This window comes from Macaca nemestrina, chromosome X, assembly GCF_043159975.1.
Source record: "Macaca nemestrina isolate mMacNem1 chromosome X, mMacNem.hap1, whole genome shotgun sequence".
Lineage (NCBI taxonomy): Eukaryota > Metazoa > Chordata > Mammalia > Primates > Cercopithecidae > Macaca > Macaca nemestrina.
Window position 1 is genome coordinate 19,404,698 of NC_092145.1, and position 144,179 is coordinate 19,548,876.

The window sequence follows — 144,179 nt, forward strand, 5'->3', positions numbered from 1 at the left end:
GTGTCTTTATAGCAGCATAATTTATAATCCTTTGGGTATATACCCAGTAATGGGATGGCTGGGTCATATGGTACATCTAGTTCTAGATCCTTGAGGAATCGCCATATTGTTTTCCATAATGGTTGAACTAGTTTACAATCCCACCAACAGTGTAAAAGTGTTCCTATTTCTCCACATCCTCTCCAGCACCTGTTGTTTCCTGACTTTTGAATGATCGCCATTCTAACTGGTGTGAGATGGTATCTCATTGTGGTTTTGATTTGCATTTCTCTGATGGCCAGTGATGATGAGCATTTTTTCATGTGTCTGTTGGCTGTATGAATGTCTTCTTTTGAGAAATGTCTGTTCATATCCTTTGCCCACTTTTTGATGGGGTTGTTTGTTTTTTTCTTGTAAATTTGTTTGAGTTCTTTGTAGGTTCTGGATATTAGCCCTTTGTCAGATGAGTAGATTGCAAAAATTTTCTCCCATTCTGTAGGTTGCCTGTTCACTCTGATGGTAGTTTCTTTTGCTGTGCAGAAGCTCTTTAGTTTAATGAGATCCCATTTGTCAATTTTGGCTTTTGCTGCCGTTGCTTTTGGTGTTTTAGACATGAAGTCTTTGCCCATGCCTATGTCCTGAATGGTACTACCTAGGTTTTCCTCTAGGATTTTTATGGTATTAAGTCTAACATTTAAGTCTCTAATCCATCTTGAATTAATTTTCATATAAGGAGTAAGGAAAGGATCCAGTTTCAGCTTTCTACTTATGGCTAGCCAATTTTCCCAGCACCATTTATTAAATAGGGAATCCTTTCCCCATTTCTTGTTTCTCTCAGGTTTGTCAAAGATCAGATGGCTGTAGATGTGTGGTATTATTTCGGAGGACTCTGTTCTGTTCCATTGGTCTATATCTCTGTTTTGGTACCAGTACCATGCTGTTTTGGTTACTGTAGCCTTGTAGTATAGTTTGAAGTCAGGTAGCGTGATGCCTCCAGCTTTGTTCTTTTGACTTAGGATTGTCTTGGAGATGCGGGTTCTTTTTTGGTTCCATATGAACTTTAAAGCAGTTTTTTCCAATTCTGTGAAGAAAGTCATTGGTAGCTTGATGGGGATGGCATTGAATCTATAAATTACCTTGGGCAGTATGGCCATTTTCACTATATTGATTCTTCCTATCCATGAGCATGGTATGTTCTTCCATTTGTTTGTGTCCTCTTTTATTTCACTGAGCAGTGGTTTGTAGTTCTCCTTGAAGAGGTCCTTTACATCCCTTGTAAGTTGGATTCCTAGGTATTTTATTCTCTTTGAAGCAATTGTGAATGTAAGTTCATTCCTGATTTGGCTCTCTGTTTGTCTGTTACTGGTGTATAAGAATGCTTGTGATTTTTGCACATTAATTTTGTATCCTGAGACTTTGCTGAAGTTGCTTATCAGCTTAAGGAGATTTTGGGCTGAGACAATGGGGTTTTCTAAATATACAATCATGTCATCTGCAAAGAGGGACACTTTGACTTCTTCTTTTCCTAACTGAATACCCTTGATTTCTTTCTCTTGCCTAATTGCCCTAGCCAGAACTTCCAACACTATGTTGAATAGGAGTGGTGAGAGAGGGCATCCCTGTCTTGTGCCAGTTTTCAAAGGGAATTTTTCCAGTTTTTGCCCATTCAGTATGATATTGGCTGTGGGTTTGTCATAAATAGCTCTTATTATTTTGAGGTACGTTCCATCAATACCGAATTTATTGAGCGTTTTTAGCATGAAGGGCTGTTGAATTTTGTCAAAAGCCTTTTCTGCATCAATTGAGATAATCATGTGGTTCTTGTCTTTGGTTCTGTTTATATGCTGGATTATGTTTATTGATTTGCGAATGTTGAACCAGCCTTGCATCCCAGGGATGAAGCCCACTTGATCATGGTGGATAAGCTTTTTGATGTGTTGCTGAATCCGGTTTGCCAGTATTTTATTGAGGATTTTTGCATCGATGTTCATCAGGGATATTGGTCTAAAATTCTCTTTTTTTGTTGTGTCTCTGCCAGGCTTTGGTATCAGGATGATGTTGGCCTCATAAAATGAGTTAGGGAGGATTCCCTCTTTTTCTGTTGATTGGAATAGTTTCAGAAGGAATGGTACCAACTCCTCCTTGTACCTCTGGTAGAATTCAGCTGTGAATCCATCTGGTCCTGGACTTTTTTTGGTTGGTAGGCTATTAATTATTGCCTCAATTTCAGAGCCTGCTATTGGTCTATTCAGGGATTCAACTTCTTCCTGGTTTAGTCTTAGAAGAGTGTAAGTGTCCAGGAAATTATCCATTTCTTCTAGATTTTCCAGTTTATTTGCGTAGAGGTGTTTATAGTATTCTCTGATGGTAGTTTGTATTTCTGTGGGGTCGGTGGTGATATCCCCTTTATCATTTTTAATTGCGTCGATTTGATTCTTCTCTCTTTTCTTCTTTATTAGTCTTGCTAGTGGTCTGTCAATTTTGTTGATCTTTTCAAAAAACCAACTCCTGGATTCATTGATTTTTTGGAGAGTTTTTTGTGTCTCTATCTCCTTCAGTTCTGCTCTGATCTTAGTTATTTCTTGCCTTCTGCTAGCTTTCGAATGTGTTTGCTCTTGCTTCTCTAGTTCTTTTAATTGCGATGTTAGTGTGTCAATTTTAGATCTTTCCTGCTTTCTCTTGTGGGCATTTAGTGCTATAAATTTCCCTCTACACACTGCTTTAAATGTGTCCCAGAGATTCTGGTATGTTGTATCTTTGTTCTCATTGGTTTCAAAGAACATCTTTATTTCTGCCTTCATTTCGTTATGTACCCAGTAGTCATTCAGGAGCAGGTTGTTCAGTTTCCATGTAGTTGAGCGGTTTTGATTGAGTTTCTTAGTCCTGAGTTCTAGTTTGATTGCACTGTGGTCTGAGAGACAGTTTGTTATAATTTCTGTTCTTGTACATTTGCTGAGGAGTGCTTTACTTCCAATTACGTGGTCAATTTTGGAGTAAGTACGATGTGGTGCTGAGAAGAATGTATATTCTGTTGATTTGGGGTGGAGAGTTCTATAGATGTCTATTAGGTCTGCTTGCTGCAGAGATGAGTTCAATTCCTGGATATCCTTGTTAACTTTCTGTCTCGTTGATCTGTCTAATGTTGACAGTGGAGTGTTGAAGTCTCCCATTATTATTGTATGGGAGTCTAAGTCTCTTTGTAAGTCTCTAAGGACTTGCTTGATGAATCTGGGTGCTCCTGTATTGGGTGCATATATATTTAGGATAGTTAGCTCTTCCTGTTGAATTGATCCCTTTACCATTATGTAATGGCCTTCTTTGTCTCTTTTGATCTTTGATGGTTTAAAGTCTGTTTTATCAGAGACTAGGATTGCAACCCCCGCTTTTTTTTTGTTCTCCATTTGCTTGGTAAATCTTCCTCCATCCCTTTATTTTGAGCCTATGTATGTCTCTGCGTGTGAGATGGGTCTCCTGAATACAGCAGACTGATGGGTCTTGACTCTTTATCCAGTTTGCCAGTCTGTGTCTTTTAATTGGAGCATTTAGTCCATTTACATTTAAGGTTAAGATTGTTATGTGTGAACTTGATCCTGCCATTATGATATTAACTGGTTATTTTGCTCGTTAGTTGATGCAGTTTCTTCCTAGCCTCGATGGTCTTTACATTTTGGCATGTTTTTGCAATGGCTGGTACCGGTTGTTCCTTTCCATGTTTAGTGCTTCCTTCAGGGTCTCTTGTAAGGCAGGCCTAGTGGTGACAAAAATCTCTAAGCATTTGCTTATCTGTAAAGGATTTTATTTCTCCTTCACTTATGAAACTTAGTTTGGCTGGATATGAAATTCTGGGTTGAAAATTCTTTTCTTTAAGAATGTTGAATATTGGCCCCCACTCTCTTCTGGCTTGGAGAGTTTCTGCCGAGAGATCTGCTGTTAGTCTGATGGGCTTCCCTTTGTGGGTAACCCGACCTTTCTCTCTGGCTGCCCTTAAGATTTTTTCCTTCATTTCAACTTTGGTGAATCTGGCAATTATGTGTCTTGGAGTTGCTCTTCTCGAGGAGTATCTTTGTGGCGTTCTCTGTATTTCCTGGATTTGAATGTTGGCCTGCCCTACTAGGTTGGGGAAGTTCTCCTGGATGATATCCTGAAGAGTGTTTTCCAACTTGGTTCCATTTTCCCCCTCACTTTCAGGCACCCCAATCAGACGTAGATTTGGTCTTTTTACATAATCCCATACTTCTTGCAGGCTTTGTTCATTTCTTTTTCTTCTTTTTCTTTTGGTTTCTCTTCTCGCTTCATTTCATTCATTTGATCCTCAATCGCTGATACTCTTTCTTCCAGTTGATCGAGTCGGTTACTGAAGCTTGTGCATTTGTCACGTATTTCTCGTGTCATGGTTTTCATCTCTTTCATTTCGTTTATGACCTTCTCTGCATTAATTACTCTAGCCATCAATTCTTCCACTTTTTTTTCAAGATTTTTAGTTTCTTTGCGCTGGGTACGTAATTCCTCCTTTAGCTCTGAGAAATTTGATGGACTGAAGCCTTCTTCTCTCATCTCGTCAAAGTCATTCTCCGTCCAGCTTTGATCCGTTGCTGGCGATGAGCTGCGCTCCTTTGCCAGGGGAGATGTGCTCTTATTTTTTGAATTTCCAGCTTTTCTGCCCTGCTTTTTCCCCATCTTTGTGGTTTTATCTGCCTCTGGTCTTTGATGATGGTGATGTACTGATGGGGTTTTGGTGTAGGTGTCCTTCCTGTTTGATAGTTTTCCTTCTAACAGTCAGGACCCTCAGCTGTAGGTCCGTTGGAGATTGCTTGAGGTCCACTCCAGACCCTGTTTGCCTGGGTATCAGCAGCAGAGGCTGCAGAAGATAGAATATTTCTGAACAGCGAGTGTACCTGTCTGATTCTTGCTTTGGAAGCTTCCTCTCAGGGGTGTACTCCACCCTGTGAGGTGTGGGGTGTCAGACTGCCCCTAGTGGGGGATGTCTCCCAGTTAGGCTACTCAGGGGTCAGGGACCCACTTGAGCAGGGAGTCTGTCCCTTCTCAGATCTCAACCTCCGTGTTGGGAGATCCACTGCTCTCTTCAAAGCTGTCAGACAGAGTCCTTTGCGTCTGCAGAGGTTTCGGCTGCGTTTGTTATTGCCCTGTCCCCAGAGGTGGAGTCTACAGAGACAGGCAGGTTTCCTTGAGCTGCTGTGAGCTCCACCCAGTTCGAGCTTCCCAGCAGCTTTGTTTACCTACTTAAGCCTCAGCAATGGCGGGCGCCCCTCCCCCAGCCTCGCTGCTGCCTTGCTGGTAGATCACAGACTGCTGTGCTAGCAATGAGGGAGGCTCCGTGGGCCTGGGAGCCTCCCGGCCAGGTTGGGATATGATCTCCTGGTGTGCCTGTTTGCTTAAAGCGCAGTATTGGGGTGGGAGTTACCCGATTTTCCAGGTGTTGTGTGTCTCAGTTCCCCTGGCTAGGAAAAGGGATTCCCTTCCCCCTTGCGCTTCCCAGGTGAGGCAATGCCTTGCCCTGCTTCAGCTCTCGCTGGTCGGGCTGCAGCAGCTGACCAGCACCGATCGTCCGGCACTCCCCAGTGAGATGAACCCAGTACCTCAGTTGAAAATGCAGAAATCACCGGTCTTCTGTGTCGCTCGCGCTGGGAGTTGGAGACTGGAGCTGTTCCTATTCGGCCATCTTGCTCCGCCCATCTCATTTTCTCTACTGGGATTTATTGAAAAATTCTGTTTGTGAATGGAATTCATTTTGGGATTTTTGTTTTTATTTTTATTTTTAATTTTTAAAATTTCCATAGGTTTTGGTGGAACAGGTAGTATTTGGTTACATGAGTACATTCGTTAGTGGTGATTTGTGAGATTTTGGTGCGCCCATCAGCTGAGCAAGTATACACTTGGAATTCATTTTTATTTCCACAGGTATTATATTCTTTTTACATAATTAGGCACAACTTCACAACTCAAGGAGAGGAACAGTAAGGATCTTTGTCAAAATCATCTGCAGTAAAGAAAAAAAGAACATTTTCAGCTGTGGCATCAGGGACTTTACACATAGTAGAAGCATAAGAAAATTTTATCAAATGAAGGAAAAAATAAAGAAATTAGAAGAGAAGGGAAGAATGTGGTGCTTTCTTTGGACCATTTTATATAAAATCTGGGGTGAATTAATTCATCCAGACAGCACTGTTTGGGCAACCAGTGCATATGTTCTCCCTACATTGTGAATAAGAGGCAGCATTATTGACCTTAGCCTTAACCTAGGAGAGGATGTTTATGTACAAACCTTGGAGGCCTTCAAGAGAAGATGACATAAAATGTGAACATACACATTTATATCCCTTATGGATTTGATATTCTTGCACTGAAAGTTTGGCTATTTCTCAAGCTTGAGAATGCCTGGTGGTACAGAAGGCATGATTTTTCACTCTCTGCTAATAGAATCAAGCTTCTGACTGCCACCAGTACAATGGTAGCACCCAGATTTCAGTTTCAGAACCTGTGGCAGATCTACCTGCCCCACCGGCTCAGTTTGTCTCAACCAATGAGCACTTTAATGTTGGTTTTCCAGGTCGATTGCTTGGTAAGGCAACATCAATATCCTGGATATGGTATTTGCTAGTGATCCTCTGAAGCAAAATATGTACACATCAGGCTGTATATTTGCTAATTAAACAGTCCCCAGGGACATCAAGAAATCCAATGCTAAATAACCCTCTTGGAAAATGTTATTTCCTAACCAGCCCCAACTATTATGTACTAAGGTGCTTCCACAACCCATGACTTGTCTATGTCATGGCACCCCAGTGCCTTTATATGAGCACCAAGACATATCCACAGGTTAGTTGGCCAGAGTTTGACAAATGCTTGTGGCCAGGGAGAGGTTTTTTTCATGTGCGTCACTAACTTTCCCACACAAAAATGGGAGACTGAGACTCTATACAGCAGTCAACCAGCCTAAACTGGAAAACAGTGTTGTGTCATATACAGCCCTGAAACTGGCAGGCACTTAAGAGATTATCCATTCTAGCCCCCTCATATTAAAGATAGAAAGAATGTATCTTCAAGCAGAGAAGTGATGTGATCAAGGTCACAGAGTGACTGACAGAGCTGGAACCTGAACCAAAGCCTTCCAACTCCAAGTTTGACGCTTTTTTAACCCACCTTGCTGCGTCCAGATTGCCTTCAGCCCTTGGACATAGAACTGGTTTTTGGAGCCAATATAAAGAAAAACACTAGAGAATAAGGCAGTCCTGCCTCCAGCACTGAGAAGGCAGGAGAATGACAACAGCCAGGCCACCAAAGTGTGTGTGAACTGGAGTATACTTTGGTCTTAAAGAAAGGCAATCAAAGACCACTGCGCTATCATCTAACTAGAAGCACACAATGCAGAATCATCACAATATCAACCTGAAGTTCTTAAGTTCTTGCTCACTTTGCCTTTCTCTTTACTTTAAGCCTATAGGCCAATCCTTTTCCTACAGTTTCCCTTTTTACATAATTAGGTACAACACCCCATTCCCAACTGAACATCTGTCTCTTCTTATAAATATGGCTTCCTATGGAAGAAGCTCAGCGTCTAAGATGGATGTGTATCTCTGAGAGTTTTCTTGATAGGTGTACTAGCCCTGAGAGCCAGAAGACCTGAGTTCTGGCTCCAGTTCTGCTGGATGGCTAAGGGCTGAGTGACTGGCCCCAGTTTTACTGGATGGTAAGGATGGACTCAGTGACTGTCAATAAGGCATTTTCCTTTTCCCTGATTGAGGTTCCTCAACTGTAAAATGAAGGGATTGGACTAGACAATGTCTAAGGTTCCTTCTGGTTTTAACGGTCTGTGACAATTGTTTTTAATTACTCATGAATTTTCTAACCTCCCATCTCTTCTTTCCTCTATTAGTCTAATAACACATTCATACTAAATTTACTAGGTACAGACACACCTATACACACTTCTGTACACATTTCTATGCTTCTATACACACTTTCTCAGCCAAGAATGAGTCAAGGTATACACATGCACATGTGCACTTAGTTTTGAAGAGGAAGTATCATCCAAGACCCAGTATGTGGTCTCACGTTAATTCAATATGCAATATAAATGTAGACAACACAACCCTTTTTTCTTACCATTTGGAAAGCTTATTTCTGAAGGTGTGCCTTGTGCAGAGCCTAAAGATTTGAAAGTGGAGCTAGTTGCAGTTGACTTGAGGAATGGTGTCAACAGTTTGTGCTCAAAGGTTTTCTTTAGTCCCTCCTGTTTATATCCAACTTTTATCTGACACCGGCTGCTCGCATCTGAAATGATACCAAGAAAAGTTAAAAACATAAAACTCATCAAATTCTATACTTAAAGTAGTGATATAAATTACACTATAAAGTAGGTATATAAATTACACTTCAATAATCTGGTTTAAAAACACAAAGCTTGATGCACAGTGTTCATTCTGCATACCTGAAGGAGTCAGCTTTTCTATGAAGTTGTAAGAAGTAGGTTTGTACTATAATGTGTGGTGTAAGAAGAGACAATTCACATACCTAGGATGCCTGCTTTTCCGAGAGCACAAGGACCAGCAGATTGCTGATATGGTCAGCATAAAGTGGGGAATGGGGGGAATCTCAGTGCTACTTGTGGAATCTTAGAGTTCAAATGCTGCCTTCACTAAAGAAAATTGATTAGGCTTTGTATTGAGACTGAGAGAAGCTGCCTGAATTGGATGGAAGATCCTTTTGATACATAGAACATCAGTTTGCCTGCACTGGAAACATTCTTAAGGGAAGCATCAGCGTTAAGAGGCAACATCTGAGTTCACTACATCCCCCAGTTTGTGGGCCATCAGTACACCTGTGCAGCCCACTGGCCAGGCATCTTAGGAATGCTTATAAGTTATCTCTATCTCCACCACCACTCCTTGCTTCCTATATCCACTCAACCCACTGTTGGCTACTAGCCAGAAGCCCCTGAGACCCAGTGCCTGGAACACAGTAGACACGCATTCAATGTTCTTTTAATTGAATTGAGACTGATGTGACAGTGAGGGTAAGCAATCCAAGGAATCTGGGCCAAAACAAAAGCATCCCTAGTTTAAAATATGGCCCAAGTCACATTCTTCATTTGACTTCATTCATCTCAGCTCAAAAGCACAAATCATTTTCACGACATGGAAACAGCCTGTGTTTTGATGCTGATATGCTGTATGTACTCAAGTTAGGAGACAAATTAATCTGATCAGTTTTGTAAAACATGTAAAATTCAAAACTTCATCCAAACTGACATCTTACCAGAAGAGTTATCCAACCGCAACCACCCACAACAGAGGTGTATCTGCCACTGCTCCCGCACACTCTCCTTCATCACACAGTGAAACACAAAAATGAAGAATCCTAAGCCAGGAGAAGAAGGTCAGTCTTTTTCGGTTTCTTTCACCAGCTGTCACCAATGCCCTGACTCAGGTCTGCTCCTGTCATGAGAGATACTACTTTCAAGGAACCCCAGGACCACTACTGGCTTTCTGATCTTGTCTTTGTAGCCTCCCTCCCAAAGGCAAAAATGTCTATATCAAGACTTCATGTCAACCACTATTTTGTCCCGGGGCTGCTGTTCATCCTAGAGCATGAGAGGTAAGGTAGCCCCTCTCTGAGATTGCTTTCAATCATCCCCACAACCTGGCATTGGCATCCTTGTGTAGTTTCCTTCCACATTGGACCAATAGAATATAGCAGAAGGGATGGCATGTCACTTTCAAGATTAGGTTATAAAAGATCTCTCTCTCTCTCTCTCTCTCTCTCTCATCACTCTGAAGGAAGCCAAGTATTTTGTCCTGAGGACATCCTGGCATCTCTGTGGAGAGGCCCACATGGTGAGGAACTGAGGCTTCCAGTCCACGACCATGTGGATGAGCCTTCCTGGAAGCACATTCCCCAGTCCCAGTCAAGTTTTTAGATCATCGCAGGCCCGGATGACAGCTTGACTACAACTTTACGACAGTCCCTGCGTCAGAAACACCCAGCTAAGCTGCTCCTGAATTACTGATCCTCAGACACTGTGTGAGATAATAAATTTTTGTTGTTTTAGGCTGGTAAAATTTGGGGGCAATGTATTACATAGCAATAAATAGCTATTACACATGCTTTTTGGCATAATGACACCATGTGGAAACCATGGATTTGACCCTCAACTTCCAATGCCAGCCCTGATTTTGTCCTGCAAGGGGGAGGGAGGAGCTGAAAGTCTTTGTCAGCAGTGCTGGCCATTTCTCTTTCTCACCCTCTAAAATATCTCCTTGGAAGATAAAAGTATGACTTAAGATTATCTTGGCCAGGCATGGTGGCTCACACCTGTAATCCCAGCACTTTGGGAGGCAGAGGCAGGTGGATCACTTGAAGCCAGTAGTTCAAGACCAACTTGGTCAACATAGAGAAACCCCGTCTCTATTAAAAATACATAAAATTAGCTGGGTGTGGTGGCACATGCCTGTAGTCCCATCTACATGGAAGGCTGAGACACGAGAATCACTTAAACCCAGGAGGCAGAGGTTGCAGTGAGCCGGAATCGAGCCACTACACTCCAGCCCGGGCGATAGAGCAAGATTCTGTCTTAAAAAAAAAAATTATCTTGATTGCAAATTCCCTGGAGGACCAATTAGATTTCCTGCAGTTGGGGGTAGAATTGGCAGAAATAACTCCTGCCAATAGCCTGACTTATATTTATGGTCCATTACAAAAAGTCTTTATCCACAAAACCTTTCCAGATGCCTCAAACTGAAACTCATTTTTCCCACATCTGAACTCTCATAACATTTTGTTTCTTGTATTGTTATATGTAGCCATACAATTATTCATCTATTTCCCATTTCTCCACCTAGCTGTTGAGTCTTTGAGGGCTGAGATATGTTTCCTTTTCATATTTATGCCATTTTGCCCTTCATCTTTAATGCACTAACTGCTGCAGCTCAATAAATATATGTTGATTTGAACTCCAAGGCACTTGATACACAAACTCTCACATCCACCTACAACATAGTGATAACTGCTTGAGCCTCAAAATATTTATTCTGATCCAAGTGCAGTTTGGAAACCTTTATTCTCTATACAGGTTCAGCTTGCCTCTAAATTGGCCAGTTGTCCTGAAGGTAAGTTAGTATCAAAGAGGTCTTAACCCATTGTAAACTGAGCACCAGTCTATTGTAAATGCCCCAAAGCAAATTTCAGCTAGAGCACTGCTGGAAGTAAAGATAACAAACCTGCACATTGTGCACATGTACCCTAGAACTTAAAGTATAATAAAAAATAAATAAATAAAAAGAATCTTGATGGAGGCGAGTGACAGTCTCCTGCCATATTCTGTCCTTGTTTGACCATACCTCCCACCAGCACCATGTTCAGTTTGGGAGGCTTTGTTTTAAGAGCAAGATGACAAACAGAAGTATTCAAGAATACAGTGAAGAAGGATAGTGAAGAAAAGCTGAAAGAGCTGGGATGTTGTATCCAGACCAAAAAAAAAAAAAAAAAAAACTTGGAGTGGAAAACATAGAGTGAGAAGAGATGGTAACTTAGCCACAGATCTGAAAGGGCTGCCATGAAAAGGACAAATTAGGCTTGTATCTGTACAGTTGCCCGGTTAGAACCAGGAGAAATGGAAGAATGTTCCAGAGCAACCACGTACTAACAAATCACAGCTAGTGTTTATTTGGCAATAAGTATATGATAGGCATTGTACTATTAGTCTCATTTTTATAGTTGAGGAAACTCGGAGTCCAAGAAGTCTAGTAAACTTGACCCAGGTCACAGAGCTAACATTGAGCTGGCAGCACCAGTTCCGAATACAGGCAGTCTGACTATAGAGCCCAAGGCCTTAACTACTGTACTATACTAACCTCAGGTAAGGAAAACCGGTACCACATCAGAGCTGATAAATGCTTTGCTTTACAGAATGGTGAGCTCTCAGACTATGGAAAGTTTCAGGCAGAGGCAAGTGACTTCTTGTCACTCGATGGGAAGTTTGATTGGGAAGATCTTGGCTCCCTAGCCCCAGCCCTGAGACTCTGATTCCAGATAGGAGGCTAAACGGAATGGCATGTAAACGGAATGGCATCCCAAAAGCTTTATCCCCATGTGTAACCAAACAACTGCGGGGATGAATTCAGCAGTGTTTGCTGTTTTTCTGAGCAGCAGCCACCTGGAAGGCGGCACAGCACCCCGAGGAGAGCAAACCACAGTCTCAGAGCAGGCAAAACTCCTCCAACTTCAGCATGTACAAGGGGTGACAGTGACATCAAGCACCTATTACTACTCTGATTTCTTGCATGGAGTTTAGTTTTCAGACTTAAAGGTTATTCTGTGAATTCCAGTGAGCTGCCTGCCAACTCTCCCCCTCTGCCTGACAGCTTTCCTTTTCCTTTCCCATAACAGATTGATCTGCTTACTCACTAGGAAAACACAGGCATGAGGGAAGATGTCAGGTTTTTGTCACCTGCAGTTTTATTTGTGCATTCCTCCTTCACAAATAGCTCATCATGAGCATAATTTTTCCCACTTGACCACAGGTCACCCCCATCCCCTTCAGCCAGCGTTGCAAGCTTGTCATTTGTCTTTTAAATGACTACTTTGTTCACTTGTTCCACCATTTGTTTTGGAGGTTATTCGGGTCATGTGTGTGTGTGTGTCTTGAATTTGAAACTCTGAGCTCTGAAAACTCCCTTGCTACAAGACGGTACATGCTATCTTGTAGTCATTTCAGGCAGGACTGGCAAGACTTTGTGCTTGATGGACATAAGGCATATCTGGCAGACAGAGACAGCTTGGCTCTTTTGGTGCTGGATCTATGGGACTTTGATTTTAGTTTTCAAGAAATACCCAGTTAGAACACTTATATACTGTTGGTGGGAATGTAAATTAGTTCTGTCACTGTGGAAAGCAGTTTGAAGATTTCTCAAATAAATTAAAACAGAGCTACTATTTGACTCAGCAATCCCATTATTGGGTATATATCCAAAAGAAAACAGATCACTCTACCAAAAAGACACATGCACCCTTATGTTCATTGCAACAATATTCACAATGGTAAAGACACGGAATCAAACTAGGTGTCCATTAATGGTGGATTGGATAAAGAAAGTGTCTACATAGCCACCATGGAATACTACTCAGCTATAAAAAAAGAATGAGATCATGTCATTTGCAGCAGCATGGATGCAGCTAGGGGCTATTACGCTAAGTGAATTAATGAAGGAACGAAAACCAAGTACTGCATGTTCTCACTTAAAAGTGAAAACTAAACATGGGGTACACATGGACATAAAGATGGCAACGGTAGACAACTGGGGACTATTAGAGGGGAGAGGAGGGAGAAAGTAAGGATTGAAAAGGTAACTATTGGGTTCTATGCTTACTACCTAGATGATGGGATCATTCACACCCAAAACCTCAGCATGACATAATATACCCAGCTAACAAACCTGCACATCTACCCCCTGAATCTGAAATAAAAGTTGAAAAGAAAAGAAATATCCTATTAAATTCTGCTTCTATCCATGCAGTTTCCTTCCTTAGATGCTACTTTCCACCATAAGAGTGGTTTTGAAAACACCCCTGCCCCTCCTTTTTAAAATCAGAACTGCCTGGCTTTCTTGATCTTTTGCCAGCTTTCCTTTAACCCCTCTTTCCACAGAGTGAGTGCATTTTTCCTCAGAATCACTGAGCCAAAGAGAAGCCTGGAGTTACCACTGTGGAGGAAGTCTTCACAGGCACTTGGGTTCTAATCCGTTTCCATGGACATTCTCCACCATGACTGGTTAGTTCTTGAGGTTAGAGCATCAGGTTAGAGTACTGTAGTGTGGGCCAGGCAGTTCTATCCACAGAAAAAGTGTAGAACCATCACCAGGGCCTACACTAGAATACAACCTTCAGTTCTACACTAGAATTCAACCAAGTGCCAGTAGCCTCAAAGGGAACCAAGAGAGGGTGGTATTGAGAGTTTCTAAAAATTCCATTCCTACTACCAGAGGCAATAAAAATGGCATGTGAAGGAAGAACAACACATTTTGTGACTTCTTATATTCCAATTAGAACATGGCTGTATATGGTTGGCAGGATCTGGTGGGACAGAAAGTTTCCACTGATCCACCTCATTGCTTAAAATAAGATGGTTTCTTGAGTCATAAAACATAAATGCAAAAACCATGCCTTCTGCTACATTGCTTCCCCCCACTCCCCACAGCACTTTGCAAGTGCCTGGAATATAATAACTGCATGCCAATTTATTTTTCTCAAGGTTCCTCAGGGATTAACAATGACCACAATAAAAGGTTCAGAGGTTTTTAAGACACTACATTAAAACAAGTTTTTAAAGACGATTTTTTTTTTTTGTAATAGAACTTTTACCATGCTAATGTACATAGTGCTATTCCAAGAAAGGGGGAATGTAATTTGCCACATTTCCCAAAGTTATTTGACCATAGAACTTTTTCCTTGCAGGAGCATCCCATGGGATCATCAGTGGGCTTCAGTACGGAAAAGAAGGGTTTATTGAATGAAAAAAAAAAATAGCGGAGAGCACGAAGGTAGAGTCTAACTCAATGAAATGCCAAGTTGACCCTCAGCCTGTCCCTACTGGAGTAGCCCAGATGGACTGGACCAAACTTGAGGATAAAAGTATGGGGTAGAATTAGAGACTCACACAAAATAATTTTGCAGGCCTCTTCCCCTCAGTATTTTTAATAGGCAAAATCAGGTTAAAATGAACATCAGCAATTACTCAGAGTTACATGAACCAGATCCCTAGCTTTCTTTTCTTTTCTGTTTTTCTTTTCTTTTCTTTCTTTCTCTCTTTTTCTTTCTTTCTTTCTTTCTTTCTTTCTTTCTTTCTTTCTTTCTTTCTTTCTTTCTTTCTTTCTTTCTTCTCTCTCTCTCTCTCTCTCTCTCTCTCTCTCTCTCTTTCTTTCTTTCTTTCTTTCTTTCTTTCTTTCTTTCTTTCTTTCTTTCTTTCTTTCTTTTTTTTGACAGAGTCTCTCTCTGTTGCCCAGGCTGGAGTGCAGTGGCACGATCATAGCTCACTGCAACCTCTGTCTCCCGGAGTTCAAGCGATTCTCCTGCCTCAGCCTCCCAAGTAGCTAGGATTACAGGCACATACCACCATGCCCGGCTAATTTTTATATTTTTTAGTAGAGACGGGGTTTCACCATGTGGGTCAGGCTGGTCTCAAACTCCTGACCTCAGGTGATCCGCCCGCCTCAACTTCCCAAAGTGCTGGAATTGCAGGCATGAGCCACTGCACCCAGCCCCTAGCTTTTACTTCTCATGCCATCTTTTGTCGACCATTTCATCACTTCATTGACTATTTGTTCATTTCATCAGAATAAAGGAAAATAATTAAAAGAACTCTAGGGCCTTTAGCTTAGGATCATCTAATTCAACCAATTGTGGTAACTTTTTAAAGGTTGCCTTATAGCAAAATCAAGGCTACAACCTTGACCTTTCCCATAGCCCTTTGCTTTTAACCTTCATTCCTGTATGATTCTATGATAGTCTAGCCTGGCTCTTTCCCAAAATATTAGGATATCTGATGCAGATAGAGTCTATGGGGCCAAAACTTTAATGTTTCTGCTTTCCAGTTAATTGCTATGTTTAGCTGGATTGTGCACTTCAAAATATCAACATGAGTGTGAATCTGTACATTTTTTAGCACAATGTGTTGATACAATGAACACTGTATGAAGTATTGCCAATCAGTGTTTGATATAGGCATTTCCAACTACCTAAAGTTGAGTTACCTATCTGGGCTTCTCCCTATACCACTGAGTAAGAGAGAGTGGGCTGTGTGTGCATTTAATGAAGACTAACATCTAGTTAATGTTTCCAACAGGTGAGATTATTTTCCACAGCAACAAAAGCTTTGCTGGAGCTGTAGCTGGCCACGGAAAAGGCAAAAAAGCAGCAGTTACCTTGCAAAGTGTTAAAAATGGCAAAAAGATACAAGAAAAAGATTCTCACAGGTCCCCAGGCAAAAAAGGCAAACCCCCAGGTGAGGCCAAGTAAGAATGTCAGGCTCGTTGTGCCTTTGAGGTCATGCAGGATCATCTTCCGACGAGTCTTCTGGCTTTGGGATTTCACAGAATTCAGTTGAACAAGAACAGTGCAGAACATGGAGAGATTCATGAGAAATATGAGGCAAAAATAAGCCACCACTGAGATGTAAAAGATAGAATCATCTTTAATCCAACAACTGTAAGAAACAAAGAAGACTATCATGAGATAGGGAAACATAAAGTCCTATTTCTCAGAGACTGAAGATCATCTAGTCAATTTTATTTCACCCTAAGGGCATCTAGCCCTAGAGAAATGAACTGGACAGAGTTCACTCACACCAACTGGAGGCAGAGCTGGGACAAGAACCTCAATCTCCTGAACCCCACTTCAGGGTTCTCTCCAACACTAAGTCAGAAATCCTAGAGGATGGTTTCTGCCATCCTCTAGGATTATGCGGAACCCGTCAGTCCAATTCCCTAGGAAATGGTTCTATTCGTTAATAGCAGAAAAACGAATGATACATTTTCCCCCAAAGTGGCTCTCTGTCGCCGCGCTCCCCACACCGCCCCCGCATGCCCTCCCTCCCAACACCTTACACCTAAGCTCTTATTTGCAGGATGAATTCTACTTTACATGATAAATATCACAGTGAAAGGATGTGAGCAATGAGTGGCTTTTCTGAAAGCTATATCAAACAATGGTGAAATTATGAAAGTTAATGAAAATGCTACAAAAAAAGAACAGCTCTAGGTGTACTGCTTTAAAATATGATGTATTTGGATGACAAAGGCAACACTGGCCACTGGATTGATTAATGACTCTATAGTTTTTATTAAAGAAAAAATGTGCAGTGATTCATATGAACAAATATTCCATTTAATAACATTTGCAATTACTGGAGGCATTTTCCCTGATTTTTGAACACGGAGAAGATTGACTAATTTAACTGTGTGTCAACTGAGCTCTCTTTTCTAAAACCAGGAAAATCTCTTTTGGTCATGTTGTTTATGTTGGCATGGATACTTTCACTTATGTGTGAGTTTGTCTCTGTGTGTGTGTTGCAAACGTGTTAAAAAACATTTAATTTTCCTAATAGATTCTGATACCTAGAGTTCCCTGAATATTATCAGCATCCTTAAAGGATGCTATAGAAAACTGTTAAAATGAGATAGTGTTATATGTTTGGGTAGAGAATCACCTTCAAGATATATTGTTAAGTGGAAAGACCAAGGTGCCAAATGGTGTATATCTACCACTTGGGTAACAAAGTGTGCAAGAGAATATCCATACAAATTTGATCTTTGGTAATAAATTGGTAATAAGAGTTACCTCAGGAGGGAAACTGGGTAGCTGGAGTTTGGAAGTGGGGCTTATTTTTCATCCTCTACCCTGTTGTACATTTGGATTTTGTTCCATGTGCATGAATTACTTCTTCAAAATATAATTTAAAAAAAAAACTATTAGAGCAGTCTACTTCTTATTAACCAAGTCACATCTGAAAAGTCTCTTTTGGGAAAAAGTGGAGTTGATTTTGTTCTGGTTTTGCTTTAGCTCTTGCTTTTGATGGTTCAAGAAGAGTCACCATTAGGTAGACACTGGGGACCTTTTAAGTCACAAAACAGGCAAGGGGGGAGGTTGGAGCGGGAGATAAGAAGGAAGGGAAGAGAAAATGGAAGAGAAAGAAAAGATAACAAGGAATTTTAATTAGAAAGCATCTGCTATAAAGGGCAAAATAATTTTGACCCGCTGGAAACTGTCATCTCAATATGAAAGACGGGGGAGTCTTGGAGCAGGACCTCCTACATTTGATTCCAGTCCAGTGGGAGAGGAAATCTATAGTGGAAGAACTTGAGAGGCAATGATAAAAAGAATGGAATAATCAGAAGTGTAAAATGAGATTGTGCAGCCTAAAGGACCGCAGGGCAACTGTCTACACGCCTACACGCCTGTAAAAGAAGGTTTTGGAGAGGTGGGGTGAAGTGAATTGCTACTCTCGTGTGATTGTGGTTGACAGAACTAAAGAGATGAGCTTATACATCAAATGGGATAAAAAGAAAAAAATGAAAAGAAACAAGAAAACAACAAAGCTGAGGCCATTTACAAAGGAAAGCTGTTTAGCATTCTTCAGGGAAGACCTTTGTTGCTGAAAGGTAAAAAATGTTTTCCAAATCATCTCAGAATTTCCTTGTAGTGGCCACTAACTCTTTGCAATGACCTTTGCAATGTGTGAGCTTTGTAATCACAATACCTGCCAGTTACACAGCATTTGCCGTAGAACAGGCAATATGCTGAGCACATTACATACATGATATCATTTTAATTTGCACAGGACGTTAACAGGAAACATTATTATTCCCATTTTCCAGAGGAGGAAATTGAACTAAAAAGTAAAGTAACTTGCCTAAGGTCATAGAGGACCCAGGCAACTAACCATTACATAAATGTAGCCTTGACTATGCTTAGGGCAAAAGGGCTTAGGCTGATTTCTTCCTGAAGCCAGAGTCAAGACCAATCCCAGGCAAGAACGCTTTACCATACCTTGCTGGGCCAGAGCCCCACCACTAGAGAAAGAGATGCTGGTACTTACAATGGAGTTGTTGGGCTCAGAGTTCCATACAGATCTTTTTTCACACTGACTGTGATTGCCACCATGATTGCTGGGATTCCTGCAGTGGGAAAGCAAGTCAGAGGCATTTCTTCAGGTAGCAGGGAGGCATCCTAATCAATGACTGTGGGTGATGATACATTAAGACACTGTTTAAATGAGCCACAGATGTGTGGGCATCAAAATACTATTGTTTGCAAAATGTTTGTGAATTCTTCCGAGTTAAACATTTCTAGGAGTTCTCCAATCTGCTAAACTAGACAGCATGCCAATGGCTCCAATACAACACCCACCAGTTATTAAAAATAGCTCAAGTGCCAAAAAATCAACTTGGCAAAAGAAGTATCTAGTTGATTGGAATGCAAGTTCGCATCAAGCATTTCTTCTTAGATGATAAGCCTCTAATTTTTACTCCCTTTCCACATCGCCCCTTCTTTCCCAATAGCTTTTTGTCTAGGTCACCTTAGGGGAAGGGCACAGGCAATCAGCTGCAGCCTTCAGTGCTTTTTTGACAGGGAAACTGTTTCCACACTCGTTACTAGTTTGACATTTTGACTAGATCGACCAGTTAACAACCACTCAATTCAGTCAGACTATAATAAAGCAATCAGTTCAGTCGAAATGGTCAAACGTGAGGAGAGTATAGACACAGGGTTTAAAAATCCAATTTCATGTACATTTGCAAAACTTAAATGATTTCTTTATCTCTCAATTGCATTTCTCCTAGACTAAGAGCATACACCTACATGCATTTTAGGGGTTTTGTTACATGCTTTCCAAAGCTGTTCCAAAGCCCAGGATGCCAAGTATCTTGAAAAATCCTCCACTGTCCCATTCTGTGATAAACACGATAGTCCCTTCAAATCTGTAGAGCCCACCCCAAGCACAGCACCTAGAATGCTGCAGATGTTTTTAAAAATACCCCCGAAGGCTGGAAGGGAGAGACAGAGGAAGGCCTCATCTTTAGGATGGAAGTTGTGTGGCAGTCTTCAAGCTGTGTTTACATATTGAAAATTTTTTTTTTTTAAAAAGATCCCTTCGGTTGTTATTTTAAAAATATAAACAAATCTACTGTCTTGGACAGGGATTCATTAGGTTGGTGCAAAAGTAATTGTGGTTTTTGTCATTAAAATAAACCTTTCCAACAGGTTGCTTTGGCATTCATAAGGCAGAACTCCAAACATAAACAGATGTTAATATCTATTTTCCTTACAGTTGATTGCTTTTGTCTAATATTGAAATGCTCCAAAACTCCCTGTAGTGGGACAGCTCAGCTGTGGCTTCCTGGTGACCTTGCATGTATGCACATAGATCACGCAGGTAAAGGCTTATCTGAATTTGGGCGGTGTGCCCTGCGGACCTCCACAAATTCAAGAAGATGGGAGGCCTGTGGGGAGGTGCTCCAGGGTCATCTCCTATTCACCTCCCTGTCTCCTCCAGGAGGCTGTCAGGAGACAGCTTCTCATCATCTCCCAGGGCTCTGCAGAGGTGTGGGCCTTTGTACCCTGCCCCCTCAGAATAGGGCAGCAGAATAGGAAACAGCATCACTTCCATTTAAAACCAGCTCCTCAGCCACCGGGAATCCTACAAGTCATGTGACAGTCATCCATTCCCTTTGTTTTGGTGTCGTTCTTTTTAGTGTGGGGGACAAGAACATGAAAGGTGGCACTTTTAGGTACCCTTCCTTTCACAGTTTATGTAAGTAGTAAACTGAACCTAATAGTGGCTTATTGTATCTTTCTTTACTGATTGAGCCAGTCAGACTTCTCAGCTTGTGTGTGTAACTAAAGTTTTCCTGCTTCCAAGTACCAAACTTTAGCCTTTCCTGCCTCTCCTTGTAACCCAAGAAATGTATATGAAATTAGAAGATCAAAGAGATAAGAAGTGAGTCCTGGAGGAAGGGCTTAAAAAAGAAGCTGGGAATGAGTGACGATCAGGCAGAAGTAAAGCCAGGATGGAGTGACATTTACAGCCTTTTCACAGTTGGCCATATTATCTGCTTTTTGGATTATTCATGAAGGCTCTCCCACATTTTTCAATCCTCTGATTGAATCAAGATGAGGGACACAAGGCTCTAAGGGGAGTGTATCGACTGCTTTTGGCTCTGTGTTTCTGATGGATTCCAAAGTGTACTAAAACAAGCTTTTAGATTATGATCTGTTCAGTATTTGCCTGTCTCTGCTCCCCACATTAGCATAGATAATAGCACTGACTGTGTATCCAGTGAAAGCATGTACTATGTTAATGAACTCATTAAAGGGATGAGTAGCTAATTAGGAGGGTATTGTCTTCACAAAGGCAGTGGAAGATAAAAATCTGTGTTCCTATGTACCCTAGGTATGCTACTTAATGTATATCTCCTACGCATCTAACACATTGTCTGAACCCAAAATCTGCCTTGAATACACAAGAGAGAGAGGAAAGGAGCTGAGCTGACCATGACAGTTAGAAATGCAGGAAACAAGCCAATGAAATGACATTTGTGTTCAGAAAGATCTATGCTGAGGACCATTCCTGGCTTCTTCCAAGGCCAGCAGTGATCATCACAGTCATGAGGTGTGATGAGAATCAGGTTCTGGCTGACCCAGCACTCTTTCACCCATTTCAAGTCTTTTCCCTGTTCCTTAAACAATATGGCAAGACCATAGAGGTTAGAAGTCCAAACTATGGAGACAAACTCCCTGGCTCAAATCCCAGCTCTCTTGCTTACTAACTGTGTGAGTTTTGGCAAATTACCTAATTTTTCTGTGCCTCAGTCTCCTCATCTATTAAATAGGAATAATGATGGAATCTATCCCATAGAGATATTATGAGGATTAAATGCATATGTAAAGCACTTAGAATAGCATCTGGCACATGTAAGTGCTACCTAAGTGTTAGCTGTTTTATCAGTATTTGTTGTGACTGTAACTTCTGCAAAGGAAGAGATCAAATCTATTCACTACTGTAGAGCCAGCACTTAGCACAACATACAATAAGTAAGTGCTCAATAAATATTTGTGCACCAACTCCTCGCCATAAAGGTTAAAAATTGAATTAATAGAGCAATACAGGCAGAAAAAAAAGATGCATGCCCAAACACCAGCAAGGCCATCCTTAATTTTTTACCTGTGATATTAACAGAATCTAACAGAGCTAGAATTAGAAAGACAAACTTAAGACATAAATATCAAAAACAATGGCAGATATACTCACCCCAACCAACTAGACAAAATTTAAGTATATAATTTGGAATGTATATGTTGAAGACTTTGACTAGAGCCAAATACATGTGGACTGCCTCCAGGCCCATCCAAGTAAAAGAAACAAGCAGGAAGTAATGAAGTGCCACTGCAGCTGTGATACAAACTCCCACCTTCTGAAATGATGACAACCAAGAATTGACCAGAAATACCAGGTTTAGCATCAGTAGTGCTATGCACAGGTTGATCAGAATTTTGGCAGGATAATCTTTTCGAAGTTTGCTAAAAGAGAAAGTACAAGGTTAAGTTAGGTAAAGTCTGTTTTTTTTTTTAATTAAACATTGCCACATCGTATCTACATAATAAGTGAAAGAATAAAAGAATTACTCATCTTTGCTTATACTTTGAAGTCCCCCATTCTCTTTCCAGGTAGAGTCAAAGTATAATAAACATAGTGACCTTAACTAACAGAAATAATAATAGCCTCTCTCAACTACACACTTGAGAGAGGCTATTATTTTTCTTTTTATCTTTTAGAAAGAAAGAAGGAGTTTCCTAGGTATTATGATTCTATCACCACTGCTTCAGCAGGCTGGAGCTACATATTACCAAATAGCAGGATGACTATGGAAACCATTCCAAGTAGAGCTACTTGGATAGTTCTAAAGATCCCAACATATGGCCTCATGGAAATATGGCCTTAAGTTTTATTAAGTGATTGCAACTGTACTTTGCAGAAACTCACCCAATATTTTTCAGAATAAAAAATATGTATTACCCCCTTTGATTATTTTACACTCTTATTAATTATTTAATGATTTAAATTTTGCTGTTTTCATTTAGTGTGAATTTTTTTCCTGAGGTTATAGTAAAGTGCACAAGTGTTAACTATATAACTTGATGGATCTTTACATATGTATATACCTGTGGAACTTCGACACAGATCAAGAGGCAGAATATTTTCAACATCCTAGAAAGCTCTTTCATGCTTCTCCCATTCAATATCACCCACCACAGGTAACCAATACTCTCACTTCTATCCCCATAGATTTCACCTGCGTTTGGAACTTTTTGTAAATGGAACCACACAGTATGTTGTCTTATTTTTCTGGCTTCCTTTGCTCAATTCTGTGTCTCTGAAATTTAGATATTATGTTGTATTGTATAGAAGTAATTCATTTCTTACTGCTGTGTAGCATTCCATTTTACAAATATATCACAATTTATTCATCCAATCAACTGTTAATGTAAATTGGGGTTGTTTCTAATTTGAAGCTACTGTGACTGAAGCTGCTATAAATATTCTTGTACATATCTTTCAGTGGGCATATGTACTCATTTGTCTTGAGTATATATCTAAGAGCGAAATTTCTGGGTCAACAGCGAGATGTATATTTATATTTAACAGGTATTGCCAAAGAATTTTCCAAAGTGTCTGATCCATTTTACATTCCCACTAGCAAATGTACGAGTTCCAGTTGTTCAACATGCTTGTTGACACTTGCTATTGTCCTTATTTTTAATTTTAGCCATTCTGGTGGGTGCAGAGAAGTATATAACTGTGGTTGTAATTAGGATTTCTCTGATGAGTAATGATGTAAAGAACTTTGTCATGTGCTTATTGGCGCCATCTGGTAAAGGTTAGGCTTAGGCACGGATATTCTCTTTTGTGAGGTGCCTGTTCAAGTCTTTTGTCCATTTATAAACTTTATTGTCTTTTGCTTTTTGATTTGTGAGAGTTATTTACACATTCTGCATACAAGTCTTTTATCTGATATATGCATTGTGATTATCTTCTATGTAAGGTTTGCCTTTCACTATCTGAATTGTGTCTTTTGATTAAAGAAGTTCTTAATAAAGTCTACTTTATCAAATTTTCTTTCAGGGTTGGTGTTCTTATATCCTGTAGAGAAATATTTTCCTATCCCAACTCTCTTGTTTTACAAAAATCCAATTAAAATATTTTTAGAGGAGCCTTGATGTTTTGTTTTTAACCTGTCCACTTCATAATCTAATGGATCCAACTTCTTCCTATTGTGATGTGTTCATGAAATTAACAAAGTTACAATGGTAATAGCATCCATCAAACCAAATTAAATGTACTCAGAGCAAGGCTGTATCAACTTACTGAAAAGCTATGTATGTCACCACTGCAACACCCAGGAAAATGGAGGAGATTCCACATCCGGTGTATGTTATAAGCGCTAATATCTGTTCATTCACTGTATCCACTGTAGATCTGGATAAATCCTAAGGAACACAATGTGTTGTGTTTTACACATTCACCAGAGCAAGTTTATGGCAAAATGCTTCCAGTGTTCACTAACGGTAAGTTCCCAGGATGTATAACATTTCTGCCATAGCTCTTCTAAAACCAGATTATGTGAATGGATATATGATAAGACCTAATATTATTTGTTGAGTATGCCTAGTTCAACTGACTGTGTACAGAGCATGGGGAGCCATCAATAGCATTGGAAGAGCATTTAGTCCTTGGCTTCATCATCATTAACATGTTCTACATTTAAAATATAACAAAACTAATAGATGTGAATTTGGGATGCAAAGTGAATAATTATCTGAACTGAGCATCTCAAAACACTACGCAGAACAGAAAAAAAAAAAAAAGATCCTTTTCCTTAGACCTTAAATAGCTTTCACAAAATTAACAAATAAAATGGACCTTAGAGATCACAAAGTTCAGTAATTTATTAATTAAGTACCATTAAAGATCTGAAATGACATGCAAAATTATTTGAATATATGTGTGCACTGGTCTAAGAAGAAGGTCCAAAGCTTTCATCAGATGATTAGAGATTCATGACTCATAGAAGGTTAAGAAGCAGTATTTACTTTGGTAGTCCTCAACCAGGAGTGATTTTACTCCTCTCCCAGGGACATTTTGCGGTATCTGGAGGCATTTTTGGTTGTCACAACTGGGGAGGGTGCTACTGGCATCTAGTGGGGAAAGACCAGGGATGCTGCTAAACATCTCACAAAGCACAGAACAACCCCCCACGACAAAGAATTATTTGGGGCCCGGCGGGGTGGTTCACGCCTGTAATCTCAGCACCTTGGAAGGTTGAGGTGGATGGATCGTGAGGTCAGGAGATCGAGACCATCCTGGCCAAAATGGTGAAACCCCCGTCTCTACTAAAAAAATACAAAAATTAGCTGGGTGTGGTGGCAGGCACCTGTAATCCCAGCTACTGGGGAGGCTGAGGCAGGAGAATCGCTTGAACCCAGGAGGCAGAGGTTGCAGTGACCCGAGATTGTGCCACTGCACTCCAGCCTGGTGACAGAGCAAGACTCTGTCAAAAAAAAAAAAAAAAAAAAAAAAAAAAAAAAGAAAGAAAGAAAGAAAGAAAAGAAAAAGAAAAAGAACTATTTGGCCAGAATATCAATAGTGCCAAGATGGAGAAACCCTGGTGTACTCCAGTCATTCACATTTCAGAAGAAAAATCTAAGATCCAAAAGAGGGAAACAACCTGACCAAGATCACATAGCTAGTTACAGACAGAGCTGGAACAAGAACCCTGGTCTCTCTCTCTCTCTCTCTCTCTCTCTCTCTCTCTCTCTTTGTTTTTTGTTTTTGTTTTTGTTTTTGTTTTTGTTTTTGCTTTTTTTGAGACAGGGTCTCACTCTGTTGCCCAGACTGGAGTGCAGTGGCCTGATCATGGCCCACTGCAGCCTCAACCTCCCTGGACTCAGGTGATTCTTCCCACTTCAGCCTCCCGAGTACCTTGGACTACAGACACATGCCATCATGCCCGGCTACTTTTTTTATTTTTATTTTTTGTAGAGACACGATTTTGCCATGTTGCCCAGGCTGGCCTTGAAATCCTGGGCCCAAGCAATCCATTCACCTCGGCCCCCAAAGTGCTGGGATTACAGGTGTGAGCCATGATGCCCAGCCAACCCCAGTCTTTTGACTCCCACTGTAGTGTTCCAGCCAATTTGGAGGGAGTTGAACAAAATTATTACAATTCAACAAGTATCAATTGAGTACCACTTACTTGTTGAATAGATATGGTTTAAAAATAAATATAAAACAGACCCACAGCCCTCAAAAAGCTAACCATTCTTTGTGGGAACAAGTAACATATGACACATTCAGATAACAGTATATAATAAAGTCACCTAAGAAATCCAGGAAAGTATTCTGATGTGGGTAGAGAAGAAGGAATACATTTGATAGTCCTTTGGAAGAAAAACTCAACAAATACCTATGATCCTTCTTACATTTAAATATTTTAATGACCAGACCCTTTAATCCAGCAATTCTACTTCTGTCAACTTATCCTGCAAAAATACTTACACCAGTGTTCGAGGACACATGAGTAAGAATGTGTATTACAGAAATGTTTGTAATGAGAAAAACAGCAACAGCTATAATGTCCACCAGTCAGGAATTAGTTAAATTTATTGTGTTAAACCCAAACAATGGTATACTATAAAGGTATTTTAAAAATTGAAGTATAATAGATAGATACACATTTGCCTGAAAGTTGTGCAATATATGTTGTTAAGTGAAAAAAGCAATTGGTAAAAACAGTATGAATAATTTGATGCCATGTTTATAAAACAAAGCAAAAACATACATTAATATATATACAGGAAAAAAACCTAAATTAATATACACGTTAGACTGTTAAAGGTGGTGATCACTTGGGAGGGAGGCTACAGGGACCTTTTCTGTACTGTTTGAAATTTGAGAAGCAAGCATTAATTTTATAAGGAGAAAAAATAAATAAATATTTGTCTCAATCTGCTCTACTTTGGATGAACAAATTGGAGGGGGGCTTTTCTTTTCCAAATGCATACCATTTTTAAATAACAATTCACACATATATTACTGGTCTAATAAAAATTCTCAAACTTCCATCAAGGAGTGACTAAGAGACAACTCACCATTAAGACTCCAAAATGGGTGAGATGGTCACACTGACAGATTGTGTAATTTACGTTTGTTTCCTTTACTTTACAGCCTGATGAATTCCATCCACCCAGCCCATCTGTAGGAGACAGAAGGAAATTTCAAAGCAATTTTGTTTTTCTCAGAAATGTTTAACTTTTCATTATATGCACTATTTAAACGTATGTTATAATTAGTATTATTTGCTAAGACAGCAAGATTAGGGGTATAATTGAACACTGAAATTAAATTAAGTCTAATAGACTAAACTGACTTTTTGGGGACTTCGTAAATGGCATAAGTTCTTCAGCTCTCACTTTTCCAGTTTTTGTACCATACCTCTATAAATTAGGACAGACTCTAACCATGAACAAAAGTCCTGCCACCACACTACAGTGACAAAGACTTTTTTTAAAAGTGGCCAATAAATAGGAAGCAGGCAGATCTGGAATCTTTTTAAGGACACGGACATATGGAATATAGGCTGGCGCTTGAGCTTACTCAGAGGGACTAGAATAGACATCTGAAAACCCAGCTGAACCCGCAATTCAAAGGGTCTCAAGTGCTTTGAACCAAAGTCAGATCATGGTCTAGAACTCTGCAGGGCCAATTAGAGCCTCTGCTCTACTGGACACCTGGCTAGTTTCTTCTGAGCACACTCAGGGTTTAGAACTAACACTTATACTTCCATAACCTGTAGATCTCAGGTACTAGACCGGATTGAGAGTAGAACTACACGAGTGGCACTAGACCAAAGGGGTTATCCCAGGGCAGGCAGCTAAGTGTGGTCAACATTTGTCCATCTGGGATAATGCCAAAGGTTCCAGAGGTTCTAGATGCATGGGACAGAGGTGCAGGGGCAAAGGGTGACCTGAGATTAGCCCAGTAATTTGCATTAATGAACACAGAGATCAACTTATTGAGGTTGTAGGGGACAAAGCTCATCACTTTATAGGAGTTTTATCCTGAGAGACTTGGAAGGAATCAGGAAAGGGCAGGCAGTGTTATTTTTGTCTGTCAGAAAGAAGTAGTATTCTTATACCCTAGGGAGCCAAATGGGAAGAGAATTTCCATTTTGTCCCAGAATTCCAAGGATAGTGAAAAAGGGAAAGGTCCTAGGCAGAGTTTCCACAGGCAGAAGGACTCCTCACTTAGCCACTCCTGGCGTTCTTAGGGAAATTGATTCTGTTTGGAAATTGTCTGAGATTCGGTGATAACCCTGGATATTTCCAGTGAAGATAGCAGGCCTAAGAGCAAATCAGTCAGCAATGACCATTCCCAGTCTCTTTTACTATCTGTCTCCAAAGACTCATGCTTATTCCAGCAATTAGGATCCTTAGAGACCAACAAAGAAGTTTCATCTCCTCAATGAAAAGATAAAAAGACTGGGGCTCAGAGGGGGTATATTGCTTACCCAAGGTCACACAGTCAGTCTAAAAGAGGTGAGGAGAAAAAAAAAGGGAAGGAGGTTGTAGATCTTGCAAAACTCTGTGGGAAAGCCCACATAAAGAACCAGGTATTCCTTCCTCAACTTTCTTCAAACAACTCAAGGTTACTCTGCGCTGGGCCTTCCAAATTTCTTTCTTCCAACTTTGCTTACCCTCGAGTTGTGTGATTTTTCTGATTTCCCAAATAATTATCTTTGGGGCCTAAGATACTTATCATAAGCTCCTATACTCTTCAGGAAACTGCGGGTAAGGAGCAATTAGTTATTGGGCATGATTGGAGCGCTGTAGTCCCAGCACAAATTGAGAGATCTTACCTATCAAAAAGGAAAGTTGTCTTAATTCCCATGCCCTAATTTGATATAAAAATCATATCCTGTATCTTGGTCATTCAGAATGCTCTGTAGGGTCTGATAAGACAGTAGTTTGAGCACAACTCCTTCCCATTTAACTGCCAAGTGGGAAAATGGTCTGGGGCAAAGTCAAAGTTGCTAACAAAAATACTTACTATTATTCTCAAAATCCCAAAAGGCACAGTGAACTTGACCATAATTCTGGAAAAAAGGAAATCAGAGGTAAACACCTTGCTTTGTGATATTTACCATATAGTAACATATACACACAAGTGTTTTCTTCTCAATACGTTTTCCCATGGTAGACATGAACACACTCATATGCACACACATATACACATACACATTTGGGCCATTTGTGAATTGGCTGTTAGACTAACTCCATCTAACTCTGGATTTACAAGTGAGAAAACAGCATGTCACTGGATGGTGATCTGATATGTCCTTTAAAATATTTGGTAGTATTAAAAATTGCCATGCCCTTCTGGTACAAGGCTATGGATAGTCAATGCTGGGCTGATGTGTTCCTTCCGCAGCTTTGGAATTTGGGCCTCACTGCTGAGATCAAGCCTTATGAACACAAATTTGATCTGTTCCCTCATTAGGCCTACAGAACATTCCTAAGATCTCACCAGCTCCTATAGTCTTCAGGAAACTGCAGGCAAGGAGCAATTAGTTACGGGGGATAATTGAAGTGCTGTAGCCCAGACCAAATTGAGAGATCTTACCTATCTAACATGTTTCATTTGGTGTTTGCTTCTTTAAATTTCCTCTCCCTCTCTTCCTTCTCTCCTTCCCTTCCAGAAGCAAGACCAGTGAAAAGTATGCTGAACCATATGGTCTTTTAGACTGGGAACTGAGAAATATATTGAGACTTCACACTGGCCATACATTAATGTCAAATAATGGAATAGTCATTCATACTTGTACTTAGGCTAAATTTGATTATTTAGTAATATATACCTTATTTTATGCCATACGACTATGCTTTTAGTTCTTTGGTGATAATTCACACACATTTTAATGTTCTTTATGGAAATTCAAGTAATACAAATATTCAATTATTTTGAGTGAAGTTGCTTGCCTCACTCAAAAATAAATGGAATCACATGTCATTTAGTGTGATGGGACATCCAAAAGATCCAGTCACTGCCCCACCAATCTATCACAGTGCTAGAATGCCTATCACTTTAGGATAAGGCATTATTTCTAGAAGGTTCCAATTATAACACACCTTTGCTACCTGGAATAGGACATTCTTCATTAAGTGTTAGAATCACATCTGTTAATTAACAAATTACTTTTAACAGAAACATCGTGAAGAGTTCCTGAGGCCATTTGATTCAGAACTGAAAATGGATATATTACCTGGTTTCCTCCAATATGCTGCAGAGTGATAACCACTGGGTCAGCTAAGTTTTGAATAAACATATCTGAAATGCTGGCACTCACAACATATGTGGTTAATGCTTTAGTGATGTTTTTGGTCTGCAGATGAAACAAAAGAGGAGTTCAGGACCTAAATTTCTAATTACATATTAATAATCAATCTGGAATTTTGAAGTGCTACACACAACATTAGGTACAGAAATGTGGAAAATAAAATTGCAAGCTAAGGTCAAAGGTTATTCAGCTCATCTCCTGTCTTCACATAAGGTCTCCATTATACCAAGCTAGAAGAATTCATTAATCCATCTATCCATCCAAATGTCTATCTAGCATGCATTGGTTTTGCATCTGCTACTCAGTACTGCACTAGCAACAAAATGAAACTATTCTCTATTTTGATAACTTTCTGGACCTTGACATTTCACAACTTATCCCAGTTCTAACTCTCAACCATCCTTGCTTACTTTTAGGGAGCTCCTCTATAAGAAACCTAAATCTATCATGTTTAAGTTATAAACCACTTCTTGTTCTATTCTGACAGAGATGGAAGCAGGTTGATGAACACTCAGTTTGAAACAAATCTCAGAGGACAGTCATTGCCTTCTTAGGGGACTGTGAGCTCTGAAGGCAGAGCCCAGGCATTGTATAGCCTGGTGTTCCTCACATATCCTAGCACACAGCAGGTGTCTTGTGCCCACAGTGAGCCACTTATTATGTGCTTTTAATGCACATGCCATTTGCAGTCCTCACTGAAACCATATAAGCATTTTTCAGATAAACTGAGGCTTGGGTGGCTCAGTGCCTATATGGATAAAGGTCACAAGGCTAGTGAATGACAGGGCAGGGATGCTTAATAAATGTCGGTTTAAAGGCAACAAACTAGAATGTATCTGCTGAGAAGCAGGGCTTGCTAACTAACAGTGCCAAAGTACCCCAGGCCAAGGCTTCAGGATGCAAGTCAGCTGAGAGGCTGCCTTTTCTGGGGCACAGGCACATGTGAAGAGGCCAGAGATAGGGCTGGTGATACCAGACAAGAGGGAGAGGAAGAAAAATCTCTGAGGACTTCCCCAAAAAAGCCTAGAGGACATGAACCCAGATGATATTCCTTGGAGACCCTGCTGGGCCACTTTCAGAAGATGCCAAGGTTTCATATTTCTGAAGAAACAGTGTGCAGTCCCTACTACCTACCCTACACACCTGAGCCCTGCAGCCTGGGTAGTCGCGAATTCAGCCTGGGGCTCCACTAAGACTCTACTTACTTCCTGTTTCTGACCTGTTCTGTTCATTCAAAGCCAGTCTGGGGCAACCTGATTTAGAGATGGCCAGCAGCAAGATATAATGGGAAGGGCCCTGCTGACATTCAAAAGGCCAAGTGCTAACCCTAGCTCCCTTGTTCCTCCTAAGCCTTATTACCCCTTCTTGGTCTGTTGGTGACACTAGGAAAGATGGCAGACTAGATGTTATTTAATGATCCTCCCAAGTTAGTCTAAGAGACACAGTTTTCTGTAGTGAAAAGGCCAAATGAGGAGACACATGCTATGACCCAAAGCTTAATTAGCCTTTTCTCTGGTCTCATTTCCCTTACTACAAAATGGTAGCCATGCCAGGAAAGGAACAGAGCCTTCCCATCCTTCCACCCTTTGCACTGTAGGCTCAAGTTTTATCTGGTATACCTCTGAACTTTTAGACAAGCTATTCCCTCTATCTGAAACTCTCTTCCCTCCTTCTCTTTGCCCTGTTTCATCTTTGAGCTCCTACTCAACTTCAGGACTCCGCTGAGACCTTTCGCTCACTGCACTTTCCTGATCTCCCAGATGAGTGGTAGATCTCCTCTTCTATGCACCCAGAGTCTCCGTGCTGTATTGTAACCGTCTAGTGCCTGTCCCTCTCCTTGAGAATCACAGCTAGTGGAGGCATGGAGGAGGAGACACATATTATCCAAGAGTGGTGCCTTATCAACAATTTCTGTGGACCAGGCATAGTGGCTCACACTTGTAATCCTAGCACTTTGGGAGGCAGAGACAGGAGGATGGCTTGAGGCCAGGTGTTTGAGACTAGCTTGGGCAACAAAGTGAGACCCTGTCTCTACAAAAAAAAAAAAAAAAAATTCCGAAAATTAGCCAGGCACGGTGGTAAGCACCTATATTCCCAGCTTCTTGGGAGGCTGAGTCAAGAGGATCACTTAAACCCAGGAGTTCGAGGTTGCAGTGAGCTGTGATTGCACCACTACACTCCAGCCTGGGTGGCAGAGCGAGATCCTGTCTTTAAAAGACACAAACAAACAAACAAACAAATGTCTAAAGTTATATGTCATAATGACTTAAGATTTTGATCAAAAAAATGTTAGAGGAAGTAGTGTGAAAGCAAGGCTGTGATACTCAGGGATTCAAGAAAAACAGAATTAAAGAGCAGCATCTTTTGTAAGTACTCATTCCCCAATAACCAGTGGCACAGATCCCAGCCTTGGGTCACCCCTTCAGTGTTAGAACGTTTAGGTCTCTTTTCTCCTCCAGCAGACTGGAAGTTCCGTGAGGGCAGGCACTATGTCTCTTGCTCAGCATTGCATCCTCAGCATTCAGCACCATGTAAGACACACAGTAGGAATTAAATAAATATTTGCTGAATGAATAAATGATTGAGTGAATAAATGAATAAATTGTGGCACCTTCAGCAGATTCCTTCCCCTCTCTGAGTCTCAATGTCCTCAATATCCATTTTACTTTTACCAATGGTAAACTGAATAGATGGGATGATATGAGTTAGGAGGGCCCTTTCAGCACTGAATTTGACGGCAGGCTAGTTCTAATCCTTCTTCATCTGGTACTATGACGTTTGCAGGCTAATTTTGGCAAAGATCTTTAATCTTTTTCAGTAGAAAGTGTTAGTGAATAAAAATGACTTATTAAGTGTGAAATCTATGCAAAACAAGTTTATCTCTTATTCTATGAGGCAAGCACAGCCCTCTGAAGAAAGGAAAGAAATTAAGACCAAAATAATGGCATCTCAGGTGACACAGAGAAATTGTAAGCCTTCCAAAAGAGTCAGAGTGTTATGGATCACATTTTTAATTTTTATTAAAATGTTTTGCCCTAAATATTTTGCCCAGGAGGCAGGAAGGAGAGCAGAGGCTCACTTACTCCAAGCAGCCATCCTGGATGGGATTTGAACTAAGCCCACAGGAACAAATAGAATTTAGATAGAGAAAGGAGTGGCTAGAGAACTCCAGGGGAACAGAAAGTCTTACAGACATAGCTGGAGGTGACATGGTATAGTTGAGGTGGTGTGTGGTATGGGTATGTGCTATATTTTGAGTTGACCCAGTGCAATCTCCCACAAAAGAAATGTGAATATTTGACCATTAGAAATTCATTACTTTGGATAACCTCTTTAGAAATACAAACACATCTAGGAAAATTAATGTATTGACTTCTTAAATACATGAACTTTCAAGTCAGATAGCCTGAGTTTGATTCCTAGCTGCGCCACTTTTTAAGTATGTGGCCTTGGGAAAAATTACTTAAACTTTTTGAGTCTTGACTTCTCATGAGAAGTAGATGAAATAATAAATGTAAATATTAACAATTAATAGTGTTCATTATCTTCAAATTCATGCAAACTCTGATTACTGTCTTCCCAATAAATAGATGAGACAGAGTGGTCTAAATGAACGAGCCTTTTGTTAGGCAGAGACCTAAGACAGGATAATAATAATAATAGTAGAGCAAACAGTTAACACGGTACTTATGTGCCAAGCAGTATTGTAAGCACTTTAAATACACTAACTCCTTTAATCCTTCAATAGCTCTATAAGGTATTCATATTACCCTATGCTACAGAGAAGGAAACTAAGGCACATGAAGGTTGAGTAACTTGCTTGAGGACACATAGGCAGAATACGGCATTGCCAGCTTTAAATTCAACCAGGCTGCCCCTGAGTCCACACTCTTCAGCATCACATCAGGCTGCCTCTGTTTTCTAGTGGGTGAGGACTGCAGCCTTCAGGGAAAGTTCTGTGGGGGCTGTGGGAAGTAGCAACAAATGCCTGCAGGCAAATGTCCTTCTGGATACCACCCAGCTTCAAAGGAATTGGCCCAAAATAGTGGACATGTTGGCTTTGAGGAGCCAGGGCAGATTTGGGAGGAAAGCACTGACAAGCCGAAACATTATTTCATCAGGAGAACTCGCTGTTCTTTTCTGGCTTTGAAACATCTTGAGACCTCTGTTTAGCCACCAGATAATCCTTAAGGTCCCTTCCAAAGCTGAGATGTTGTGAAAATTAAAAACTGTAGAACATCATTAAAGTAGACGTTGATTCATGTTAAGGGGCAAGGGTTGTGCTGGAAGACTTGTGGAATCAATCAGCATATTCTAAAATAAATAGAATATCATGAAAATAGCAAGAGTTCATAATTACAATGAGTCACCATATGCCAGTTCATCACAGTCACCACAGGCAAGAATTTACCTTAAAGAGTGAAGTTTGGCCAAAGAAATTAAACAAGATCGTTTGTAAGTTGCTAAGAGGAATTCTCTCCGTCAGTGATTTCGGCAAATATATGGAAGCCAAAATCCCTCCCACAGGGACATTGCCTAGGAAAATCTGTCAAGAAAAGCCAAAAAATGAAAATTGGAGTTTTCATTCATCATAGTGAAGTCTTGCCCACCTCCCACCCCAGTTCAGCCTCAGAATATCACTCAAAGGGCTGAAAGGTGGGAACTAGCTCCATAAGCTATGATATACTTTACACACACACACACACACACACACACACACATATACAATCACAGGCCAAGACATGATCCTGGTACACATAGACATAGACACGAACACACATCATCTTTTCCTTTCTAAGCCTATTCCTGAGGTTCTCTCCCTCTGAGGTTCTCTCCCTTTGATCTCCTTTCACCTGGGTAATAATAGAGATGAGAGGGAAATGACAAATTAGGTCATTTGCCCTGATTATTAGAAATAAAGACCAGTCTTGGAAATCAGGATACCGTCCTCCATATGATAAAAGGAAAAAACAAAACAACAACAAAAAACACAATACAATGGGATTAGGCACTTTCCTCATAGTTTATGGAGCAATGTTTTGGTTAAAAAGTGAAGCAGTAAAGTGAGGCATTAGCGCTTAGCAATTCTGCTGCATGTCACAGCTATGGTTTGAATATGTCCCCCCAAAAGCATGTACTAGAAACTTAATCCCCAACGTGATAATAATGGGGGCTGGGGCACAATGGGATATGTTCAGGTCATGAAGGCTCCACCCTGTTGAATGGATCAATGCCAATTATAAAAGGGCTTGAGGCTGTGAGTTAAATCTTTTGTTCTCTCTCTCCCTCTCTTTGCACATCTGCCATTGGATGACACAGCAAGAAGGCTCTCACCGCGGGTGGCCCCTTGATCTTCGACTTCCCAGTCGTCAGAACTGTGAACCAATAAATTTCTCTTCATCAGAAATTACCCATTCTGTGGTATTCTGTTATAGCCGCACAAAACGGAATAAGACATTCACTATTAGAAGTATTTGCTGAGTTGATTGGTAATAGTATTTGACAAGTACTGGAACATTTTTGAGAGTCAAAAAGGCTTTGTTAATAATTACACTAAGTCCACAGCCATAAATCGGGACTCTGCCAGACAAAACAGGATATGTGGACACACTTACTTGCATTCTCCCATTTAATCTATCAACTCTGAGAGGTAAGTTGTATTATGGCAACAGGAAATGGCTTAGAAAGGTTAAGTGACTTGCTTAGGGTCACACAACTGAGATGTGGTTGAACAAAGATATATACAATTTTGGCCCACTTTTAAAATTTATTTGTTGCCTCTCAAGTTGCTATTATTTAGCTGGGTGTATAACGGGGGTTAAAAGTGAATAATATTTCTAAAAATGACTTGTAGTCTCAAAAGCCATATGGCTCTTTGCTAAGCAGAAATGAACTCTGCTGGGGCAGTCAAGTACCATGGAGAGGACATGATTTAGCTTCTACATGTAAGCAATTTGGTACCAAGAATACAACCGGTGTTGTTTGTTTTGTCTCTCCACCAAGATTCATGATAGAAAACCCCATTGTAAACAAAATACACTGGGAATTCAACATCTGTTTCAGTATGGCTAAGTAGCTCCTAATAAACTCAACCTTCCTGCATGTAACAACAATACAAAGTAACAACGACTTGAAGGCACTGGAAAATTACCAGACAGTTTCTGGAGAAGAGTAAACACTTGGAAAAAGGTAACATCACAAGGTGGGGTACCCGTTTTTATAGCTTGCAGCCTGATGGCAGGCTGAAACTAATGCTGTGAAGGACATCTAAAATTTTGATTTTTTTTTTTTCTAAATTGCAGTCTTTGTGGAATGAAGAACCAGAAACAAAAGTCAGGGCAACCATAGCCACTGGGAGGTGATGGGGGTTGTGGGGGGACATCTGGAATGGAAAGCGGGATCCAAAATTCTGAGTATAAGTTCTGCCCAAATATCTGCCTTACCTCTGGACCACATATGTACAGGACAGATTTCCACTAAGAATGAAGGAAGTTAACTGAGATTTGAACTGCCAGTCAAGAGATGGTGTCTAGAGTATAGACCAACCAAGTTAATTGCCTGTTATGACAAAAATCTATAATCTACAAAAGAATAGAGTAGAATCTAGAGTGTTCATATATAACATTTATAATACCCAGGACATAATCCAAAATTACTCAATATATGAAGAAAAAATGTGACCCATTTTTAAAAGACAATCAATGGAGTTAAACCTTGAGATGATCCAGATATTAGAATTAGCAGACAAGGATTTTAAAGCAGCTAGGATAACTATGCTGAGGTATTCAAAATAAAATATGTTTGCAATTAATGGAGAGAGGAAATAATAGCAAAAAAAAATATGGAAACATACAAAATAGAAATTCTAAACTTTAAGCATAATATTGGAATTTTTTAAAAAGTAAATTTTATTGTTTGTATTTAAGGTATATAACATGATATTATGGGATACATATAGAGAGTAAAAAGGTTACTATAGTAAAGCAAATTAACATATCCATGATCTCACATAGTTACCTCTTTTTTTGTTGTTTTTATGGCAAGAGTAGCTAAAATCTATTCATTTAGCATGAATTCCAAAAACAGTACAATTTTTAAAATTGCACAGGATGGGTCCAATAGTAACACAAAAACAACAGATGTCTGCAAATTTAAAGGTAGATCAGCAGAAATGATCCCTTTAGAAGAATAGATAGTGAAATAATTAAAAACATGAACAGTCTCAGGGATATGTGGGGAAGTATCAAAAGGTCTTACATACAAGTAATTGGAGTCTCAAAAGAAGAGGAAAGAGAAAATGGTGAGGAAACAGTATTTGAAGGAATAACAGTGAAAATTTCCCTAAATTCAGTAAAAGGTATAAATTTACATATTCAAGAAGCTCAGCAAATCCTTGGCACGATAAGAACAAAGAAAAAAAATGCCCAGGCATATAATAGTCAAACTGCAGAATATCAAAAAATATTTTAAAAAGCCAGAGAAAATTTACACATTATATACAGAGAAACAAGAACTCAAATGATTACTGATTTCTCTTCAGAAAACATAGAGGCCAGAAGAGAGTGAAATGATATCTTTAAAATGCTGGGGACTGGGGGAATGACTTGCCAATCCTGAATCCTATAGCAAACAAAAATATCCTTCAAGCATAAAGATAAAATAAAGACATTTTCAGATAAATTAAAAACTAAGAAAATTTATCATCATCAGACCTTCATTACAATAAATCCTAAGTGAATATTTTTTGAGCTGAAGGGAAATGATACCAAATAGAACTCTGACCTTCAGGAAGGAATGAAGAGCATCAAAAATAATACATATCTAAGTAAATGTAAAAAACCATTTTTTCTCTCAATTTTTTAAAATAACATAGGACTTTTTAAAGTAATGACTATAACATTGTCTTGTGAAGTTTATAATCTTTTTGTGTAAAATGTGTGTGTGACAATTATAGCATAAAAAACAGGGGGCATAAATTGATACGTCTAGTTTAAAGTTTCTACATTTTACATGAAGCAGTACAATATTAACTCTAAGTAGACTGTAAAAAATATACAAGTGTATATTATAATCTCTAGAGCAACCATTAAGAAAAAAATGCAGGCCAGGCATGGTGGCTCACGCCTGTAATCCCAGCACTTTGGGAGGCCGAGGCAGGTGGATCACTTCACGTCTGGAGTTTGAAACCAGCCTGACCAACATGGTGAAACCCTGTCTCTACTTAAAAAAAAAAAAAGCCGTGCGTGGTGGCACATGCCTGTAGTCCCCTCTACTCTGGAGGCTGAGGCACAAGAATCACTTGAACCCAGGAGGCGGAGGTTGCACTGAGCCCAGATTGTGCCACTGCACTCCAGCCTGGGTAACAGAGGGAGACTCCAAAAAGAAAGGAAAGGAAGGGAGAAAGGAAGGAAGGAAGGAAGGAAGGAAGGAAGGAAGGAAGGAAGGAAGGAAGGAAGGAAGGAAGGAAGGAAGGAAAAAAGAAAGAAAGAAAGAAAGAAAGAAAGAAAGAAAGAAAGAAAGAAAGAAAGAAAGAGAAAGAAAGAGAGAAAGAAGAAAGAAAGAAAGAGAAAGAAAGAAAGAAAGAAAGAAAGAAAGAAGGGAAGAAAGAAAGAAAGAAAGAAAGAAAGAAAGAAAGAAAGAAAGAAAGAAAGAAAGAAAGGGGCGGAGCAAGATGGCCGAATAGGAACAGCTCCAGTCTCCAACTCCCAGCGCGAGCGACACAGAAGACCGGTGATTTCTGCATTTTCAGCTGAGGTACTGGGTTCATCTCACTGGGGAGTGCCGGACGATCGGTGCTGGTCAGCTGCTGCAGCCCGACCAGCGAGAGCTGAAGCAGGGCAAGGCATTGCCTCACCTGGGAAGCGCAAGGGGGAAGGGAATCCCTTTTCCTAGCCAGGGGAACTGAGACACACAACACCTGGAAAATCGGGTAACTCCCACCCCAATACTGCACTTTAAGCAAACAGGCACACCAGGAGATCATATCCCACACCTGGCCGGGAGGCTCCCACGCCCACGGAGCCTCCCTCATTGCTAGCACAGCAGTCTGTGATCTACCGGCAAGGCAGCAGCGAGGCTGGGGGAGGGGCGCCCGCCATTGCTGAGGCTTAAGTAGGTAAACAAAGCTGCTGGGAAGCTCGAACTGGGTGGAGCTCACAGCAGCTCAAGGAAACCTGCCTGTCTCTGTAGACTCCACCTCTGGGGACAGGGCACAGTAAATAATAACAAGCACAGCAGAAGCCTCTGCAGACGCAAACGACTCTGTCTGACAGCTTTGAAGAGAGCAGTGGATCTCCCAACACGGAGGTTGAGATCTGAGAAGGGACAGACTCCCTGCTCAAGTGGGTCCCTGACCCCTGAGTAGCCTAACTGGGAGACATTCCCCACTAGGGGCAGTCTGACACCCCACACCTCACAGGGTGGAGTACACCCCTGAGAGGAAGCTTCCAAAGCAAGAATCAGACAGGTACACTCGCTGTTCAGAAATATTCTATCTTCTGCAGCCTCTGCTGCTGATACCCAGGCAAACAGGGTCTGGAGTGGACCTCAAGCAATCTCCAACGGACCTACAGCTGAGGGTCCTGACTGTTAGAAGGAAAACTATCAAACAGGAAGGACACCTACACCAAAACCCCATCAGTACATCACCATCATCAAAGACCAGAGGCAGATAAAACCACAAAGATGGGGAAAAGGCAGGGCAGAAAAGCTGGAAATTCAAAAAATAAGAGTGCATCTCCCCCGGCAAAGGAGCGCAGCTCATCGCCAGCAACGGATCAAAGCTGGACGGAGAATGACTTTGATGAGATCAGAGAAGAAGGCTTCAGTCCATCAAATTTCTCAGAGCTAAAGGAGGAATTACGTACCCAGCGTAAAGAAACTAAAAATCTTGAAAAAAAAGTGGAAGAATTGATGGCTAGAGTAATTAATGCAGAGAAGGTCATAAACGAAATGAAAGAGATGAAAACCATGACACGAGAAATACGTGACAAATGCACAAGTTTCAGTAACCGACTCGATCAACTGGAAGAAAGAGTATCAGCGATTGAGGATCAAATGAATGAAATGAAGCGAGAAGAGAAACCAAAAGAAAAAAGAAGAAAAAGAAATGAACAAAGCCTGCAAGAAGTATGGGATTATGTAAAAAGACCAAATCTACGTCTGATTGGGGTGCCTGAAAGTGAGGGGGAAAATGGAACCAAGTTGGAAAACACTCTTCAGGATATCATCCAGGAGAACTTCCCCAACCTAGTAGGGCAGGCCAACATTCAAATCCAGGAAATACAGAGAACGCCACAAAGATACTCCTCGAGAAGAGCAACTCCAAGACACATAATTGCCAGATTCACCAAAGTTGAAATGAAGGAAAAAATCTTAAGGGCAGCCAGAGAGAAAGGTCGGGTTACCCACAAAGGGAAGCCCATCAGACTAACAGCAGATCTCTCGGCAGAAACTCTCCAAGCCAGAAGAGAGTGGGGGCCAATATTCAACATTCTTAAAGAAAAGAATTTTAAACCCAGAATTTCATATCCAGCCAAACTAAGTTTCATAAGTGAAGGAGAAATAAAATCCTTTACAGATAAGCAAATGCTTAGAGATTTTGTCACCACTAGGCCTGCCTTACAAGAGACCCTGAAGGAAGCACTAAACATGGAAAGGAACAACCGGTACCAGCCATTGCAAAAACATGCCAAAATGTAAAGACCATCGAGGCTAGGAAGAAACTGCATCAACTAACAAGCAAAATAACCAGTTAATATCATAATGGCAGGATCAAGTTCACACATAACAATCTTAACCTTAAATGTAAATGGACTAAATGCTCCAATTAAAAGACACAGACTGGCAAACTGGATAAAGAGTCAAGACCCAGGGCTGGGCGCGGTGGCTCAAGCCTGTAATCCCAGCACTTTGGGAGGCCGAGACGGGCGGATCACGAGGTCAGGAGATCGAGACCATCCTGGCGAACACGGTGAAACCCCGTCTCTACTAAAAAAATACAAAAAAAAAAACTAGCCGGGCGAGGCAGCGGGCGCCTGTAGTCCTAGCTACTCGGGAGGCTGAGGCAGGAGAATGGCGTAAACCCGGGGGGCGGAGCTTGCAGTGAGCTGAGATCCGGCCACTGCACTCTAGCCCGGGCGACAGAGCCAGACTCCGTCTGAAAAAAAAAAAAAAAAAGAGTCAAGACCCATCAGTCTGCTGTATTCAGGAGACCCATCTCACACGCAGAGACATACATAGGCTCAAAATAAAGGGATGGAGGAAGATTTACCAAGCAAATGGAGAACAAAAAAAAGCGGGGGTTGCAATACTAGTCTCTGATAAAACAGACTTTAAACCATCAAAGATCAAAAGAGACAAAGAAGGCCATTACATAATGGTAAAGGGATCAATTCAACAGGAAGAGCTAACTATCCTAAATATATATGCACCCAATACAGGAGCACCCAGATTCATCAAGCAAGTCCTTAGAGACTTACAAAGAGACTTAGACTCCCATACAATAATAATGGGAGACTTCAACACTCCACTGTCAACATTAGACAGATCAACGAGACAGAAAGTTAACAAGGATATCCAGGAATTGAACTCATCTCTGCAGCAAGCAGACCTAATAGACATCTATAGAACTCTCCACCCCAAATCAACAGAATATACATTCTTCTCAGCACCACATCGTACTTACTCCAAAATCGACCACGTAATTGGAAGTAAATCACTCCTCAGCAAATGTACAAGAACAGAAATTATAACAAACTGTCTCTCAGACCACAGTGCAATCAAACTAGAACTCAGGACTAAGAAACTCAATCAAAACCGCTCAACTACATGGAAACTGAACAACCTGCTCCTGAATGACTACTGGGTACATAACGAAATGAAGGCAGAAATAAAGATGTTCTTTGAAACCAATGAGAACAAAGATACAACATACCAGAATCTCTGGGACACATTTAAAGCAGTGTGTAGAGGGAAATTTATAGCACTAAATGCCCACAAGAGAAAGCAGGAAAGATCTAAAATTGACACACTAACATCGCAATTAAAAGAACTAGAGAAGCAAGAGCAAACACATTCGAAAGCTAGCAGAAGGCAAGAAATAACTAAGATCAGAGCAGAACTGAAGGAGATAGAGACACAAAAAACTCTCCAAAAAATCAATGAATCCAGGAGTTGGTTTTTTGAAAAGATCAACAAAATTGACAGACCACTAGCAAGACTAATAAAGAAGAAAAGAGAGAAGAATCAAATCGACGCAATTAAAAATGATAAAGGGGATATCACCACCGACCCCACAGAAATACAGAAAGAAAGAAAGAAAGAAAGAAAGAAAGAAAGAAAGAAAGAAAGAAAGAAAGAAAGAAAGAAAGAAAGAAAGAAAGAAAGAAAGAAAGAAAGAGAAAGAAAGAAAGAGAAAGAAAGAAAGAAAGAAAGAAAGAAAGAAAGAAAGAAAGAAAGAAAGAAAGAAAGGCAAATATATACAATTAAAGAGTCGGTAAACAATTAAAATTCAACTATAATAAATGTTAAAATAAAGCAAGAGACAACAGGAAAGAAAGAACAGAGGAACAAAAGCCAGAGGGATAGACAGAAATTAAAATAAAATGATAGTTCAAATCTAACCACATAAATAATTACATTAAATGTTAAAAAAACTACACACTCCAATTAAAAGTCAGATATTATCAGGATGGATAAAAAATGAAACACAAACTATATGCTATCTACAAGAGGTACACTTTAAATATAAAGACAGCTAGAAAGCAAATGAATATAAAATATACATTTGTACCTTTTAGAGTAACCATAAGAAGGCTTGGATGACTTGGTTTTTTATATTGAAACCAGATAAAATAATTTCAAGACAGTATTATGAAAGATAAAGAGGGATATTTAATAATGATAAATAGGTTTGGGGGTAGGATTAGTATTAGAAAGACAAACCAACACAAATGTATATGTGCTTAATAAAAGAGCCCCAAAATAAACAAAGCAAAACTTGAAAGGAATAAATGGAGAAATAGACAGTTGCACAAAATTAGAGATTTTAACACCCTTTTCAACTAGAGAACAACTAGGATAAAACAAAGATGATTGGAACAACACTGCTGGCACCTTGACCTATATCCAACAACTGTAGAATGCATATTTTTTTTTGAATTCCATGTGAAACATTCACCAAAATAAATCACACACTGGGATACAAAATAAGTGCTCTGAATCAGTGTCCAATATATGGTACTGTTTTTCCCATAGCCAGGATTCACAGTTCCAGGAATCAAGAGTTGGAAGTGGAAGTGACACTACTCACCATCACCCCTAATGATCCAGTAGCAAAATTTTTGCTTCCTATTCCCACAATATTACATTCGGCTGGCCTAGAGGTCTTAGTTCCCAAGGGAGGAATGCTGCCACCAGGAGACACAACATCGATCCCCTTAAAATGGAAGTTAAGATTGCCACCTGGACACTTTGGGCTCCTCCTACTTTTAAGTCAATAGGCTAAGAAGGGTGTTACAGTGTTGGCTGGGGTGATTGACTCGGACTATCAAGATGAAATCAGTCTCCTACTCCACAACGGAGGTAAGGTACGCATGGGATACAGGAGATCCATTAGGGCATCTCTTAGAGTTACCATGCCCTGTGATTAAGGTCAATGGGAAACTACAACAGCCCAACCAGGCAGGACTACAAATGGCCCAGACTTTTCAAGAATGAAGGCTTGGGTCACTCCACCAGGAAAAAAACCATGACCTGCGGAGGTGCTTGCTGAAGGCAAAGGGAATACAGAATGGGTAGCAGAAGAAGGTAGTCATCAATACCAGCTATGACCACGTGACCAGCTACAGAAACAGAGACTGCAATTGTCATGAGTATTTCCTCCTTCTTTTGTTAAAAACATGTTTGTGCATGTATACACTTGTACTAAGAAAATGTCTTCATTTTATTTCTTTTTTCCTTTATCATGTGACATAGGATTTACTGACTTCATATCAGCATTTAAGTATTGTTAATTTTATGTAATAGTATTTGTGTTGGGGATTTGTGCATTTCCAGTTGTACAAAGGATAGTTGTATTCTGTTAAACATAATTATGACCTTATTATTGTCTTTATTTGAAGATTATGTATGATCTCAGGAGATGTATATGGGTTCAACTTAGAAAGGGATGGATTTGTGATGGTTAATACTGAGTGTCAACTTGATTGGATTGAAGGATACAAAGGATTGATCCTGGGTGTGTCTGTGGGGGTGTTGCCAAAGGAGATTAACATTTGAGTCAGTGGGCTGGGAAAGGCAGACCCACCATTAATTGGGTGGGCACCATCTAATCAGCTTCCAGTAAATGTAAAGCAGGCAGAAAAACGTGAAAAGGAGAGACTGGCTTAGCCTCCCAGCCTACATCTTTCTCCTGTGCTAGACGCTTCCTGCCTTTGAACATCAGACTCCAAATTCTTCAATTTTGAGACTCGGACTGACTCTCCTTGCTCCTCAAGCTTGCAGACAGCCTATTGTGGGACCTTATGATCATGTAAGTTAATACTCAGTAAACTCATATATATATGTGTGTGTGTGTGTGTGTATTTACATACACACACACACACACATATATCCTACTAGTTCTGTCCCTCTAGATAACTCTAATACAATAAGCTTCAACCAATGTAAATGGATTGAAATTATACTAAGTATATTCTGTGACCAAAATGGAATAAACAAGAAATCAATAACAATAAGATATCTTAGGCTGGGTGGGGTGGCTCATGCTTGCCATCCTAACACTTTGAGAAGCTGAGTTTGAGACCAGCCTGGGCAACATGGAGAGATCTCATCTCTACAAATAATTTTTTTAAAAGTAGCCAGGTGTGGTGACATGCACCTGTGGTCCCAGCTACTCGGGAGGCTGAGGTGGGAGGATCACCTGAGCCCAGGAGGCTGAGGCTACAGTGAGTCGTGATTATGCCACTGTGCTCCAGCCTAGGTGACAGAGTGAGACCTTGTCTCAAAAAATAATAATACAATATCTTAGATAGCTCCAAATACTTGTAATTGAAATAATACACTCCTAAATAATCCACGGACTAAAGAAAAAAATAGAAAATATTTTGAACTGACATAATAAAAATACAACATATAAAAATTTGTGAACTACAGCTAAAGCAGTGCTTAGAAAGATATTTACAGCTTTTTAGGATTATGTCACAAAAGAAGAAAGGTCTAAAATGAATGATCTACAGATCCACATTAAGAAGCTAGACAGGCCAGGAGTTGTAGCTCACACCTGTAACCCCAGCACTTTGGGAGGCTGAGGCAGGAGGATTGCTTGAAGCTAGGAGTTCAAGACCACAGCAGACAACAAAGAAAGACCCTGTCTTTACAAAATAAAAAAATCTAAAAATTTTTAGCCGGGTGCGGTGGTATGTGCCTGTAGTCCCAGTTACTGGGGAGGCTGAGGTGGGAGGATTGCTTGAGTACAGAAGTTGAAAGTTGCTGTGAGCTATGGTCACACCACTGTACTCCAGCCTGGGTGACAGAGAGATTTCATTAAAAAGAAGAGGAAGAAGGGAAAGAAGAAGAAGCAGAAGAAGAAGAAGGAGAAGAAGGAGAAGAAGGAGAAGAAGGAGAAGGAGAAGAAGGAGAAGAAGGAGAAGGAGAAGAAGGAGAAGAAGGAGAAGGAGAAAGAGAAGGAGAAAGAGAAGGAGAAGAAGAAGAAGAAGAAGAAGAAGAAGAAGAAGAAGAAGAAGAAGAAGAAGAAGAAGAAGAAGAAGAAGAAGAAGAAGAAGGAAGAAGAAGAAGAAGAAGAAGAAGAAGAAGAAGAAGAAGAAGAAGAAGGAGGAGGAGGAGGAGGAGGAGGAGAGGAAGAGGAAGAGGAAGAAGAAGAAGAAGAAGAAGAAGAAGAAGAAGAAGAAGAAGAAGAAGAAGAAGAAGAAGAAGAAGAAGAAGAAGAAGCAGCAGCAGCAGAAGCAGAAGCAGAAGCAGAAGCAGAAGCAGAAGCAGGAGGAGGAGGAGGAGGAGGAGGAGAAGGAGAAACAGCAGCAGCAGCTATGTAAAGAAGATAAAAATAAAGCCAAAGTAAGTATAAGAAAGGAAGTAATAAATATAAAATCAGATATCAAAAAGTAGAAAACAAGTAATAGGGAAAATTAACAAGGCCAAAAGTTGTTTAAAAGGATCAACAAAATGGAAAAATCCCTATACTATCAAAAATAAAGGAACAAAAAAAGAAATTACCAACATCAGAAATGAAAGAAGGTTTATTACTATAAATCAGAGGTTGACAAATGAACCAGCAAGCCAAATCCTTCCTAAGGCTTGTTTTCGTATTGCTCTGAGCTAAGAATAGATTTTACATGCCATTTTTAGGTTTTGTTGTTGTTGTTGTTGTTAATAGCTTTATTGAGACTTTACTCACATACCATATACTTTATCCATTTAATGTATACAGTTCATTGGCTTTCATCACATTCAGAGTTGTGCAACTATCACTACAATCAATTTTAGACTATTTCCATCACTTCAAAAAGAACCCCTGTATGAATGGATGAACAAAATGTGGTAAATACATACAATGGAACATTATTCAGCCTTAAAAAATTAGCAAATTCTAACATGCTACAACATAGATGAACCCTGAAGACATTTTGCAAAGTGAAAAAAGCCAGTCACAAAGAACAAATATTGTATGATTCCATATACATGAGGTACCTAGAGTAGTCAAAATCACACGATCTGGAAGAATTGTGGTTGTCAAGGGCTAGGAGAGGGACGAATGGGGACTTGTTATTCAATGGGTCAGCTACTGGGGAGGCTGACCTCCCTAGTAGTTTTGGGAAGACGAACAATGTTCTGCAGACATAAGATGGTGACAGTTGCATAACATACATTTCATTTTTAAAAGGTTGCACAAAGAAAGAAGCAGAGGGAGAGGAGAGAACGAGAGGGAAGGAAAAGAGAGGAAAGCAAGGGAAGGAGAGGAGAGGAGAAGAGAGGGATGGAGAGGAGAGGAGAAGAGAGAGAGCGAGAAGAGAGGAGAAGAGAGGGAAGGAGAAGACAGGAGAAGGGAGAGAAGAAGAGAGGAAAAGAGAAAGAAGGAGAGGAGAGGGCAGGAGGCGAGAGGAATGGAGAGCAGAACAAAAACAAAAATATAAGAACATTCAGCAGACAGAGACCACCTGTGGCTTGCAAAGCCTAAAATATTTATTATCTGCCCTTTACAGAAAGTTTGCTGACTCCTGCTATAAATCCTACAGACGTTTAAAAAAAAGGAAAATATCATAAATTATTGCCAATAAGCTTGACAAGTTAGATGAAATAAACTCTTAGAAAAATACAACTCTGCAAGAAAAATACAACTATCCAAAACTGACACAAGATGAATCAGAAAATCTGAATGGCTCTCTATCCACTAAATAAATCTAGTTTGATATCAAAAAACTTCCCACAAAGAAATTTCAGACCCAGAGCGTTTCCTAGTGAACCCTATCAAGCATTTAATGAAATGATAGCAATGTTACACAAACTCTTTCTGAAAGTAGAAGAGGGACCATTTCCCTACTCACTTTTAGAATGTTGCCAAAATCTTTCTAAAGCCTGACTAATAAATCACAAAAAAAGAAAATTTCAGACCAATACTCTTCATGAATGTAAGGGCAAAAGTACTTCACAAAACATAAGATAAACACTTAGAAAATAGCAATACATAAACATGATGATACATCATGACCAGTAGGGTTTCTTCCAGGAATGCAAGATTGGCTTAACATTTTAAAATCAATATAATTTACCATATTAAGAGAATAAAGAGGAAAGCCAAATGATTACTTCGAGAGATACAGAAAAAGCTTTTGACAAAATTCAACAACAATTTGTGATAAATTTTTTCAGGAAACCAGGAGTAGTAGTAGTAACTGCCTCAATCAAATAAAGAACATCTTTTTAAAAAACAAAACAAAAACATGGGTAACATCGCAGTAATGGAAAAACAGTGAATACTTTTCTCCTAATATTAAAAATAAGACAAGGATGCCCACTTTAACCACTTCTATTCAACATTTTGTTGGAAGTACTAAACATCAGAATAGGCCCCCAGAAAGAAATAAAAGGAATAAAGATCAGTAAAGAATACATAAAACTCTCTATTGTCAGATGATGTTGGCTCACATGGAAAGTTCTAAGGAATCTCTAAAACAATTATTAGCAGCAATAAGTGAATTTAGCAAGTGCGTAAGAAACAAAATGTGTGTATATATATTATAGCATATAATATAAATAATATTTCATATGTAATCAATTCCATTTTTATATACTAACGGCAAATGATTGGAATATCTAGTTTTAAAACTATTCCATTTTCAACAGTTATCAAAAAACAAAATACTTAGGAATAAATTTATCAAAAGACATGCAATATCTCCCTACCTGAACTACAAAACATTGCTGAGAGAAATGTAAATAGAACTAAATAAATGTTCATAGATTAGAAGACTCGATATTAGTAAGAAACAAATTCTCCCCAAATTGACCAATAACTTCAACTCAATCCAAATCATAATCTCAGCAAGCTTTTTATATAAATTGATCAGCAGATTCAAAAATTTATATGGACATGCAAAAGGCTTAGAATAACCAAAGCAATCTTGAAAAGCAACAATGTTGAAGTATCTATATTACCTGACTTCAACACTTTAGGAACCAAGACGACCTGGTAATAACATAAGAGTTAAAACAAAACAAAACAAAACAGAACAGAATAGGAAAGCCCAGAAATAGCCTTACATTTACACAACTATTTGATTTTTCGTCAAAGGTACCAAAGCAAGCCAATGGGGAAGGAAAAGTCTTTTCAATAAATGGTGCTGGAAATACTGGATATCTACGTAAAACAAAATGATCCTCAACTCCTACCTCACGGAATACATAAATCAATTAATTGAGTTTTAAACATGAAAGCTAAAATCATAAAGCTTTTAAAGAAAAGCATAAGAGAATGTTTTCATGGCTTCCTGATAGACAAAAGTATCCTAGACAAGTCATATATGGTTATTCATAAAAGAAAACAGAAGTATAAATTAGACTTCATGAAAATTAAAAACTTTTGGTGAGCACAATGGCACACACCTGTAATCCCAGCACTTTGGTAGGCCAAGGTGGGAGGATTGCCTGAGCCCAGGAGTTCGAGACCAGCCTGGGCAACGAAGCCCCATCTCTACAAAAAATCAAAAAATTAGTCAGGCATGGTCGTGCATGCCTGTGATCCCAGCTACATGTGAGGCTGAGGCAGGAGGATTGCTTGAGCCCAGGAGGTCAAGGCTGCAGTGATCTGTGTTCAAGCCACAGCATTCCAGCCTGGGTAAAAGAGTGAGACCCACTCTCATACAACAACAACAACAAAAAAAAAAAAAAAAAAAGAAAGAAAGAAAAAAGAAAGAAAGAAAGAAAAAAGAAAATAAGGAAGTGAAAAACTGCTCATCAAAATACATTATTAAGAAAATACATAGGCAAGCCATAAGGAAAACATTTTCAAAACATACATCTGATAAATTGCTTGTATCCAGAATGTGTAAAGAACACTTACAACTCAGTAATAAGAGGGATGCCCACTTTTACCATTTCTATTCAATATAGTACTGGAAGTCCTAGTCATAGCAATCAGACACGAGTAAGAAATAAAGGGCATCCAAATTGGAAAAGAGGAAGTCAAGTTGTTGCCATTCACCAATGATGTGAATGTATACCTAGAAAACCACAACAACTCATTCAAAAAGCTCCTATATCTGATAAATGAATTCAGTAAAGTCTCAGGTTACAAAATCAATGTACACAAATCAGCAGCACTGCTATACACCAACAGCAACTAAGCTGAGAATCAAATAAAGAGTTCAATCTTTTTTACAACAGCTGCAAAATAACTAAAATAAAATACCCAGGAATATACTTAATCAAGGAGGTGAAAGATTTCTACAAGGAAAACTACAAAACACTGTTTAAAGAAATCATAGATGACACAAACAAATGGAAACACATCCCTTGCTCATGATGGAAAGAATCAATACTGTGAAAATGACCATACTGCCAAAAACAATCTATAGATAATACAGTTCCCACCAAAATACCATCATCATTCTTACGGAACTAGAAAAAAATTCTAAAGTTCATATGGAATCAAAAAAGACCCACGTAGCCAAAGCAATTCAAAGCAAAAAGAACAAATCTGGAGGCATTGTATTACCCAACTTCAAATTATACTACAAGGCTATAGTTACCAAAACAGCATGGTACTGGTATAAAAATAGGTACGTAGGCCGGGCGCGGTGGCTCAAGCCTGTATTCCCAGCACTTTGGGAGGCTGAGATGGGTGGATCACGAGGTCAGGAGATCGAGAACATCCTGGCTAACACGGTGAAACCCCATCTCTACTAAAAAAATACAAAAAACTAGCCAGGTGTGGTGGCGGGCACCTGTAGTCCCAGCTACTCGGGAGGCTGAGGCAGGAGAATAGTGTAAACCCGGGAGGCAGAGCTTGCAGTGAGCTGAGATCCGGCCACTGCACTCCAGCCTGGGCGACAGAGCGAGATTCCATCTCAAAAAAAAAAAAAAAAAAAAAGGTACATAGACCAATATAACATAATAGAAAACCCAGAAATAAAGCCAAATACTTACAGCTAACTGATCTTTGACAAAGCAAGTGAAAACATAAAGTGGAGAAGGGACACCCTGTTCCACAAATGGTGCTGGGATAATTGGTAAGCCACACGGAGAAAAATGAAACTGGATCCCCATCCCTCGCATTATACAAATATCTACACAAGATGGATCAGTCTTAAATCTAAGACCTGAAACCATAAAAATTGTAGAAGATAACATCAGAAAAAAACCCTTCTGAACATTGGCCTAGGCAAAGAATTCATGACTAAGACCCCAAAAGCAAATGCACAAACAGAAACAAATAAAAGGGATCAAATTAAACTAAAAAGCTTCTGCACAACAAAAGAAATAATCAGCAGAGTCAATGGGCCATCCACAGAGTGGGAGAAAACATTTGCAAACTATGCATCCAACAAAGGACTAGTATCCAGAATCTACAAGGAACTCAAACAAATCAGCAAGAAAAAATCAAATGATCCTATCAAAAAGTGGGCAAAGGACATACATAGACAATTCTCAAAAGAAGATAGACCAACACCCAACAAACATATGAAAAAATATTCAACATCACTAATCATCAGGGAAATGTAAATTAAAACCACCATGAGATACCACCTTACTCCTGCAAGAATGGCCATAATTAAAAAGTCAATAAACAATAGATGTTGGCGTGGATGTGGTGAAAAGGAAACATTTTTATACAGCTGGTGGAAATGTAAATTAATGCAACCACTGTAGAAGACAGTACAGAGATTCCTTAAAGAACTAAACTTAGAACTACCATTCCATCTAGCAATCCCACTACTGGGTATCTACCCAAAGGAAAAGAAGTCATTATATGAAAAAGGCACATGCACACACATGTTTAAAGCACACAATTCACAGTTGCAAAGATATGGAACCAACCTAAGTGTCCATCAACCAAACAAGTGGATAAAGAAAATGTGGTATATATACACCATGGAATACTACTCAGCCGTAAAAAGGAATGAAATCATGTCTTTTGCAGTAACTTGGATGGAACTAGAGGCCGTTATTCTAAGTGAAGTAACTCAGGAATGGAAAACCAAATATCATATGTTCTCACTTATAAATAGGAGCTAAGCTATGGGGACACAAAGGCATAAGAATGATATAATGGACTTTGGGGACTCAAGGGAAAGGGTGGTAGAGGGTGAAGGATAAAAGACTGCATATTGGGCACGGAGTGTACACTGCTGAGGTGATGAGTTCACTAAAAATCTCAGAAATCACTACTGAACAACTTATCCATGTAACCCCAAACCACCTGTATCCCAAAAACTATTGCAATAAAAAAAGAAAACTACCCAATTTAAAAATGGGCAAAAGATTTTAACAGATATTTCACCAAAGACATACAAATAACCAATATGAACAGGGAAAATTACTCCGCATCATTTGCCACTCTAGAAAACACTATGACAGTTTCTACTACATTTAAACATATACCTACAGGCTGGGTGAGGTGGCTCATGCCTGTAATCCTAGCACTTTGGGAGGACAAAGTGGGTGGATAACTTGAGGCCAGGAGTTTGAGACTAGCCTGGCCAGCATGGCTAAACCCCGTCTCTACTAAAAATACAAAAATTAGCTGGACAAGGTGGCAAGTGCCTGTAATCCCAGCTACATGGGAGGCTGAGGCGGGAGAATCGCTTGAATCTGGGAGGCAGAGGTTGCAGTGAGCAGAGATAGTGCCACTGCAATCCAGCCTGGGCAGCAGCATGAGACTCCATCTCAAAAAATAAAAAGAAATAATAAATAATAAACATATACCTATGAGCCAGCAATTCCATTCCTAGGTGTTTATCCAAGACATACAAAAACATATGATCACATAAAAACTTATACATAAAGGTTCATAGCAGGATTATTCATAATAGCCAAACTGGAAACAATCCAAATAAATGTCCATCAAGAGGAGAATAGACAAGGAATCTGTTGTACACCCATGCGTTTGAATATTATTCAGCAATAAAAAGGAACAAACTACTGAAACAAAAGGATGACTAAAAAAATTATGCTACATGAAAGAAGCCTTATACAAGACAGTACATATTATAAGATTTCATTTATATAGTGTTGTAGAACAGGAAAAACTATGTCAGAAAAATATAAGAACAGTGATTGCCGCTTCAGGTAGTAGTTTCAGAGCTTCACTTGGAAAGGGCACAAAGGGGTTTTCAGAGGTGATAGTGATATTCTATATCATTTTTTAAAATGTAGACTCTCGCTCTGTTGCCTAGGCTGAAATGCAGTGGTGTAGTCATGGCTCACTGCATCCTTGATCTTCCGGTCTCAAGCGATCCACCCACCTAAGCCTCTCATGTAGCTGGACCACAGGTACATAATACCATGCCTGGCTAATTTTTTAGTTTTTTGTAGAGATGGGGTTTCACTATATTGCCCAGGCTGGTCTCAAACTCCTGGGTTCAAGTGATCCTCCCACATTGACCTCCCAAAGTGCCGGGATTACAGGTGTGGCACTGCACCTGGCCAACATTCTATCTCTTAATAGGGGTTTGGATTACACAGATGTATGCATTTGTCAAAATTCAGAGGGTGTATGCTTAGGATTTGTTCATTTTCTTATATGTACACTTTATTACTTTTTTAATTGTAAAAAAAAAATCTAACCTCTGAAATTGTTTTGAGTAGGGTTGGCAGCCTATAACATGCCGAAGGCTAAGGTAGTATCATATGGTGGAAAGGGCCCAGGCTTTAAAGCCAGACAGGCATAGGTTTCAATCCTGGCTTAACCATTAGGCTATGTGTTCTTGGGCAAATTACTTCTCTGTTTCCTTATCTGCACAAAGGAGGTGGTAGCACAATGTCCAACATATAATGTGTTCCTTAAATGGTGGCCAATAATAAACTGACATTTGAGATAATTTGGGGTCACAGGGCCAAAGGTGGTATCACTGCACAATTCCCAGACACCACTTCAACCAAGGTGTTAGCCTACTAAAGATTATATATGAATCTTACCTGGGATGTCTGTATTTCCATAAGGTCCCCTGAAGATTAAAACCTTAACAGAGTGCCCTCTCTCTCTCCCAAGGAGTAAATGAATGAAGACTTGAAACAGTGCTTGGCTGATTGGCTCTCAGTTCCCTGAGCTGCACTCACCTCAGGGTCTGTGCCTTCTTCATAGGAGTGAATGCTGAAGGCCATGCCATCAAACGTGTGGTCCACCCGCAGCACAGCCAAAGCCAGCCCGGCCACCGTCAGATTTGCTATCTGCCCAGAAAACTCCATCTTGTGACCAGTACGCTCAATTATCCTCAGAATTCTGCAAGAAACCACAGATGGAGAAGAGCATCCTACCCTTTAAAAGTAAAAAACCCATCCTCCTTGCAAGATTTCCTCATTGCAAGACTTTTCTTTGAGTATTAATCGCTATCTTTATATCATTTAGGAATTATTAAATAAGAGCATTGGCTTTGGAATCAGACAAGTTGACATCTAAATCTTAGTTCCTCTAATTTCTAACTGTGTGGACAGATAAAATAATCTCACTTAGCTTCAGTTTCCTCACCTGCAAAGTTAGAATTAATATTACAATCATCTCAAAAGATTGTTGTGAAAATTAATGAAATTGTTACATGTAAGCCAGACCCTGCAGGGCCTCGTGGGACTTTATAAGAAGTTTGGATTTTATTCTACGTGTAATGGAAAGCCACCTAGTGGTTTTAAAAGCAAAGTAAGGACATGATCTGATACATACATTAAAAGATTACTCTGGGTGCTATGTAGAAGATGACCCATAGAGGGTCAAGAATGGAGGCAGAGAGACCATTTAGGAGGTTATTATAGACAGTCTGGTGAGAGAAATGGGACTAGGAATAGGGTGGTGGTGGCGGAGATGGAGAGAAGTAAATGAATTCCACCGGAATATTTAAGGGATTTTAAAAATAGATGTACAGTGACAAATACAAGAGTTGGTTATTAATTGGGTGTGAGTTAGAGGGAGGTAACTAGTACTATTCTCAAGTTTTCCACTTTAGCACTGGTTGGATACATTTTATAGACATTAAGAACACTGAGGGAGCACAAAAGTTGGGGGAATGGACTGGGGGTTTGGTTTGGGGTAACTGTTTACTTGAAAACTTGTTGTCACTAAGATTCAATTAGAATTCGAATACATCCTTTCACAACGAACGTTTGAGTAAAGTGACCCCATTGCATTGTACTAACTGAGCTACTGAACTTTCAATGTGTAACTACCTGACTTTTAAAATCTATGATGACTGTATGCCAATAAATTGATAATATATACAGTCGTCCGTTCGTATCCTTGAGGGATCTGTTCCGGGACTCCCATGGATACAAAAATCCACAGATGCTCAAGTCTCTGATATAAAAAAAGGGTCGTATTTTCGTATAGCCTATGCACATCATTGTATATTTTAAATTATCTCTAGATTACTTATAATGCCTAATATAATGTAAATGCTATGTAAATAGTTGTTATGCTGTATTGTTTAGGGAATGATGACGAGAAAAAATTCATACTTATTCAGTATCGACACAAGATTTTTTTAAGGATATTTTCCATCTGTGGTGGTTTGAATTCACAAATGCAGAACGCACAGATACGGAGGGCCGACTGTATTTCAAATTTTTTAAAAATAATGTCTTTCACCAAAGTATTAGTACTTACTCATTGCTTACTTCATGCAGATCAGAGGCTGAATTGTTTTGCTTTTCCAAAACAACGTTGATTATTTGTAATACAATATGGGTTAGGTTCATACTTATCTCATCACATTGTGAAATATCTGATATTTTAGAAACAATAATCTTTGTCTCTTCTTTATCCAGGACTGGGGATTCATTTATCAAATTTAAAATATGCTCTGCAACATCCTGAGCATTCTCTGGGGAAAGAAAGTTGAGACATAAAAGCTGCATGACTTAGTCTTCTGCCATTCTGGTGTGCTTCCTTCCCTTTAAAGAGTAAAGAGGGTGAGATGAGAATACCTGCCAAGGTAACATGTTTACAGAAGGAAAATATTGGCCCTTTGTTTCTACAATAGGTGTAGTCCCAGAAAGTAGAACATAAGTCACGTTTTTATTCATTAAAAAGTTTTCATTCATTAAATCATTTTTCATACGCACCAGGGAAATCGTTTTGTCCCTGAAGAATTATCTTGACATTTGATTCTCATTAAATTGAGACTTTTGAGTATTGGATTGTGTTAAGTAGATCCCACCTTATACTCAAATATCAGCAAACACTCAGTCTATGTTTTCATAACTAAGGGTGATGGTTACATTTTCCTGTCAAGAACCATCAAACCACAGGAAAAAAAAAGCAAATATGGACTATGTCATAATAAAAAGCAGTTAATTTAGATTTTCCAGAGAGTAAGAACAATAGATATGAACTCGCCCACTTTTTTCTTCACTTTTTATTATGGAAATTTGCAAGCATACACAAAAGTAGAAAGAATTGTATAATGAATCTCCATGTTCCTCATGAATAACCCAACTTCAACAAGTGTCAATGAATGGCTAATCTCATTTTCTCTACACTTCCACTCACCTTTTCCCCAACCCCATATTGTTTCAAAGCGAGTCCTGGATATGATATCATTTTATCCACACTTTAGTATGTATCTCTAAAATAAATGATTTTTACATGTCACAACGACAATAACAAATTAAATTTTAAAATTAGCAATAATATTCAAAATCATCAAATATCCTGTCAGTGCCCGAAAGTTCTTGTCTCATAAACGCTTCTTCTAAATAATTGTTTTGTTTGAATTATGACTCACTTTTAAAGTGAAGAGCTTTGTTAAACGAATACAGCACAAATTCGATTTTAGTTAAATATAACACAAATAAAGCTGAGCTTTCTTGTTGTGTCTTCCTAGCTTAAAGCACTCACATTCAAGTCCAGTAACCAAAATATAAAGGAAAATAATAAAAAATACAATTTGTTAAGAAAAATTCCCGAGAGAGCCAACACTCGTAACACACTTAACCCAGGTTATATTACAAATAGTTAATTCTGTTTCAGAAAACAAAATAATTCAGCATAAAATTCATCCTCTCTCTTTCTGTCTGTATTTCTCTTCCTCTCTCTCTTTCAATGACCTCCATAGTTATCAGTGTCTCCTCAAATCTCTCTCCTATCCCAAGTTCCCCACAACTTAACACCTTCAAAAGCCTACACAGGCTACTTTTTGCTTTCTCCTTTTCTTCTTTATTTTCTTTCTTTATTCTCTTTTTTTTCTGCAAACAACTTTCTGTTCTCATCAATGTAAATTCAGCAATCATAACTGAGATCCTCTCAATTCCTCCCCAACCATTACCCCAATTTGTCCAACAATGCCTCACATGGGAACTGAACTAGCAAAGACAGAGTTCTCCCTGAGGAGATGGGAGGCAGAAAGGAGATTAAACAAGGTTGTAATTGTTTCTGAATTAATATTTTGTCCCAGTTAACATCTATCTTCTGGTAAGTTAAAAAAGCTGAGAAAATATTAAGACTAGGCATGACAGAAAAAGATAGTGAGCTCATTCACGGGTCTTTCTACTGCTCTTATTAAATTGCTCAGACTTTGTTGAAAATGGAATAGCAAGAGCTGCCTAGTCATGATTCTTTGGGCTTCAGTGGTGCAATTTCACTTTCACGTAGTCCCTGCTGTGGCAGAATGAAAGTAAACAGCAGGCCAATGGGAGACTAGCTATACTGTGGAAAGTAATTATAGACCTTTTCTCTGGAGTTGTATAGTTTTTAAGGAAAATTCAAGCTAAATTACACTCATCGTGTAAAAATTCCTGGTCCTCAAGCAAAAGTAATAAAGGGACTCCTTTATTTGTTGCAAAATAAATTGATCCTCATTCCTTGAAATACTGTTACAGTTAATCTGCCAGTAATTGCAACATTCAAAATAATAATATCTGCTATTTACTGAGCAATTTCTGTGAGCCAGTGTTCCAGGTTATCTATTGCTGCATAACAAATCACCCTAAAACTTAATGGCTTAAAGCAATAATGTATTATTATCCTTCATGATTCTGTGTGTTAACTAGGCTCAGTTGAGTGTTCTCACTTGGAGTGTCTCATACAGTTGAAGTCAGATAGCAGCTGAGGCTGAATACATCAGAAGGCTAATCTGGGCTGGATGTCCAACAGGGCTCACTCACATGGCAGGCAATTGATGCTGACTGTTCAGTTGGGGCTGTTGGCTGTACTCCCTACACATGGCCTCCCCCAGTGGTGTGGGCTCAGTAGTGTGTGGATCCGGCTTGTGATGTACTGGAGCTAACTTGTACCAGCTGGTGAGAACCAATTGTTAAATTTTCAGGAATTCTGTGAACTAGTTGTTAAACATGGCCATTATTAAAAATTAAATTATATAAACTTACAATTGCATAAATTATATTTAAAATGATGCTGAAACATCTTCACTTTCTAATTATTTTGCTACATTTTACTAATCTAAGCTCTTGTGATTATTTACATATCTACTGTATCTGCGCATCCATCTCTTACCAACTTTATAGTTCAGTCACTATACATTGCATTGTAGGTTGTATTCAGCCATGGAGGAGAGGGTATTATATCATGAAAACTGGCAAAAGCTACAAATCAGCACCTTCTTTGGGTAGACTTGGTTGTTAAATATTTTTCAGCACGTCACTGTTTGGGCTTCTTACAGCATGGTGTCTGGCTCTGAGGAAGCATCTCAAATGAGAGTGTACCAAGAGAAAGGATGCAGAAACTTCCAGTCCCCTTAAAAATTAGTCCCATCATTGGCAAAGCCGCTTCTCCCAAATTCTCCTGGGCTAAGCAGTCACAAGCCAGCCCTGATTCAACTCCCAATTGACAAAGAGGGAATGAGTTGGTGGGCATTTTGGAGATAGGATACAACAGCAAGGCATTATACGTGCATTTTCTCATCTATTCATCACAATAACCTTTGTATTAGTCACGAAAGTACTCACATTATCCCCTTTATATAGATGAAGAAGTTAAAACATTGAAATATTCTAATCCAGTGCTGACTCCAAAGTTGAGCTCTTCAATATCACTTTTTACAACATCTGTGCCTTTGGCCCTTTTCTCCACTGTGTTGGGGGTTGGGACAGCTGTGCTTTGCAGTCTTTCTACCTGACCTCCTGGAAATCCCACTGTTTTCTCTTAAGCACTCACTATCCTACCCTGATGGTGGAATGGACACAGACAGAAAATAGTTTTGTGAAAAGTTCCAGTCAACTTCACTAGAGCCTGATGCATCTTTAATATCATGGAGGTAACAAACATTGAGCACAGAAGAGAATCCAAAGAACTTTGAAATAAAGGTACCTTTTCTAATTCTGTGATATTAAAGAGTTAAGAAAAAGGAGCATTTAAGTGAGAGAGCTGAAGAGTTTTTCTTCAACCAAGATATCTAATGCTTGTCAGCAAGATTGAAAGCAAAAGAAAATAAATTGTTTCAGCGTGAATACGTTTTTCTTTCCTTTATATTGTATTCATTGTTCATTAAGCCCCTAATTTACAAGTAGAATAGAAGGATTCTTCCAAAGATAATAAATTTGATAGTTTACTTTTCAGTTATATACATTACAGTCATCATCCAACTGTTCCTTTACTCCACAGTAGTTTTTTTATATATATAAAATGACTTCTCACAGTCAATTTTCTAAAAATCCCAACCCAGTGCAGTGTTTTTGTTGTTGTTATGACTGTTTATTAACTTTTTTTTCCACAAGAGAAAATTCTATTAGCATTTCTAAAGAAAATGTGTCACTCAGAAGGAGGGAGGTCAGCGTGAAACATAAACCCTCTAACTTTCCTCCCACTCACTTCAAGCTATAACATTTCCTATTGCCCTGACTCTTGGTTTCTGATCTAGAAATAATCAGAGCTGTGCTTGCTTTCCTAATTCTTCTACATAGTCCTCAGCAAGGATCTCAAACTTGCATCCTCTGCAAGGAAAACAAGTCTGAGAAGTTCACTGCTTCAAGGCCAATTCCCTGGTCCTTCTGAGAGGCACTGGAATGCCTGTGCCTCAATTTCTGACATTTCACTATGGGAGGGACCCATTTTATGCAGTAGAACCATGTCTGGCAAGTTGTCTATGAAGAACAGATTCAATGTCTCGTGAGAGCTCATTTCCTGGCTCATAGACCGTCATTTTTTCGCTGTAACCTCACATGGTGAAAGGGTCAAAGAAGCTCTCTGGGGCCTCTTTTATAAGGGCACTAATCTCATTCATGAAGGCTCCACCCTCATGACCTAATCCCCTCCCAAAGGCCTTATCTCCAAATACCATCACATTGGGGTTAGAATTTCAACATATGAATTTTTGGGGCGCACAAACATTCAACCTATAGAGTACACTTCACCGCAAGAGACATAAATATGGCAAATATGCATATGAAAAGCTATTCAACACCATATGTCGTTAAGGAATTGCCAATTAAAACAACAATGAGATACCACTACACACCTATGAGAATAGCCAAAATCTAAAACACTGACAACACTAAATGCTGGAAAGAATGTGAAACAACGGGAACTCTCATTGCTGATGAGAATGCAAAATGGTACAGCCACTTTAGAAGGCAATTTGGCAGCTTCTTAAAAAACTAAACATACTCTTATCACACAATCCAACAACCACACCTTTTGTTCTTTAATCAAATGAGTTGAACACTTAACATCTATATAAAAACCTGCACACAGATGTTACTAGTAGCTGTATTCATAGTTAACAGAACTTGGAAGAAACCAAGATGTCCTTCAGTAGGTGAATGAGTAAATAAACTGTGGTACATCCAGACAATGGAATATTATTCAGTGCCAAAAAGAAATGAGCTGCCACGCCAAGAAAAGACACATGGAAGAAATTTAAATGCACATAACTAAGTGAAAGAAGCCAATCTGAAAAGGCTGCATATTGTAAGATTCTAACTATATGGCCTTCTGGAAAAAGCAAAAACAGAGAGATAGTAAAAAGATCAGTGATTGCCAGGGGTTGAGAAGAAGGAGGGATGAATAAGTGGAGTATAGAGGACTTTTAGAGCAGTGAAAATATCCCATATGATATTGTAATGGTGGATTCGTGTCATTATACATTTGTCCAAACCCACACAATGTACCACAGCAAGAGTAAACGCTAATGTAAAACTATGAACTATTGGTGATAACCATGTGTCAGTGTACATTCAATTGTAACAAACGTACCACTCTAGTGGGGGATGTTGATGGTGGGGGAGCCTGTGCATGTGGTTGGGGGAGGGCATATGCTGGAGCTCTGTACTTTCCACTCAGTTTTGCTGGGAATCTAAAACTCCTCTAAAAAATAAAGTCTATAAAAATTAATAAAATTTAAAAACTTTTAGCTAGACTGACCAGGATATAAAAAAGTGAAGACACAAATTACTAACACCAAGAATAAAGATACGTTGGGGGGCATTACTATCAGTCATAATCTAAAAGACAGACAATAGTAATAAGTGTTTACAAGGATGTGAAGAAATTGGAACCTTCATACAGAGTCAGCAGGGATGTAGAATGGCACAACTGCTATGGAAAACAGTTTTGAAGTTCCTCAAAAACTAATCATAGGGTTACCATATGACCTAGCAATTCTACTCGTCGATGTATACCCAAGAAAATTGAAAACATGTGTCTACATAAAATCTGTACATAAATGTGTATAGCCAGATTTTTAATAATAGCCAAAAGGTGGAAAAGAAATGTCCGTCAGCTGATGAGTTAATAAGCAAAATGTGGTATATCTATATAATGGAATATAATGCATTCATAAAAAGGAATGAAGCAATGATACATGCTACAACATTGGATGAACCTCAGAAACATGAAGTGCCCCAAACTGGCAAAATTCATAGATAAAAAAGTAGATTCGTGGCTGCCAGGAGCTGGGATGGGGGAGAAATGGAGAGACTGCTAATGGGTACAGGGTTTCTTTTTGGGGTGATGAAATATTTTGGAATCAGTGATAATGGTTGCACAATCTAGTGAATATGCTTTTAAAAACCCACTAAATTGTACACATTAAATAAGTGAATTTTATGATATGCGAATATCTCCATTAAAAAGTTTGTAAACTACATTGAGATATCAATTTCTGCTTATCATATCGCAAAAAGATCCAGAAGTCTGATTTGTGTTGATGAAGGAGTTGTGAAAAAAGGCACTTTTCATACCTTGCAAGTGGGAATCTAAATTGCTATAACTATTACAGAGAGCATTTTGACACCATCAAAAGTGTGATTGACCCAGCAATTCCACATTCAAGGACTTATCCTTTAGGTATACCCCTACCTTCTCAAAATTGTGACATATGTGTAATATTCATCAAAGCGGTGGTTTTTTTTTTTAAAGAGATACTCTTTATTTTGAATCTCTTTTACGTAATAATATGAATTATGCTAACAGCGTCACAAACGAAAATAAAAGCTAACATGGTCTACAAATGTATTTTTGAAAGAAATGCAACCTTCTATATCAGCTGCTTAGACAATGCTAACTCTAAAACATCTTATACACTATCAAAAATGTGAGTATTTTTTAAAGTATGTTATACTATTTTCCCTACAATGAAAAAAACACAAAAATAGTTGTACAGTCATGTTTTCATAGAAAAATGTTACTGACAACCTAAATACTCATCCATAGGAAACAGGTTAAATAAATTGTGGCACATTTACTGTGGTATATATAATACAGTGCAGAGGGGGAAAAAATAATGAGAAAACTCTTTATATGCTGATATAATAATCTCTGCAATATATTGTTAACAGAAAAAAGCAACGTGAAGAATAGTGTGTATAGCATGCTCCACTTTGTGTACAAAAAGTGAGGGGGAGTATGTGTGTGTGTGTATATATATGTGTGTGTGTGTATATATATATATACACATTTCATTATGGATCTATAAAATGGATCCACAAAATATCTCTGTGGATAGTAACTGAATGGCTAAGGTCTGCAGTGGGATGGAGATGTTTTACATATACCCTTTTTGTTTTTTGAATATTGAAGTTGGTGAAGTATTACTTATTAAAACTTTTTAAAAATTAAAATAAAATAAAAACAACAATTAGCCAAAAAAGTAAAATAAGGCCGGCTGCAGTGGTTAACACCTGTAATCCCAGTACTTTGGGAGACTGAGGCAAGTGGATCACTTGAGGTTAGGAGTTTGAGACCAGCCTGGCCAACATGGTGAAACCCACCTCTGCTAAAAATACAAGAAAACATCCAGGTGTGGTGGCAGGCGCCTGTAATCCCAGCTACTCGGGAGGCTGAGGCAGGAGAATTGCTTTAACCCAGGAGGCAGAGGTTGCAGTGAGCTGAGATCGCACCATTGCACGCCAGCCTGGGTGACAAGAGTGAAACTCTGTCTCAAAAAAAAAAAAAAAAAAAAAAAATGAAAGAAAGAAAAGAAAAAAATATGTATATAGCAAAACCAAACAAAAATCACTGAAACACTGATAGTCCTAACATCTCATGCCCCACCACCACCTCCACCAACATTAATTACCTTTGTTCTGAAATTGGATTGTCGTAAGGTAGATTTTCCTAAGTGGGATTTGCCTATACTCTCTCTGGTTTGAGGTCAAGTGGGCAAAGTAATCGAAGTTCCATAATTTGTCTTATATGTACAAAACAATCTTACCGTCACTTATGGTAATATTAGCAAGATCCACAATCTTGTCAGGAAGTTCCTGAAGCAATTTGCATTGTTTAAACTTTGGCTTTTCCCACTGAGATTTGCCCGTGTTGATGCTGATTGAACTGAAAAAAAGAGGAAAGAGCTTTCTCATCAGAGGATGAGGCAAGGATAATCTTAAAGCAAATAGTGGGAGTATCCCTAGCATGCCTTCTCCTCACCTGCCCCCAGCCCCCTGGCATAGATAGCAAAGGTGGGAGCCCAGTACTTCTTTGTGAAATGAAGAAATTTTGCTCTTAGGGAGCAAGTGAATCTAGGGTCAACATGTGGGAAGGGGAAAGGGGAGTGGATAAACAGGCGAGGGAGCTGGGAATGGGGTGTGGGAATGTCCTGCTGACCAAGTGTCAAGACAGAGATTCCGGCCCTCTAGACATAACTCTTTACTCTTACTGTCCCTTCTTACCCCTCTTTTAAGGGGAAATTCCTGTTGGAACGTGGTCTCTATCCAGCATATTAACTTAAAACAATTAATATAGAGCCCTTGATAGCTCATTGGCCCTCATCATCCACCCTCCCCTGTGTCTCACCCAATTCAAAGCAGTTCATTTCAAGTCAGCTAACACATTTATTGGGCACCACTCCATTCTAGGAAGGTAATAGGTAGCACAGGCAAACAGGGCAGGGCTTCATCGCTCCCTCAAGGAACTTGTAAATAGGGGGTTTAAAACTCTAAATGTAACTACTTGAAACTTAGGGCAAATATAAGATGAAAAGCTGTATAAACAAAACTGAATCTATCAAACCACCAAGGAAAGAGACGTTACTTTCAGCATTTGAGCTGAGCTGTTCGCTGAAAGGACAGAGGTAGAGAAAAATCTCTTCCCCCAACCCCAAGAGCAGACAGCACAAGCAGAGAAAGAGACCCGGGAAGCGCCCATTGAGCCCAGAACAGCAAACGGTCATTTTGACTGGAGCGTATGGTAAAGGGAGGGAGAATGCTGAGTGAGACAGCAGGAGAGGAAGCCCACGGTCTGAAGGACTATATTTAGGGGTTTCGACTTAATTCTTGAGGCAATGTGGAGCTGGAGCAGGACGGTGGCATGACAGCAGCCATACTTCAGGAAAATTATGCTGGTAGCAGTGTAGAATATAGTTGGCGGAGGTGGGTAAGGCGTACCGTTAAGCTAGATGGCAAGGAGACAGCTCTAATAGTGGGCAATAACGGCTTGCACCAGGGTACTGGCAGTGGGGTTGGAAAGGAAAGGCTCGATGTAGGCTCTGACTATGACTGTCAAAGCTGCAGGACTTGCTGACTGATTAGACACAGGGAGGAAAAGGAAAGCCCGTAATGTTGCTTTCTAAAAGAGTGCTTTTAAGCCTCTGTCAAAACCTGCTGCCCCTCCGGTTTTGCCCACTTAAGTTAATGGCATAAACCATGAACAGCAGAGAGAAAGAAAAGAGGGCTGATGATTTTAAAAAGGAAAATGATAAAGTCAACAATAGAAGAGTGATTTAGTAAATTACTCTAGCCCATCAACTATAGACCAGTTTCCAAGGTCGTTTTTCGAAATGAACATTAAGATCATAAATGTAAAACATGGAAAATGTTTGATAAACCATTGAATGAAATGGCAAATTACATTATTGATACAAGGACAGTGATTACTGCTACATAAAACTTAAAGGCATACAGAGAAAGGCTAGATGAAAAAAAATGTCAACTTAAAAACAGCTATGTTCAGGCAGTAGGGTTATGGGTGACGTTTTTCTCTTTTGTCTTCTTGAATTTTCTTCTGGGATGATGGATAACTTTTATCTTTTGTCTCCTTGAAAATTTTTCTTATTATGTTGCACGCATATGTTTAAACAGGTCCAAAAGGTAATAGAAAGAAAGACCGGCACTAGAGGTGGAGGAAGGGTGCATGCTCAGACAAATGACATAGAAACATGTCCCCAATTAAGCAGATCTTTGTATATCTGGATCAGCAATTAGAACTTGGCCTGTACATACCAGACTCTTGTGGCGTTTCCATCCTCATTTTTTATGCATCTAGTTTGGGCTGTCTCCGTAGGGTTGGTTAATGGCCACTTATAAGTCCCTTTGTATTTGGAGGCTGTTTCATCAGCTTTGCAATTTCCAGGCTCTACAGAGAAAATGTATGCACATTTTAAAGAGCAAGAGGCACTTAAAAGTATTACGAACATCCATTATTATTATTACTGTATAATAATATAATATTATATGTTATTATGAACGTCACTATTACGCTGCACGTAAAGATCAGCAAATAAAAAAGAAAACTTCTTCTATCTAGCCATTTGGACCAAGCCTTACTGAAAATATCATTATATGGAGTGGTTTTTTTTAAATAACAAACCACCCAGTATAACGACATATTTAGTCCTTTTCATTAAAACAACCAGTTTATGAGATACGTTTTTCTAAAATTTTTTGTAGAGACAGTGTATTGCTATGTTATAGAGGCCGGTCTCAAATTCCTGGCCTCAAGCAATCCTCCCGCCTCAGCCACCCAAAGATCTGGGATTATAAGCATTAGCCACCTCACCTGACATTGTTTTGTCTTGTTTTTAAAACAATACACATGCATTGAAAAAATTCAAGCCACACGGTGGAGTGTAGAGTCAAAAGTTCCCACCTACCAATTGCCCAGCTTCTGAGGTACCCACTGTTATCAGTTTTATGTCCAAAGATAGGAGACTGTAGGCCAACTTCTCTCTCTGGGATGGCCCCCTTCTTAACGGACTGTGAGATGGATTTTGTTTTAGTAAACTCAGTGTATCTGACATGATCAATATAGACAGGGGAGCTCTGTTTTGTTTGTTTGTTATTTGAGGTCTTACTCTGTCACCCAGTCTGGAGCGCAATGGCGTGATCATGGCTTGCTGCAGCCTCAACCTCCTGGTCTCAAGTTATCCTCCTGCTTCAGCCTCTTGAATAGCTGGCACTACAGGCATGCATCACCATGTCCCGCTATTTTTTTTTTATTTATTTTTTGTAGAGACAGAGTCTTGCTTTGTTGCCCAGGCTGGTCTCAAACTCTTGACTTTAAGTGATCCTCCTGCCTCACCCTCCCAAAGTTCTGGGATTATAGGTGTAAGCCACTGCACACAGTCTAGGGCTCTGTTTTCGATGTTGGTGCTGAGGGACAGGGTAAACTTCCACAGAGGGCTGTTAAGGCAAGGTTTTGCTGTCACATGAAGGGAGATGTGACCTGGGCTAAGTCTATATGATAAGTTCCCGGTTTTTACTGAGCACTCACTGGGTTTCATGGCCCTGATTCTGGAAATATTTCCCTCAGGTGTTGAGAGAATGGTGTGAGAAGTGGCCCAGCCAGCTTTGCTCAGCTATCCCAGTCTCCACCCTGAGTGAGAGTGAAAGGTGCCTTCCTCTCACTCTTACGACACATTCATTAGTGTCATTTACATGGTGGGCTCTGCCTGTGGCTTCAACATGTTTCTGCCCTCCATTTCACTGACACCCCTGCACTGTCACAGGCTGCCCTCTGATGCTTAATCAGTATGTTGCCAAGGATTTTGCGTTCTAATGCCTGTGTGTGTTATCTGGCATTAGAGCTGTGTGAGCTCAATGATTTCTACAGCAGTCTATTGGGGAAAAGGAATAAAGCTGAACTGGGAAGGAGGTGGAGTGGCCTGGTAACCTCGCACTTTTACCAATAAAGCTTTGCTAATCAGAGAATGTCCATGAGAGAAATCTGGGACAGTTCCCAGATCACTTGCCAAGATGAATAAGATGGCTGAGTCAATCAATAAATTAGCAATTATCTATTGGGCATCTACTGTGTGTTAATGAGGAAGCTCTTCAGGTCTCTGGGTATTTATGCAAGAGGGAAAATCCTCCCATTCCATTGACGGACTGACCATTGCTAATATCCAGAGCCGACCAGCAGTTTCTGGTAACTCCTCCAGCAGTCTGTTCTTCCATAGGTTCTTAAAGGTAGAAAGGTCATCAGATCAAGTGGGTACCAAGAATATGGAAAAAGCATAAAGGTGACTTCTCTCCTTTCTGAACTCAGAATTCTTAACCAGGTATGCATTATGAGTTTTATAATAAAGGAAGTAAGTTCATACTGCAATATCCACCCCCCCAAAAAAATTACCTAGTTTTTTCACTGCAACATGCTCAGAGTTTACTAATAACGTCAATTGATCTTGTGTGAAGTTTCCATGCGTGAAGTTGCCATGTATTTTACTTTTGATTTTGCTCATCAATTCCGAGGATGCTAAGGAAGAGCTGGCTTTTATGATGACCTGACAAACACAGCTACAAAGCAGAATAAAAAAGAAAGATTGTTGCAGTTATGTCAAGGGAGTGCAACTTGGACTGCAATGCTGAAATTTTTGTACAGCTGATTTAATTGGTAGTTCATAAATGTCAAACATTTTACAGCTATTACGTGGCCAATTTTAAGAAGTGATGGAAGACAGCATACTGAAATATTCTGATAAATTTTCTCTTATCCAAAACAGACAATGCAAAACCTATTTTCAAAAGAATGGTCAGTAACATACGCATTGTGTTGAAATTGCTAGCCTTGAGATTTCTCTAAGAGTTTGTAATAATTAATAGAGAAGATGGAGTTTTCAGGATTTATTATTTCAGAGAGAACCTTTTATTCTTCTGGTCTCCAATTTACCCATCATTACTGAAATCAGGCAAATAGGCTTATGATGCTCAATTAGTCTATAAAGAAGTGTTCTGAAGAAGGCTCATTTCTATAATAAGTAATAATGATGATAATGATAATGATAATGATAGTAGCTAACATTTGTGAAGCCCTTCCTCCACATGTTCTGATTCACTTTTTTCTCACAACAACCGTATGAGGTAATGCTATTATTATTCCCATAATACAGATGATGGAACTCAGCCTCAGAAAAATAACGTTTCCCATGGTCACAAAGACTCACTCAGTATTTATGTCCACTAAAAGATCACTGACGAAAGGATAGGGCCATCCTTGACTTCATCCTCTATCCTCTACAGCAAGATCCTCAAATATTCTGAATTCCTCTAATATTCCATTAGGAAGCACATTTCAGATACAAAAACTTACCTATATCTTTTTTCCATTTCCATTTGTAGATATGGCTTTTTGAAGAACATATTTGCTAAGTCTCCTGCCAGCTGTTGCAAGTTAGGCATACCTGTACTTACTCAAAACTTATCTCCATGTCTAATCTGAGTGATGTCCGCCCCTCCCCTGAATTATATTTGGTGAGGTCCCTGCTCATCCTACCTCCTTCCTTTGGAGTCTAGCTCTTCTCAGCTTTCATCTTTCCAGTCCAAAGAGGAGTCTTCATTTTAAACCTCTCCTCCTGCTTGTAACAGACCCTCTACTCCATTCTAAAGACCTCTTCATGGGCCTTTTCTGTCTATATGTTCTTCCTGATGTGCATCAAACAGATCAATAATAGCCAGCATTCCGGGAGGAGCTGGACCAAGAGTCTGAACAGAACCGAAGCTACTTTCCATGTTGTTGCTGTTTCCAATTTCCCTGCCAAGTATTTCGTGGACCTTTTTGACCACAACAAACACTTCACTCCCCCATCCCAGATTATGACCACCCCATTTTCTCTTCACTACAAAGGGGCAGCAGGCTGGCTGCTAGCCTGAGCCATGACCAACCGAAACAACATACTTCATGAAGGCAAGGGCCTAATTACAGCATATGTGAAATAATCCCTGGGTACTTTGATCTCCTTCTGACAACTCTGGCCAACTGGCCACACACACGGAATTAAATGGAAGGAAAATCAGAACTAAGTGTACCAGCTATTAATAAACTCAGTTCCTACTTCCTACCTGTATGGTACATAGGAAATTGTAGCCATTTCTTGTCCTTCTCTCTGTTCCAACTAATGCAAAAGAAAAGTACATAGTCACTGAAATCTTTAAACAAATGTCATAACTGAGTACAGGGCTTATTGTTAGCAACAATTATATAATTATGCTTTACATTTATGTAACCCATTGCCATCTACAAACTAGCCTCAAAAACATCAATGCATTTACTCCTCACACCAACCGTGTAGGGTGAGCAATGCAAGAATTGTCACCCTGTTTGCTACATGAGGAATCTGAGTCACAGAGAAGTTAAATGGTCTGCCCAGTATCACGCAGTTGACAAGTCACAGAACTAGGAGCAGAATCCAAGCCTTCTGGGTCTAGATATTAACATGCTATTGACAATTGTAAACACTATCTAACATTTTCTATGTTCTAAGCCCAGTGCTAAACATTTAACATAAATTATCTCATTTTATCCTTCCAACAGCCCTCATCTTACAGATGAGGAAACAGGGCACAGAGAGATTAATTAAGTTGCCCAAGGTTTCATAGTTAGGAAGTGAAAAAGCAGGGGTTCCAACCCAGGCAGCTTGACCACATTATCACCAAAAGGATTTTATACCCATTATTGACAGGACTTTTAGTTATATCATGCTTTAATGTGTATACATCAAAACTTATGACTCAGCTATTTACAGAAAATACTTTTAATGATAGTGGATAATTTGGAATGCACCATAGTGTTTTGTTTTTTTTTTGTTTTGTTTTGTTTTGTTTTTTTTTTGAGACAGAACCTTGCTCTATCACCTAGGCTGGAGTGCAGTGGCACAATCATAATTTAGTGCAGTCTTGAAATCTGGGCTCATATGATTCTCCCCACCTCAGCCTCCTCAGCAACTGGGACTACAGGAATGCACCACCGTGCCCAGCTAATATTTTTAAATTATTTTTTGTAGAGATGGAGTCTCCCCATGTTGCTCAGACTGGTCGTGAACTTCTGGCCTCAAGCAATCCTCCCACCTCAGCCTCCCAAACCTCTGGGATTACAGGTGTGAGTCACTGCACCTGGCCCCTGTACCGTGGACTTGATTGTACTGTGTATCATCAAGTATTTACCTCATACTTAAATACCTGGAAAGCTGTGTGTCTGCTACTCATTTTACAGTGGGCTGTTGTAAAGCTTTGAGGCAATTGAAAAAGAACTGAGAATTGGGGCAAGGATGATGGGAGATAGTTTTATCACACTCTGGCTTCAAATCTGGACAAATAGAGGGTGGATTTATTGTGTGAATCCAAGTTTTGCAAATAATTGTGTCACTCTTGGAAGAGCTAGGCTTTCTTGCAAGACATCTATAACCAAGAAATTCACTTACCATTTACAATCCCTGAGTCATTCCACACTCCTATAGACCAGAAAATGTGCCTCAAAAAGCTGCCACATGGATAGTTCAGAAAAGCAGGGGATGTTTTCTTGATGGCTTTTTGTGCCAATCCCAAAGGAAGTAACATAATTTGACCCCCAATTGTCACAACAGAGCCTTGCCTGATAATATACACTTGGGTGGAAGAGCTATTGACTTACATCTAATCAGGCATAGGATAGGTCACAGGTAGATTCATTTTGAAAAATTACTTACAATAGCTCGATCCACGACCATCTCTTCCTCTGAAATGTCCCTGTATCAAAAGCATTACAAAATTATAGGAAAATGAAATATAGTACCAAGTATGCAGGGCACGAGATCAGGAGAAAGGCAACACTGAGGCAGAACAATAGACTTCTCCCAGCCTGGAATTCAAATAATGCTGAAGCTCCAGAGAAACACTTCCAATGGGCTTGCTTACTACATGCATACCACAACGGTGGCAAGCCTTTGACTTATTAACCTTGAATCCAGGAATCTATTCCATAATGGTACCAGCAAAAATGCATAAAAATAGACATACAAGTGGAAATGACTCAAGTTTCCATCATTAGATAATTGGAGGAAAACATCATGACACACCATATAAAAGAATCCTCTACAATTATTAAAACAAATGAGCTATATCTGCATATATTGACCTGAAAAGGCATACGTGATGTATTATAAGGCATGAAAAGAAAGTTGTCCAACAGTATGTAGAGGAGGATCTTATTCTCTTAGTAAATGTGTGAAAACAAATCTAGAGAAATCAATAAAATAAGCTGTTAACAGGAGTTCTTGGAGGAGTAGGGGAAGGCAAGTATTCAGAGATTTTTACTATCCAGGTTTTATATATATATATATATATATACACACACACACACATATATATTTCTATAAAGCTCTAAGATTTTGCAGTGGTCACATATTACTTTTGTAATAAGGAAAAATAATAGACACGGTTTTTAAAAAGAATGTTGTTTACCCCCAGACATCTCTAGTTTTGTTTTAGTGAGTTAAATGTTGTGAATGTTTGTGTCCTGCCAAAATTCAATGTTGAAGTCCAATCCCCAGTGTGATGATATTAGGAGGTGGGCCCTTTGAGGGGTAATTAGATCATGAAGGTGGAACTCTCATGAATGGGATCGGTGCCTGGGGTGTTATATGTGTGTGTGTGTGTGTGTGCACGCACACATGTTTTCATTCACAGTTCTTGGCTTATAACTCCCATAGCCCTTGTTACAGTCTTGTTATAATGTCGGGCGTGCTAGGCCTCAGAAGCTAGCTTCAGCAAACAGAATCTCTCTGATCTTCTCCCACCCTCCTTTCACCTGCCCCAAGGCAGAACTCTAATCTTTCTTCACCTTTCTGATTGTGAGTCTTAAGACCCTCTCCAGAAAGAGTCTTGCCTCTTATGAGACTTGGGAAAGGAATGCTGACATAATGATGTTTCCATAAAATCCCGAGAAGACTGGGTTTGGAGAGCCTCCCAATAGCTGAACACATGGAGGTTCCTGGAGGGTGGTGCACCCAGGGAGATCAGAGAAGCTCCATTCCCCTTGTCGCTTACCTCTCCTTACACATCTCTTCATTCGTGTCTTCTGCAGTGTCCTTTATAATAAACCAATACACATAAGTGTTTCCCTGAGTTCTGTGAGCCGCTCTAGCAAATTAATCAAGCTCAAAGAGGGGGTCATGGGAATCCCAAGTTGAAGTCAGTTAGTCAGAAGTTCTGGAGGCCTGGACTTTTGACTAGTGTCTGGGGTGAGGGGCAGTCTTGGAGACCTGTGAGATCTGAAGCTATTTTTGAGAGGATAGCACCAGAATAGAATTGAAGTAGAGAACAATCAGCGGTGTCAGCTGCTTGGTGTGTTGGGGGGAAATCCCCACACATTTGGTGGTAGAAATCTTCTATATTGATTGTTGTGTTGGTATGACAACAGAGAAACAAAAACAGTTTGAATTTTTTTGAAACAGTACCCTTATAAGAAGAGACAGGAGAGCTTTCTGTCTCTCTGCTCTCTGCCACTTGAGGACACAGCAAGAAGAGGGCCATCACCAGACACTGAACCTGCCAACACCTTGATCCTGGACTTCCCAGCCTCTGGAACTGTGAGCAATAAATTTCTGTGGCTTAAGCCACCTAGTCTATAGCATTTGTTATAGTAACTCAAAACTAAGACAATAACCTACCATAGATTTACCTCCATTCATTTATATGAATTTTCTTGACCCTATTAATACTTATATGAATTAATATGTGATTGATAATTAATACTTGAATATGGAAGAGAAACCAAAATCCCAGTGTACAGAAGACAGGCAGTAACATTTTATGCTTTAAAAATCAGTTGCCATGGCTTAACAGAGCCATGCCTATTTTTCAAAGAACTTCTGTGGAGTGTCCCTTTACAGAGGATTAGTATGTGTGCAGGGAAAGAATACAGGAAATACTTCCCAGGTGAGCAATTGCCTTTGCCATAGTTTCCACGATACTGCCCATTTCACTGCAGTCACCATTCGAAATTTGTGCCCCAAGCAAATGTTGGACTAGTCAACATTCTTGCTTTAGACATTTCAAGTTCACTTTGGAATTTCTCATTTCTGAAAGTGAATCATTCCAAAATAAAAGGCCTTATAAATCCTCGCACATTGTCCATACATAGCACTTCAAGGTATGATTTTTGTATAAGTCACAGATTCATAGAATTTTAGAGATGAAAGGGGCATTAGAGGTAACTCAGTCTAACTGCATGACTTCCCCTATTGGTTTTCTTTTGTTTTGTTCTCGCATTGGCTTTATACCTTACAATAGTAATACAAATTTTTTCCTCATGCCAAAACGAACCTACTCAGGAAGGAAGATGCAACTAAAAATGTGGCAGCCCTAAATCTCAGACATAAACACAGGACATCCCCTCCAGATAGGAACAGACCCAAAATGCCCTCAAATTGCCCTTTGACCCACAGTAAATGTCATTCACGTACCTGCTTTTAATTTGGGTTTCCAGATTAGCAAGAGAAAATTCACTGTTCTGAAATATAGAATTCAACTGTACAAGACAAAAAAAAAATCAGTTTCATTATTCTGCTCCTCTAGTTCAACTCAGCAAAGTCACCTGGGATGATGTGATCATTAAGCTGCACTCATTATTTCAGCTGGCTCAACATTTCCATTTGCTCCACTAAGTTTTTCAAATTACATATTACCTACTGTTATGGGCTGAATTGTGTCTTTCCAAAACTCAAATGTTGAAGCCCTAACCTGAATGTGGTTATATTCAGAGATAAGGTCTTTGAGGATGGAATTAAGGTTAAACAAGATCATAAAAGTGGAGCCCTACTCCAATAGGACCAGTGTCCTTATAAGAAGAAAAAGAAAGACCAGGGATGCGTGTGCACAGAGGAAAGACCATGTGAGGACACAGGTGAGAAGATGGCCATCTGCAAACCAAGGAGAGAGGCTTCACCAGAAACCAACTCTGCCAGCACCTTAATCTTAGGCTTCCAGATTCCAGAACTATGAGAAAATAAATGTCTGTTGTTTAAGCCACCCAGTCTGTGGTATCTTGTTATGGTAGTCTGAGCAGACTAATGCACCCACCCATTTTCAAGGATTTATAACCATGCCATAGACACTTGAAAATAAGTGCTGACAGGGAAAGAATGGAAACAGATATGATTTTTTGCTGTTGGGAGATGGTGCAAGTTGATGTCATCTATCTGGGGGGTCTTTTAGTAACAGCTATTTAAATGTGAAAGGTTCACATCTTTTCATCTACTGATTCCAATTCTAGGAATTTATCCTATAAAAATACTAAAGTGCCCCAAAATTTATTTCTAGGGAATTGTTTTCAGCATTGTTTTTTTCTTAAACTTTTTTTTTTAAAAAAAGAAAACAAGATCTCGCCATGTTGCCCAGGCTAGTCTCGAACTCCTTGGCTCACGCAATCCTTTTGCCTCAGCCTCTCAAAGTGCTTGGATTACAGGCATGAGCCACAGTGCCCAGCCCAGCATTGTTTCTAAATAGAGAAAAAGATAGAAACAATGTAAATGTCACCAATGGATTTAAAAAAAAAAAAAAAAAAAAAACCTGTAATACAACCACGTAGTGAAATCCTATGCATCTGTTAAAGTATATGATTTATATTTACCAGCATGAATATGTGCAAAGATACATGGTTAAGTGCAGAGGAGGGGGAGCAAGTTGAAAAATAGCATAACTAGTACAATTACATTTATTTTGTAAAAGAACACACATGCATCAACATTATAATATGCACAGAAAAAAAATCTGAAAGAATGTACCTTAAACTGTTAAGAGGAGTTAATGCACAGAGCAGTATTAGAGAGGACATTTACTTTCTGGATTTTCGATGTCAATGTCTGATTTTGTTACAGAGAGTATGTATTAGTCATATCAAGAAAAAATTAAGGATAAGTAAAACATTCACTGTGTTCGAAAGAGAAAAAAATAAAATTCAGAAAACAATAATACTTAAATACCATTGTATTTAAGTATACATTTTGTTATCACTGCTCTCCCACTTTCCCCAAATAGGAAAATTTGGCAAAGACTCAGAATTTGTGTCACTAAAGGGAAATGTACAGATCTCAACAAATGAAAATAATAACATTCCATAAAAGCTTTTAGCATTGGTACTATGAGATTGCATATATTCTCATGATGTTGCTTATTATTGGTAGAAAAAAGTAAAGCCTAGTTTTAATATACTCTGTCATATATATACATGTATATATTGACATATATTTATATATACCATAAATATGCAAAAGACTATTTTACCCAATTTTCTGTAAATTCATTTATAACACTGGTAATAGGGATCCTTGGCTCTTCAACAAAGACAGAGAAGCTCATTTCAACATTGTAGAAGGAAACTGTAATTAAAAATAAGAAGGTTAATTTTATTCATTTAGTTCAAGAAATTTGACTTCTGTAAATTTGGTGAAAAGTGTTCTCTGTTTTAAAGTAAACCAAATAATAATGTCTACTGCCTAAACTTAGCTTAATTTAACTCCAAGGTCAAGAACCAACACTTTGACTCCATATCAAAAAGCAGAACTGGGATGTTACCATCCCAGTTTTGCTTTAATTATTTGGACACTTCCTTGATTTCTAGTTGACAGACACTCCACAAATCCCACCAATTCTCCACTCTCATTGACCAACAGACTTTCAGTCCACTCAACGGCCAAGCTGAACATTATCTCAGAAGATCACTTTCCCTGAGAAAATAACTGTTGTTTTTTTTCTTCCTGTGCCTTGTTTTCTGCTTTAGATTTTTCTCTCCTTTTTTCCCTCTTGCTCTTGTGTATCCTATCAAATTTCTACTGTAGAATGTTAAAAGTTGCAGGAACAGGCCGGGCGCGGTGGCTCACGCCTGTAATCCCAGCACTTTGGGAGGCCGAGGAGGGCGGATCATAAGGTCAGGAGATCGAGACCATCCTGGCTAACACTGTGAAACCCCATCTCTACTAAAAATACAAAAAGTTAGCCGGGTATGGTGGTGGGCGCCTGTAGTCCCAGCTACTCGGGAGGCTGAGGCAGGAGAATGGGGTGAGCTCGGGAGATGGCGCTTGTAGTGAGCCAAGAAGGTGCCACTGCGCTCCAGCCTGCGCGACAGAGTGAGACTCTGTCTCGAAAAAAAAAAAAAAAAAAAGTTGCAGAAGCATTCAAAATTTGAACAATATGGAAGCCAAGTATTCCCTGGCCTTGGACAAGCACTCCTAGCCAGCTGCAGGTAGGGATTGGAGAAGGCTGAGACCTGCATAAAAGGAATCCAAAAGGTAAGATAGGATATCTTCTGGTGTTTTTTCTGGTGTTTTCCGGTGGGTGGTCAGCATGCTCAGACCTAAGGCCATATGATCCTCTTACTGGGAAGGGGTGATGTTCCTAGTCCGTGTGCACATTGGCAGAATCAGAGTCAGACCGTCAAGAACGAAACAGGTGGAAAGTAGGCTTAGAAATTGTCATGCTGAGTGAAAAGATACATTTACATTACATGCCAATAAAGCAGAGACAAAAAAGATGGCGAGAGAATTTTGTATTTGGACAAGGTACTCACTGTACCCATTGTCTGAAGGAGATAAAAAACACCTGCACCCTTCTTCATTCTTTTCTGCCTTCCAAGAATGGGCCACTTTGGAAAACACATGACCCATAGTGCACGAATTCTGTTGGGGCTACACCACATGCATTATGGAGTAGTACCTGTGAACTTGGTGGCAATAGGCGAAGGTGATGCTTCCATAGATAGAAAGGAAGGTGTGGAGTCCAGCCAAGTTGTCTCAAAAAAGGACAATATTGGTGAAGACACAGTTGCTGTAGAAGGATGTGTCACCCCAGTGGATATTAGTGGAAATGAGGCTCCAGGAACAGTGGTTTTAGTAGTCATTATATTTAGAAGGGAGTCCAGTGTGGGCTTAGGAATAATTAAGGGAGAGGGTGATGATGCTGCTGGAATTCTGCTCCATGAAGATGTTATTGTAGAGCTAGGCAGAGGCATGGAACCAACAGATAGAGTGTGGTCAGTTGTAGAATGTGACATAGTCTTTCTGCTAAAGGATGAAGGATGAGGCACAGTCCTGGGGTTGGCAGTTACTGTGGTTCCAGAGGATGCCTCAGGGTGTGTGGAAATGTACACAATGTCATCTGTGACTTTTATAGACATAGGGAGAGAAGTTGGGAAGCCAGTAGTGATACCACCCAGTGTAGGTGTAGGAATGGTTTGGGTGAGTATGGTGCTCATAGTAGCAGAGGGTAGTGTTGTCAAGTTAGTGAATGGGTGCACTGATATCATGTCAGATGTCAGAAATGTTGATTTTGACTCCTCTACTGTAGAGGAAGTCATAACATGAGGGGCATTAGATACAGTTGCCAGAGGGGAGCCAGAAGGGAGACTAGATAAGAGCCTTGTCAGAATGGGTGAAGTAGTAGCCTTTGAAATTATAGATCCTGAAATGGCACCAGAAAGAATTGATGGGAGTGTGGTCCCAGGAGTTACAGATGTGGTTATTTTCTCAAATGTGTGCTTAACGTCAGCCAATGTGGGAGTGATAGCTCTTAAGGGTGTTGATAATGAAGGGTTCTCAGAAAGCCTATAGGTAGGAAGAATTCCTGACATAGGAATTGATGATATTGCCATGACATCTTTAGATACTGGACCAGTCTGAGAGGCTGTGAATGTTGACAAAGGCCCAGGAACAAGGTGTAGAGTCTCTGTTTCCATCCCATTGGATGTAGGTACATGAATAGTGGTGGAAATTGGAAACTGAGAACCTTCAGCTGTGGGTATGCTCCAGGAAGTCATAAGCAGAGGTTGGGTATTACTAGATGTGATTCTTGTTCCCAGAACTGGAAATTCAACCATTTGGGATGTGGGAGGAGGAGAGGTCTCTGGAGTAGAGAACTCAGCTTCACTACTATGAGGTGAATAAAGAAATGATGCCAAAGAGGGTGGAGTTGCACTGGATGGGGTCCATGGAGTGTATGAAACAGGGGTATTCAAAGATGTGGCATGATTTGTTAAGGAAGTCTTTTCTAACAAGGAAGTCATCTTTCTAGTATTAGAAGAAAGGTAAGTGGTGGTTGTTTTAACATTTTTTGTGGCTCCAGAAGTATTCTTAAAGCTAGTCAGAGATGGGGAAACCTGAATATTGAAGGAAGTATGGAGACTATCTGCATGAGTAGGTGAAAGCATATTTTCAGGAGCAGTGGTTCTGGAATATGTATTTGTGTGAGCTACCCCCATACCACTGTTCACAGTAGATAGGGACCTCTTAGTAATTCCAGATAATATGCCCAAAGTTGTAGCCTCATCTGCTTGTGATGACTGTTGAGTTGCTGATAGAAATGGTGAAAATGTGGTCTTTGGAATGGAGGAAATAGCTCCAGTGTTCTTAGAACTGAGTAGAGAAAAGGCAGTGGTACCTACAAATGGAGTCACTATCCCAGCCATAATAGTGGTGGGAACGGTTTTTACAAAGGGGAAAGTTGGCTCTGTTGGAGAGAGAAAGGTTGTAGGTGTGATCCTGGAAGGTACCTCTATCATTTCTGTAGTGAAAGCAGAGGAAACCATTTTGCTTTTTGAAGTAGGCCCAGCATATGTCACAGGTGTGACATCCAATGTAGATGTTTGCATGGTCATAGTAATCCTGGGGGTAACCAAAGACAATAAAGTAGAGAATAACCCAACTGTTGTGTAAGTGTCAGAAGAGACTGTTGCAGGTGTGAAAGCAGAGTCATTAGCTGACATTGAGGACATCTCAGACATAGGCCCAGAAGTGGCTGTACAGGGACTTTCCAAACAACCTGGATGCATTGTTTTAGAAGATTTAGTGATCAGTATTGGGGGAGTGTCAGAAACCTTTTTGGAGGTGAAGGCAGTTACACTAACTGGCAATGAGGACATCTGGTAAATAGGAGTGAAGGTTGCCATAGAGGATTCTCTAAGAAGCATTGTAGGTACATTTGGAACGGAAAAGGCTGTAGTGATCCTGTCGGAGAGAACTGTAAAACTGTCATTATATAGTCCAGCTGTGGAAAGAGACAAGGACTCAGGGAAAGTCTGTGTGCTTTCAGAAATGAAAGAGGCAACTGAAGTCACCTCAGGTTGTGTCCTAAGTGAATGCAAGTGTGAAAAAGTTGTGTTGATGTCCATAGGATTTGATATTCTGGCTGAGCTGGAAGTTGTGGTATTTACAAATGAAGTATCCTGGCCATATGAGACAGAGTGAGTCACATAGGTGGAGTTTACTATCATTTCCACGGTCCTGGGAGTATATGCTGGAAAAACACTAGTGCTTTCCTTTTCAGGAGACAAAAAAGTGGTGATTGTCAGAGCTTGTGAGGGGAGAGCTGTTTTCCCAAGACTGGTAGACATTTCTGGAATGTGAACGTCTACTGTGTTACTTGAGGTCAAGGTAGGTGTAATCTGTGTACTTCCAGAAGTGGGAGATGAAGCCGAATTTCCATCAGAGGGAGTCCCAGGTGGAATCTCTGAAGGCAAATGTGTTTGGTGACTGGAAATTATTGTGGTCTCAGGAAATCCTGTATCTGTCATTTCCAAAAATGGAGTACCCCGGGAGTATGAAATAAAAAAATTCTTTGATGGGGACATTTCTGTCACCTCCGTAGTTCTAGGGGTTTTTCCCAGGGATATGGTCATCTGGTCTTCATCAGAAGATAAGATAGAGGTGCTAGTCACCAAGTGGGTGGACACTGGTGTGTGTACACGATGTGTGACAGGTGGAGAAATGTGACTGTTTACTGAAGTAGTAAGCTTATTGGCAGAGATGTGTGAGGGTGCGGTCTCATCAACAACAGAGGTCTCTGCGGTGCCAGTAGCCAAGTTGGCAACATCTGCACCACCACTGTAAGTATATGGGAAGCTGAGAGCATAGGTAGAAGTCTCTTCTACTAGAGATATGGGTTGAGTTCCTTCTGGTGTAGACGTAGTTGAGATAACATGAGTGGAGGACGCAGGAGGAATGTTGTCAGGGGGAGGTTTTGAGCAGACAAGAGTGTTTGTAGATGGGGTAACTGTATCAACTGAGGTGGAGAAAAGGGTGGTTTCAGCCTTAGCTGTCACAGGAGTGGAGAGTCTCAGTGAAGGAAATGGTGTTTCTGTCAGAGAAGGAACTGCCATGGATGTCTTCCTGACAGAGATTACTGTGGCCTCTGAAGTGGTATGAATCGAGTCTCCGTGGGTAGGCACAATATCACTGGTTGTGGAAGCAGTCTGATCCAAAGGTGGTACCAATGCTGTGGTCATTGTAGTTGACGATAGATTTGAGACATCTGAAAGCACAGATGTAGAAAAAGCCCTGACCAGTGTAAAAGGCTCAGACATAGTAACCTCAGTCTCCTCAGACATGGTAACCTCAGTCTCCTCAGACACTACAGAGCTGCCATTAACTGGCAATGAGAACATATGAGTAACAGGCATAGGGGTTGCTGAGGAATGAGCAGCTGTAGGCTGTGGAGGTAAGATACCATCAGACAAGGACGTAGCTGTCCTGTCTGTAGGGGTTGTGGGGAAACTGGTTTCTGATATCCTTGTGGTAGAAGCACCCAGGGGTTCACCAAATATATGTGTGCTCCCAGAAGTGGGAGATCCAGCTGAAATTCCCTCAGATGTCTCTGAAGTCGAGTGTGCTACATAGGTGTGGTTACAATTAAACATTTCTGTCGTTTCATTGTATGAACTCCTAGGTGTGGTTTTCACCAATTTTGTCAAAAGCCAACTTTCTCTCACCTCACTTGTTGCAGTTTTATTATCCAATGGGGTACTTAGCTTTTCTATCTCAGGAAAAGAGGAAACAGCGACAGAAGCTGTCACCATTTGTGCTGATTCATTTGTCACTTCCAGCATTGTTGAAAATGGAGAAACCTCAGCCACTGCTGCTGTAGTTGATTTTCCCATAAGATAATGGGAAGTTGCTTCTTTTCTTGTCACAGTGGCATTAAATCTTTGTGTTGTTGCTGACCTTGGTACAGGGGTCGTTGTATCTTCAAATGCAATTGCACCATTTATTTCTGTTTGTGTGGTTTCAGAAGCACTTTCCTCAGTAGAAAAATTTGGTTGAATGTAAGCAAGAGTAGATATTATATCTACTGATGGAACAATAGTCTCCCTTGGTGTCAAAGGAAGTTCATTTGCAGGTTTTGCAGACATAGGGATTGTTTTTAGTGGTAAGGTGGTAAGTTTAAATTCAGGCATACTGGTTATGGATGTGGTTCCAGAAACTATGGAGAAATTAGAAAACCATGGTGATGCCAATTTGGATACAGCTGTTGTATATCTGGCGGTAGTAGCATCAGTGGTAGTGGTACCTTCGCCCTCTGGAGATGCTTTCAGTGGGATGATATTGGTAGTTGTAGATAAATGTTCTGTATGAGTAGCACTCTCATGAAATGCTGATGTAAAATTTTCATTAGGCACAAATGTGAGTATGGTGGTTGTGTTCATAGATATCAGCAGGGTCTGGTCTGGTCTGGAAGTCCAAATGGTCTCATTGCTGGAGAACAGATGGGCAGCTTCATCAGTTGTGGATGTTGGACCTGACTCAGGTGCCTTGGATGTGGAAGCTGATCTAGTGGAAATCAAAGTAAGCATGTGTCCATCAGCTGTAGGTGTATTCTGGGTACAAACTCGTCCTGTGATTGTGGAGGAAAGCATAGTTTCAGCCACTGTAGGCGCAAGTGTGATTTCAGGAGTTAAGGCTGTATGTGTAGCTTCAGCATCAATAACTGTCTGTACACTCTCCGTCCCAGTAAATGAAAAGGATCTTAAGGAAGAAAGCGTCTTAGAGGAGGTCTCTTTAGACATGGAGGTAGACATGGCATCTTCCACTCTGGATAAAGACACATCCTGAAAATTTGTAGATGTCAATTCTGTTTCAGCTGTCCTTGGGGCAGGCGTGGTCTCAATAAACCTAGTTGGGAGAGTTAATGAATGGACTGTAAATGCTATTTTCATATCAGTTGTTGCCAATGGAGATGCTGTCTGGTTTCTAGGAAATACAGAATCTACTGGAGCAGCTGTGGAGATGAGCACAGACTCAGGTGGGAATGCTGATGCAGTCCCAACATGAGTAGCTGCAGGTGAAGTCTTTTCCGTTGTAAACCAAGGTACAGTTTCAGCAGCTGTAGATTCAATGAACTCCTGGTCAGCTCTGGAGATAGGGAGTGCCCCAATATTTGTGGATTTTTGTTTGAGACAAGGTGTTGTAGACATAGATGTTGACTCAATAATTGAAAACAAAGATGTTGTCTTCGTAACAGCCGACTGAGATTTCATTGCTGAAGTTGTAGATGCAACTGAATTCTTGGTAAATCTGGATGTGGATAGGAAATTAGAAGGTGTAGGTGGTTGCAAGATTTTAGTAGCCATGGCTTCAGTCATTTTTGTTGTCTTTGTGCTTTCTGAAGATGGGGATTTCGTTTTATTCATGGAATTGGTAGTAGTGTCTATGGATATACTCTGGGTAGGCAGAGAGATGGCTGATGAAGTTGATAAAACATCTGCTGCAAATGTAGCTGTCTCATCTACCGGTGTCTTTAAGATCTTTTGTGCAGTCATTGTTTCCAGAGGTGGAGATGTTGTATTGGAATATGATATGGTTGTGTAATCAGATGCAAATATAGGTATGCTTTGAGACAACACTGCAGAGGAATGTGCAGTCTTTTGTGGTTTTACTCCAGTAATTTGGGATGGAGTGGTCATATCTATTTGTTGTGAAACAGTTGTACTTTTTCCTTGAATTGTCATATTTTCAGGAACAACTAAAAAATCAGAAAGAAAGTGGTATTTTGGATTCAGCTTTGGAAATTAGAGACAATTCTTTAAGAAAGAGCTCTATAATTTATTTTCATCTTGTAAGAAAGTACCACAGATATAATCAAATCACTTGATCACTTGATTTTCCTTAAGACAATTTTCTACTCTCTAAGATCTCTATATGGCACTCATAACACCCTGGTTAAGTAACTGGTAGGAGGACATCCATTTTGTAGTATCTTCATAAAATATATAAACATTCCTGAAAGAGGGATGCATGCCACAGTAGTGCATTAATTAAGATGATTAGCTTTGGGAAATGATCCAATTCCTTGAAAGACACAGCTATAAGAACTCACTTAAGAAGAAACGGATAACTTGAATATTCCTATATCTATTAAAGAAATTGAATTGTGTAATTTAAAATATTCCAAAAAGAAAAATCAGCCTTAGATTCAAATGGATTAGTTTTAAATACTGGCACCATCACTTTCACACTCATTACATAACCTTGGACTAGTTGCTTAACCTCTCTGTGCTTCAATTTCCTCCTCTATAATATGAGGATTATAATAACACCTATCCTACAAAATTGTTATGAGAGTAAGTGAGTTAATGTGCATCAAACACTTAGCATAGCTTCTCATACAGAGTAAGTGCTCAAAAAACAGTTGACTTTCACTTGGTCAAACTTCTGTCACTCATTTAAACACTAGATTGAAAATGTTTTAATCTGAAACTCCCAAATTAGCATTTATTTCGTAGCACTAATGAGTTGAAAATACTCTTTTCATTGCTTTCCATTGCACAACACACTCCTGCGTTTTCTCCTACGTCTCTGTCCACTCATTTCTGGACGCATCCTATTTTACCTGACCAAGGCTTTGTCCCAGGACCTCTTCTCATTTGGCTGTATAGTTTCTCTACACCTAGGATTTCAATTTACACCTATACACAGTCAAATCTCAAAGTTATATCTCTTGACCAGATCTCTATTTTGAGCTCCACATTTATATAAACAATTGTTTATTTGATATCATTTCTTGGATATCTCATTAACACCTCAAACTCAACATGCTCCAGCTTGAGCTCATTAACTTCTTCCCAAACTGGGTCCTCTTCTGGTATTCCTTCAGTGACTGGCCCTACACTATCCTACATTAAATTATGCAAGTTCCAACCCTCTCTCTCCCTCTGTCTCCTTCATTCTCTCTCTCACCTGCCATAGCCAATCCATAATCTTGTCCTATTGATTGTAGCTCCTAAATATCTCTTGGCTCCCCCCAGTTTATCTCTATCTCCATCACTTACCAACCTAACCAGTCACCATCATCTTTCACTTGGACTACTGTGGTAGCCTCCCAATTGAACTGTCTGCCACTAATCTTGGACCCCATCTAATCTGTTCAATAATACAACCAAAGTGATTTTTTAAATGCCAATATCTGATCCCCCTCCTCTCTCTCTCTCTCTCTGTCACACACACACACACACACACACACACACACACACACGCACTGAGCTCTCTTTAGTTGCTTTCTATTGCTCATAGGATAAAAAGAAAATTTTTTCTTAATAAAGCATATGAAGCTATGCATGATTTGGTCCCTCCCTATCTCTTCAGTCTCAATTTGTGCTAAGTTCTCTCTGTGTGTGGTTTTTTTTTTAGTCTTCCTCTTTTTAGTTATCTAATACTTGGCATGCTCTTTCCCACCACAAGACCATTGTATTTGCTGTAACCTCTACTTAGAATGTTCTTCCCATCCTTCCCCATCTGATTAACTTCTGCCAGTCCTTCAGTTCTCATCTCATGCATCACCTCTTCAGGGAAGACTACCTTCCCTGACTTTCATGACTAGCTCACACCAATCTATTCTAGATTCTTATGACACCTCATACCTCTTCTTCATGTAATGTGTCATAGCTGGAGATTTATGTGATTTTTAATGTCTCTCTTCCTCGCTAGACCACGTGGACAGAGTCCTCATCTTTTGTTGCCCACCATTGTATCTTTAGTGTCTATCCCAGTGCCTCACACGTGGTAGATGTTTAGTATCTATTTGTAAGCTAACTGAATAACTGAATAAGGCTTGGAACAATGTGAGAGCAGTGTGAAGATTCCTATCCCCATATCTACTGGAAAGTAAGAATTGACAGGGTATGACAACAAAGAGGTTTAAGAGATAAAGAAGAGAGAGAAATCTCAGAGAAATCAAATTTTGCTTCCGGGCAACTTGGAGAATAGTGGTAATATTCATAAAAACAGAAAAATTGGGAAGGCAGCCTCACTCAGAAGAAAAACACCCAGTTCAGATGTGGGCAAGTGGAATTTAGGATAATAGTGAATATCCAGGTGAAAATGGTACATAGCAAAATTCAAGGCTGAGTCACAATCTTTCTCCAATTCAAATCACCCAAAATGAAATCATTCATGTTTAACTTAGGGAAATTAGTGTTTTGAATTCATCCATCTGAGAAGCATATTACCTATGATGTAGGAATAACTGTGGTAGTAGACAATCTACTGATTTGTTTCACTGTTTTGGGCATTAAAATTACTTATAATTTGCATATCCAGAAATTTTGAGGTGTGTGTAGGATGTTCTTTAGGATTTTGTGGTCATTAGCAAGTAGAATGAGTAACAATCCTGTAACTGACCATATAGATGAGTTGATAAAAGTACACACGTTTATAAGGGGAAAAGTCGAAGCTATACAAAAAGTACTTTTTCACTTAATTTTATGACATTTTTCCAATTATCACAGATCCACATTATGTTAGGCCTTATCAAGAAACTGGTATACTTCAGCAGCCAAACGTGTATTTCAAGCTTTATGCTTTCAAATTTGTCCATAACTTCATGTGAAAGGAGAATTGTCGGGATCTTGTTTCCAATTTTGTAGATGGGTTTACACCAGCCAACCGGCTTAGCAAACCTCTGTGAAAGTGTCACTTCTAGCACATTTGAGGAGTGTGGCATCCTACAGCCTGAAATCACTCTATGAATACACTAATTGTTGAGAGCAGAGCTCACAATTCCCTCTCCTTTACAAAACATTAATGATTTAACTGCATTCACTTTTTAGGAAAACAATAAAACACTAAATACCATAAAAGCCTAAGTTATCTTCTTTGATGCAGCATTCAAAGAGTACTATTGGAGTAATCCATAAGTAGTGGAAAACTCTTTTAGAAGACGGGAAATGGGAGTTAGACACGGTATTTTTATCAGAGAGGGGTAAGTCATAGATGTAGCAATTGTTATTAACACTTCCAGTAAGCACCTCAAGAAGGAATATAAGATTTAGAAAGATAAAAACAAATGAGTTGAGCTAAATTGCCAAGCAGGTGGCATTTTAAGTAGCAGAGACCTCAAGAAATAATGCGTCTTACATTGCTCCATTTTAACCTAAAGTCTGGCTTTGTATATTTCAGCAAACCTTCCATTAAATCTTTCAGATGTAAGGTTTCTTCCAGAGGGACTGCTGTATCAAATTTTTCTTCTAAAGTCTGTATTAATAAAGACTGAAATCTTCATTCATTAAAATCCCAGAATTTTAGAGCCAGGACTTGGAGATTATATTCAATGCTTTCATTTAGAGATGAGGCTCAGAGAAGTGCAGTGTTGAAATGAGATTTTCACAGATGAAAGATTTAGAGAAGAAATTAGACAGCATGTAGCAATGCTTCAATTATCCAGTACTCATAAATGTATGCCCTCAATTTAAATGGAAACGCCTCAATCCAAGGAGAAAGAAAGAAAGAGACTCTATCGGAAGGTACCAAGGAGAAACAAAGTTAAATACTAAATGCCAAGTTCTGCAAGTGCTGAACAGTGCAAGAAACAGCAGTCACCCAAAACAGTGAAACAAACTTTAGAGGACAGCATTGCAATGCTAAACTAAAACATCAAGGTGACTTTGCTGGCCCAGGAATCAAAACTCAGTGGGGATCCCAAATTATGGACATTCTCTGATATAATATCTGCCTTGAATAATCATTCATATCCTAGATAAAGACAATTCAGTCAAACAATCAGTAGCTTTTTAGAATCAGGATCCATTGGAATTAAAGATTCCTATAAACCTCACATCTAGAAATTAATTACAATGGGTTGGCATTGAAAATGATTGAACATTCAAGATCATTTTGTATAATGTAGACTGATACTGAATATAAATTTCTTTTATAACTTAATTTGTTTATTGGTGACCTTATTGTCTTAATCTGTACATACTTTTGTTTTTCTTAAATTCAGTAATTCAGACTTTCTGTGCACCTATCATTTCTAATGAGTGAGGTTCACTTTACTTCTGCTTCATCAATCTTTCTCTTTTCCCTATGTGGTGGGGATTTTTTTATCCTAAATGGCACACTTATCTCCATTGAATTTAATGCCTGTCCTTCTCGGAAAAGAAAATGTTGTAAGTGAGTAAGGTGGTTACAATGCCAGTGATATTATCTCTGTCATTTTGTTGCACCCTATCTGTCTACGCATATACACTCAAGAGCTTTTACTGCCCAAGAACTGATGTTAAAAGCAAATGCAGACTTCTCAACTGAACAAGATGGCATAGATCCACTTTTCTCTGCTCCTCCCCAAAAGGTACAACTACAAATCCTGGAAATGGTGTAAGAGACAACCAAAGAACTACAAAATGTGCTAAGAATAAAACAAACTGGTTTGGGACCCCAAGAGTAAAGGAACAACATAGTGGCAGTTATCTTCTCCCCCTCACCAAACCCAACATAAAAATGTGGCCCAGGATCTATGCTTCCCAATCCCCAACTTAGCAACAGAAGTCAGTCCAAGTAGGTTCATTCCCCTTCTGGATCAAATGGGAGTCCCTCTGACAACCTCAGGCAAATCGGATACTCCAGCAAGGGAGACTGACTGGGCACCTTGCTAACAATAAGCAACCAAGAGAAGCAGTCTCCTTCCCTATCAGGCCTGAATCTCCCCTCTCCACCAAAAAACACTGGCTGAACAGAACCCAGTCTAGGAAGACTATTTGTTTTTGCCAACCCAAGTTTCTCCTCACCCACTCAGAAAAACCAAGGCAGGCAGGCATAAGAGTAAAAAAGGAGCCAGTAATAGCAAGTGGCCTGATCCAGGAAGTGTCTTTATCCCTGCAGTACTGAGATTCTCCTCCCTCACCCAGAAACACCAAGGCAGGCAGGGGAAACAAGAAAAAGGGGATCTCCAGCAGCAGGTGGCCAAGTCTACGAAAACTAGCCCAATATTTTCCTTTCCTGTCCAGAGACTAGCGGAAGCCAAGAGGCATTGGTAGGGGGATGCCCCCACATCCATCTCCCTCTGAGAGACAGTTGGAGGCCTGGCCTGAGGAGATGCCTTCTGCTCTCCACCCAAGAAGCACCAGCAGAGACAGGTGGAAGTCTCAGGGGTACCGGATAAATCAAGCAAGATGAAATAACATCACAAAGACTCTAAAAATTAAGTTGTATTTGGAAGCACAGCCCACAAAAATGGACCATGACCTGTGTGCTAAGCCCAACCAGAATGACTGACTGCTAAAATAAAAGATTTAAAGAAGACACAGAATCTCCTAACATAATTGACAAAATGTCCAGGATACAATTTTTTTTAATTACCTGTCATATTTAGAAGCAACAAAATCACAACTTGAGTAAGAAAAGATAATCAACTGATGCTAAAACCTAGATGAATCAGTCACTGGAATTATCTGACAATGATATTAAAGCAATCATCATATAAATAATTCTGCAAGCAATTACAAATTCTCTTGAAATGAAAAAAAAAAAAGAATCTCAGAAAAGAAATAAAAATTGTTAAGAAAGAATCAAGGCGATGGGTTCATAGGTGCAGCAAACCACCATGGCATACATTTACCTAGGTAACAAACCTGAAAATCCTGAACTTAAACTTTTTGAAATTATTTGGAAAAAAATAAAATGGGACCAGGCACGGTGACTCATGCCTGTAATCCCAGCACTTTGGGAGGAAAGGCGGATGGATCATGTGAGTCCAGGAGTTTGAGACCAGCCTGGCCAATATGATGAAACCCCATTTCTACTAAAAATACAAAAATTAGCCAGACATGGTGGTGGATGCCAGATACTCAGGAGGCTGAGACATGAGAATCCCTTGAACCTGGGAGACGGAGGTTCCAGTGAGCCGAGATCACGCCACTGCACTCCAGCCTGGGCGACAGAACGAGACTCTGTATTGAAAAAAACAAAGAAACAAACAAACAAAAAAAAGGAACCAAATGGAAATTATAGAATGAAAGAATACAAAGGCAAATTTTTAAGACCAGTTGGATGGACTTAATAGTAGAGTAGAGATGACAGAAGATAGAACAGGTAAACATAATGATAACATAATAGAATTCACCTGATCTAAACAATAGAGAAAATGCATTGAAAAGAAAAATGAAGATAGCCTCAAGGACCTGTGGAACAATAACAAAATATCCAACATTCATATTACCATAACCTTAAAAGAGAGGAGAAAGACAATGGGGCTGAACGTATATTTAAAAAAAAAAAAAAAAAAAAAAAAAAGGCTAAAAGCTTCCCAAATTTGACAAAAGACACAAACCTAGAGATTCCAAAAGCTAAACAAATTCCAAGAAGGATAAAAGCCAAAGAAATCTGTGGCAAGGCACATCATAATTGAACTTTTGAAAACTAAAAGACAAAAGATTTTGAAAGTAGACAGAAAGAAACAAACATTACTTATAGAAGAGCAACAACTTAAATGATAGATTTCTCATTCAGAACTAAGGAGACCAGAAGAAGCTGTCATAAAATTTTTCAAAAGCTGATAGAAAAGAATTGTTAACCATGAATTCTATATCCGGCAAAGCTATCTTACAGAAATAAAATGGAAATGAAAACATTCTCTGATGAAGGAAAATTAAGATACCTGGTCACTAGCAGACCTATCTTTAAAAGATTAGCTAAAGGAATTACTTTAAACAGAAAGAATTTTTTTAAAGAATCTTGGAGAATCAGAAAGAAAAAATGAGCAAAGGAAAGACCAAAAATATGGGTATATAAAATAGATGATCCTTTTCCTCATGAGCTTTATAAATCATATTTGATGATTGAGACAAAAATTGTAACATCATCTGATATTTAAAACAACAAAATTTAAAAGTGGCTGGATATGGCAGCTCTTGCCTGTAATCTCAGAACTTTGGGAGGTCAAAGCAGGAGGATTGCTTGAAGCCAGGAGTTCAAGACCAACCTGGGCAACCAAGTGAGACCCTAACTCTACCAAAAATTAAAAAACAAAATAGCTGGATGTGGTGGTGCACACCTATAGTCCCAGCTACTTGGGAAACTGAGACAGGAGGATTGCTTGAGCCCAGGAGTTTGAGGTTGCAGTGAGCTGTGATCATGCCACTGCACTCCACTTCTCTCCAGTCTGGATGACAGAGTGAGATCCCTTCTCAAAAAAAATCTGAACAGTGAGGAAGGTCAAAGGACCAAAATGGAAGTGAGGTTTCCATACTTCACTCAAACTGGTAAAATGTTGACAACAGTAGGCTACGGTAGGTCACATTTTCATATTGTAATACCAAGACCAACCACTAGGAAAACCATACAAAGACAAATTCAAAACCCCATAAATAAATCAAGTATGCTCAAGTAACCCATAGGTTGCTGTTTACAAAAGAATATACTTCGAATATCATCATATAGGTAGGTTGAAAGTAGAAGAATGGAAAAATTATACCATGCAAGCAGTAAGTTTAAGGAAAGTAAAAATGGCTATAATAATATTCACTAGAGTACAGAGCGAGGAAAATTACTGGACTCAAGAAAAGACACTACATAATACTAAATGCATTGCTCCACCAGGAAGACATGGTGATCCTAAATGCATACATATCAAACAACAGAGTCTCAAAATACATGATGCACAACTGATGGAGCTGAAAGGAAAAATAGTAAATCCATAATTATAGTTAGGAATTTTAATACTCCTGTCTCAACAAGTGATAAAGCTACTAAACAGAAAATCAGCAAGTATATAGAAGTTCTGAACAACACAATCAACAGACTTTAGTTGACATAGAGCACTCCAGTCAACAGTGGCAGAATATATATATTTTTGAAGCACTCATGAAATATTCACCAACATAGACCATATACAGGGCCATAAAACAAACTTCATTTAAAAGAAGTGAATTTATAAGACTGCCCTCTGATTATTATGAAATCAAACTAGAAACCAATTACAGAAAGACCATAGAAAAGTTCTAAACAACACACTTCTGCATAACCCATGAATCAAAGAAGACATTTTAAGAAAAAAAAAAATGTAATACATTGAATTAAAATAAAATTATTTTAATCAAATTAAATTTAATTTAAAAAATTTGGGAGATGCAACTAAAACAGTGCTGAGAAGGAAGATTATAGCACTAAATGCATACCTTTAAAAGGAGGAAAGATCTCAAAACAATAATCTCAGCTCCCACCTCAAGAGTCTAAAAAAAAAATCCCAAGATAAATCCAAAGCAGGCAGAAGAAAAAATAATCAAGACCATAAAAGAACTCAATGAAATTAAAAATAAGAAAACAATAGAGAAAAATCAATGGAACAAAGATGATTTTTTAAAGTCAATAAAATTGATAAACCTATAGCAAGACTGATAAAAGTAAAAACAGAAAAGCACAAGTCAGTCACCAATATCATAAATGAAACAGAGAATATCACTACTTATTCTGCAGCAATTAAAAAGATAATAAGAGAGTATTATGAATAACTTTATGTTCACAAATTCAACAAGTTAGAAGAAATAGACAACTCCTCAAAACCCATAAATTACCAAAGCGCCATCAAGAGGAAATAGACAATATGAATAGCCCTAGAGCTATTAACGAAATTGAACTAGTAATTTAAAAGCCTTCACAAAAGAATCTCCAGGCCCAGATGATTTCAATGGAGTTTACTGCCAAGGAAGAATTAACACCAATTTTATAGAATCTCTTCCAGAAAAGACGAACAAACGCTTTCCAACACATTTTATGAGGCCAGTGTCATCCTGATACTGAAATCAGACAGAGACAGTAAAAAAAAGAAACTACAGACCAGTATCTCTCCTGAAATTAAATACAAAAATCCTCAACAATATATGAGCAAACTAAATGAAACAATGTATAAAAATAATTATATACCACGACCAAGTGGGATCTATTCCAAATATGCAAAGCTGGCTAAACCTTTGAAAATCTATCAGCATAACCCACAATATCAACAAGATAAAGAAGAAATATCATATCAACTGATCCAAAAAAAGGCATTTGACAAAAACTCATATCCCTTCACAATACAATCTCTGGGCAAGTTAAGAATAGAGGGGATTTTTAGCAACATGGTAAAGGGCATCATCAAGAAACTTACAGCTAACATCAACTGTAATGGTGAAAGATTGAATGTTTTCCAGCTAAGATCAGGAACAAGGCGAGGATGTCCACTCTCACCAGTATGATTCAACGTGATACTGGAAGTTAGAGGCACTCCAACAAGGCAAAAAAAAAAAAAAAAAAAAAATTTTTTTTGAAGACATTGCAGATTATGCAGTAGTCCAGATACAAAATCTCAAGGAATCTTCAAGAAAAAAAATTTATCAGAACTCATAAATGAGTTCAGAATACAAAATCAACACACAAAAAGCAATCACATTTCCATGTCCTAAAAATGAACACGCAGAAACTGAAATCAAAAGCACAATGCTATTTCACAATTGCTCCAGTGAAAATGAAATACTTAGGTATACACTTAAAGCATGTGTATGCTGAAAATCACAAAATGCTAATGAAAGAAATCAAGGAAAACCTTAAAAAATGGAGAGGCACGCTGTGTTCACGGATTGGAAGATTCGATATAGTAAAGACGTCAGTTCTCTTCAAATTGATATACAGATATAATCCAATTCCTGTCAATATTCCATCAAGGTTATATGCAAACAGACAAGCTTAGTCTAAAATTTTTATGGAAATGCACAATCCCTAAAATAACTAAACCAAATTTTGAAAAGAAGAATAAGGTTAGAGGAATCACTCTACCCAATATTAAGGCTTGATGTAAAGTTACAGCAATCAAGATAGTGTGGTATTGGCAGAGGGATAGATATATAGATGATTGGAACAGATAGAAAACTCAGAAACAGACACATATAAATATGCTCAACTGATTTTTGACAAAGGTACAAAATCAACTCAATAAAGCAAGGATAACCTTTTCAACAAATAATACTGAAGCAATCGGACATCAATAGACCAAAAAAAAAAAAAAAAAAAAAAAAAAAAAAAAAAAACCAGAAAGAAAGAAAATGAACCTCAACCTACACCTCACACATCTTATGCAAAAATTGACTCAGAATGGACCACAGACTTAAATGTAAAGTACAAAGCTATGGAACATTTAGAAAAAATATAGGAGAAAATATTTAGGACCTAGGGCTAAGCAAGGAGTTCTTAAACTTGAACACCAAAAGCATGACTCATTAAAAAAATTAATTAATAAACTAGACTTTAACAAAATTAAAAGCTTTTGTTCTGTGAAAGCCCATATAAATGAATTTTTAGACTGAGTATGGTGGCTCATGCTGCAATTCCAGCACTTTGGGAGGCCGAGGTAGGTGGATCATTTGAGGTCAGGAGTTCAAAACCAGCCTGGCCAGCATGGTGAAACCTCATCTCTACTCAAAATACAAAAATTATCCAGGCATGGTGGCATGTACCTGTAGTCCCAGCTACTCAGGAGGCTGAGGCACATGAAACACTTGAATCCAGGAGGTGGAGGTTGCAGTGAGCTGAGATCATGCCAGTGCACTACAGCCTGGGCGATGGAGCAAGACTCCGTCTCAAATAAATAAATAAATAAACAAACAAATAAATAAATAATTTTTTAAAATCTACAGACTAGAAGGACATATTTGCAAAAGATATACCCAACAAAAAATAGAATATAATTTTTAACTTTTAAAACTCAACAATAAAATGAACAAACAATACAGTTTTTTAAAAAGGGCAAAAGACATGAACAGACATTTCACTGATGAAGACATGAAGATGACACATAAGCACAGGAAAAAATGTTCAATGTCATGAAGCATCAGGGAAATGCAAATTGAAAGCACAATAAGATATCACTACAAATTTACAAGAATGACTAAAATGAAAAACAGTGGCAACACCAAATGCTGGCAAAGATGCTGAGAAACTGATCCCTTATGCATTGTTGGTGGAATATGAAGTGATAGAGCTACTTTGTAAAACTGTAAAACAGTTTTGTAAAACAGTCTGACAGTTTGTAAACAGTCTGACAGTTTCTTATAAAGCTAAATGTGCAAACAGTTTGGAGGTTCCTCAAAAAACTAAAAATAGAACTACCATATGATCCAGCAATCCCACTTCTGGGTATATACCCAAAAGAGAGGAAATAAGTATTTCAAAGAGATATCTGCATTCGTATATTTATTGCAGCACTGTTCACAATGGCTAAGATTTGGAAGCAACCTAAGTGTCCATCAACAGATGAACAGATAAAAAATATGTGGTACATATACACAACGGAGTACTATTCAGCCACAAAAAATGACATTCAGTCATTTGCAACCACATGGATGGAACTTGGAGTCATTATGTTGAGTGAAATAAGCCAGGCACAGAAAAACAAACATGGCATGTTCTCATTTGTTTGTGGGCTACAAAAATCAAAACAATTGAACTCATGGATATGGAGACTAGAAGGATGGTTACCAGAGGCTGGGAAGGGTAGAGGGGCCTTGGGGGAGGGGCAGGAGGGGATTAATGTGAACAAAAAAAAGTTAGAAAGAATAAGACCTACTGTTAGACTGCACAACAGGGTGACTATAGTCAATAATAATTTAATTGTACATTTAAAAATAACTAAAAGAGTATAATTGGATTGTTTATAACACAAAGGATAAATACTTGAGGGGATGGGTACTATGATATGATTATTTCACATTCCATGCCTGTGTCAAAACTTCTCATATACCACACAAATATGTACACCTAATATGTACCCACAGAGATTTAATTATTTTTTAAATTAAGAAAAATTCTAAACATGCAACTACCATACAGCCAAGCCGTGGCATTTTTCCCAGAGAAATAAAAACTTACGTTCACACACACACCAAAAAAACCTGTACACAGATATCCATAGCAGGGTTATTTTTTATAACAGCAAAAAGTTGGAATCAGCCCAAATGTCTTTCAACAGGTGAATAATTGAATAAACTGTAACATATCCATACCATGGAATACTACTCAGCAATGAAAATGAGTAAACTATTGACACACTCAACAACCCGGATGGCTCTTCAGAGAATTATGCTGAGTTAAAAAAAAAAAAAAAGGCAATGCTAAAAGTTTACACACTGTGTGATTCCATTTATATAATATTGTTGAAATGACACAATTTTAGAAATGGGGAACAGATTAGTGTTGTCACGGGTTAGGTATGAAGCGGGGTAGGGGAAAAGGGTGGGAAGGAAGTGGGTATGGTTATAAAAGGTCAGCATGAGGGATCCTACTAGTATTAGAACTGTTCAGCATCAGTATGCCAGTAGATACACAAGTTTACCCAGGTGATAAAATTGTATAGAACTTAATACACAGACATAAATGAATATAAGAAAAACTAGAGAAATCTGAATAGAATTGGTGGGTTGTATCAATGTCAATGTTCTGTTTGTTATACTATAGCTTTGCAAAATGTCACCATTAGAGGAAACTAGACAAAGTGTACAAGAATTTCCAACTGCATGTGAATCTACAATTATCTCTCAATAAAAAATTCAGTTAAGAAAAAGCAGATGCCTAGCCTAGGCAACACAGCAAGATCCCATCTCTACCAAAAAAATAAAATAAAATAAAATAAATGAATAAATAAATAAAAATTAGCCAGGTATGGCGGTACATGTCTGTAGTCCTAGCTACTCGGTGGGGCGGGCGGTGGGGGGCTGAAGCAGGGGGATGGTTCGAGCCTAGGAGGTCAAGGCTGCAGTGAGCTCTGATCGCACAGCTGCATTACATCCTGGGCGGCAGAGTGAGACCTTATCTCAAAAAAAAAAAAAAAAAAAAAAAAAAATCAAATGCAACAGCCGGTACTGTGCTTGAGCAATGGCTGAATTTCCATCTATTCACATTGAACAGAAGCCGTGAGGTCAGGCCTCCATCTTTGGAGCGCTCACAAACATGATTTGCCATATTCACTTTGTTCCTGTTTGTGAACAAGTGATCACTTGCACAAATAATTTGCATAAGCCTTGCTGTCTCTGTATTTTAAAGTGGAGATAATCCATGCTAATTCACAGGGGTCTGTGGGCTTAATTGCCATTTGCTCTTTCACTCTACACAAAATTGTATTATTGTAATCATTGGGAGCTGGAGAACAGAGGTATAGAGTAGCTGAATATTTATGAGGCATTTTGTTGCAGATGTACCTGCCAACAGAATGTTAAGTAGAACATTTTCTAAGGTACCAAATTCTGGTTGTGATTTGGGTATATCACCTCATATTAAATCTACGTGTCGTTCTAGCCCACATATCACATCTGGTTTTTCTTTCAATCAGGACCTCTATAAATATGATTCAGCATGTTGATTAGATTTGTGAGAGATAATGGTGACCAGAAAATGCCACAGACAGATCTGCCTGTTGGGTAGAAAAAATATGAAATGAGTATCTTTAAGGTGAAAAGGAAACTTTTTTTTTTTTTCAAAGTGGTGTCTGCATTCAGTTTCCAGACAAAAGCATGAAAAACGAATGCTGCAATAGAGAGACAGGCTAGAGCCTCTGTCTCTGGGTCTATAGGAGAATGTCATCCTGTGAAGGAGAATACAAATAAGAAGGCTTTGAGTGAACTACCAACAGCTCATGCTTACCTTTCGTGATGAGAAACAAGGGTAGCACAGAGAATTGATGTACGAGGACAAGACCAAATTGCCTTTTAGCTAGTAGAGCCCATCCCCATGGAACCTTTCCTATCAGAGCTGATAATTGGATAGAGGAATTAATAGTGAGCCGAACAAAAGCCTTTATAAAGGACATAGACCATATAATCCATCTCTGCATATTTTAAGAATAGTCAATTCATAAACTAATTCAAAGAAGCTGGAGCATTAGAACAATTAACAAACCTCAGCAAATCAATGACCCCACAGATATAGGGATGCTATGCTTTGATACAGTGTAGATTTCCCAGGATTAACTCAATTCAAGTTATTTCATTCTTTTCAATAGAAGGGATTTCTTAAATGTAGAACTAAGAGGAATTTAATCTGCATGTCTTTGGAAGACTCTCTTCACACATTCACAGGTCAAAAAAATTCCTTTGTTTGATCATGTGTCTGAGTTGAGATTAGGAAATTATGCTTGCCATACGTTGAGAGGAACTTTAGCTTGTGATAATTTATTTATGGTTGCTTCAAGATATTTCTGTCACCACCCATTACTTTTAAAAGCCCTGTAGACTTTTGTCATAGCTAGAAACAAGAAACAACTTAAAAGTCCTTCAAGCAGAGCTTGTTGAATAAATTATAGCATACCCCTTTTCTTTCATACTATTCAGCAGCCTCCCCCAAAAAGAATCAGATAGCTCTGTATTTTCTGATATGAAAATGCTTCCAAAAATATTATTAAATTTTAAAAAGATGCAGAAAAGGATGCATATAATGATGAACCCAACTGTGAAAAAGAAAAAAAATAATTACATGTAAATTCAAGTTTTACATTTTTTCTGCAAGGATATATAAGAAATTGTTAACAATCCTTGCTTTTGGGGAGAGACACATCGAGTAAAAGACTGAAGTGAAAGGAGACTTTAGATTTATACTTTCATGTATTTTAAAATCTTTTACTGTATATATCTAGTAATTTTACTTTAAGAGATCAATTAATTTTTAATGAATAGTTACATTAATAAAATAACTAGTAAAAATGATAAATCTATTTAAATTGTAACAGCTTATAGGCTTTTACTGAGAAATTTTACCCTTAGGAACGTGTCCTATAAAATTGCAAACCTAAATGTACCAAGAGGTATGTATGAGGAAATTTACCATAGCATTATTTGTAATTGCAAAAAATTGAAAGCAACTTAAATGGCCATCAATGATGGGTTAAATAAATTATGTTACATGTAAATTATGTTACATGGAATATATGTGGCCCTAAAAACAGCTCTAAATATACTTATGTGTCTGTCCATGACAGTATTAAGTTAAAATAAATCAATTTGCAGAACAACATGTATGTATATATTATTTTTGATTTTAAAACTGTATACACTCATGCACATACATGCACACACTTATTATAAACCCACGGAAAAAAATTTTTTAATAGACACCTCTGTGAAGAGGATAGTGAAGGGTAGGTTTTACTTGATATTTCATATGCTTTTGTATTGTTTAAATATATTTTATTCACAAACACATGTATTACATTTGTAATTTTTAAAAATAAGGAAAAGATGCTTAAAAACTACTTGAAAGCAAAATTTCTAATGACTAGAAATTTCACTGCTATTATTTATCACCATGTTGTTTAATATTCCAAGACATTTCCAACTATAGTGAATACTTGTTTATTAAACCCAGGTAGCGTTCATGTTTTTCAGGCAATGTTCCCCAAAAGCCTTGTTCTCATGAATATATAAATATATATATATAATTTATGTGTAAATAGATTTATTGAGATTTGTAACCTAGCAATGTGCTCATTAAAACTTATTTTTTAAAGGTCATAATCCTTTTATGGGCCATAAATATTAATTTATTAGGCAAAAGCTGAAGCTAGACATGTTGTAATCACTCATATTTATTCATATATTGCCCCCTTTGTCCCAGATGTCATATAGCCAAAATCGAAATAGGTGAAATTCTATGGTATTTTACAGATACTTCAGTGGTGAGGCAGGCAATGACTGCAGCTAGTAGCCTAATTTCCCCAGGTGAATTATCAGACCAGCCATTACCTCCAAAGGAAGCTTCTAAGACATAGTAATATAGCATAACATTTTGGGGGCCACAGGCTCACTTGAGATAGTCCTGTATGGTGGGAAGTGAAAAGAACATGTGCTTTGCAACCAGACCAGTCTGTTCAAACCCCAGTTATACTACTTATTTGATTGGTGACATTAGGCAATTTACTCAACCTCTCTGAGCCCCTATTTCCTCCTCCATAAAATGCCTGGCACACGGTAAGAACTTAGTAAAAGGCACCAATTACCATAATATGTTAGCATGTGATGGAAACTATAGACTGCACCCTCTGAAAAAAAATCTGCCCTGTATTTTTAGGGTGTTGTAATTTCAGGGGCTTTGTCAACTCCTTCAAGGCCATTCTGGCCCCCAGATTAGAAACTCCTGGTCCAAGGTTTGGAAAGAACACTCAAAGAGATCTGAATAGTAGAGGAACATTTACTACCTTTTTTGTTTGTTTGAGGTGATAATTTCCTTGTTTCTTATGTTAGATTGTGCATTATGCCCACCATGATTCAATCAGACCCAGAGGATGGTCGTCCATTAAAAAGTGTATGAAAGAGACCGGGTGCAGTGGCTCCCAACACTCTGGGAGGGCGAGGCAAGCAGACCACTTGAGGTCAGGAGTTCAAGACCAGCCTGGCCAATATGGTGAAACCCTGTCTCTACTAAAACCACAAAAATTAGCCAGGCATGGTTGCACGTGCCTGTAGTCCCAGCTACTCGGGAGGCTTAGGTAGGAGAATCACTTGAACCCGGGAAGCAGAAGTTGCAGTGAGATGAGATGGCACCATTGCACTCCAGCCTGGGTGTTGCAGCAAGACTCTGTCTCAAAATAATAAATAAATAAATAAAAATAAAAATTTTAAAAAAGTGTACAAAAGAGCAAAATAAAAGAGGGTTGTCTAGTACTTTAACACAGCAGTTAGATTTAGCTATCTGCTCACAAAGTGGTAGGAAAACTCATGGCCATTAACTGGCCAGATTTGGTTTTAAAAGACCACTGCTGAGCACATGGATATAAGGCCATACTTCTGGTTCCTTAGATCAAAAATAAAATTACTTTAAACTGCTTTGGGTGAGCTGTTCAGGCTTAATCTACTAGTCTGTAGCTCAGTTTTGTAATCAGAGCCAGCTAGGAATATTCTCTTTTATTTTTAAGGCCTCAGAAAAGAGAAAAACCAAATACCTTTGGGTAGTAGCACAAAGGAATAGCTTTCCTGTTCCTTTGCATCGGTCTAATCTCAGAGAAACAGAAATCCCCTGGAATGTGCCTCTGCTGTTAACTCAAACAGCATCCAGACTGTTGATGAAAACATATGCCCTTAGTCTGAGAGAGCCCTTTTAGGCATGGATCTAGCCCCTATTCCTTTCCTAACAGCTTCCTCCTGGAAAGAAAAAAAACCCATAAGAACAGCCAATAACACTCCTTCAAGAATAAGTGAATATTTCGGGAAATGCAAAAAAATCTTGTCTTGATGCTATTATCCCATGCTGAAGACTGCTGCTGCTGATAGTGGAGAGGACTAGATTTGAGAGCAGAGTGGGATTATGTAGAGAAAAGCAATCTCATCCTTCCTTCCCCAAACTCGAGAGGAGACAAATACAGGTGCAATTCCAAGAAGCCAGTTTCCTTACAAGAACTTCATTCCAAACAGTTCTCCAATATCATAATTGCTCTCAGAAGAAAAAGTAAATTGGTTTATAAATATCATTCCCCACTAAAAGGAACAGGGATGCCTTAGTAAAATGATGGCTCCTTGGGCTGAGCAGAAAATATACAAGAAGAGCCTGGAACATCTTGTTGTGCCAGAGAGTAAGAAAATGCTCAAAGAATGATGGGGAACGTGTCAAAAGGACACAAGAACCAGATTGAAGAACTCTCACTGACCAGCCCTGGACAAATTTGAACATCAAAATAAATGATAGTAACAGATTGCAACCCATTGAATAAGAATCTGTGAGTTCATGTTCAAATAAATAAACACATAAATAAGGTTGGGTGTGGTGGCTTACACCTGTTATCCCAGCACTTTGGGAGGCTGAGGCAGGAAAACCACTTGAGCCCACCCAGAAGTTAGAGGTTACAGTGAGCTATGATCATGCCATTTCACTCTAGCCTTGGCAACAGAGTGAGACCCTTTGTCTTAAATAAATAAACACATAACTATGGAAGAAGAAAAAGCTCTTTCTTACAGTAGAATGCCAATTAATAAATGTAAAAAAATGAAATTTTAAAAATCATTATTTTGCAAACATCATAGTGATTAGTGAATCAGGCAAGAATCATGAATAGATGTAAAACCTATTGGGTGAAATTATGTTAAGAAGGGGATATTTTACATAACCTCCAAATATCTCCCCAGAAATTACTCAACAATTAAAAAGGAAAAAATAATAACTTTATGGTAGAGAAATCTGACAGAGATCACTGAAATCATGTGATCAAAGTTATTATGAATAATGAGACAAATTGTCACCATGTGTCTACTGATGTGATGCACTGAGAAGAATATAACATCATTTCTGTGGTATTCTTACCAAAAATTCAAAGCCTGAATCTAATTATAAGGAGCTATTAGACAAACATAAATTGAGAGACAAAATAACTGGACTGTATGCTAAAAATTTCTAGGTCATGAAGACAAGGAAAGGCAGAGAATCTATTCCAAAGTAGTCTAAAGAGACATGACAACTAAATGTAATGTGTGATCCTGAGTTGGATCCTGGGGCAAGCAAAAAATAGTTACAAAAGAAATTACCAGGATAATGAGCTAAATATGAATGTGAAATGTGAATTAGATATTAGTATTGTATCAACATCAAATTTTCTCATTTTGATCATTATAGAGTGGTTAAGTAAGAGAATTCCTTATTCTTAGGAAATACACACTGAGATATTTAGGGGTAACAAAGAATTTTGCCTGCAACTTACTCTCAAATGACTTAGAAACAAGTAAGTGGTGTGTGTGTGTGTGTGTGTGTGTGTGTGTGTGTGTGTGTGTGTTCTTCTATCCTATTCTTCCAATCTTTCTATAAGTTTGAAATCTTATCAAAATAAAGATAAAAGAAAACAGTATGTGCTCCTCATTAAAAAGTGATGACAAAACTAGCAACCTGGGGCCACTGCAACACTACCCTTGCTAAGGAAAAAAGTTGATAAGTTACTCACAGCAGCGCAGTGTCCTGTCAACAGTTGGGATGATCTTGTTGACAAGCCAAACGTCTTCTTCCCAACTAACTACATTTCCATCTAAACACTTCATAAACTCTTCGTTATCCAGGATGTGGTCCCAGAGTTGAAAGTAGTACAAGCTGCCAGGAAAGCTATGCATCATGCTTTTAACCTCGCTGCTCCCATTCTTGAGAAAGTGCCCTAGGAATAGAGTCCCATGAGGTGTCAGGTTGTGTGGTTGATCCGTTACTTCCAGTATCCTTTTTTTATTCAGGAAAAGTTCTAATCTGCCCTTCACACCATCCCATATCAAGCATATTGTATGCCATTGAAATGAAGCCAGGTGGTGACGGATAGAAAAGGTCTTTCCCAATTTGTATAGTATTAGCTGCTGATGGTCTCCTGCAAGTCCAAGGTCTATGTCTTCTCTGCCCAGGAGGGCGTTATTTGTAATATAGGAGAAGGCCATCCAATACCTTGAGTTGTCATCCATGAATACCAGATCAATGCATGCTGTGAATCGGCTGAGTTCAGGAATGGTATCTATCAGGCTTACATATGTGTCACCTCTTCCAAAAAAATCCAGCTTTTTTCCTTTTAATGAAAGTGTATCTGTCCAAATTTGGGGGAGGGGAAAGAGAAAACAAATGAAATTTCTGTTAAAAATTGTTTTATTGTATTTGGCAATATGGTCAAATCTGGATTATACAATATAATTATGAGTCAATACTGATCCAAATAAACAAAAATAGTAGATGTAAAAAATCATCTCTATTTGACATTAGCATGTGATTTTTGTTTTGGCAGAAGAGTTTCTTCCTAATTATATTTTGCCTGGACTAATATGAAAAGTTAGATTAGTGTTCCCAGAGCACATACCAGCTGGACAGCTTGGAGAGGCAGTAAGAAGTGTATGGCTAGTGAAAGGGTGGGGAAGAGGCCAACGAAAAGGCAGCTTGGAATTCAAATTTGCTACACATAATCCTCACTCATATAATCAAAAGAGAGCTATTTCCGCCCACCTAACTGCCTTATTGTATTCAGGGTGCAACAGCAATTTGTTTCTCCAATGCCTTTTCCTGAGCCAAATGATCTAATTTATTCTGTCTCTGGGGACTGCTTCTCACTGAAAGGCACTGACAAAGGCCTGAAGAATGACCAGCTGGACGATACTGAAACTCTGGGACTTGTTTGTACTCGGGAATGGAAGACATGGCACTGCCCTGAGTGCATCCTGATGGCCTCCTTCTGTCTCCTCACCAAGGGCACTGCAGTGATTTCAAGATGGCCATAGACTCCAGTTACCATTGGCTCTGGAGTCAGACAGCCTGGGTTGAAATTCATGCCCTAACACTCATCAGCTGTGGAACTTTGAGCAAGTAACGTATCCTCCTGATACCTCAATGTTTGCTTCAGTAAAATGGAGATTTGGGGCCACAGCGTTGTATGCCCATTCAACTTTAAGGGCTGCCATTCACATTATAGTCTATGCCAGATAATAGCCTCTCCCTAATGACTTTACAAGATTATTTGAAGATTAAGTGAGATGATATATGCAAAACCTTGTCAAACATTGCTGAAGGACGTGTCCATTGGGTACAGTCTTTTGGTAAGTAATTTGGCAGTATCTATGAAACTTTACATTGGACATGCCCTTTGTCTCACAAGAAGCTACAGATGAGTGATGATACTATCACCACTACAAACCTTACAACGCCAGTCTACTAGGTAAATATCTGAGGATTATCTAATTATCAACCTAATTCCAGTGCCAGTACAGCCTAAGCCAGAAGATAAAAAGCTTTGTGGCAGAATTGGAATTGTAACCAGTCCCTGAATTAGAGTTGTAACGTTGGGACCACCACTCTAAAACAGTGACAGCCATAACAGAGCACTACAGAGGCTAGCAGGAAGTAAATACTTCCCTGCTTCTGGGAGATGCCGCCAAACGAAAGCTTCCAGATATTCTCTGACCATATAGTATTCTCTCCCTCCATTCCTCTAGTGGACATTCTCCAAAAGCAAACAATAACATGCATATGCCTGCCCCCATACACACTCATATACATTTCACCTGCATCACACACTCCCATGTGCAGGAACTCATACTATCCACCTGCCAGGGAGTTATTTCTGAACTATCCAGTGATGAATGAGCAAATGCTTATTTCTGTCCCTGGCTTATGTGATTATATTACTTTATCATCTTTCGTGTGACTAATAAATCAAGAGTTGATCCCACAAGACAATAAGCGATCTGAAACCCAAATCTCAATTGTTGTTGGTTAACTGCCTTTCTGTTCAGCCCTCCGAAATGACGTCAAATACATTTAAGAACTGGTTTTATGGTGAGCATAAATCTCCAGGACTTAGTTGCACCTTAAAAGAAAATGTATCATAATCTCACGTGGTCTACAAGGGCCTCTCCTTTCTGCAGTATACTAATTTAGTTTTTGATTTTTTGTTTTAAGAGGGGGTCTCAGTCTCTTGCCCAGGTTGGAATGCAGTGGCATGAACTTGGTTCACTGCAGCCTTGACCTTCCAGGCTCAAGCAATCCTCCCACCTCAGCCTTCCAATTAGCTGGAACCACAGGTGCATGCCACCACGCCTGGCAAATTTTTAAATTCTTTTTAGAGACGATGTCTCATTATGTTGCCTAGGTTGGTCTGGTCTCGAACTCCTGGGCTCAAGCAATCCTCCCACCTCGGTCTCCCAAAGTGCTGGGATTACAAGTGTGAGACACCATACCCAGCCTGCAGTATACTAATTTAAAACCAGTTGCCAAAAGATGGGAAAAAGCAATTTACAAAAGCAGAAATATAAAGGCCAATACTATAAAAAGATGCCACCTTACTATTTTTAAGAACAAATTAAAACAATAAGGAGACACCATTTTTGCCTACTTGGTTGATAGAATTTTAGAAGACAGAATATCCAGCGTTGGCAAGCCTGTGGGAAAATGAGTCACTCTTACACACTGCTAGTGGGATTGCCAATTAAGTATTTTTTTTCTGAAGGGCAATTTGCCATTATCTATGGCAATCTTAATTGTATATAATTGTGTGTATCCTTTGACCCAGCAATTTCATTTCTACCAATTCATTTTAGACAAATATACAGATAGACAAAGATGAGGGTACAATGATATTTATTGCAGCATTGTTTATAATCAAGAACAATTGACAAACCTGCATGTCTATCAATAAGTGACTATTTAGGAAAATTGCTACCTCTATACAATGGAATAGTGAAACAAACAAGATAGGCCTCTATAGTCATGGAGAGTTTTTCAAGGCTTACTATTGTGTGAAATGGGAGTTACATTAAGTGCAGGTGCAGTATTATCCTATTAAAAAGTGAAAGAAAAATATGCAGGTAGTATGTCCACAGAAAAAAGTCTGGAAGAGCACATATTAAACAGTTAAGAATGCTTATTTTTAGGTGTGAGATTTAGGGAAATTTTTTACTTCTTATGTTACTTATTTCAGCATATTTGCATGTTTTAAAAAATCATGCATTACACTTATAATCAGAAAAATAAAGATGGATGGGTGGATGGATAGATAGATGAATGGATGGAGAGAGGTATGGATGAGTGGATAGGTAGACAGATGGAAGATGATAGACAGATAGATAGATAGATAGATAGATAGATAGATAGATAGATAGATAGAGATAGATAGATAGAATCACTGTGGCCTTACTTAAGATTCTGCAGATATAGGTAAATTCTGCTTAGACATAAACAGAAGTGTGGTGTAGTGCAGTCTAAAAAGCCAAATTTGAGTCCCAGTTCTGCCTCTTACTAGCTGTGTGAACGTAGGTAACAGATGCCTGTGAAAGCTCTCAGCACAGTGTCTGGCACATAGAGAGCACTATATAAAAGTTAAATAAATAGCTCATATCACTTCTCCGTGCCTCATTCTTCCATAGCAAGATGGGAATAATAACTGCCTACCTCACAGGGCCATGGTAAAAGGTGATGCAATCATAACTAACATTTAGATTATGTGTGTGAGAATGTTTATAAACTGTGAAACCCCATGTTAATTTCAGTCGCAATGTTTGCCTAGGTCACTATTAGAAGCCTCTTCCTTCCTCCACAACCTCTTTTGCACCCTCACACGTGGAAGCCCACCTGAGCTGAACCCCACCGCAGCCTCTGGGCCTCTAGCAGGACTCCGAGGAGGCCAGACTGTGACAAGACGGAGAAGGGCTTTGCCCTTCTGTTTGGCCAGGCAAGCAGCGTTCTCTGCCGGGCCTCTCAAGGGCCTGCTTCAAAGGCCACTTGTGTCTTTGCATATGATTTCGCTATCCATTGCAGATGTCTGCTTAGATGCTGCCATCTGTTCCCTGGCAATTTTCAAGTCCAAATTGCATGATTGCTCCCCTGAAGCGTGTTCTCTCTTGATTTGGCTCCTCTGTGTCTCTTCGCCTCTATCCACTGTTTCCTTTTATTTTAAATGACATTTATTGTCTTCCTTACTTTTTTTTTTAGGTGTTTTTTCCATTATAAAAGTGATAGTGTATATGTTTTCTTAAAGAAAAACTGAAAAGTATTAGAAAGTAAAAAGATGAAAACAAAGCCAGCCAGAGAGTCCCACCACCCAGAGATAATCACCATTAACATTTTGGTATATTTCCTCAGTTTTTTTCTGTGCACAGACTTCGCTTGTTTTTGTGAGGCTGAGATCATATTGTAAGGAAAATTGGGTCCCCTGCTTTTCTCACTCATAGCATAAGTGTTTTCCATGTTAGGAAAAACTCATCATAAATCTCACTTAAATTACTGTTACTGCCCTAGGAGTGCCAAGCACCATTTTATTTGTACTGGGAAATTTCATATAACATAAAATTTACCATTTTAACCATTTTAATGTCTACAATTCAGTGGTATTTAGCATATTCATAATGTTGTACAACTACCACCATTATCTAATTCCAGAACATTTTCATCGTCCAAAAAGGAAACCCTGTACCCATTAAGCACTCACTCTCAATTTGCCCCTCCCCTCCAGCCCCTGGCGACCACTAATCTGCTTTTTGTCTCTGGATTTGCCTGTTCTGGACATTTTATATAAAGAGAGTTAGACAATATGTGTCCTTTCGTGTCTGGCTTCTTTCATTTAGCATAATGTTCATCCATGTTGTACCATGTATCAGTACTTCATCCTTTTCCACGGCTTAATAAGATTCCATTATATGGATATATCACATTCTGTTTATTGATTCACATTAATAGACATTTGGATTGTTTCTATCTTTTGGTTACTATGAATAGTGCTGCTATGAACATGCATGCCATTTATTTTGTTTGAACACATGTTTTCATTTATTTGGGGTATAAATGTAAGAGTAGAATTGCTAGGCTATATAGTAACTCTATGTTTCACTTATTGAGTAACAGTCAAACTGTTTTTCACAGCAGCTGTACCATTATATATTCCTACCAGCAATGTATGAGGGCTCCAATTTCTCCACATCTTAGCCAACACTTGTTGTTTTCCACTTATTATTGTTATTGTCATCCTAGAGATTATGGAGTAGTATCTCATTGTGGTTTTGATTTGTGTTTCCCTAATGGCTGATGACATTGAGCATTTTTTAAAATATGTTTGTTGCCATTTGCATAGACTCTTTGGAGAAATACATGTTCAAGTCTTTTGCTCATTTTTAGTTGGGTGGCTTGTCTTTTTCTCCTTGAGTTGTAAGCATTCTTCGTATATTCTGAATACTAGAACGTTATCAGATATATGACCTGCAAATATTTTCTCCCATTCTGTATTGTCTTTTCACTTTCTTGATAGTGTCTTTTGATGTGTAAAAGTTTTTAATTTTAATGAAATTCAAAGTATTGAATTTTTATTTTATTGCTCATGCTTTTGGTGTAATTTCTTCTTCTTTTTTTTTTTCTTTTTTTCTTTTCTTTTTTTTTTTTTTTTTGAGATAGAGTCTCACTCTGTCACCCAGGCTGGGGTGCAGTGGCGCAATCTTGGCTCACTGCAACCTCCGCCTCCTGGGTTCAAGCGATTCTCCTGCCTCAGCCTCCCGAGTAGCTGGGACTACAGGCATGTGCCACCACACCCGGATAATTTTTTGTATTTTTAGTAGAGACGGGGTTTCACCGTGTTAGCCAGGATGGTCTCAATCTCCTGACCTCATGATCCACCCGCCTTGGCCTCCCAAAGTGCTGGGATTACAGGCGTGAGACACCGCGCCCGGCCGCTTTTGGTGTCATTTCTAAGAATCCATTGCCAAACCAAAGGTTGTGAAGATTCTCCCTTATGCTTTCCTCTAAGAATGTTATAGTTTCAGTTCTTACATTTAAGTCTTTCATTCATTTAGAGTTAATTTTCATGTACAGTGTGAGATGGGGAGGTCCAACTTCATTGGCACAGAGTAGGTCCTTTGTAGCTGTTTACTGAATAAATAATTGTATCCTGTATTAGGGCACTGAGTTGGAGGCTAATGGGTGGGCAAATGGAGTGCTGTCCCTTGTGCAAAGGTATCAGGGATGAAGCATCTGGCATAGAATGAGAAGTTCTGAACTGTATAATGAACTCGTGCTCTGCCCTCTGTTTTAGGGAACTATTAGCAAAAGATCAAGGGAGAATTCTCTCTGCCTGTCAGACCCTAAAAGTAATAAATACATTCATTTTAAAAGTCAGTGAGTAAGGCCAGGTGTGGTGGCTCACGCCTGTAATCCCAGCACTTTGGGAGGCAGAGGCGGGCGTATCACCTGAGTTCAGGAGTTTGAGACCAGCCTGGCCAACATGGCAAAACCCCATCTCTCCTAAAAATAAAAAAGTAGCCAGGTGTGGTGGCAGACACCTTTAATCCCAGCTGCTTGGGAGGCTGAGGCAGGAGAATCACTTGAACCCAGGAGGCAGTGGTTGCAGTGAGCCGAGATCTCGCCACTGTACTCCAGCCTGGACAACAAGATCAAAACTCTGTCTCAAAAATAAATAACCAAATAAAATAAAAAGTCAGAGAGAAAAGATTTAAAACTCTAAGAGACAGACAATCTGAATGGTTTTTTCCAGGAAAAATCCCTTTGTTTTCTGCTTATGACAGCATTAAGTAACATCAGACATATCCTATACAGTTTTTTCTACCCTTTCTTAGAAGGCAAAGTTTCTCCTTAAAATGTTCAAGTGTTTCAAAGTTTGGGGGACTGTGATTCCAGGTCCACTGTCCTCTACTACCTTCAGGGAAAAGGACAAATGAGGTTCTTCCATGGTTAGGTACTCTGGGCATGATCTGGTCACTGTTTCTTCCCCATGAGGTAACCTACTTTCCTCTTTTTAATTCTAACCCAATGAGCTTGCCAGAGCATCAGTGTCTGTGTCATTAGTTTGCCAGGGCTGCCCTAACAACATACCACATACTGCGTGGTTTAAACAACAGAAATGTATCATCTCACAGTTATGGAGGCTAGAAGTCCAAGGTCAAGGTGTCAGCAGGGTTGGTTCCTTCTGAGAGCTGTGAGAGAGAATCTGTTCTATGCCTCTTTCCTAGTTTCTGGTGGTTTTGTGGCAATATTTGGTATTATTTGGCCTGTAAGCACATGACCCCGATATCTGCCTTCATCTTTACATGGTGATATCCCTGTGTGCATATATATGTCCACACTTTTTCTTCTTATAAAGACACCAATAATATTGGATTAGGGGCCCACTCTACTGCAGTATGACTTTATCTTAACTAATTATATCTTCAATAACCCTATTTCCAAAGAAGATCACATTCTGAGGTACTGAGGGTTAGGACTTCAACATATGAATGTTGGGAAGACACAACTTGACTCAACACTGTGTAAGGCTCAGAACCCAGCTAACCACCTGGTAATACCTATGAGAGCAAGGTGAGGAGGCAGAGCAGATTTGAGAAAAAGGGCCACCAGAGGCATCAGTTGTGTTTATACTTTGAAGAATCTGGCCACTCTGAGAGTGAGCATTCTACCAAGGCTACTCCATGCCTGCCTCATCTGGGAAGTGTCACTACCCACTCATAAAAGGGCAGGTGAGCAGATACTCACTTGAGCAGGGAGTCTTCTGGCTCTTAGAATCATAAGTCCTTGGAATTCAACATTCTGCAGCACTGAAAAACTTTGTAGACCAGGCCCTGGTCTAGCAGCCCCATGGCTGTCTGAGTAGATATAATCAATAGGCACCTGACACTGGGGAGCTCCATTACCCACATCACCGTGGCCATAGTGTGAACAACCACAGAGAATCAGAGTTACTATCTGCCACCCACTGCCCACACTTTCCACTGGTCTTGTAACCAGGCTAATCCTTAGACAAACCAGGCCTACCAGATATAGAAGTGTCCAACCCTGATCCTCATTTCTACCACCAATCACCAGCCAGAGTTGTCCAACACATCCCTTCCTCTAGTACCTAGGCTGCTGACTCCGTATGTGGTCTGCCAAGAGTTCTTGGCATAGGAGACAGAGGAATTATCCTCACATAGGTAATGTGATTGTTCCTTCAAATCTTGGATTCAAGGCCCACGTCTCACCCAAAAAAAATAGATGTCCTTACTCATAAAGCCAGAAGCTCCCTGAAGAAATTTATTTACTCAACAGTGATGGTCATTGAGCATTGACTATGTGTCAGTGTTAGAGTGCAGTAATAGAGTAGACATAACACACAAGGTCCTTGACCTCGTCAGCTTACATTCCAGGGACTGATGCAGTCAATAAACAAGTAAAGGAAAAAACACAAATTACATACAGTACTCTGAAGGAAGTTGACAGGTTGATGAGTTAGTTAATGGTAAAAGCAGAGATGAGGGGAAAGGAAATGTCTACATTATATAGGATAGTTAAGAAAGGCCTCTCTGAGAGTCATTTTAGCTCAGTCCCAAGGGATGAAAAAAGAGACAGGATACATAAATGTGGAATAAGAGTGACCCAGACATGGGTAACAGTATGTGCAAAGGCCTTTTGGTGGGACTGTGCTTGGTGTGTTTATGGAATAGTAGGAAGCCAGTGTGTCTGGAGCAGAGGGAGAAAGAGGAAGCATGGTAGTAAGTGAAGTGCAAGAGGCAGTGGGAGATCAGATCATGTAGTGCTTTTTAGGTCTCATTAAAAAGTTTGAATTATATTCTAATTTTGATAGGAACTTATTGGCAAGTTTTGAGTAAAACAGTGGTATGATCTGACTTGATATATTAAAGGATCACTCTGGCTGCTGTGTGGAGAATAGACTGTAGTAGAGCAAGAGTGAAAGCAGGGAGACCATTAGGAGGCTACTGAAGTCAGCCAACAGAAAATGATGGTGGCTCAGCCCATGGCGGAGGCAGTTAAAATGGTTTAAAAAGAGAGAGAAGAAAAGAAAAGAAAGCAGTCAGATTTGGGACGTATTTTTGAGGTGGCATGAACAAGACTCAATGGATTAGATGTGGAGGGTGAGAGAAAGGGAAGAACGAAAGATGGCACCTAAGTTAGCATAAAGCTGTGTGCAGAGGAGCCATTTCCAGAAGAGGAAAGACTGCTAATTATTACCTGGCAGTGGAATTACAGGGCCCTCTACTGAGGTCTCTATGTTGTGATGCTAACAGCTCCCATAAGCCCTACCTTGATAGACCAACTCAAAAGTACCTAGGTAACAAAAATCCAAGCCAAGGATCCTAGAAGCCCATCCACCTCTGGGCGATGAACAACATGGGGAAAACAGTATTTCAGACCTACTTTTCAGCCTATGCAATTCCCTATCAATATTTTTACTGTTGATGAAGGAAATCTGTAAAACTTGCTAGCCTGAGACAGAGTATGGTGGTCAGTCACCCTCCTACATGACATGCTCAAACTCAAACAGGCTATCATATGAGCCTTTTTCATCTGTCCTATGCTGGACAAATGTGCTATGCCTGTGCCAACTCAAGGAAATATGTATCTGAAAAAATAAAAAAGAAAGAACATATGCTTCAGAGTCCAGAAGGCATAATTTCCCAGGTGAAATGCTTTGAGTATTGTTAGACAAAATATCTGTTTTTACACATGAAAAAATGCTTAATAGTCATAGGGAAATGCACATCAAAACCACAGTGGAGTATCACTTCATTTCCAATAGGATGGCTATGATCAAAAAGACAGACAATAGCAAGTGTTGACAAGGATGTGGAGAAATCAGAACCTTCATACACTGCTAGTGGGGATGTAAAATGATGCAGCCTCTTTGGAAAATGGTCTGCAAGCTCCTCAAAATGTTAATCATAAAGTTAAATATGACTCTGCAATTCCACTCCTAGGTATACTCACAAAATAAATGAAAGTATATGTCCACACAAAACTTGCACACAAATGTTCATACAGCATTATTCATAATAGTCAAAATGTAGAAACAACTCAAATGCCCATCAACTGGTGAATGGAAAAAAATATGAGGTATATCCATACCATTGAATATTGTTCAGCAATAAAAATAAATGAACTGCTGATGCATGCTCCACATGGATGAACCTTGAAAACATTGTGTAAAGTGGAAGAAGCCAGTCACAAAAGGCTGCATATTGTATGATTCCATTTATTTGAAATGTCCAGAATAGGCAAATTCATAGAGGCAGAAAAGAGATTACTGATTGCCAAGGCCTGGAGTGCTGTGGGAGGAACGGAGAGTATGGTATTTCTTTTGGGGGTTATAAAAATGTTCTGGAATTAGATAGTAGTGATGGTTGCACCACTGTAAATATACTGAAAACCATTGAATTGTATACTTTTAATGGGTGAATTCTATGGTATGTAAATTATATTTCAATAAACGGGTTTATTTTATTTTGTTTTGTTTTGTTTTGTTTTGGGGACAGGGTTTCACTCCCGTTGCCCAGGCTGGAGTGCAATGACGCGATCTTGACTCACTGCAACCTCCACCTCCTGGGTTCAAACAATTCTTGTGCCTCAGTCTCCTGAGTAACTGGGATTACAGGTGCATGCCACCACGCCCGGCTCATTTTTGTATTTTTAGTAGAGACGGAGTTTTGCCATATTGCCAAGGCTGTCTCAAACTCCTGAGCTCAAGTGATCCACCTGCCTTGGCTTCCCAAAATGCTGGGATTACAGGCACCACACCCAGCCCAATAAAGCTGTTTAAAACAAATGTTTTTTCTCAAATGCCAGTCTCTACAACCTTCTAGAACAGTGCTGTCTAATAAAACTTTCTGTGATACGGAAATGTTCTGTATCTGCACTGCCTAATATGGTAGCAACCAGCCACTTGTAGCTATTGAGCACTTAAAATCTGGCTTGTGTTCCTAAGAACTGAATTTTTAATTTAACTTAATTTTAATTAATTAAAACCTAGCCACATGTTGCAAGTAATTACCATATTGGACAACTCAACTCTTGAATTCATACAGAAATTTAGAGTTTCTACTCAAAGTTTATCCTCCACTTCTCCTCTCTCTTGGAATCAGTTTCTCAAGAAAAGATAGACGAGGCAGGGTGGCACACGCCTGTAATCCCAGCACTTTGGGAGGCTGAGGTGGGAGGATCACTTGAGCTCAGGAGTTCAAGACCAGTCCGGGCAACATAGCGAGATCCTGTGTCTATTTAAAATTTAAAAAAATAAAATTTTTTAAAAAAAGAAAAGATAAGGCTTTTTCTGAACCCTGGCTACACAAACACCTTTCAGAAGAACTTCTTTACCTCTACACTCCTACTGTGTCCTGACTCCCCCAACCTAGTTTGTCTCTATAGCATAAAGACTGATTTTCTGACATGGCTCTGGGGCTATCCTGTGTCAAAAGGATTCCTGGTCAGGTTGTCTCTGCATATGTGACAACTCAGGAAAGTTCATTCCGGCCCAGATTGACTAATTGACTATCCAATATAGGAGAAAAAGTTACTGACTCTAGAGGCTAGGTGCCTCAAAAACCCAGCCTCCCACCTCAAGAATGTCACAAAACCCCAGTCTCCCAACTCAAGAATGCTCCAGAACACATGTTACACTCTTTCAGCCAGCAAAGCCTGTCCTACTCCACTTGAGATGTGAGTGTGTGTGTGTGTGTGCCTATGTGTGTGTGTGTGTGTGTGTGTATACATGGTATGAGCAAGACCTTAGGACAACTACTATAGCCCTATGTCTTCAACCCAAACCTATCCATACCCATTACATAGCCAATAGCCAGCACCATTAAGAGGAAAATCATGTTACGGACTGAATGTTTGTTTCCCCCTCCCCTTAAATGCTATGCTGAAGCCCCAACCTCTAATGTGTTGGTATTTGGAGGTGTGGCCTTTGGAAAGTAATTAGGTTTACATGAGGGCATGAAGGTGGAGCCCCTATGATGGGATTAGTGCCATTATAGAAGAGGAAGAAAGCAGAGCTCTCTCTCTGTCTCAGCCTTGTGAGGACACAGAGAGAAGGCAGCTGTCTACAAACTAGGAAGAGGGCCCTCACCAAGAATTGAATCATCTGGCACCTTGATCTTGAACCCTCAGCTTCCAGAACCATGAGAAATAAATGCCCATGGTTTAAACCATCCAATCTATGATATTTTGTTTTGGCAACCTGAGCAGACTAAGACAGAGCACTAGGAAACTGAGTCCCTTGTACAGCCTAAGTCCTAGGCCCTCTTCTCTCATTTATGCCTTATTTTTTATCTCCTGCTCCATTCTGCAACTATTCAGCTCTTGACCTCAGTCTTCATCTCTTCTTTCTGGCTCTGCTCTCACCCCATAGACTTTAATACAGATTTGGTTTCTCCTTCTCAACCCTTGATATTCTTCTATGGAGACAGTTTTGCTCCACACTCTGGCTCCTCCCAGTTAGAGCATCTCTGAGTCACCCTCTGCTTAATCTGGCCTTAATCTCTCCCCAATAATGACCCTCACAGTTGGGAGGCTGGTGACTCATCTGGAGCCTGAAGGGAACTGAACCTTAGTTATGCTGTTGTTTCCAAGGACAGGTTTTTTTTTTTTTTTCCAAGAAGAAAGTAATGAATTTCTTGGTAATCAAAGAACAATTATAATTGAGTGTTTGAGAACCTACAAAAAAAAACTTGTTTGACTCATAAATTTGAGACTTAAACAGTCTGGAAAACCTCGTGACTGCTTTAAATTGACCTCTTCAGGTTAAGGACCTGCACATCTATCATAAGTTTCACTGACCATTGCAAAAATTAGCCGGGCATGGTGGCAGACGCCTGTAATCTCAGCTACTCAGGAGGGTGAGGCAGGAGAATTGCTTGAATCTAGGAGGCAGAAGTTGCAGTGAGCCAAGATCGTGTCACTGCATTCCAGCCTGGGCAACAAAGCGAGGCTTTGTCTCGAAGTAACAATAATAATAATAATAATTTTCATTGACCAGTGATATTCCTCGCAAACCCATGCAAACTTTTCAGTACCACACACTCTTCACTTTTTATTCCATGACTGCACTAGATTCCTATATTCCACTATTCTAGATTGCTCTATACCATGCCCTGTAGCCCTTCACAAAAATCCAATGGAGTTTGTGTCATATACCCCACCACCATACAGGTGTTGAAAGTTTTCATCATTTAAAATTGCATGAATTCATTAAATCAGCACATATGAACCAAGTGCCTAAACTATGTCAAGGCCTGTGTTGGATGCTTTGGATAAAGAAATTGGGAAAATACAGTTTCTTGCCCTTGAGGAAACAGGCAGAGGAAAAATAAATCAACTTCTTAGCAGGTAGGTCAGGCCAGATGACAAAGTTGCCACTGTACCCCGTAGGCCCCATTTCAATCTCTATTATAAGAAACATGGTTCCCCATCAGGCTCTGCATGCAGCAAGAAGCCAGTGTTTGCTCTTGATGGCGATGATGATTTGGTATTTTTGCAGATTAGCTCTTACACCTGAGGACCATTCAAATTAAACCCCAGGTCAATTTCATCAGGCATTGTCACTCACTGGCATTTATGACATTTTAGCTAAGTACTTATGTGCTAAATGAGCAAAGTTATCAACCGAATTTACTTAATATGGACAAGATTTCAGTTTACCAAGACCTTCTCCTGAAGTCTCTAAATTATCAGCTACTTGAGTGAATTGTCTTAATTATCTACTGCAAAATAGAGATAAATTATATTCATTCCTGTCATAGAGTCTAGGGAAGGTCTGGGTGCTTCCAGAATATATGCCCATTGCTTTATGAATCTGTTACCAGCTGTTTGCATGCCTCAGTTTCCCCATCTGTATTCTATGATTCTTGCCATGTGCATATAATGGAGATAGAAAGATGGTATCACAATGCTTCAGACAGCTTTAAATAAAGCATTATGGAGGAGAGGAAACAGCCCAAAAGAAAACCCAAATCTTCTGTTACGTGTGCATTAGCTGCCAAATGGCATTTCAGAGTTGCTTTAAGAAATGTCAAAGGCAGTAGTCCAAGTTACTGCCTGCTTGAGGCCAGTTCTCTACCAGTAGTACAGAATACTGAATGAATGAATTCACTTACTGACACTTCAGCTTCTTCTGTAGCCATACTGACCGAAAGGTGACCATTAAGAGGCAGCCCAGCAAATCTCCATTGGTAGTATTTTTCAAATGGTTTATTTCTATAACCTACTATACATGAGACATTGAAAGAGATAATAAGAATATGTTTTCTTACCTGAGAGAAAGATAAAACTCGACATGAGAATCAATCCATAAAGCTTCTGATATATGATGCGCTCTTTCATTGTCTAAGTCTGTGTTTAAAAAGTCAAAAATATGCCCAGCTCAGATTCAGAAAAGACAATTTCTAAGTGTATGTGACCACACTTCTCCTTTGCATTCCACCTAAGGTTTTTTCCTATTGCTTAAAGTCATGTCAGCCAACCACATGATAGGCATTTACCTGAGATACCCAGCCTGGCTGAAACCTCACTGATGGATTTATCTATATACTAGCTCAACAAATTTTATTGAATCCCTTCTGTGTGCAGGACACTGTGTTGCTCCCTGGGAATACAGTGCTGAGAAGACAAGACACAGATATCTGCCATCATAGGACAGTTAGCCCTGTGGGGAGGAGAGACATTAAATGCATAATTACAAAATGTGAGGCCAGGAGTGGTGACTCACATCTGTAATCCCAGCACTTTGGGAGGCTGAAGCGGGTGGATCACCTGAAGTCAAGAGTTTGCGACCAGCCTGGCCAACATGGTGAAACACCATCTCTACTAAAAATACAAAAAAAAAAAAACAATAATTAGCCGGGCATAGTGGCGGGCACCTGTAATCCCAGCTACTCGGGAGGCTGAGGCAGGAGAATTGCTTGGACCCGGGAGGCGGAGGTTGCAGTGAGCCAAGATTGCACCACTGCACTCCAGCCTGGGCAACAAATGCAAAACTCTGTCTCAAAAACAAACAAACAAACAAACAAAAAACCAAAGTGTGATACTTTCAACCCTAATGCACAAACTTCAATTCAACTACTTGTAGTTGTAATGATCCTAAATTTCTTGAAGGACTGTTATGCAAGAAGACCTTGTTGACAAAAGTAACTCATCAAATCATTTGTATTTTTAAAGCAGATCCGTTTAGAGAAATCTAATCACCATTTCATTAGACATTTACCCAGCTTCTCTCATTAATTAATTGTAACTATAGTGTCTTATGTGGAAAATGCACTGAAAACCCCCTTTTCTCCAAACAAAACGGTGTTAAAACTGCAAATCCTACTGAAACATGTTACAGAAAATTGGCGGTAGGGTGCTGATGGGCATTTCTGATTTTAAATAAAATACGCTTCTGAATGATTTACTACTGATTTGAACACTTCCTTTTCTATAGGATAATGCAACATATTGTATTTCTTTCTACCTCCAAGTGGGATTTAGAGTGAATAGACCCACTTTACATTTAATGTAACAGAAGCCAATTAGGAAGTCAAATGAATCTTGGGCTTGCTATGAACACCAGCCATTAATCAGGCTCTTCATATTTACCAAGGATTCTACTGCCATTCTTATTATAATAATAACGGAATTTGTATGAGTCGGATGGGTTTTTTAAACTATGAACTTAGAAGTAAGGGGGTGTCTAAATCTTTTATGACTTGCAAAATGAAATGCAGCTTAAATTTATAGTGCTATAAGAGGACTAGGCTGAGATTCAGTAACTGGCTGTGAGGCCATACATATTTCTCTTCCTTAATTTCCCTGGGCCTCAGTTTCCTTATCTGTAAAAATGGAGATAATAATCTGCCTATTTCCCAGAGCTGCTCTCGAAGAGGATCAAATGAGACGATGCTTCGAAGGCAATTTTCAAAGCATAAAGTGCTATAGAAATGGATATGATTGCTATCTATAAAATGGAATTTTCAGCAGCAAATAATCCAATTTATATTTTTCTTACATTTCCTCTAAACTTTTATAACAACTTCAAGGTATGTTTCAGAAACTTACCTGGTGCCCAATAAATAAATCATGGGACATTTACACAACAGAATACTATGCAACCATTAAAAGGAATAAAGGCCGGGCATGGTGGCTCATGCCTGTAACCACAGCACTTTCGAAGGCCCAGGCGGCCGGGTCACTTGAGACCAGGAGTTCGAAACCAGCCTGGGCAACATGGTGAAACCCTGTCTCTACTAAAAATACAAAATTAGTCGGGCATGGTGGCACATGCCTATAATTCTAGCTACTTGAGAGGCTGAGGTACGAGAATCACTTGAACCTGGGAGACAGACGATGCATTGAGCCGTGTTCACACCACTGCACTCCAGCCGGGGTGACAGAGCGAGACTGTCTCCAAAAAAAAAGGAATAAGGTAAGTCTATATATAAGGCATGAAAATGTGGGTTGAAGAAAGGGGGTGGGGCTTGATAATTTTTCCATACTGTTCTGTACTGTTTGGTTATTTTACAAAGATTATAAATTAGTTACATAATTTTAAAAATCAAAGGACAGGAGAAAGGAAGAAAGCAAGAGAGAGGAAGGTAAGGAAGATAGGAAGGGGAGGAAAGAGACAGGAAGGAAAAATGGGAATTAAATGTTTCCTTTATACTTCCTATGATTGTGTACTGTTTGTTTTTACAATGAGCATACGTTACTTTCATAATTTTGAAAAAACATAAAAGGAAGGAAGGAGGAAAAGTAAAGAAAGAGGAAAAGAGAAAGAAAGGGTGAGGATTAAAGACCTGAATTTTATACCTCACACAATTTCAAGCAATTTGGTTATTTTATGATGCATATTTCTTAATTTTGTGGTTCAGAAAAATTTAAGGGAAAGAAGTGGGGGGAAGAGAGAAAGAAGGAAGGAAAGGAAAGAGGGAGGGAAGGAGGAAGGGAGCGAGAGAGACACTTACCTGAGAACTGGACTCTTTTAACTTCCCAACCCCAAATGACCAGATCTTGCCTCTAAATTCCTAGGTTTGATGTGAAATGAAAGAAGCACAAAACAGGAGACTCATTTTCTGCTGTCCATGCCTCAGTCACCTTCTTTTCTGCATCAAACCAGCCTCTCTGCTCTTAGCTTTATGGGGCTTATTGATCCGGGTAGATCCTCTTTTTGTGGCTTGTAGCACGTCATGGGGCTGCTCTCCTGAGCATAAAATCAGCATGGGCAAAGTTCTCAGGTTATTACAACCCTGCAATAACCCATTAATTTGAGGGCTCTGACCCAGTTTTCACTAAGGATTATCTTCAGTTCCTAGTTGATTATTGCTTTAATTAAATTGGATATATTAAAAGGGTACTTGCTTACTTGACTAAGGCTCATTTCACTTTATTGAGAAAGTGGGGAGGAGGAGGGGTAGTGTTCAGAACTATGAGCAGAAAGCAGAGGCCAAGGAGGCATGAACTTGTTCACATCTTACTCCATCAGTAAGGTGAAGCCAGCTATTTACCCGCACTGGACATTCATTCTTCAAGTCATCTCGAAAGTAAATAGATTTACTGAACTGGCTTTATGTTCATCTCAAGAAGGGGATGTGGTTTTTGTCCCAGAAGGTGTCATTACAGCCCCTTAGGGGTGACAGAAATACCATCAAATCCCATGGAGGATTCAGAGATGATCCCTGTCAGCCTCTGAACTTCACAGGTGAGGCCCCTGAGGTTCCAAGGGTAGAATGACTCGTCCAAAGTCATAGAGCTTGTGAAAGGTAAAGCAGGAGCTAGAACCAAGGTGTTTTGACTACCAAACCAGTGCATTTTCCTCTTCATCTCATATCTTCAATGGAAAATTCAGTCTCATAGGAGGCTGAGTCGACCCAGCTTAAGGCCAGGATTCTTCACAGGGGAACAGAGAAGGAGGAGGTGTATTGGAATCATCCATGATTCACCCCAAAACCCACAAACTGTGATCAGTGTAGTGAATAAGAACCCAGGCTTTGTGGAAAGACAGGCTTGAGTTTGAGTCCCACCTGTGTGACTTGTAGCCAGTTCCCTAACATCTCTGGAGCCCCCAGTGTCTTCATTTGTAAAATACTGATCATGGAACTCACTTCATATTGCTGTGAATATTACATAACACACCGTATGTAAAGTGCTTGGGCCAGTGCCTAGCACCAGGTTCCAGCACCACGGCTCCTATCTAGGACTCTACTACTTCTCCTTTCCAGTAGGCACAAGGCTTAGGTTTTGTGACCCATCCCCAACGTGGGGTCACACAGCCTACAAGAAGATGTAGAGCCATTACCAAGAAACATATTGACACTTCCCTGGCATGTGTTCATATTTCACACCATGCCTGCTCATTGATCTGTCTCCCTCACAACACTAAGCTCTGGTAGGGCAAGAACTCCATGTTCTCCAGTGGTTCGCATGCTGTCTGGCACATAGAGGGTGCTCAATCAATACTTCATAAACTATACCTTTCTCCCCTACTAAAGTGTAAACTTCCTGAGGACAGGGAAACACATCTTGTTCTTTCTGTCCCCTGACCCAGGAGTTAGTACGGTGCCTGACACATAGTAGGTGCTTAATTAATGTTTGCTGAAATGAAGAAAATAATTTAGAGGAGAGTTATTCACATATACTTAGAGATGTCATCAAATATCTCTGGAAAAGGATCCTGGTAAGACTAGCTGCTTCTAGAGAGGGAAACTGAGGGGTTTTGGGTGGGAGGGAACCTCAGTTTTCACTGAACAGGCTTTTGTACTGTAAGAATTATAATCATCTGCATGTGTTATTTTTTTCAAAGAAAAGCACTGTATGTTTTATTAAAAATCCAACATAGCACAAATGAAATAACTGACTAGAAAATTAAATTGGGACTCTTTTGTCAGGAAAACATTTGTCACCTGGGAAGGCTTCAATGGGTATCTTTCATTCCCTGGAAGGTTATAAGGAGAATGTTGACCATCTGCTCTCCATATCTACAGAGAAGTAGGAAATTGACTGAAATCGCAGTGGGAGATGTAAGTTAGATATAAATAAGTCATTATTGACAATAGGAATTGATAAGCGCCAGAAAAGGCTATCACGGGATGTTATGAGCCATCCATGCCTGGAAACTCAAAGGCCTAGGTAGCCATATGGCTCTGCTGATTTACTTGTCCTCCCACAGAGAGGGCTGAGCTGATTGACTTGTTGCAGCTCTGTCCCTGTTTCTAACACTAAAAGACCCTTAATCTGTTGAAGGTCCAAGCTGTCTTCATTCCCTCTCCCTTTCCTGGTATGAGCATCCCACCAGGCCAATTGGTGGGGAATAGCAAGCCAGCTATTGAATTTGGAGCTTAACCGTAGAAACAGCAAAAGGGTCCAATGCTGGAGGAAAAATCATCTGTGCTGACAACTCCTTAAGAGATTTTGAAGGACAATTTTAATTATATTTGATTGCCAACTTAAAAACTACCACCCAACTACGAATGATTACCTGTTCATTGTCATTCCCATGCATTCCTTTATACTTTCACTACATATGTGGGCATTCCTTAACAGTGTGTAGTATTATTTTGCATAGTGATACTACATGTTTTTAAACATCACATAAATTTGCCTGCCTGTCTGTCTTTCTTTCTTTCTTTCTTTCTCTTTCTTTCTTTCTTTCTTTCTTTCTTTCTTTCTTTCTTTCTTTCTTCTGTCTTTCCTTCGAGAAAGGGTCTGGCTGTTGCCCATGCTGGAATACATTGGCACAATCAAGGTTCACTGCAGCCTCTACCTCCCAGGCTCAAGCAATCCCCCCACCTCAGCCTCCAGAGTAGCTGGGACCATAGGCATCCACCACCACGCCTGGATAATGTTTGTATTTTTTGTAGAGATAGCATCTTACTATATTGCCCATATGGTCTCAAATTCCTGGCCTCAAGCAACCCTCTCACCTTGGCCTCCCAAAGTGCCAGAATAACAGATGTGAGCCACTGCAGCGGGCTCAGGCTTTTAAACATACTATAAAAGGGGTCATATCACAAGAGAGACAGGACACCACAGTAGCTAATAAAACAGACTCTGAAGCCAGACTACTTGGTTTTCCTAATGTCTCACTGCCTCAGCTTCCTCATCTGCAACATGGAAACGATGATGAGGAGGAGGAGGAGGAGGAGTTAATGGTGGTGATGATATCCACCTCTATTATTTGTATAAAATCAATGAGATAATATATGTACAGCACTTAAAACACTACCCGGTACATAATAAATGCTTTATTAAGTATTAGCTATTATTGCCTATTCTTCTGCAACTTATATTTCAAGCATAACAGTATCCATACAGTCCGCAATCATTTGAGTGCCCACTGTGTACAGGCAACATTCTGAGATGCTAGGGATTCAGCAGCGAACAAAACAGATAACTCTATCTCCCCTCAAAAAGTTTCTGTTTTAAGGTTGGAACAGGTCAGATTAATAGATATGAGCCCAGTAGGCAGAGATTCTGCATTTAATGTTGCACCTGGGGGAGTTAGAAAAGGCTCTAGGCGGGCCCAGGCCTAGCAGCTCCAGCCCAGCAGCAGCTGCAGTTTGCTCGAGGCCCTGCGCCCCCTGCAGCCCCTCCCCGGCGTGGTGCGGGGAGACGCCCGCCCACAGCTGAGCCCGGGGTGGCCTTTGACTCGAGCCGGCCCTGCCGCCCCAGGGCTGTGCGCGGCCCGCGGGCCTCGCGGCTCTCGCGGATCCGTGACCCGGCCGTCCTGTCCAGGAAGTGGTCGTCCTGAGCGCCACGGCTCACTCCCTGTGCAGTCGGGCCTGCCCGGCACACAGAAGCTAAAGGCAGATCCAGAAAGCCTTTTTGCAAAACTAGAGAACATTGGGAAAGGCTCCTTTGGCGAGGTGTTCAAAGGCATTGACAGTCGGACTCAGAAAGTGGTTGCCATAAACATCATTAATCTGAAAGAAGCTGAAGATGAGAGAGAGGACATTCAACAATAAATCACAGTGTTGAGTCAGTGTGACAGTCCATACGTAACCAAATATTATGGATACATGAAGGATGTGTGAAGGATACAAAAGTATGGATAATAATGGAACATCCTGATAGAGGCTCCGCACTAGATCTGTTAGAACCTGGCCCGTTAGATGAAACCCAGATCGCTACTATATTAAGATAAATACTGAAAGGACTTGATTACCTCCATTGGGAGAAGAAAATCCATAGAGACATTAAAGCGGCCAGCGTCCTGCTGTCTGAGCACTGCGAGGTGAAGCTGGCGGACTTTGGCATGGCCGGCCAGCTGACAGACACCCAGATCAAAAGGAACACCTTTGTGGGCACCTGGTTCTAGATGGCATCCGAGGTCATCAAATAGTCGGCCTACGACTCAAAGGCAGACATCTGGTCCTTGGTCATAACAGCTATTTAACTTGCAAAAGGGGAACCACCTCATTCCAAGCTGCATCCCACGAAAGTTTTATTCCTCATTCCAAAGAACAACCTACCAATGTTGGAAGAAAACTACAGTAAACCCCTCAAGGAGTTTGTGGAGGCCTGTTTGAATAAGGAGCGGAGCTTTAGATCCACTGCTAAGGAGTTATTTAAGCACAAGTTTATACTACGAAATGCAAAGAAAACTTCCTACTTGACTGAGCTCATCGACAGGTATAAGAGATGGAAGGCAGAGCAGAGCCACGAAGACTCCAGCTCTAAGGATTCCAACTCGGAAACAGATGGCCAAGCCTCAGGGGGGCAGCGATTCTGGGGACTGGATCTTTACAGTCTGAGAAAAATATCCCAAGAAGCTTGAGAATGGAGCTCTGTAGCCATAAGACGTAGACAGAAATAAGATGAAAGACATCCCAAAGAGGACTTTCTCTCAGTGTTTATCTACAATTATTTCTCCTCTGTTTGCAGAGTCGAAAGAGAAGAGCCAGGCGTGCGGAAGGAACTTGGGGTCCACTGAAAAGCTGCGAGGGGTCACCTACCTGGCTGAGGAGGCGTGTCCCGGCATCTCCGACACCATGGTGGCCCAGCTTGTGCAGCAGCTCCACAGATATTCTCTAAGTGGTGGAGAAACTTCATCCCACTGAAATTCCTTTGGCATTTGGGGTTTTGTTTTTCCTTTTTTTCTTCTTCATCCTCCTCCTTTTTAAAAGTCAACAAGAGCCTTCGCTGACTCCACTGAAGAGGTGCGCCACCGGGGGCCACACCAATGCCGGACGCTTGTCCAGGGACACACACAGTCCTCGCTGTGCCGCAGCCAGATGAAGTCTCCCACATGGGTGGGGAGGGTCAGCTCCTTCCAGCGATCATTTTATTTTATTACTTTTGTTTTTTAATTTTAACCATAGTGCACATATTCAAGGAAAGTGTCTTTAAAAACTAAAACAACCCTGAAATGTATATTTGGGATCATGATAAGGCAACTAAAGACATGAAAACTCAAGTATCCTGCTTTGAGTTGATAACTTCCTGTGGGAGCTGGAGAATTTTCAGGAGGATGGGTGTACAGATTTGTATATAATGTCATTTTTGCAGAGACCATTTCAGTGTGCATAAGGAATCACTGTGTACAAACTGGCCAATTGCTTCTGTAGATAATGACAGTGGAGTAAATATTCGACAGGCCAAAAAAAAAAAAAATGTAAAGTCTCTAACAGTTTTGGGGTTTTTGTTTGTTTTGTGTTTCTATTTAGTTTTGGTTCATAAAATTAAAACTAATTAACCAATTTTTAGAAGTTATGTTCTACTGGATGTAGACAGACAATAAACAAACAAAAAAAATAGATAAAGCATATAACATATTAGAAGGTGAAAAAAAGCCATAGAGGAAAGCAAAGTGGGAAAGGGGTATAGGGATTTCTGGAAGGAGGGTGGGGAATGCATTTTTATTTTTATTTTCGCTCTGTGGCCCAAGCTGGAGTGCAGCGGCATAATCTCAGCTCATTGCAACCTCTGCCTCCCGGGTTCAAGTGATTTTCCTGCCTCAGTCTCCCGAGTAGCTGGGATTACAGGCATGCACCACTACACCTGGCTAATTTTTGTATTTTTTAATAGAGACGGGGTTTCACCATGTTGGCCTGGCTGGTCTTGAACTCCTGACCTCAGGTGATCTACCCACCTCATCCTCCCAAGGTGCTGGGATTACAGGCATGAGCCACTGCATCCAGCCGGGAATGTAATTTTAAATAGGGTGATCTGTGATGTCCTCACTGAAAAGTGACGTTTGAACAAAGACCTGAAGGAAATGAGGGAATAAGCCACGGGGATAGTTGAAGAAAGAGTGTTCTGGGCAGGAGGATATAACCTGAACTCTGCAGGGTGCTTGGAGCCTTTCTAAGGGCAGTATTGAGGTCAAAGTGCCAGAAGCAGAGTGAAGAAGTGAGAGAGGTGATAAAAAGCCAAATAACACAGGGGCTTGCAGGCTGTTTTAAGAACTTTGGTTTTACTCTGGAGAACAGGGAGCCATTGCAGGGTTTTTAAAAACTTATTTTGAAATAGCATCAAACTTACAGAAGTGGTGTAAGAATAGTACAAAGAATTCTCATTTATCCTTCATCCAGATTCTGCAAATTGTTAACATTTTGCCACATTTGCCTTATTTCTCCTTACATATATTTTTGAAGCATTTGAGTGTAAATTGGAGACATCCTGTCCCTTCATTCCAAATACTTCAGCAGGCATTTTCCTGAGAACAAGAGTAGTTTCTTACGTAACAACTAACAAAATAAGGAAATTTACATTAATGCATTACCACTTCATATACAGTCCACATTCATATTTAGACAGCTGTCTCACTAATGTCCTTTATTGCATGTTTCCCTCTGATCCAGAATCTAATGTAGATCCTGCTTTTAGTTGTCACAGTTTTTCAGTCTCCTTTAATCTAGAAATGTTCCTAAGCCTTTCTTTGACTTAAATAACACTGACATTTTTGAAGCATACAGGCTGGCTATTTTATAGAATATCCCTCAATTTGGGTTTGTCTAAGCTTTCCTCATCACTCAGGTTATACTTTTATGGCAGCACAGAAGTGATGTTCCATCATTCTCAGTGCATCACATCGGCACTTGCACGATGTCACTTTGTCCCATCATTGAGGATATTAACTTTGATTACTTGGTTAAGGTAATGATGACCACATGTCTCCACTGTAAAGTTATTTTCCCATTTGCAATTTATAAGTGATTTGTGAAGAAATGCTTTAAGCCTGTGTAAATATCCTGTTCCTCCTCAAAACTTCAACCTGCTGGGCACAGTGGCTCACACCTACAATTCCAGCACTTTGGGAGGCTAAGATGGGTGGATCACTTAAGCTCGGGAGTTTGAAACCAGCCTAAGCAACATCATGAAACCTCATTTCTAGAAAAAATTAACCAGGTGTGGTGGCACACACCTGTGGCCCAGCTACTTGGGAGGCGAGGTAGGAGGATTGCTTGACCTGGGTTGTCAAGGCTGCAGTAAGCCAGGACCACGCCACTGCACTTCAGCCTAGGTGACAGCGAGACTCTGTGTCAAAAAAAAAAAAAAAAAAAAAAAACAACAAACTTCAACCAATTGTTTTAGTATTCATTGTTAATTTTTACCTCATGGTTGTCAAATGGTGGTTTTCTACTCTGCCATTTTTCTACATGTATTAGTCAGCTTTCTACTGAAAGGGAGAGTTTTTTCTTCTCTCATATTTAATCATTCATTCATTTTTATCAGTATGGACTCACGTATTTCTATTTTAATTAGTGAGTTACAATCTACTACTATTATTATGTTGATGTTGAATTTGTTCCAGATTTGTTTAATGGGAGCCCTTTCAAACTGGCTTCTGTGTCCTTTTGACATAGATATACCTATGATTTTCTGAGCACTTTCTTACACTCTTGCACAAGATGTTCCATGTTGAATCTTGCATTTTTCCTTGCCTCATACCTAGAATCCACCATTTATCTAAGGACTCTGGTTCCTTTTAGAAGAAAATCATGTCTAGAAACCAAGATTTGAGTAAAGCCAGAGTTCTGAGCAAAAGAATAACATGATAAGACATGTTTTAAAAAGATCACTTAGGCTTCTATGCTAAAAATTGACTCTAAGGGGACAAAGGAAAAAGCAGGAAGATGTATCTGTGTTAACAGAGTAGATTTCTTTCTCTGCAATGCAAATCTGACCATGTGGCTTTTCCGTCAAAATTATTTGACAGATGATACCACTTATAAAGTTAAAACCCTGTGGCACTGCTTCTGTGATCCAGTCCCTTTTGGACTTTCACCCTTCCTTTCTTCCTTTCTTTCTTTCTTCTTTTAAGATTGAGTCTCACTCTGTCACCCAGACTGGAGTGCAATAGCACCATCTTGGCTCACTGCAACCTCCACCTCCCAGGTTCAAGCAATTCTTTGCAAATGCTGCTCCTTTTGCTTGCCCCCCAACCCCTTGACCACCTCATCCTTCGTGACTCAACACAATACTCTTTTTCCTTTGTAAAGCCTTCCTCGAACAATTCTCTCCATTTGCATCCCATCCCAGGTATAAATTATTATTCAGGTCACTGTGTTATTACACACTTCATCATGGAAACATACTGCCTCTCCTTCAGTCACCTTTCTGGAATCCTAGGAGAGAAAAAATTACCTTCCAAGGTTCTTTTTATCCTGATATATCAAGGATGATTGGTTCTGTTGGCATGAGGCCCAAGGAAGTTCTGATTCACTACAGCCTCGCCCCATAACACAAGTGAAACCCCAAGGCTGGAGGGCTGGAGTCCTTGACACAAAACAGGAGTAGCAGGGCTTCCAGGAGGGCAGAGGCCTGCTCAGATAACCCTGGAGATATGGGTAGGCCAGACTTCAAAGGCACATGGGACAGAGGGAAGAGAGAGGCAGGCTTGTCTGACTAGAAGACATAACTCAGTTGAGTTTTGAGACTTCTATAAGAACATTCACCTTCCCTGGCTGGGCGCGGTCCCATCACTTTGGGAGGCTGAGGCAAGCGGATCACCTGAGGTCGGGAGTTCGAGACCAATCTGGCCAAAACAGTGAAACTCTGTCTCTACGAAAAATTTAAAAAAAAAAAAGAACAGCTGGGCATGGTAGTGGGCGCCTATATTCCCAGCTGCTTGGGAGGCTAAGGCAGGAGAATCACTTTAACCCAGAAGGCAGAGGTTGCAGTGAACCAAGGTCACGCCACTGCCTGTGCGACAGAGCGAGAGTCTGTCTCAACAAAACAAAACAAACAAACAAAAAATAACATTATCCTTCCCTTAGTGACCTCCAAATCTTATCAAACCCAACAATAGACTTCTTCCTCTTGTTATCTGCCAGTGGACTAAGGTCATCCAAGTAGGTCACACCCTTCAAGGCAGCTAGAAAACTGTAAGGTGCCTTAAGTTAGTCCTCTTGAAGAGGTCTAGCTTTCTGAAACATTTCCTTCACTGTCTTGGAGACGAATCTGATTAGCAGCCCTTGGCACCCATCAAAGTTCTCTAGTGTCATTGCCCTCCAGCCAAAGACTACCAGGAACACACCTGTAGTTGAACAAGTTGGGCTTATTACTTGTTGCAACAGGGCAAAACACACACCATGGGGCACCTCAGTAAGAGGGAGTTAGAAAAGACATATTACAGGATTTGGGCTTTGGTTGGGTGATTCAGGAGGGTTTAAAGAAGCAAGGGTTCTGGCCGGGTGCAGTGGCTCATGCCTGTAATTCCAGCACTTTGGGAGGCTGAGGCCAGCGGATCACAAGGTGAGGAGTTTGAGACCAGCCTGGCCAACAGGGTGAAACCATGTCTCTACTAAAAATACAAAAATTAGCCAGACATGGTGGTGCGTGCCTGTAGTCCCAGCTACTCAGGAGGCTGAGGCAGGAGAATCACTTGAACCCAGGAGGCAGAGGTTGTGGTGAGCCGAGATGATGCCACTGCACTCCAGCCTGGGCAACAGAACGAGACTCTGCCTCGGAAAAAAAAAAAAAAAAAAAAAAAAAAAAGCAGCAGCAGCAGCAGCAAGGGTTTGCTTTAGATTTAGTGCTGTCAGAAAGTGAGGACAAGTTTATCATTGGGTATATCCGAAAGTCCTACCTCTAGGGAGGGAAAACTGAGCAAGACTGAAGCGGTAATTGGAAAGGAAGCAGCAGTCACTCGTCTTATCAAGGAGAAGGAAATGTTTGGCATTTTGTGGTCTGCACAGTGATCTTGGTTTTGTCTGTGCTTAGACATAATTATGAAATGGCCTTGTTTTGTATTACTTTATCACGATCTTAGAGTCAACTTATCTGGCACTGATATTTTGTAAGATCCTTAATGTCCAATAGGAGAATAACTTGAGTCTAGCTTTGAGTGCCAGGCCAGCTTGTACCAATGCTGAGGCCTAGCTGTGAACATCTCACTAGTTCCCAGATGTGAGGGGCTGTTTCTTTCTGCTTCTTTTGGTCAAAGGCAGACAAAGTCAGGCTGCAGGATGTTACTCCATGATACCCAGATTTTCCCCATTGCTGATCAGGAGCTGGTTTAGAGAATGTAGTCTGTACTTGGACTGAGGTTAGTCCCTCCAGCTTGCTGCAGGATGAGTTGTTGCATTCTCTGATATGAAAATGGCTGTATGGTAAAAATTCAATATAAAAGGACTCTGGGAAGATAGTATCAGCAATCTTAATTGTAATTAAGAAAAGCAGCTATCAGAAATGGATATCGTGGCCAGGCGTGGTGGCTCACACCTGTAATCCCAGCACTTTGGGAGGCCGAGACAGGTCAATCACTTGAGGTCAGGAGTTTGAGATAAGACTGACCAACATGGCAAGACCCTGTCTCCACTAAACATAAAAAATAATAATAATAATAATAAATTAGCCAGGCGTGGTGGTGGGCTCCTGTAATCCCAGCTATTAGAGAGACTGAGGTAGGAGAATCCCTTGAACCCGGGAAGTGAAGGTTGCAGTGAGCCGAGATGGCGCCACTGCACTCCAGTCTAGGCAACAGAGGGAGAGTCCGCCTTAAAATAAAATAAAATAAAATAAAATAAACATATCGATAAAAGGTCTCGAAGTTATGGACCTAGATTATGAAACCCAGGCAATGAAAATATATCCCAGAATGCAACCAGGTCTATTTGAGACAACCAGATGGCTTTTTCTTTTAGCACACTCACAAACAGTTCTGCTTTCCCTGTAGTACTTACATAGGTGAAACGAGTAATATTTGCTACAACACAAACTCCCTCTTGGCTGGAAGAGGAAAGTAAGGGCTATGTGATTGCCCATGACAACTCTAGTTAATGAATTCTGAGTAGTTTCTTGGGCTTTCAGAGCAGGAGTGTGTCATTTATGACTTTTGCTAGTGTTAGAGACAAGTTTCAGACCACCATTCTAGTTGTATTATGCCCACTATGGGATTTGCAGTTTCCAGTGCAAGCATAAAGAGGGAATCCAGGTCAGGGGCGGTGGCTCACGCCTGTAATTCCAGTCCGTTGGTAGACTGAAGTGGGTGGATCACTTGAGGTCAGAAGTTCGAGATCTGCCTGGCCAACATGGAGAAACCCTGTCTCTACTAAAAATACAAAAATTAGCCAGGTGTGGTGGCTCATGCCTGTAATCCCAGCTACCTGGGAGGCTGAGGCAGGAGAATCGCTTGAACCCAGGAGGCAGAGGTTGCAGTGAGTTGAGATCGCACCACTGCACTCCAGACCGGGTGATACAGTGAGACTCAGTCTCAAAAAAAAAAAAAAAAAAAAAAAAAAGGGAATCCATTATTCCCTTGGAAATTCTCTTCAATAACCTGTGTTTGCCTCAGTTTGGAGGCTTCTGGGTGTTCTCTGGGAGACACAGTCACAGAAAGGATGGTAGTTTTAAACCTTTAATGATTACCCTGAAAACACAGGATAAGGTGGTGTGTGGCAGGAGGTATAAGGTCTTCTTATATTAAAAAGGTATATAAGGAGATATATAAGCAGTAAGACCTGAGTGGAGCACAGATTATATTTGGAGTATAACTATCATTTACTGCAATAGAAGTGAGCCAATTTGTGGCTTCTGAGATAGACAAGTCCCTTTAGTATAATTTTAGTATAATTAAACAGCTCCTGCAAAGAAGGTTGAAGAGAACAAACTGATCATTGCACCCAGATATTCCCAATGTTAGTGTCCACTCCTGATTGACTACACCTTGCTGATAGGATTATAATGACTTCAGTAGAAGCATTTTGTTGATGTGAGGTCAGATCCAATTTTTACAAAACTAAAAATTGGGATTAATACTGTGAGGGAAACGAGTACCAGAAGAGACCTGTAAAAGGGAATCTACCTCCTGAAGTTTTTAAAGGAAGAGCTATTACATTTTTGTCAGCAGGATTAGGCAGGAGTGGGGGTGACATAAGTAGCAATCAGTTAACTTCAGAGCCATAGTTATGGGAAAAAGTTAAGTGGTGGGAGACCATAAGGAGACAAAAATAATAGGATGCAGCCTGGGCAACAAAGTGAGACCCCATCTCAACAAATAATTTTTTAAAAATTAGCTGGGTGTGATGGCACACACCTGTGGTCCCATCTATTCAGGAGGCTGAGGCGGGAGGATTGCTTGAGCCCAGGAGGTCAAGGTTGCAATGAGCCATGATTGCATCACTGCACTTCAGCCTGGGTGACACAGCAAGATCCCATCTCAAAATAATAACAATAGTAATAATAATAGGATGAATAAGGGATCATTGCATTACTGTTCTAGAAGACGTCTAAGTAGAATAATAAGCAAAGTTAGTAGAAGAGTAAAGGAACTGAAAAGGGAGATGAAGAATCATAAAATTAATCTTGTTCTGTCATATTGGGTGGGAGCTACTCACCCTCTGAAGCCAGCAATTTCTGGAGGATTTTTATTATTGTTACAATTTTCTCTTTTTTTTTTTTTTTTTGAAACAGAGTCTTGCTCTGTCACCCAAGCTGGAGTGCAGTGGTGAGATCTAGGCTCACTGCAACCTCTGCCTCCCGGGTTCAAGCAATTCCCTGCCTCCGCCTCCCGAGTAGCTGGGATTACAGGTGCCTGCCACAACGCCTGGCTAATTTTTGTATTTTTAGTAGAGATGGGGTTTCATCATCCTGGCTAGGCTGGTCTTGAACTCCTGACCTCATGATCCACCTGCCTCGGCCTCCAAGCATGAGCCACCACACCCAGCCAATTTCTGGAAGATCTCTAAGAATCCAAAGTTTAAGGTCTCCAGATGGAATGGATGTCCAGTAATCAGGATGAGACTATGCATACCCTTTGAACTGGGAAACATGAATTCAAGCACCAACACCTTGGAGTTTTACTGCTGTGTCAATTGTTAACAGTACCTGATAAGGTCCTCGCCTTCAAGGTTCAAGAGCAGTTTTTCTCTAGTGTCTTCTCCAGAAGACTAAACCTCCAGGTTGCAGATCATACAGAGGCTTGGTAATAGAGCTGAAGTTATGGTATGGGTCACTTACGTTAATTGGTCATGTCTACTTACAATCAAACAGACTCTAAGACTGAGGATGAAATTACCAAATACATAGGGTGGCTTGTTATTAATTCATTAGATAACTTGTGTGTCTGTCCCAGATGGGGGTGATCTTGTAGACATTAAAGCTAATCTAATACTTTAGGCCAAGTTTGTTCAGCCTCTGATCTGTGGGTTACATGTGGCCCAGGACAGCTTTGAATGCAGCTAATGTGGTTTGACTGTGTCCCCACCCAGATCTCATCTTGAATTCCCACATGTTGTGGGAGGGACCCAGGGGGAGGTAATTGAATCATGAGAGCCAATCTGTCCCATGCTGTTCTCTTGACAGTGAATAAGTCTCACGAGATCTGATGGTTTTATAAGGGGGATTTCCCTGCACGCATGCTCTCTCTTTGCCTGCTGTCATCCATGTAAGACATGACTGCTCCTCCTTGCCTTCCCCATGATTGTGAAGCCACCCCAGTAAGGCCACTAAACCTCTTTCTTTTGCAAATTGCCCAGTCTTGGGTATGTCTTTATCAGCAGCATGAAAACGGACTAATACAGAGGTCTAACACAAATTCATAAACTTTCTTAAAATAGTATGAGATTTTTTTGTGATTTTTTTTAAACTTATCAGCTATTGTTGGTGTCAGTGTGTTTTATATGTGGCCCTAGGCAGTTCTTCTTCCAATGTGGCACAGGGAAGCCAAAAGATTGGACACCCCTGCTTTAGGCCATGGAAGTTGTAGGGTTTCTGGAGCTTTGCTAGTTTTAGTTTTAGAATTGCATTAGTTCTCTTCTCTTTATGAGGCCTGTAGGCAATAAGAACAGTGCTGTTTCTGGGTAAAAGACAGAACTTTACAGAGCTCCTTAATAACAGTCCCAGTAAAAATTGAGTTCCCTGTCACTAAAGAGAGAAGATGGAATTCCCCAGGTTGGAAAAATGAGATCAAGATTTCATTTTTTGCTTTGGCAATGGCCTGTTATGGGTTGAATTGCATCCTTTCAAAATTTATATGTTGAAGCCTAATCCTAGTACCTGAGAATGTGACCTTATTTAGAGTTCTGGTCTTTGTAGAGGTAATTAGTTAAAATGAGGTCATTAGGGTGGTCCCTAATTCTTATAAAAAGTGGAAATTTGGGCACAAAGACAGGCACACATAAAGGGAAATTGATGTGAAGAAATGCAGAGGACAGCCATCTACAAGCCCAGGGTAGAGGGGCCTAGAACAGAAAGGACTAACCCTGCCAACACCTTGATTTCAGACTTCCATGCTCCAGAACTGCGAGGCAATTGATCTCCGTTGTTTAAACAAGTTCTCTCGAATAATCTGTGTTTGCGTCATTTTGAACACTTCTGAGCATCCTTCTCAAGGAGACATGAGCCACTTAAAGGATGGTAGTTTTATTTTTATTTTATTTTATTTTATTTTATTTTTTGAGATGGAGTCTCACTCTGTCACCCAGGTGGGAGTGCAGAGGCATGATCTGGGCTCACTGCAACCTCCCATCCTGAGTTCAAGCAATTCTCCTGGCTCAGCCTCTGGAGTAGCTGGGATTATAGGCGTCCACCACCACACCTGGCCAAGGATGGTAGTTTTAAAACTTCCCCCTCCCACCCTCCAGTTTGTGATGCTAGATTCTGGCAGCCCTAGCAAACAAATACAGGACCATGGTTCTCTGACAGGAAAAGTTTAAACGCATTCTGAAAATAAACAATAACCAGGCATATGTATCAGCCCTTTGAGGGGACGTTTGTATGAAGTCCATCTGGAGGTGTTCAAAGGGCCATCAAGGCTTTGGTTCCTGTCTGTGCCCCATCTTTACAAGTTATGCAGGAACATGTTGTTAGCAGATAGGACATGTTTCAGAAACACCTTTGACAATACCCCTAAAATCACCCCACCAATATCAGTTTAATATTGTGGCCAACTTATCAACTTATCTCTCCTATTTTGTATAATGCCATGAAGAATTTTTGCTGAATTCCTTTTTTTTTTTTTTTTGAGACGGAGTCTCACTCTGTTACCAGGCGATCTCGGCTCACTGCAATCGCTCCAGGTTCGAGCGATTCTCCTGCCTCAGCCTCCTGATTAGCTGGTACTACACGTGCGTGCCACCAGGCCTGGCTAATGAATTCCATTTTTAATAGATTTGGTGCTGCCGGTTGGCCATCTTAAGATCTTCAATATTATTTTTGTGCAATGAGCCTTCAAAGATTTTTCCAAAATCTTTGTTTTCAAAATGAGGCCAATCTCTGACAGTTAACAACAATTTCATTGAATTCCTCCGAAGAGTCTCTTTTCTGAGTGGTTACAGGGCTAATTTTCTCGGTAAAAACTGCTTATTTAGTTTAGTAATCAGCTAAGGTTTTATCACATGCTTCTGGGTCCTTGTGCTTTGAATGATGCTCCACTTTTACTATAGCAATTAAGTTAACAGCATCTGAAAACATCCAAGACTTCTTCAATTTGTCAATTGTTATAAGTGTTTCTGTCAAGGTCAGAAAACCTCTTGGTTTCAAGGTATTTTGAAGTCAGACTAACCTAAAACCATGTACTTAGTATCAGCATAAGTATTTATTCTTTTACTTTTTGCCAGTTAGTAAGTCTACGTAATCAATTAAACCATCTAAACTGACTTAATGTCTGTGAGAAGTTTTCCTTTTAAGAGTTTTTTTTTTTTCTTTTGAGACGGAGTCTCGCTCTGTCACCTAGGCTAGAGTGCAGTGGCACGATCTCAGCTCACTGCAACCTCCGCCTCCCAGGTTCAAACAATTCTCCTGCCTCAGCCTCCCAAGTAGCTGGAACTACAGGCACAGGCCAGCACGCCCAGTTAATTTTTGTATTTTAGTAGAGACGAGGTTTCACCATGTTGGCCAGGCTGGTCTGGAACTCCTGACCTCAAGTGGTCCACCTGCCTCAGCCTCCCAAAGTGCTGGGATTACAGGTGTGGGCCACCACACCCAACCTTAAAGGAAATTTAGGAGTGTGACAGCATATCCTATTTGACAATTTTTGGTCTTACTCTTTATGTGTGAACAATTAACAAACAAAATAAAATTAGCATTACCCAAGGGAGTCTCTAGAAGGTCTGTGCACTGTATGGATCATTTTTTGTTATTGTTTTTGTTTTTAAGAGGTAAGCAATTAAAGGGTTTTCCTTTTTCACGTTGAGGAAAAAAGGCTGGGTTTATAGAGTTGCAGCAATGGGCAGTGATGTGTGAAAGAGAAAGCAACAATGCTTTGTATGTTAGGTAAGGAGGTAAAAAGTGGTGGGTGTTGGCTGGGTGCAACGACTCATGCCTGTAATCCCAGCGCTTTGACAGGCCAAGGTAGAAGGATCACTTGAGGTCAGGAGTTTGAGACCAGCCTGGGCAATATAGTGAGATGCTGTCTCTACAGAAAACTAAAAATATTAGCCATTAATGGTGGCATGTGCCTAGAGTCCTAGCTACTCTGGAGGCTGAGGCAGGAGGATCGCTCATGCCCAGAAGTTTGAGGTTGCAGTGAGCTATGCACCACTGCACTCCAGCCTGGGTGACAGAGAAAGACCCTGCCTCTAAAAAAGAAATAAAAAACAAAAGTAGTGAGTATTTAAAAAAAAAAAACACAAGAGTTTTCACAGCATGGAGAAACATCAACTTTAGTCAGAAATTAAACTAACTGAAGTCTTCACATGTTTTTCTATTGCTGTTACACCTCTTAAATAAGAGGGATATGTGTTGGCCACTGAGCCTAATGAAAGACCGAAATAAACAATAGGCCTCTAATGATTCCATGAAACAGAGGCAGTATTCCCTAGTTCCTGTTCAGACCTTTTGTGAACAAAAGGGTAAGTGAGTTTGTGAATCTAAAATCCTGGAAAAATTTTGTGGTGAACAATTATTGTATCAGTTTTTGTGCTTATACATGAACATGCTTCTTCTACTTTGTATTCAATGACTGAAATATATTCATATACAACCTAGCTGTGCTCCACTTAATGTTATAGTTCAGACCAGGTCATAGTTGATCGAGTAGGACACAATATTGTAGTGCAGGCGGGACCACAGAATAAATGCAAACTCACTCCCTGGGACAGCTCAGGCACTGAAGAAGAGTCTGATGAAAACATCAGAATCCCACATCTGTAGTTAGGCTCATTCCAGAAGATTACCACCCACTGACTAGGCAAGCAGCTACATCTCATGTCAATCAAGGCCCATAAGAAGCAGCAGGAAGAGAACAAGGTGATGGGAGATGCAGTCGATGGCACACATAGGACAAGCAGCAGGGTAGAGTCACCAAGCTAAGGCTTAAGGGTAGAACTCTCCAAGAAAGATGATTTCTTTACTATTGATTGTTTTTCCTCCAAAGAGAATTGGAGACAGCTTCCAAGGATTCATCCAATCCAATCCCAGCTACTCAGGAGGCTGAGGCAGGAGAATGGCGTAAACCCAGGAGGCGGAGCTTGCAGTGAGCCGAGATCGCGCCACTGCACTCCAGCCTGGGCGACAGAGCGAGACTCCGTCTCAAAAAACAACAACAACAAAAAAAAACATATTTTAAATAAAGTTTTTTTTTAAAAAAAGGCAAAGGATAAAGTTACTAAGCAAGTAACCTAGTCCAGCAGTAAGACAAAGATCCAGCTTTGCCTCAGGGTCTCAATTCAGATTACCAGCAAAAGGGATCATTTAAACTAGGGGGTGATCCTGCCTGCTCCTGTCAAGCCAGGTCTACCACTCACTGCATCCCTCTTTTCCAGCTCCGACTCTCCAGATTGCCTGGTGATCTATTTTGTTTCCTTTTGTGTTTCCTTTTCTGTTTTGTTTTGTTCCGTTTTTTGAGACAGAGTCTTGCTCTGTCACCAAGGCCAGAGTGCAGGGCTCCATCTCGGCTCACTGCAACCTCCACCTCCTGGGTTCAAGTGATTCTCCTGCCTCAGCCTCCTGAGTAGCTGGGACTATAGGTGCGTGTCACCATGCCTGTCTAATTTTTGGTATTTTTAAGTAGAGATGGGGTTTCAGCAAGTTGGTCTGGCTGGTCTCAAACTCCTGACTTCAGGTGATTTGCCTACGTTGGCCTCCCAAAATGCTGGGATTACAGGCGTGAGCCACAGAGCCCTGTCTTCTTTTTCTGTTTTGAGTGTCTTTCTTTGCAGATTTCTGTAGCCAGAAGATCTCCATTCCACTCCCAGTGGCTCCAGTGTAAATTCCCCTTCCCCCTGGGGAAATGCACTAGCTTGTTTTGGGGGGCTTAGGGGTCTTTTTTCTTTTTCAGTTTTTTGTTGTTGTTGTTTTGTTTCTTTGCCTTTTTTTTTTTTTTTTTTTTTTTTTTTTGCTTTTATTTGGAGGGAATGGGAGAAAGTGGGAACAGGGAAGTGGGAGGTGGATTTTGTTTATTTTTTTAACTCATTTCCAGGGGGTGGGAATTTCTTTTAATACGTGTCATGAATAAAGTTGTTTTTGAAAATAAAAAAAAAAAAACTAGAGGGTGAAAGAAGGCTTCAAAAATGATAATGGACCCAAATTTGAAAGGTAAGTGGCATTTGTCTGGGTGGAGATGAAGGAATCAACACCTCCGGTAGAGGAAGAACTGTAGTTCCTCCACTGAGGCCTGAGTAAAGTGCCTGGAACTGAAATGATGGGGAGGAGCCATGGTAGGTGAATGAGACTGGAGGGGAACAAGTGACAAATCTTACAAGGTCCTGAATGCCTGCTAAGGAGCTGGGTTGGGCTCCTTTGCAATCACTCAGCACTTCTCACAAGTTCTGAAGAATGGAAAACTTAATCAGAGATATGCCTTAGAAAAATATGCAGGATAATAGGGTAAATGATGTGTCTCAAGGTGACTACACATGAATGTCTAAGTCTGGGAAGAGGGGCAGGGATGAGTGTTTAACAAAAGTTACCAGGTTAATGTGATGTGAGGAGTCTGTGACACCACAAGACTAGGTGGGAACAGTTGGGGATGAGAGAGAGAAAATGGGATCAAGAGAGACTTTAGGGAACTCCTGGTGAAAACAGCCTTCTGTAGGGGCACTTCTGCCCTAAGGGAAGCTGTTCAGAGGGAGGCACACATTTCCTGACATTACTACTCACATGTTATCACAATATTCTCTCTAACTGGCTGAAACTACTACTCCCTCAATGACATCTCTGTCCCCACACACTGCACCATGCCCTGGGGGAAGGTCCTGAGATGATTGCAGAAGCCATTACTTATATTACTACTATATTACTATTCACATTTCAGCTCTCTAACTGGCTGAAGGGACCTATAGGAGGGAGAAGACATGATGCCTCCCCTGTGGAGCATCTAATTAAGGTTTCTCATTGGTGAAAGGTGGCCCAATGGCTGACTTCCTTCTTAATGACATCCTCCGTAACAGCAATCAATGTGCTGGCTTATCCCCCAGCACCTCACACGATAGGGTCAAGTCTTTTTTTTTTTTTTTTTTTAACGAGGTAGCCCTAAAAGTAATTCTCTCTCCGTGACACCTTGACCTACACACACACCATTGTACCCAGGAAAAGGACATCAGAGGGTTTCAGAAGTCATCACTGACATTACTAATTGCTTGTCTGCACAATGTGCTCTCTGAGTGACTGAAGGGATCGTCTGTAGGGAGGAGCCATGATGCCCCCACTGTGAAGCATTGATGTCCTCTTTACTGAGGTTTCCCATTAGTGGAAGATGGCCAATAGCCATCCTCCTGTTTAATCAAGGTTTTTTTCTGACTAGCCAATGTGCTTGATTTTTACCACAGAACTCTAGGTCATAGGGCAAGACCAGTAAAGCTAGAGGAGTGGCCTTATATGCCATCTGCACCTCCACACACTGCACTCACCTAAGAAAAGTACTTGAGAGGGTTGCAAAAGTGATCACTTCTATTACTAACACAATACAGTTCACATTTCAGCACAATATTGTCAATGAAAGGCTAAGGGGACCCACTGGAGGGAGGAGCCACAATGCCTCCATTGTGAGGCATTGATGTCCCCTTTATTAAGATATTATATGGGGAGCACCATATTTTAAGGCCATCTCAATACTTTTTAGCGACCTGACCCTATGACTTGGGGTTCTGGGGTGGGAATTGAGCACACTGGCTGCTGGCACAGATGCCTTGGTTAAGTGGAAGTGCAGACACTGGACAGCTCTCACTAATGGGGAAACCTTAGTAGAGAGGATACCAATGCCTCACAATGGAGGCAGCATAGTTCTTCCCTCCTAAGAGTGCCTTCAGCTACGCAGAGAGCACCTTGTGCAGATGTGTGAATTGTCATATTAAGAATGAGTTCTGCAACCATCTGATCTCCTTCCCCTAGGGTAGAGTGCAGGGTATGAATGTGGAGGTGTCATAGGGAAATGATTGCATTCTAGGGTCACCTCTATTCCTCTTAATGGCTCTATCCTATGATTTGGGGTCCTAGGGTGGTAACACAAGCACAATGGCTGCTGACACAGAGGCTATGATGAAGCAGGAGGGTTGCCATTGGCCAGCTTCCACCAATGGGAATCCTTAGTAGAGAGAAGAACATCAATGCCTCATAATAGAGGCATCATGGCTCCTCCCTCCAAAGGGTGTCTTCAGCCACTCAAAAAGTACTTTGTGATGACATTTGAATAGTAATATATTGGTGCTGTAGTAGTGACAGTATTAGTAATAGAAATGATAAACTCTGCAACACTCTCAAGTCCTTCCCCTAGGAAGGACTTTGCAGTGTTTTGCGATGCAGATATCATACGGAGAGTACTACTTTCTGGGGCCACCCCATATCTTTGAATGGTCCAACCCTATGATTTGGAGTTCTGGGAGGGGGAAGTCAAGCACATTGTCTGCTTATATGGTGACCTTGGAAAAGTAGGAAGGCAACAATTGGCTAGCGTTCACCAATGAGAAATCTTAGTAGAGAGGACATCAATACCTCATAATGGAGATATCATGGCTCCTCCCTCCAGGCTCCCTTCAGCCACTCAGAGAGCACCTTTTGCAGATATTCTAATAATAATGCCAAGGATGAGTTCTGTAACCTTCTGATCTCCTCCTCCTTGGTAGAGTGCAGTGTATGAATGTAGAGGTGTCATGGGGGGAGCACTACTTTATAGGGCCAGCCCTATTGTTTTTAATGACCTGACACTATGATTTGGGGTTCTGGGGTGTTAAAGAAGCACATTGGCTACTGGTACAGAGGATGTCATTAAGAAGGGCAGCCATTGGCCCACCTTTCACCAATGGGAAGCTTTAGCTAGAGGGGACATTATACCTCACAATAGAGACATCATGGCTCCTCCCTTCCTTGGGTCCCCTCAGCCTCTGAGAGAACCTTCTGCTGAAATGTAAATAATAATGTATTAGTAATACTACTAGTAATAGAAGTGACAACTTCTGGAGCCCTCTCAAGTTCTTCTCCTAAGGACATTTCAGCACAAGTTTCTGTCAGAGGCTGAGGGGGCCCAAGGAAGGGAAAAGCTATGATGTCTCCATTGTGAGCCAGAATATCGTCTCTAGCTAAAGCTTCCCATTGGTGGAAGGTGGGCCAATTCCTGCGGTCCTTCTTAATGACATCCTCTGTAACAGCACAAAGTGATTAACACCCCAGATTCCAAAATATAGGGTTGAACCATTAAAAGAAACATGGGTGGCACTAGAAATTAGTGTTCTCTCCCTCCCATGACTTCTCTACATCCATACACTGCCCCGTTCCTAGGGGAAGGAGGTCAGGGGGTTGCAAAACTCATCCCTGACATTACTATTTACACATCTAAAGAACCTGTTCTCTGAGTAATTGAAGGGCCCCTTGGGAGAAAGGAGTCACGATGCCTCCATCATGAGGTCCTGACGTCCTCTCTACTAAGGTTGCCCATTAGTGGAGGCAGTCCAGTGGCTGCACTCCTATTTACTCAAAGCCACTGTATGACTAGCCAATGCGTTTGACTCCTAGAACCCCAAATCATAAGGTTGAACCTTTCAAAAGTATTAGGGGTGGCCCAGAAGTTAATGCTCCCCCTATGATATCTGCACTTCCACACATAGTACCCTCCCTAAGGGAAGGACTTTAGAGCGTTGCAGAGGCCATCATTTCTATTACCAATACTATTATTAATACATTACCTATATATTACTATTCACATTTCAGTGCAAGATTCTCTCTAACCAGTTGAGGGGATTCATGAGAGGGGATTCAATAGAGGCATCGATGGCTCCTCTAAGGTTTCATATTGGTAGAAGATGACCAATGGCAGCCCTCCTACTTATTCACAGTTTCTGTGTTAGCAATCAATGTGCTTGTTCACACCCCAGGACTCCAATCAATAGGGTAGAGCCATTAAGAGGAACAGGGTTGTTCCTAGAAAGTAAAACTCCCCACATGACACCTCCACATCCATACCCTGCCCTCTACCCAAGGGAAGGAGATCAGAGGGTTGCAGAACTCATTCTTAACATTACTATTCACATGTCTGCAGGAAGTGCTCTCTGAGTGGCTAAAGGGACCTTTGGGAGGGAGGAGCCATGATGCCTCCACTGTGAGGCATTGATGTCCTTGCTACTAAAGTTTCCCACTGGTGAAACTTGGTTAATGGCTGCCCTCCTACTTAATCACAGCCTCTATATCAGCAGTCAGCATGCTTGAATTTCACCAAAGTGCCTCATGTCATAGGGCACTAGAAGCAATAAGGGTTACCCTGGAAGATCTCTGCTTCCTCATACCACTTCTACTTTAACCCAATTATCCTGCCCTAGGGAAGGAGTTCAGTAGGTTGCAGAAGTCACCCCTGACTGCACTATTCACATGTCTGACCAAAGTCCTCTCTAATGGCTGAATGGGCCCATGGGTGGGAAGAGCCATGATGCTTGTATGGTGTTGACTGACCTCTCAATCTACAGATTCTCATTGGTGGAAGCTGGGCCAATGGCTAGCCTCCGACTTAATAGTAGTCTTCTCTCTCTGCCAACCACAGATGGGGTTTGTGTCAGATCTAAAGGTAAAAAGGTCTCTCTCCCATTACCACTCTCCAGAGTATACAAAAAGCATATATGAGTTTTTATGAAGAGATTATTTAAAAGCTCATAGTCTTGAGACATTAAGTGATGAATGTCACTTGAGTTTGTGGAGTAGGATAGACTATTTTACACAAAGTGGGAAAGATATTTTAAAATCTCTCAACCTGATTATAGCCTGATTATATGTAAATGTATATAATATCTGGTCTATATTATTTATATGCTACATAAATATATAATAAAGATCAATTAATTAATAATGATATTGTCAGTTAGCAAAAGTATGGGCCTTTTCCTGACCCCAGTTGAATCTTTTGAAACTGATTTTAATTTGCTTTTGGGATATATATATGAATTGGGCCATGGTTGCTATGGAGATCTCAAAGATCATCCAAACTTCTCTGTGGTTATGTCTGAAATGATGTCTTTGGGGAGATTCAAATTATGAGGATGAGGACTGTGGGTGTCTGCCTCTCAAGATGCCACTTGTTATCAGCTACCATCATCTACTAAACCAGAAAGACTCATAGATTCCCTATCTTAATAGATGATTACATTTCATAGTAGATCTTTTATCCTGTCAACCATCCTGAATAACATACCAAATTAATTTGGGGGCATAAATGGATGTGCTTTTTAGGAGAATTTGGCTCTATTTTCAGCTGTGAATTATGCATTAGTAAGAATTATTTGGACAGCATTCATCATCATTTCCGAAGTTAATGAAATTCCATTACACTTCAGTACATTTTCATTTTACCCAGTGGTAAATTAATTCTCCTTCCCTCTTTCTCTCTGTCTCTATCTCTCATTCCTCGTTTGCTTCGTTTACAGTAGTTACAGAGAGGGAAACATGGAGAGGCTTCATAACTAGAATAGGTTAAATAAGGGCCAGGAAAGACAGATGTTACTGATTCTGTCTATAATAATGATGTGTTCTGTAACTCAATGCCAAGATGAGCAAGAAAGGCTGCTTGTTTTCATAACTGCCACTGCTGTTTCCACTGCTCAAGAATTAAGGGCGGATTGGCACTGGGGGGCTTAGCTGGGCTATAACTTAGAAGCCTGGTCCCTCATCTCCTTGACACACTGCTCACACTTCTGAGGTTCTAGCAGGAGCAGCAGCACATACCACCCAGCCACGCTGCAGAATAGACTGCTTGACTTGGGGAGTCTCCTTCAGCAAATGAGAAAGCCAACAGCTTTGCAAAGTTCAGCTTTGCCCCATTGAGGAGAAGCAAGCCTGGAGCTCTCCTCTGTGCTAGCTGTTTCTGTTCATTGGCCTGGTCCCACCCTAGTCATAGCCCAAGCTAATCCTGCTCCCACAGGTCTCCTGCCCAATAGGTAAATAAATCTTCTCTCCAGTTCCCTAGGAACAGACCAAAGTGCATCCTGGAAGTTACTTTGGCCCTGACCCCTCACAGGTGGCTCTGTATGTTTCTAGACTCTTCTTCTAGCTAACAGTGTAGTGGTTAAAAGGG

At 40.0% G+C, this 144,179-nt stretch overlaps 1 protein-coding gene and 1 pseudogene across 1 annotated transcript; one reads left to right on the forward strand and one right to left on the reverse strand.

The window, feature by feature from the left end:
* Positions 1 to 5,248: 5,248 nt before the first annotated feature.
* On the reverse strand, positions 5,249 to 116,659 carry LOC105481375 (adhesion G protein-coupled receptor G4). Its single transcript, XM_011740908.2, has 23 exons — positions 116,590 to 116,659; positions 102,000 to 102,614; positions 76,737 to 82,811; positions 75,309 to 75,403; positions 73,490 to 73,554; positions 70,733 to 70,772; positions 69,111 to 69,163; positions 67,405 to 67,568; positions 65,277 to 65,409; positions 63,272 to 63,390; positions 55,270 to 55,486; positions 53,736 to 53,898; positions 34,354 to 34,488; positions 29,868 to 29,987; positions 28,655 to 28,700; positions 26,698 to 26,801; positions 23,915 to 24,036; positions 21,800 to 22,068; positions 18,587 to 18,665; positions 15,915 to 16,195; positions 9,256 to 9,357; positions 8,104 to 8,271; positions 5,249 to 5,977 (listed from the first exon to the last, which is right to left on the reverse strand). The coding sequence occupies exons 1-23, from the start codon at positions 116,657 to 116,659 to the stop codon at positions 5,940 to 5,942; spliced, it is 9,273 nt and encodes a 3,090-aa protein (XP_011739210.2). The 3' UTR covers positions 5,249 to 5,939.
* Positions 116,660 to 121,260: 4,601 nt separating this feature from the next.
* Positions 121,261 to 124,059, forward strand: LOC105481457 (serine/threonine-protein kinase 24 pseudogene; annotated as a pseudogene).
* The last annotated feature ends 20,120 nt before the right edge of the window (positions 124,060 to 144,179 follow it).

Coding starts and splice junctions, on each gene's coding strand:
- LOC105481375 (XM_011740908.2), bottom strand. CDS start 116,659: ATGAAAGAGCGCATCATATATCAGAAGCTTTATGGATTGATTCTCATG. Junction 67,569..69,110: donor ATTTCCTATGTACCATACAG/GTAGGAAGTAGG, acceptor TCTGCTTTGTAG/CTGTGTTTGTCAGGTCATCA. Junction 28,701..29,867: donor AGCATATTGGAGGAAACCAG/GTAATATATCCA, acceptor CCTTTTTTCCAG/AATTATGGTCAAGTTCACTG.